Source organism: Pipistrellus hanaki (assembly GCF_964339955.1).
Source record: "Pipistrellus hanaki genome assembly, chromosome: 14".
NCBI lineage: Eukaryota > Metazoa > Chordata > Mammalia > Chiroptera > Vespertilionidae > Pipistrellus > Pipistrellus hanaki.
Genome location: NC_140516.1, coordinates 47,994,090 through 48,095,565, shown reverse-complemented (window position 1 = coordinate 48,095,565; position 101,476 = coordinate 47,994,090). Strand labels below are relative to the sequence as shown.

The window sequence follows — 101,476 nt, the reverse complement described above, 5'->3', positions numbered from 1 at the left end:
TTACCTGTCGCAGGTGGAGGTAGAGGTCTCTGGTTCTTCCTTAGGTGTGGGAGCTTTATTAACTTCCCTTCCCACACGAGGGGCCCCTCTGACCGCTGGGAAGGCAGGCTCCCTGGATGTCTCCACCCCTTTCCCTCCCAGCCGGAGAGAAGGCAGATAAGCCAGCGAGGTCTCAGGCTACTCCGTGGCCGCCAAACCAAAAGGCTGTTGGCAAATGGCTCAAGGTCAGGCCCTGGGCCTCTGGCGTCCCAGCGGGCACACCGAACTGGCTGCCCATGGGAGCCGGCATATCCCGGGGGCCAGCATGCTGAATGCCACGCATCCCCTCCGAGTCACCAGTGGGCCCTCGTGCCGATCCAACGCCATGAAGGCCCCCCCGCCCCAGTGCCCATAAAACCAGGCCAGGAGGGACTGCGGCCCCCCATTTTGCTGCATCGCCCTCCTCCCTGCTATCTGTCCAGGCTACCTACCGGACAAAGGGGGGGGGGGGCGGGGAGCCCAGGGGACACACCTGTATTACAGGCCGCCGGGATGGGCCTCTCTCCTCGCCCAGCCCAGGCGGCTCCCTGCCCGGCAGCCCCCACAGGGCGCGGAGGGAGACCCCCTTCCCAGCACCCGCACCTCCAGCCCCTGCAGGCCGCCCGGGCTGCATCACCAGGAGGCGGTTTGGCCCAGATCCCTTCGCGTGCCCCGCCCCCCAGTTCCAAACCCAGAGGGGTGCTGGGGAGACCGAGAAGGAGGTCAGCTTCGGGGACCAGGCATTTGTGGGGCTCCTGAGCGGGGCGCCCCCACCTTCACGCGGCTCACCCGCCTCCCTGGCATCCAGATGGGGCTCAGGGAGGGGGAGGTGGGGGGCGGAGCAGGCTGAGAAGCCCGACCCATTACTCCCCCTCCCCCCTCCCCCCATCATTCCCCTCCCCCCCCCCCGTTCCCTCTCTCCCCCCTCCCCAGCGGTGAGCTCACAAAGGCCTGGAGGCCACGCCTGTGCTGGAGGCTCCGCTGGGCCGCTACCAGGCCTGCCCAGGTGAGCCCCTCGGGAGGGGCTCTGAAAGGGGAGGTGGGCTCCGGTACCCCAGCTTTCAGCCCCCCCAGCCCTTCGCACATCTCCCCTCTAAGCTCCTCCTCCCTGCCCCCTCCTCCAGGCAGGCCTCCCAGCTGCTCCCGCTCCAGTGGCTTGCTTTTGGCCAACAAAATCCTGCCCCTCGAGTTTGAGGTAGTCCCTCATCCTCCCTGGATGCCACAGCCCTCAAACCGGTTTTTCAGCCCCTGTGCCTCCCACCCACCCTCTGTAAGATGGGGGCCCGAACAGGAGCTGACCCTGAGAGCAGTGGCGGTGAGGATTGTACAGGAATGCAGCCTCCCGTGTCCTCTCGCCGGCGGCCTCGGCATGTCGGAGCTGTCCAGTTCCCATCCTGGCCCGCCGAACCTGACACCCTGTGTCCCATGGGGAGGGCACCGCTTCCTTTAAAACATGGTTTTCCCCCGTTGATTTTTAGACGGAGTGGAAGGGAGGGGAGAGACAGAGAGGGAGGAACATCGATGTGAGGGAGAGACATGGATCCTTTGTCTTCAACGTGCTCCCCAAATGGAGCCCAACACCCCCCCTACAATGCCGGTAGGTGCCCCATCCCTCACCAGGACGGAACCCAGGATCCTTCAGTCTGCGCTCCAGCCACTGAGCCAAACTAGCCAGGGAGAGCGGGCATCCCCTTTAAGAGATGGCCTGGCTTTGCGGGTGGGCCTGCCCCATCCCAGAGGGGCCCGCAGGCAGGCCAGCCCTGCAGAGGGCAGGGGCCTGGCTGTGGGGCCGCATCCACAGGCACTGATGCTCCGTCTCTCGGCTGCCCTGGACTCCACGCCAGCCTCTGGGGACTTCCGGCCCCTTTAGCCAGAGCTCGCTCTGCCGCTTTGCTGTGGGCACGCCCTGAGATGTGAAGGATGTTGAGCAGCATCCTCGATATGGAATCAAACCCAGGACCCTAGATACCAGGAGCGCCCCATCACCCCGTTGTGACATCCCCAAATGTCTTCAGACCCTGCCAGGTGTCCTGAGGGAGTGGGGGGTGGGCCACGAAAATCACCATGGAGACCTGATGAAGAAAGGCTCGAGGTGAGAGTGCCTCATCACCCTCTTCCCCTCAAGGTTCTCCAGTCTTATGTGGGGGCTCCCTGGTCCCCCATCTTCCCATTCCTTACCTCCGTCACAGTTGGTGGCCCTCGTGAAGGTAGATGGAAGGTGGGGGGGGGCAGGGCAGGGACATGGGTGGGGGGAGGTCCGTACACCTGGTACCTAAATTCATGCCTGAGTCCTGGTGCAGTTGGCAGAGCTGCTCTCCTTCCGGGCCCCTGGCAAGCTCACGCTACACCCAAGGCTCTGGCCCCCTTGACATGAGGTGGGTTTTTTTAGTTTTTTAAAAAAATATATATTTTATTGATTTTTTACAGAGAGGAAGAGAGAGCGATAGAGAGTTAGAAACATCGATGAGAGAGAATCATCGATCAGCTGCCTCTTGCACACCCCCTACTGGGGATGTGCCCCCAACCAGGGTACATGCCCTTGACCGGAATCGAACCTGGGACCCTTCAGTCCGCAGGCGGACGCTCTATCCGCTGAGCCAAAGTGGTTTCGGCTTGACGTGAGTTCTTAACGCAGGGACGTTGGGTGCAAGTCCCATCCCGTCTTCCCTTTATTGTCAGAGCGCGACGTGGCCTCGCCCCGGGTCTTCATGAGGCAGCTGCCCGTCACCCCAGGCTACGGTGGTAAGTGGTGTGGTACGTGGGGCAGAGATGCGCCTGGCACGCTCCGGCCTTGCTCTGGACCGCTGCCCACGTCTGTCTGGCCAGCGGGGCCGGGACGAGTGCTTTGGCTTCTAAGACACGTGTTTAGAGCGCCCCATTGCTGAGGGCGGCTGATGACGGGGCTCTGATCAGTGAGTGAGAGACACAGCTTTGGCCAAATCTCCCAGGACGAAACTGGTGAGAGTTAATGTTCACCAAATGGGTCTGGACCATACTGGACACAGTGCTGAGGCCCCGGCCTCCTTCCCCAGCTGGGCTCTCTGGAGTTTTCCAATAGACTGTGCCTCCGGTCCCGTTTCTCCTCCTGTCCTCAAGAGGGACGGTGACCGGCTGCCCAGAACGGCCCGGCTTTTAGCATGGACAGTCAGTCCTGTGTTCCAGGAAATGCCTTGGCTCCTGGACAACTGGTCACCCCACCTAACGGGCTGGCCAGTTCCCGGCCACCGAGCACGTACCAGGTCACATGGCTGTTGCCGGGGTTCTTTTTCCAAAGGGCTCAGCATTCTGGAGAAAGGGCTACGCGTAGGTGGTTAAGAAGGAGTCCGTGGGCGAAAGATAGTTTTGAGAGGCATTGGGGGTCAGAGGACTTCAGCTGGCAGAGCTATAAAGCTCTACCCTTGACCAAGGACCTGTGCTTTTATTAAATACAATTTGTCCCGAGGCAAGGTGGAAATATAGGCTTCAAAGGGTAAGGTATCAAAGGGTTTACAGAGATTGTCAGTTTGGGGAATAGCCTACAGCTGTTCAGGTGTTTGGCCAACAGGAGGCAATAAAATACTCTGAGCTGTCTGGCAGTTAACAATCATCCTATTCAGGTTTGTGGGAAGTGCCTTTTAGCCGTTTCCAACAGGTGAACTACTTGTGACTGCACCCTGCTGAGCTCCCCAAGTCCCATGAACTTTTTTTTTTTTTTTTTTTTTTTAATATATTTTGTTGATATTTTACAGAGAGGAAGAGAGAGGAATAGAGAGTTAGAAACATCGATGAGAGAGAATCATCCATCAGCTGCCTCCTGCACACCCACCACTGGGGATGTGCCTGCAACCAAGGTACATGCCCTTGACCGGAATCGAACCTGGGACCTTTCAGTCCGCAGGCCGACGCTCTATCCACTGAGCCAAACCGGTTCCTGTTTGTGCACCTGTACGATGATTGAAATCTACGCCCATCAAAGTGGGCCCCGTCGGAGGAGAAGCCACAGTGGCAAGGCCCCCGGCTTTCCCCAGTCTCCCCCCTGACATCAGGGTGTGTGCTAATTGCCCACGGGTCGGGGAGACTTACCTTGGAGGGCTTCAAGGTCAGGCCAGTCACTAGATCCTTCTTTGAGGCGGCCAGCGGTGGGGGGTTTTCCTTTCCACTAGGAAGCCAGCTTTTCCTGACGTGGGGACAAGGCAGACAGATTGGGCTTCAAGCAGGGGGGCTCCTTTATGATATTTGGCGGTTTAAAGCCAAATTTTTACCCAGTTTTCCCTCATTTGTTCTTCCTTTAAAAAAATGGCTTTGCCTTGACAGTATTATAGTACTTAGGATTTCAGCATCTGGTGTAAATACATAGCTGTGCTTTACCTACAGTGATTGTAATGATTATCTGGTATTTTGTAGGAAATGGTAAAAAAAAAAAAAAAAAAAAATGGGTTCTGGGCTGGGTCTCCCAGATAACGGATTTACCTTTTTGTGGAATAGGCCTGTGCTTTGCTTTTTTAAAATTTTTATTTATTTTTTTAATATATATTTTATTGATTTTACACAGAGAGGAATTGAGAGAGATAGAGAGTTAGAAACGTCGATGAGAGAGAAACATCGACCAGCTGCCTCTTGCACCCCCCCCCCCCCACACACACACACACTGGGGATGTGCCCGAAACCAAGGTACATGCCCTTGACCGGAATCGAACCCGGTACCTTTCAGTCCGCAGGCCGACGCTCTATCCACTGAGCCAAACCGGTTTCGGCAGGCCTGTGCTTTTAATAAGCCCGCCATTTCCCGGCGGTCAGACAAGAAAGATCCCTGATTGCCTTCGGGAAACGTCCAGGAAAATGAGCTTTCTCTCTAAACACACGAGTCATTTCTGTCGCTCCCCAGACCGTCATGTCGGCCCATTACACGCTTTCCCCATGTCTTGGGCGGCCTCACACCAGGGGCTTTGCTAGCAGAGAATAGGCCTGCCATCGCCTTTGTGGACACGGCCCCCCCCCCCCACCCCAACCCCCAGCTCCAAGGTCACTGTTTTCGTGGCCGTGGAAGGGCCCAGCCGCCGGGGGACAGCAGCCCTGCCTTCCCAAGGGCCTTTAGGAACAGGCCGAGCCGCGAGCCCAGGAAGGCCCCCCAGGCTCTGGGCTGGGAGTCCGGTCCCTGTGAAGGCTGGCTCCCCTCCCCTCCCCTCCCCTCCTCCCCGCAGGCTTCGTGCCGTACCTGAGCTGCGAGGGCACCTCCAGCGAGGACCACATGTCCCGCTGCCTGCAGGCCTTCCGGGAGAAGACGCAGCGCTACAGGGACCAGCAGAAGGAGTTCTGCCACGCGGTGGCCACCGCCCCCAAGCTGCAGCCCATCTGCCAGGAGGAGACGGTCCTGCGGGCGCTGCACCAGTACTACCAGCAGTACCACCCCTTGCTCCTGGGTACTGGCTCTCCGAGGGCAGCCCCTGTCACCCTGGGGCCCTAGGTTAAGGCCTGGCAGGCCCACCGAGCTGCCACAGGGGCCTCACAATCCAAAGCCCCAGGCGGCAGTGAACGCGGAAAGGCCCAGTTTCTTAAAATGAGAAGCACCCATTTCCGGGGGAGAAGGGAGGGGTGCAGGTCGGGGGACGGGGTGCTGGGAACGAGGAGCCCCCGCGGGAGACCCCACCACGTTCCGGCCGCTGCCTTCTGGGCGGGCTCCGTGCCAGGCACCACGGTTTCCCACCGTCCGCAGCAGCCCTGCACGGGCAATGCTGTCCTTCCCATTTCAGAGATGGGGAAAGTGAGGCTTCCACGGGGATGCCCCTTGTCTGAGGTCAGACCCAGGTTCGAACCCAGCTCCTCCAGGTACTCGCTGGGTGGGACAGGGCTTGGCACTGATAACCACAGACCCCGCGGGGAACGTGATGATGTCCCGGGAATAATCACATCAGTGATTTGCCCGGGCCCGTTTTTTCAGGGGGAAAGGCTGATAGGGGACCCAATGGGCTGTTTTTCTTTATTATCATTACCACTAGAGGCAGAGGATTCGTGCACTGTGGGGATCAGTGGGTCTCTGAGCTGCCACAACCGGCCTTATTTGCCAACTCGTCCCGCTGTCCATGTCAATCCCAAATAGCGTGGGGGGCTGTCTATATAACTCCAACCAAGGTGCCTGGCACGGGGAGCCCACCAGCCAGTGGCAGCTGCCGTGAGGGCATCTACAGGCCCAGGGGTCCGCCGGGGCTAATGGTTGGGATGCCAGCTAACGGGGCCCCGCCCAGGGTGGCTTCTCCGAGCCCTCAGGAAGCGTGGGTCTCTGTACAGAATGCCAGCAGTTGAGGAAGCCGCTGAAGGAGCCCCCAATCCCGGGCTGGGCGGGCTACCTGCCCAGAGCCAGCGTCACGGAGCTGGGCTGTGCCACCCGGTACTCAGTCATGGCCAGAAACTGCTACCAGGACTTCCTGGACCTCATGGAGCGGTCCAGGAGGGCGCACCTGAAGCCCTTCGCGGAGTGAGTCTGGCCCGGGAGGAGCCCGGGCGACCATGGGGAGGGCAGATCCCGGCCAGGGCTTCCCAGCCGCCCCCTGGTGGTCGACGCCGGAACGGGTTTGTGTCTGGTCTGTTTGACACCGGCCTCCTCTGTAACCGCCAGGCCTTCCTAGCAGCCAGCCACCCTCCGGCCCCCTGTGGGCCCAACATCCCCCCAAATCCTCCCCGTGGTCCTCCCTGGTGTACAGGGAGAGGTGGGGAGGGAAAAACCAACGGGCTCACCCTCCCGGCAGCAGCCTAAGGCCCCAGGGCAGTGGTCGGCAAACTGTGGCTCTTTGGCCCCTTGAGTTTTTAGCAAAGGCCAGCTTAGGAGGACCCTAATGAAGTTAATAACAATGCACCTACCTATGTATTGTAGTTTAAGTTTAAAAATAATGTGGCTCTCCAAGGAAATTTCAGTCGTCGTACTGTTGGTATTCGGCTCTGTGGACTAATGAGTTGGCCGACCACGGCCCCAGGGTGCCGAGGGAGGGCAGGGGCAGGGCACGGCGCAGGGTGGCTCGTGTGGCCTCAGTTTCCCCTTCTGTAAAATGGAGATGAGGATCCTTACCGTTAGGATAAAGGGTAAGGATCAGAAATAAACATCTCGTGCTCACACAGGGACTGCATAGATTCTCTTTATTCTTCTCTCTGTTACCAACCAAAGGGTGACTCCATGACTTTGGTCCTCATTTTAGAATCTACGGAGTGAGGTCCCCGCAGCCGCCGCCGCCGCCGCCTCCGAGAGTTTTGCAGCGTGACCGGCTGCCCAGGTACCCGGACTTCTCTCTGCCAGGTAAGTCAGGCCTTCCCGCTTCCTGCTGGCATTTTATTTTATTTTATCCTCACCTGAGGATATTTTCCATTGATTTTTAGAGAGGAAGGGAGGGGGAGAGACAGAGAGAGAGAGACACGGATCATTGATGTGAGAGACACATTGACTGGCTGCCTCCCGCACGCACCCCGACCAGGGCCAGGGATAGAGTCTGCCACCGAGGTATGGCCTTGACCGGAATCAAACCTTAGACCTTTCACTTGACTATCATCGAACTCTGGACCCTTTAGTCCACGGGTCCATGCTCTATCCACCGAGCCAAACTGGCTCCGGGCCCTTCCTGCTGTTTTTAAAAACGGGTGGAGGAGGGGGGCGCGGTGGTGGTGGTGGTGGAAATAAGGGGCATGTTGGCACTGGCCTCTGCACCGCTGGGCACCGCCTGCAGCTCACGGCTCGGTTTGTCTTGCAGACAGCACCTGTCCTGGCCTTGCGATACCCCCGATAGAGCACCCCAGGCCTCCGGGGAGGTGTGACTTTGCTCAGAGCCCAAACAGGAAGCTCTATCTGGAGCCACTGTCCTCAGACAACGGCCCACTGGGAGAGCCGCCTGGGGAGAGTGGACTCTAGGGGGCGCTCGGGAGCTCGCCAGTCTTCAGGGAGGAGCCGCCCTCCCCACCCCCAGCAGGACTAGTGAGCTTTGTGCATGAGAGTCCCTTCCACCCTGGCGGGCTGGCAGACCCTTGGTTGTCCGGTGGGAATAAAGAGTGTACTTCTCAGCATCCCAGCGGCTTCCGGCCGGCTTTCCCTGATTCCGGCCTGGAGGAGGGCCAGGCGGGGCCCAAGTCTTCCTAACCCAGAGGCAACGCCACGCACCCGGGGCCAGGCTGCCATGGAAGCCCTGCCCGGCCTTGAACCTGGCGGTCCCCACCAGCCTCCTGACCTGGGAGTCCCCACGCTGTCACAGAGGCCACCCCCAGCCCCGCCCTGGGGGTTCAGCACCCCAGTGCCCAGGAGAGCCCGCGGGCCGTGGAGGGCCACACCCTGGGCTCAAATAAGGATTCTTAAAACAACATTTCTTTCTGATTATGTTAACGGTAGCTGTTGCCTGTGGAAATTTTGGGGGAAAACACAGAGGCTGCCTCTCTCTTCAAAGGGCGGGGGCAAAGCTCTGCGAGGAGCTGGGATGTTCCCAGTTTTCCAGAAGCCCAGGGAGTGGGACCCCACCATTCCCAGAAGAGAACTCAGGAGACAGGCCCCTCCCTTGCCTGGGTGGGCGGTGAGCCTGCCGTCCAGCCTCTCAGACATGAGCCACAGGAGGTGCAGCTGGCTGGTCCCCCTCCCAAACCACAGAGTCTGGGGATGACTGCTCTGGGCTCAAGCTGTCTGAGACCGTTGCCCATGAAAGGAAGGGGACCTGAGACCAAAGTGATTCCTTGAAACTGCCCTCATGCTAACCTCGGATCACATCATGCATCAACATTTAAGCTCCAACCAATTCACCTGAGACCAATCTTTACAGACTGGCTCCCGGCCCGGCAGGTGTGGCTCATTTGCTTGAGTGCCATCTCCCGAACCAAGAGGTCTCCGGTTCAGTTCCCGGTCAGGGCACAGGTTGCAGGCTCAACCCCCAGTAGGGGTCTGTAGGAGGCAGCCAATTGGTGTTTCTAGCTCTCTCCCGCTCCCTCTCCCTCTCTTTCTAAACAAATCAATAACATATTTAAAAAATCATAAAAAAAATTAAAAGTGGCTCTTGTAAAACACAAGCAAGAGAACAGCCACCCCATGGCAGTTCCCAAAGTTGAATAAAGGCGATTTAAAAAATTGATTCATAGTATCTAATTCTTCTACAATGTCAAGATTAAGATCACCAGGTTCAACGTGCAAACCTGTAACTTCTTTTGTTGAAGCCGTTCTGCATGGCAATTTTCCCCCTAATCTTGATCCTTTTTGTTCCCCCCCTAGCCTACAATTGCCAGGGCTTTGTCTCTCCAGGCAGGTAGAGAGATGATTGGAGTGTCCGGCAAATTATCATGATTAGCACAGGCTGTATCCTTAACAAGCTCATTCTTGCCACTGGAAACAGTGCCATTACCGGAGCAGACAAAGCTCCCTGCGAGGGGCGGGCTGAGGAATCGGAGGGTGCGGGTTTGCATGGTTTCCTTTGATACCAGGGCCTCCTGTCAGGATGGTCTGACTTCCGTGGCAATTAAAATGGTCCTTCGGGGTCGCCTCTTTCTTCTCGCGTGAAAACTGACAGTTGCCCTGGAGGCTGGATGTGGGAGGGGAGGCACGGGTGTCTGGTCCTCACGCCCCCTCCGGGAGGGGTGATTGGCTGGCTCTACAAGGCTGACTTTTCTCTAGCACCATGGTTTCTCCATCCAGAAAGTTTAAGAGAGAAAAGAGAAGACAGTCCGGTCAGTGTGGCTCAGTGGTTGAGCGTCAACCTATGAACCAGGAGGTCACCGTTTGATTCCCAGTCAGGGCACATGCCCGGGTTGCAGGCTTAATCCTCAGTGTGGGGTGTGCAGAAGGCAGCCGATCAATGATTCTCTCTCGTCATTGATGTTTCTATCTCTCTCTCCGTCTCTCTCTCTCTGAAATCAATAAAAATAAAAAAAAATATTTTTTAAAAAGAAAAGAGGACAAAGAAGAAACGCACTATATATATATAAAATGGAGATGCCAGAGCCAGTGGAGTGGAGTGAGGATACTGAGGGCTGGGCTTTGGGGTTCATCCTGTCGGTGTTGCCACATAGCTGCTGACTGACCTTGATGTGAAAGCTAGGCACTCTTACCCCTTACTGTTTGGCTATAAAATGAGAAGACCTTCCTCATGGGTTTGGGGGGATTCAATGGGGCATCGCACACAAAGGGCTTGGCCTAGCATTTTGCTCACATACAACTCACAGGTCATCTTTTCCTCTTGAGCACAGCGAACAGTGCCAGGAAAGAGCAATAAAAAGGCAAAATGGAAAGTTCCATTAAGGCTCAAGACCGGACACCCTCACCTCTCTGCCCTGTTCCAAGGCCTTGCTCATCAGACCCCATTCCTTCCCCAGAATTTTAAAAGTTGGGGTCCTGGCTTCTTTCCCAGAAGGCCTCTGGGCCCCGTAAGCATTTTCCTCTCCCCTCTCTGAAGATCCCAGGTGTCCCCTGGTGCCCGGCCTAGCGGGGCCACTCCAAGGTGAGCTCTCTCTGTGAGATGGCCCAGGCAGGCAGAGCCCCATCCATCCTCTCCTGGACAACCTCCATCAGTCTTCCCAAGTCAGCCCCTTCCCAGAAAAATACAGCATCCCCTTACCCCCAAAGGCTGACGTGTTCCCAATAAAACCCCTGTCTATAAGTAGACTCCAACAGGATTTGTCTGCATGCTCCAAAGTCTGAGAGGGAGTGTGTACCCCATCTTTCCTGACCAACCTGGGGTGCCACCAGGAAAGGGCACCAGGCGCTCCATGGCCTAGAGCAGTGTTTCCCAACCTTCTCTCATGATGAGAATCACCTGGTGGAGTTGTTAAAACACAGATTCCTGAATCCCAACTAAGAAGTGCTAAACTAGAATTTTTGAGAACATATAGGTAAAATTGCATACCTAACTTAGTGCTCTGTATATAAAATCTGTCTTAGAGCACTAGTTAAGTATATAATTTTACCTATATGTTCCCAAAAATTCTAGTTTAGCACTTCTTAGTTGGGATTCAGGAATCTGTGTTTTAACAACTCCACCAGGTGATTCTCATCATGAGAGAAGGTTGAGAAACACTGGCCTAGAGGAGCTGGGCACTCAGTTCCCATAGCCTACAGCCTCATTTCCGGTGTGTGCTCTCATGAAGGTCACACCAAGGGCACTCTCCCCAGGCCTCTCCATCAGGCCGTGTCACCTCGTGCCCTCCACAGTCCCTGGCCCCAGCTCCAGTTTATCTAAAGTCACTGTCTCTGCCTGGCTGGCACCAGCGACTGCGGCCCTGCCTTCTGAATCAGGGACTGGAACGTTCTTCTGCAAATGAGCCAGACGCTACATATTTTAGACTCTGTGGGCCAGCGGGTCTCTGTGGCAATTCTGCCGTGTTAGCAGGAAAGCCGTCCTAGACAATATGGAGATTAGTGAGTGTGTCTGCTCAGTGGATAGAGTGTCGAAAGGTCCCAGGTTCGATTCTGGTCAAGGGCATGTATGTTGGTTGCGGACACATCCCCAGTAGGAGGTGTGCAGGAGGCAGCTGATGGATGTTTCTAACTCTCTATCCATCTCCCTTTCTCTCTTTAAAAAATCAACAAAATGTATTAAAAAAAAAAAAAGAAATTAGTGTGTCTGTGTTCCAATAAAGCTTTATTGATAGACGCTGAAAGTTTAATTTCATATCCTTTTCATGTATCACCAAATATATTTTTTGAATTAAAAAAAAACAAAACAAAACACAGTAAAAAATGTGAACACCATTATCCGCTGGAGGGCTGTGCCCTGATTCACCACCCCCTGCTCCAAACCACGTGTTAACCCAACGGGATGGTCGGAAGTGACTCATTTTGTAAGCAAAATGGGTCAAGCAGGTGCCTCCTTGAGAGGGACGCCTTTGGGGAACGTGGGAGACAGAACCCCCCCAGGCCCAGGTCACACAACAGTTAGCCCAAAGCCACCGCTCAGGGAGAGGGACCCGGGTGAGGAGGCGCGGGGATCGGCTGGGAAAAAGCCTGCACTCCCCGGAGAGAGAAGGAGAAACGGAGGCCCGGCCGAGGCCTCGCAGACCCTGCATCGATTAGAGCCTCATTTAGACGGAAACGGAAGCATGGAAACGAAACGTGGAAATGTAGGCTTGCTCTCTGAGCCCCGTAAAGAGAGCTTTACCAAATTCGTTCCCCGGGCTTGCCAATAAAAATGCTTTGGGAAATTTGATTTGGTTGTTTTGCAGATCGTTTTCGCTTTGAGAACGGTGCAGACTCCCTTCCCGATCTGCCTCGGACAAAAACAGAGCATTAACGTGTTGAAGATTCAATCAGAGGCTTGCTGGGAGGGCACCGTCTTTCAAATCAGAGAGAAATCCATTCGATTTTTATTTGGAACATGACTTGTCACAAATAGCGTTCTAATAGAGAACACTGATTGCACGGTAGCTAGATGTAATTTCTATATCCCCAGCCCTATGTCTTTGGCAGAGTCCTCATTAAGGAATTTGACACGTATGCAGGAGAATAATAAGTGTCCGCGGAAACACACACCAGCTCCGTGTACACGGGCGGCTGAGGTGAGCAATACTTAGGAGTAATAAGATGTGGTCCAAGGTAGCTTGCGTTTTCAAACAAGAACTCTTTTTTTATGTTGTCATCGCAAACATCTATTCCTGAAGGTCAGGAATAAGTGGCCCTGTCAGCATTTAAAGCTGGGAAAAGGAAAAGTCATTTGATGTTCATTTAACGTAACGTTTTGTGAAACAGCTTTGCAAAGCAGTCATTATTTTTCCCGACAGGAGGCTGGGAGGCTGGGAGGTGCCTGGGTTTCCACCCAGGGCTTTGTTAGCCCACCCCTGTCACTGCTGACATCCGGCTCCGAGGGGCACTGTGGACCCATGTGGTTTGTGTGGGGGAGGCACATGCTAAGACACGGAGCTGTCCAACGCCAGCAGGTGCTGCCCAGGTCCTGGGGGAACAGGTAGAAAGAGGGGTGGCTGGGAGTCAAGGCCAGCTCTGCCCCCTTGTGGAGCCTCAGAGTATCACACTCTGAGAACGAGTAAGCCTTAAGATTAGCAAATGCCATATAAACTCTAGGAAGAAGACACAGGTTGGTTCTCAACCCTGGCTATTCGTGTCCCACAGATTTTTAAAAAATTCTAGTGCTGAGCCCCACCCCAGAAATTCCTACTGGTCCAGGGTACGGCCTGGGCATGGGGTTTCCTTTGAAAGCTCCCCAGTCAATTAGGGCGAGAACCTCTGTCCTATAATTTGCAGTTTGCGTTGTTTTTTGTTTGTTTGTTTTTTAAAAACATGTATTTTTATTGATTTTTTTAGAGAGAGAAGGAAAGGAGACAGATAGAAACATCGATGAAGGAGAAACACCATTGATCGGCTGCCTCCTGCATGCCCCCTACTGGGGATCAAGTCTGCAACCTGGGCATGTGCCCTGGTCTGGAATGGAACTGGGACCTTTTGGTTCCTGGGTTGATCCTCAATCACTGAGCCACACTGGCTGGGCTGATTTGCAGTGCTAAATGGGCAGTTGGACATCCCTCGAGGGGTCCCAGATTGGAGAGGGTGCAGGCTGGGCTTAGGACCCCCCTCCTCCCCCCCCGTGCATGAGTTGAGTTTCGTGCACCAGGCCTCTAGTAAAAGCATAATATGCTAATAAGATTGGACATCTTCCAGACGTCAGTCTGGATGTCCTTCCTAATAAAGCCAGGGCTGGAGGGAAGCCAGCCCGGGTCCGGGTGCCTGCCTGGGGCTGGAGGAGGGAAGTCGGGTCCCAGGTGCCAGAGGGAAGCTGGTGCCAGAATCTGGGGGAAGGAAGGCCTACTCTTGCATGAATTTCATGCATTGGGCCTCTAGTTAGACCATAATATCCAAATTATTTTTATAGTGTAAAAAGCAAGGTAAGAACGGTGTCTTAAAGGCTGCCCGCTGTGGAAGTGGGGCTGGGGTATATGAGATAGGTGCACACATATTTCCGGAAAAACCTCACGCTGTTCCTGGGAGAGGAACTGGGAGACCTGGGGCGAGGCTGGGAGAAGTATCTTGTGTAAGAATACTCTGGCTAATTTGCATTTAAGGCCCGCTCTCTCCAATGGCTCAGAGATGGGCATGCCACCCAGGCTGCTCCTCCATGGGGTCAGCTCCCTTCCCCTAGGATATTAAAAGCTGGGCAGGCAACACGTGGAAGTAATGATGAGCTTTTCAAATAGGACAGAACTTCATGGTCTTTGTTAGAACAGGCCACACAGGTGCCTGAGAAATATGCCGGCACAGGGCGGGTGGGAGGTTTCAGACACAACCTGCAGCCAACTTGTCTCCAGCGTTTTGTTGTTGTTGTTAATCCTCATCCGAGAACATTTTTTCCCATTGATTTTTAGAGAGAGTGGAAAGGAGAGAGGGAAGGAGAGAGAGAGAGGAAAAAAACCCATGTGAGAGAGACGCATTGAATGATTGCCTCTCCTAAGCACCCCAACTGGGACCAGGAATGAAATCTGCAACCCTTGTATGTGCCCTTGACCAGGAATGGAACCCGAGACATCTTTGGTGCTCTAACCACTGAGCACACTGGCCGGGGCCTTGGCTCTAGTCTTAAAAGTCATTTCCAAAATAGGACCCCAGAACCCAGAGGATGTCAAACTCACACCTTAATGTCAGCCCGAGGGCATTACAACTTTATTACCACAAAGAGACAAGCGAGCAGCACATTTTTAACAAGGCTGAAGCGACAGCAACCGGTCTTCTTTCACCGTCTCGTTACTGCAAAAATGATACCTGCGGAGGAGGACAGGGTCAGCGTGAGCAAATGTGTGTGCACTGATCCAGCCAAACCTTGGAACTCAGACCCTTCTGACTGAAAGGCTCGGCTAACCACGCAGAGTCCAGGTGATTCTTACTAAGCAAAACCACGTAAAGAACACCCTCTCCTCCTGCGGCCTTTTAAGCTGAAATCGAATCAGCTGTGTCAGATGGCGGATTTTTTTTCAAAACCAAGAGGATCTCCAGTGCGCCTGAAGCTCTGGGTGGGCCTGGCAGTGAATTTAGGGGGTAGGGGTGCCCCTGCCTACCCAGGGGGGCTTTCCCTAGAGTTAAGAACCTGGGGGCTTCTTCATAGATTGCTGTTGGGAAATGTGGCGGCCACTTTGGAAAACAGTCTGGCAGGTCTCCTAAAGGTTAGACATAGGAGTTCCCACATGACCTAGCAATTCCGCTCCTAGGTGTGTACCCAAGAGAAATGAAAACATATGTGCACACAAACTCGTACATAAATGTTCACAGCAGCATGATTCGTAATAGCCCCAAATTGGAAACATCCTTGATGTCCATCAACTGCTAAAGGGATAAGTAAAATGTGGCATATCCATAGAACAGAATAGTATTTGGCAGTCAAAAGGAATATCGTGCTGATACATGTTACAACACGGATGAACCTTGAACACATTATGCTACGTGAAAAAAGCCAGTCACAAAGGACTGTATATATTGCATGACTCCATGAAATGTCCAGAACAGGAAAATCTATCGCGATAGAAAACAGGTTGCCCAGGGCTGGAGCAAAGGAATGGGAGGTTATGGGATGATGGCCGATCGGTGTGGGTTTTTGGGGGAAGGGTGAGGGAATGTTCTACAGTTGACTTTAGAAATGATTACACAACTCTGCAAATGTAAAACTAAATATCACTGAAGCATAGACTTTAAATGGGTGAGCACAGGCTATGACAATTATATCTCCATAGAGATGTTGGGGGATGGGGGGAGGTCATGGAGGGATGTCACTCCTGAAGAGGGGGAAGCGGTCCCAGTGGGGGCAATAACCAGCCATGAGCTGCAGGACACCTGGCCCCCTCCTTTGCCTGTGGGTCTCTTTGGCTAAAAGGGGCTGATTGGCCAAACGAGCCTCCCTCAGGGCTCAGCTGCAGAATGTGGCTCCATGGTGAGGAAGCCCTTATATGGGGAGAGATGTTGGTGTTTGGGATGATTCATGGGTGAGCTGTACCGCATGTGAAAACAAAACCCACCTCACCTCCCCCTAAACGCTGTGAAACCCAGACTGCCCCACAATGCGCCCCCCAGCCAGGTCTCACCGACCCTCAGCTCCGCGGTGGCTGTGTGAGCAGAGCGGGCACCATGGAACAAGGGCTGGATTGGAGGCCCGGGGACTGGGTTTCAAGCCCTGGGCGTGCCGCGGGCTCAAGCTCTGCTCACTGGCACAGCCGCAGTGACCTCTGGCCCTTCCAGCGCCACGCCCAGGAATCGGGACTATGACCATTCACTGTCAGCACAGCTAAGTCATGCAGCTGAGCAAGGCCTTAGTAGGTGTTTCTGAAAATAGTCTGTCAGTATTGGTCCCTCTATCTTTCCTCGGTGGCCTTAGTCACTTAGTCATGTGGCTCTGCGAACCTCACTCTTCTCATCTTAACATGAGAGCAGGTGAAAGGTGATCTCTGAGTCTCCTTCACATGCTGCCATGTGATTTTCTGTCATCGGTAGCCTTTTTTTTTTTTTTTTTTTTTTTGCCACATTTTAAACACTGTTATGTTCTCTCCCTACTCTCACCCAGTCAGATTCTATCCTCTCAGCAAGAGAAGAGCTTCCACTGTGCGCTAACACAGTCTGTATGCCTCTCAGGCCACCGTCTCCAAACAAAACAATTTGTATGAAATAAACCCTGAGATTTCCTATGGCTGCTGCCCAGGCGCTTTCCTTACTGTTTGAGATAAAACAGGGTCTCCTATTGGCCTGTTTCTCAAACCTATGCCTTACAATTGATGTCTTGCTCCGGCCAAGTTGAATTTGGCTTAAGGAAAAGGATGATTGACTTTTCAAAGGAAATCAGATGCATAGATGGAAAGATGCAGAGTTGAGAGGAATCGTTGGGTAGATGAATGGCTGCATGGATAAGTGGATAGGTAAGTGGTTAAGTGGATGAGAGAAAGGGATGAAGGAATGGGTGGATAGAAGGCTCTGTAGTGATATGTTTGCAGCAATAGATGGATGAGGGAATACAGAAGCAGACTCAGGTGGAATAAAGGATACTCACTCAGTCCCATCTTCACCGCTCTGCACTGTGATTCTCGAAGCTCCCAGCTTGTACGTGAAGAGGTTTATCACATGGTTGTTCCAGAGGAACTTAACCTTCTGGATTTTTCCAACGTTGAGGTCCACATCAATGTCACGCACGTGGTTTGCATCTGGTTTGAGGGATCCTCTGCAAACATAGACATAAAGTGTTCTGTCCACTGGGTAGATGAACCCCTAGGGTGACAGCTCCCTGCTGTTTCTCCAAACAATGGCCGCTGCTGCTGGCTTTCTGCAGTTCCCTCAAATGCCCCCATGCACATCCAGGGACGCTAAGACACAGACGCATCCGTGAAGTACACACCTTTAGAATAAGGTGACCAGACGTCCTGCTTTTGGCGGGACAGTCCTGATTTTTAACAATTTGTCCCGCATCCCGAGGTGTTCCAAAACCCGGGACTTTTTTTTTTTTTTTAAATATATTTTATTGATTTTTTTACAGAGAGGAAGAGAGAGGGATAGAAACATCAATGAGAGAGAATCATCGATCAGCTGCCTCTTGTATACCCCCGACTGGGGATGTGCCTGCAACCAAGGTACATGCCCTTGACCGGAATCGAACCTGGGACCTTCCAGTCCGCAGGCTGACGCTCTATCCACTGAGCCAATCGGGACTTTTTTTTAAAATGCCACTGGATGCGGGACAAATTGTTCAAAATTGGGACATCTGGTCACTTTACTTTAGAGTAATCCTGGACTCTAGATTTCCACTGTCTTGATTGTTACCTAGAGAGAAGTCAACTACTTGGGGCAGCATATTGACTCTTTAATTCACTGCAGGACTTGGAGTATCTTTGTTTAAAGACACATATGCTTCAGCTGGGGTCATTTGTGAGCATCTCCCATGAAGCGTAAGAAGTACTCAAATAACTTTAACCTGAAAATTATTATGCAAACTTAGTGCACAAACAGAATCTAATTTTACAGCACAGTTATCCAACACATTCTTACCAAGCGCCTCATTCTATACCCGCACAAGCGAGGTGCTGAGGCTACCATAGCAACAGGAAGCTAGTTGCAGGCTTCACAGCAGGAGTGGGGGATGGAGGGTGTGTGTGGGATGGGAAGCAGTTGCCATACAAATGTGCCTTGTCTAAGGAGAACATGATATTCACAAAACTTAAGCAGGCCTGGCTGGGTTGGCTCAGTGGTAGAGTGTGGACTCATGAACCACAAGGTCACAGTTCAATTCCTGGTCAGGGCACTTGCCCGGGTTGTGGGTTCAATCCTCAGTAGGGGGTGTGCAGGAGGCAGCTGATCAATGATTCTCTCTCATCCTCTTTCTCTCTCTTCCTCTCCTTTCCTTTCTCTGAAAATAAATAAATAAATAAATAAACAACAACAACAACAACAACAACCCCACAACTTAAGCAGGAAGGAAGCAGTTATTGGCAATCCAGAAGGAATCAGCCTTTCAAATCGCTGGTGCTTCCTCTCTGACCCTCCCTCTTCCTATGGAGTGATTCAATGAGATGCTAAGAGACTTGCTTCGGCTCTGACATTCCAGGATTTTAAGGTTCTGCATGGCTAGATGTATGTAGACCTTTATACCCAAGCTTTTATTAATAATCTATTAGGGAAACTATGGTCATTCGCTTTACTACCAAACTTACCTGAAAATTTCATATTGCTTTGAGTTTCCATTGCTTCCGTACAAAGCAATCCTGATGTACCCACTCACTTTCTTTTTCCCAGCCAGCGTGAGGGAGACCCTGTATCTCCAACCTGTGCAAAGAAAAATGCCATCCGTTCAAGGAACTCATCTTGTTGGGAAAAATAAATAACCCATGGGAGCATTCTTGATCCAAGCTCCGAATCCCCCATGAGTGGGAGGTAAGGGCCAATGTAACGAATGCAGTTGGGGTCCCAGGAATTCTGATGCTAGGTGGGAGTGAGGGACTCGGCGGGCAGGGGGAGTAAGTATTACAGCTCAGCACAATCTCTTGCCAACCCAGCCAGGTATGTGTGCCAATGGATGGAGGACGGCTGGTTACTCTACCCGGTTACCCAGGTGCACACCACTGACTACACCAGGAAGGCCACGGGAGAGGGAGACATCTGGGCTCCAACATTTGGGTAAATCACGTACTGTTCCCCTCTTTATGTTTGTCATTTTCCCATGCCATGGGCATATTCTCAGTGGAAAAACAACACACATAAAATTTTAAAATTAGTAAACCCTTTCTCCGTGCTCTGTCTACCTGCCCTCCATCTCAGGTCTTTCCAATTTGGTCTGTAGACTTAACCAAGCCCAGCGGGGCGAGTTGCTTCCCAGGGGCAGTTGGCATTATTCTGGAGATGTTCTTGATTGCCACACTGGGGGGTGGGGTGGGTGGGTGCAGGTCTACTGGCATCTCGCTGGTAGAGGCCACGGATTTGCTAAACATACTGCAATGCACAGGACAGCCCCCCCAATAACAAATGATCCAGTCCCAGATTTCAATAGAGCTGTGATTGGGATACCCTGAACTAGAGATTTCTATGGGCATTTATACACACACACATGAATGTATAAAAATAGGATCTTGCCCGGCTGGTGTGGCTCAGTAGCTAAACATTGACCTAAGAACCAGGAGGTCACGGTTCGATTCCTGGTCAGAGACCATGTCCGGGTTTCAGGCTCCATCTCCTGTAAGGGGGGTGGGGAGGGTGCATGAGGCAGCGGACCAATGATTCTCTCTTATCATTGATGTTTCTATCTCTCTCTCCCTCTGAAATCAATTTTTAAAAATACATAGAAATAAATAAATAATGAGGCTTTCTCCCCTTCCATAAATAATTTGCACTGTTTATTCTCTATTCTCTCTATCCATCCCCACGCTAGGCTGACTCACTGCCCTCCCCTGTCCTGTCCTGTGCTTTGTAAGGTCGGCCTCACCAGGGATCCTTGCCTCTGGCTTTCCATTGGGCTCAGCCCATCAGAGGAGGCCAGCGGCCGGAGGAGGGAGATGGAGGTGCCTGCTCCCCTGCTGCCTCCTTGCGTTAGTGCCAGGTGTCTGACAGTAACTCGCTTCCCTCCATTCCTGGGGCCCCGCAGCCACCAGATTCTGGGCACCTCAGCGTCCCTAGTTTGTCCTTTCAACCCTGTCCACACCCCAAAAGCTGGCCCTCCAAGGAGGTCTCCTCATTTGAACCACTTCAGTGAGCTCTGTCTTCAGCAGAGACCTTAACTGGAAGATGACGTATCCCAGGCTGTTTTGCTATTTGCCTTCTAACTTAATATGCCTTCGAGGTTTTCTAGATCCTTCCTTGAATGGTTACATACAGGATCTGGTTGTTTAACCAGCAGTGGATATCTAGGTTTCTCCCCCGAGTTCTTTTGGTATTAAAGTCAATGCTGCGTGAACATCCTTGAGTACCTTCTCCCGCACACGTGCAAGCGTTTTCCTAAGTGCCTTCTGACTTAAAGGGATATGCGTGTAAGACTTTATAGATACTCCCAACTGTTACGGTTTATGCTAAGTGTCGTGAGAATTACATGAAATACTGTGTGTAAACAGTGTTTTGTGAAGTGCTGCATAAATGTTTTTAAATGTAAAACTCCCTTGGAAAAATAAATGCTCTTCTGTTCAACCATCATGTGATATTAAACATAACAAACAAATCTTGGTGCTTTTGCTATCTTCTTTTTAAGTGAGAAGCTGGGCAAAAATATCACCAAAAAACACAGTATGCTCATGTGTGTGTACACAGGGGACTAGTGTAGTTGTACCTTTGCCCCATCTTGCCTTCTTCTGTTAATGGATCCATCCTTCCTGCCACAGGGTCGGTGGACATGTGACCAGCCTGGGCCATTCTTGGTCGACCCATTCCACTGGTCAGGATTATTGGTTAAAGGGGTGAATGTGTGAGGCAAGACAAATGCCATTCTACCATCCTCCCATTACCACTTAAGCTCGCTGGTGTTGAGTTTCTGCCCATTGCTACCAAGGATCCTAACTATTGTAACAAGGTTGATACACTCTTTAAAATCACTTGCAGCCGTAACCGATTTGGCTCAGTGGATAGAGCGTCGGCCTGCGGACTGAAGGGTCCCAGGTTCGATTCCGGTCAAGGGCATGTACCTTGGTTGCGGGCACATCCCCAGTAGGGGGTGTGCAAGAGGCAGCTGATCGATGTTTCTCTCTCATCGACGTTTCTGACTCTCTATCCCTCTCTCTTCCTCTCTGTAAAAAAAATCAATAAAATATATTTTAAAAATATCATTTGCAGCTTTGAAATGGGTAACATGGAAACTTACGAGTGAAGTTGCCGCTCTCTCCCGTGTTCAGGAAAAAGGTCTGTTCCACGGCGCTGGTCTTCCCCTGGAACTGGTCAGCGTAGTGCCCCATTTTGGGGCATCCTCCGGCTGGACACGGGAAACAGCCCTTCTGGTAAAAAACAACAATTTGTCTGTGAGTGGGAGGCCCATGACTCATTCACTCATTCAGTTGATCAACTCACCTTCCCATCCATCCATCCATCCATCCATCCATCCATCCATCCTCCATCCACTCATCCACCTAACCAGCTTTCTATTCATGTATCCATCGACCCTCCATCCACTGATGAAAGCATGCATGCATCCATCTCACCCATGCCGTCCAGGCATCCTTTGAGAATTTTTCAGGATGAAAAGTTGGGGATCTAGGCAAGGCCCAGCAGGGTCAGGTCTGTGCCATCCGCCGCCTGCCCACCCCGCTCCCCAGAGGAAGGAGGCTCGGTGAGACTCGGCATTACCAGGACCGCCTCTTCCTAGTCATGGAGTTACATCTCTGTCCTGTTCCAAGCCTCAGGGACAGAACCACCAACAGCAGAGCCACCCCACCCTCCCCAGGCCCCTGGGGAGACCCACCTCCTCAAACTCGTCGTAGGAGGCACACGGGTAGCCCAGGAAGCCGTCGGGGTTGAGGATGCTGCTGGAGTAATACTTGTAGCTTCTCAGGTGGTTGCAGGCCACGAAGTCTCGGGTTCCTAAGGAAGCAAAAGCTGCGGGACCTCATGAGAGACTCTCACGTTTGAAGCTTGAACCTCTCTGATGGGAATAAGGAGTCACCTCCTCGTTTCACAGCAAGCATGCCATAAGTGGCAGCAAAATTCAGGACTACCCTGGCCCGGCCACGCATCCTGCCTTCTCCCCCAGGGCAGCACTGCCGTCTCGCTTTGCTGATGTACGTACCTTCCCAGAGTCCATTGATGTCAACGATGGACGAAAGGATATTTTTCTGACATCCGGGCATTTGCTTTCCTCCGTTTGGGTAGAAATCCAGATGGCCTACCTTCTGGCTCATTCCAAAACCTGAAACATGGGAAGCAGCAGTGAGCGGGGAGGTAAGTGGTCCCGAGGCAAGGTCATGGCCCCAGAGAGCGTCCGACTCCTTCCGACCAGAGCGAGAGTCTTCTTGGCAAACTGTCCCCTCAGCATAGCCACCCCGCCGGGCTTTGCAGAACGCTCTCAGAGATGAGCCCTTAGCGCACATGTGTCAAACACAAGGCCCGCGGGCCAAATCCAGCCCGCCAGGCCTTGCAATGTGGCCCGCACCGCGCTGTCATCACTGCACTCCGCTGTCAGTTTATGACATTGTCAGTTTATGACTGTTCAATAAACCATTCGGCCCGCGATTTAGGCTGGATTTTAGATTTTGGCCCCTTCTCTGATTGAGTTCGACACCCCTACCTTAGCAGGACAGGGAAGGAGGAGAGAGCAGAGGCAGTGAGCATGCCTATATGTGTATTTGACTGTGTGTCTGTCTGTCTGTCTGGCCTGGGGAGACTGTGAACAATGCGGATATACCCTGATACCATTATGCAATATAGACACTATCAGGACTGTGCAATTTCCATTCCTTAATTCATTTTGAAATTTTGATTTCTACTTGATAAGGTTATATTGTGACCTCATTGTTGTATTGAGACCCCAGCATAATGGCTGGACGCTTTGGCTTTTTAAGCACACAGACCCATGATCACATACTGGTCCTATTTACACACTCCGTGATCTCCTAAAGCTTTTCAAACCTCAGTATCCCAGCTATGAGACAGCAATAATAATGCCCACTTTTTAGGGTGGTTACCGAGCGAGTATGTACAAATTGCCCAATGCAGCCCATGGTAACCATCACTATTATTAACCACACACCCTGTGCTGGCGTGTTTCGTGAGGGGTTACAGAAGAAAATATTGAGAAAAGGACAGTGAGTTTATGTAATATTAATTTTTTTTACATAATTTTATTTATTTTAGATTTTAATTTATTTAAACTAACAACAATTCACCCATTTGATTTTAGAAGAATTAAATAAAAGGATATATTTTGTTTTCAACAACACAAACTGTAACCAAAATTTCCGCAAAAAGAAGTGAGCAAAATATTCAAACATTAACTTTGCATTTTGCAAGTATAGGGCAAGCACCCTATATAATAAAACCCTAATATGCAAATCGACCAAAAGGCAGAATGACCAGTCACTATGACACACACTGATGACCAGGGGGCAGATGCTCAATGCAGGCGCTGCCCCCTGGTGGCCAGGGGGAGCGCAGCTCAGCCAGAAGCCGGGCTCACAGCTGGCAAGTGCAGTGGCAGCGGCTAAGGACACCCACGGGGTCCTGGACTTCGAGAGGGCACAGGACGGGCTGAGGGGGTCCCCCCCTCCCCCCGCCCATGCATGAATGGATAATGGAGCCTAGAGAAGGTCATAGGGTTTGAGGACTGAGCAACCTTTTCCATAGGCTACATCAGTGTTTGTCTGATCTGCCCCGGGGCCACAGGCTGAGACCACTGGCACTGGGCTGTCAACCAGTTAACTGGTTGGCATCCAAGTTACTATTGTAGTTAACCATTCTGAATACCTCCCCTGGACCTACTGTTACCTGCGACCGCCCTGGTCACCAAGAGGTGGGTGAAGCACTCACCTAGGTACGGGACTATGGGCAAGGCATCCGTGTGAATCACATCCACAAACATGGCATCCGACGGGTCCAGCCTCACCTCCTCGGGCGTGCCCTGGAAGCATGGTTCTGCCGGATCCAGTCCTGAAGGGCGGAGGTGCACAGTGACAAACCAGGGTCCAACCCGGGACCCACAAAACTTATTCAACTTTCCGCCTGAAGCAGGGGCTGTGCCCGGCTCATCTTCAAAGAGAAGCAGAGGGGGGAGGAGCAGGGCCCGCAGAACCCAGTGACCTGTATTCCACCCCAGGTTCTGCTCAAGGTCAAATGCATGTCTTCCTTGGGCCTCAGTTTCCTCATCCGGAAAGTGGGAATAGCAGCAACCTACCTCATGGGGCTACTGTGAAAACCTCACACAAAGATATAAGAGAAAGAACTTTGCAATCTGAAAAATTCTCCGTAAATGTAATCTATGAATCCCCAGATCTTTCCTCTTTCCCTATGCCTAGTACACGCCCGGGCAAAGGAGATGGCCATTTAACCGTTTGCACAGTTACATACAAATGTGACTCAGCCGCATCTGGGTTTATGTCTAGTGTGCCTTCATTTTGCCTAGTGATTCACTCACTCATTCATTCATTCTTATTATCTGCCGAGTGCGTCCTGTGACAGGTCTCAGCTACTTTCATGTTCTGCCTGTAGCGGGCACAGCAGCGACAATTAAAATTTGTGGAACTGATGAATTCGTATTAAAAATCATTTCACGGTTCAAAAATCTGCCGTACTCTAGCAATAATAATCCTGAGGTCACGAGTTGAATTGCTAGTTATATTTTTCTTTTTTTAATAAATGTGTTTTTATTTACAATCCTATATATTTTTTTGTCATTCACATGAAAATGTATGGGCAATTATTTTTTAAATCCAAGTCTGGCAGCGCCTAAAATCAGTATCCCCGGGTGACCAGTGGGGGCGACCTTGGCCATGGGAAGTGAGTCCTTGGACCTGCAGGCCCGCCCCTCTCACCCACCCCACCCCTCCCCCGCACCCCTTACCTGTGATCCTGCCCACGCGGCCCCCCAGCCTCCTGCCCGCCTCGCCGGCTGCGTGTGAGCCCAGGCTGTGGCCGATGAGGTGCACGTTCTCCAAGCTGTAGCCCATCTGGGTCTGCGGGAGGATGGCATGTCAGGTCCCCAAGCTGGGCGGACGGGGACGCCCTGGCTCTGGGAAGGGGATGGGGACAAGTCTCTGGAGGAAGGACCAGGCTCTGGGACCACCTAGGACAGGACAGCGTGACCCGACCCTGGGCCACCGCAGTCTCCAAGCCTTGATTCCCCAGTCCCGGTGCGCGGTGCAGGGTGTGGGCTGACAGTGTGGACAGCGGCCTCTGTGCTACCTGCCGGTCGCCAGGGGAGCCTGGCCTGGCACTGCCTGCTCCATCCACACCCACCACGGCCTCCCTCCCCCCTCGCAGGGCGTGGGCCGGCCTGCCAGAGCGTGGGCCCAGCGCTGGGGTGTTCAGGAATAGACCTTCCAGAAGGCGAAGGCGGTGAGGGGTTTTCCTCTTTCTGAGAAAGAAGACTCATCTTCTGGGCTGAGCATTCCCAGAACAGCCTCCAAGGACGGCTTATTTCAAAAGGGGAAACCGAGGCCCAACGTGGTTGGGTTGCCGCAGGCACCACGAGGGCTCTTCAGGACTCCAGCGGGGAGAAGGCTGCAGTTTCATTTCAGGGAACTGCCCTCTGTGTGTCCGGGCTTCCGGCCCAGCCCCTGCGCACCAGTCCCCAGGCTGCCCCTGGGGCCCCCTGTCCGCCTGACCCCCTCGGGATGTGGCTCCGGCAGGACTTACCGACAGCCCTTGTATTAAGAACGCTATCTCGGCTCCCACGACCCGGATGTTGTGGACGGCCTGGGTGTAGTCTGTCCTGGCCCCCCGCCTCCAGTCCACGCAGATGCAGTTCACCTTCTCCACCTTAAACATTTTCTGGGGGAGGAGAAACGAGAGGGAGAAACCAATGTAATAACAGGCACAGGCCGCACCCCCCCAACAGGGGAATTCACCGCCGTCAAGCATCTAGTTGGTGTCAGTTTTCCTATTCCTCCCACTTGACCTAATCCTCACCACTTCACCGGGAACTGGATACCTGTTCCCCATTTGACAGATGTGAACACTGAGGCCTGGGATGGAGTAACTAACTCAGTGTCCCAGGTGGTTATCGACACAGCCAGGCAAAAAAAAAAAAAAAAGATCGCTTACTACACCAGGGCTTTGCAAACTGTTATGGGAGGGCCAAATCCACCTGCTCATATAAATAAAGTTTTATTGGGACACAGTCACACCCATTTGTTTACACATTCTCGCTCTGCTTTGGAGCGACGACAGAGTTGAGTTGAAACCACATGACCTGCAAATGCTAAACTATTTACTGCCCGGTTCTCTATAGCAGTGTTTCCCAACCTTCTCTCATGATGAGAATCACCTGGTGGAGTTGTTAAAACACAGATTCCTGAATCCCAACTAAGAAGTGCTAAACTAGAATTTTTGGGAACATATAGGTAAAATTGTATACTTAACTAGTGCTCTAACACAGATGTTATATACAGAGCACTAAGTTAGGTGTGCAATTTTACCTATATGTTCTCAAAAATTCTAGTTTAGCACTTCTTAGTTGGGATTCAGGAATCTGTGTTTTAACAACTCCACCAGGTGATTCTCATCATGAGAAAAGGTTGGGAAACACTGCTCTATAGGAAGTCCGCTGACACTTGTATGTGGTAGCTGAAGCCACGGGAGAGTGTCTGAAGAGGGGTGCCAGTGCTGGTCTCAGGGGGAGTGGCCGGGCGGGGCCCTACCTGGCACATGTCGGTCAGCCAGCTCTCCTCCCCCTTGTCTATGAAGCCGTGGATGATGAAGCGCGTCTTGCGGTCCAGTTGGAAGTTGGAGGCCTCCACGGTGGCCAGGTCCGTGGCAGAGATCCGCTGGTTCACGGGGAAAAGGGGAATTGGGACGGTGGCCTTTCCAAGCCATAGGCCTGGGAGAGCCAGTTCCAGGAAGACAGGCCACAGGATCAGTTCCCTGGAAGTTGGATCAGGCTGGAACCGGAGTGCCTGCCCCGGGGCTTGAGGACAGGAATAGAGGGCCCACATTCATGGGCTTTCTAGCATTTCTCTTAGTTATGAAATTGGGTGACAAGCCACCCTCATCGTAACGACACTCTGTCACCAATGGGAGTCACCGGTATTTCCATGTCACAGGGCAGTGGTCGCAGATGTCGTAAACATCAGTTGTTCTTATTACTATTTCAAGTGACCGTCGTTGTTAGGCTAATCCGTGGATCTTGTTATTTAGTGAGATAATTATAAAGCAGCATGTCTATGACGGTGGCATACATTTATCTTTTCAAGGGTTCTGCTAACTGTTGTTCAATGTAATTGGTTTCCCTTGTAATCCAATGTATTTCATTTCGTGCATTTAAACACATCATCCTGAGAAGGGGCCCTTAGGCACCCCCGGATGGCAGAAGAGGTCCCTGAGACAGAAAGGGTGAAGGGCCCCAGGCCAGAAGCACCAAACTGAGGGGAGAGTCAGCTCAGGGGAGCCGCGAAGGGCACCTCAAGCTTGAAGCATGTAAGAACCGACTCCTACAGGCCAGGGGCCTCTCGCCAGCCCCTGGGCACCACGCCTGCAGAAGGATCAGAAGATACAAACAGCCCAGTCACCGGGTCCAAGCGCACGCCCAGCTGGGAACTCTCAGGGGGAGTTTATCACCCAGAATCCCACAGCAGCTGACCTCAGGGGCCGATGGCCAGCCACCGGTTCTCCAAACTGCCAGGGGCGGAGCTGTGAGCTGCTGAGCTCTGAGCACCTTCTTCCTGGTCACTCCCTGGAAGAAACCTGTCCTGCCTCTGCCCAGCAGGCCTTCCGGGGACTGGAGGTCACTCCCAGGGACCTTTTTGCTTTTGTGGTTGAAGGGCCCCTCTCACGCTGGCCGGAGTTCTCAGTGGTTAGAGTAGGGGTGTCGAACTCAATCAGAGAAGGGGCCAAAATCTAAAATCCAGCCTAAATCGCGGGCCGAATGGTTTACTGAACAGTCATAAACTGACAATGTCATAAACTGACAGCGGAGTGCAGTGATGACAGCGCGGTGCGGGCCACATTGCAAGGCCTGGCGGGCTGGATTTGGCCCGCGGGCCTTGTGTTTGACACATGTGGGTTAGAGCATTGGCCCGTGCACCGAAGGGTCACGGGTTTGATTCCTGGTCAGAGGCTTGCACCTGGGTTTCAAGTTTGATCCCCAGCCCTAATCGGGGCTCATAAGAGAGGCAACCAATCAGTGTGTCTCTCTCACACCAATGTATCAATGTTTCTCTCTCTCTCTCTCTCTTTCTCTCTCTCTTCCCTTTCATCCCTCTCTCCCACTCTCTAAAAGTCGATGGATAACACATCCTCTGTGAGGATTAACAACTACAAGTCCCCTCTCCCACACCTGTCTTCTGGCTCATCAGGAAGGACTTACACCTCCCTCCCCGTCCTCCTTCCCCCAGGGGCTCCCCTCTTCCCCCCGCCCAGGGCGGGAAGAAGATGGACACACCAGGCCTGGATCTCTCCCTAAATGCTGCTCCCACATCCTTCCTCCCCGGATCGGGGCTCAGTGCGTGTGGAATGTGGGCGTCTCCGGGCCGGGCACCCACAGACCTCACCAGGGGTTCCCCGTCCTCAGAGCGAGGCGGCTGCCCGTGGTGAGGGAGCATCGCCCGGACCCCTCCACGGCCCTGCCTTTTCCGCAGACTGCCGTGTGCAGGCGCCAATGCAGGCACCCCAATCCTCCCCCTCCCCCCCCCCTGCAGCCCTGTCATGCCCGCTCTCACCTGGAAGTTTTTGGGGTTCTCATTTGTGTAGAGAAGAAACTGGGTGTTGATGTCCTTGGGGGCCCAGGGGAAGAGCTTCATGGGCCTCTGGAAGATCCCCGTCCAGGGCTTCTCATCAGAGAAGCAGCCGAAAGGCTGGTAGCAGATCTCCTTTCCTGGGGAGAAGGAGCCCCCCCGGGCCCTGTGAGGCTCGGAAGACGAGCAACCTCACCTCTGCCACCCAGGAGGCATTTCGGGGTGCAGTCAGGGCTGCCGAGGCCCATGCTGGGCTCTGCCTGCTGCCCCTGCTCCCCAAGTTCCACGGGGACAGGAGTCCCCTGTACCCATTCCCAGCCCCTCCCTCAGCCACTCTGATTCGGAGGAAGGGCAGGGGGCAGGGACACCGCTGGTTTCATGCTGTTTTATCCTTTATCCTCAGGCCAGAGGGGGGTGGGCTAAGATTTGCTGGGGACCTTCTGCCTTAAAGCCCCCACTTCCAGGAGAGCCCCCCATGGCCCTTCCCTGCCTGTCACCGCATTAGATGTGACAGCGTCTGCGATTCTGTAACGCAGAGAGGTTGCGGGATGGAGCCTGCCGCCGGCACTACGTCCACACCGCAGCCGGTCGTGGATGCAGTCCCATCCCCATGTCTTCTCGTCGCCCCTTATGCACATCGTCCCCACAATCACTCTCTGCCATGTCAGGTTTTCCCTGTTGCTCTTAGGAAAGGCGCATTGCCTAAGGCCAGGATGGCTGATTTTTGCATCATTCTGTACATAGCACGGGCTCAATGCATGCAACCGATGACCCAAATAACCACGTCTACACCCGGGGGTCCCTCCTCTAGGCCACAGCACCAGCATGTTCACAGCGTGCTGCGTGGTCAACACAGAAGGGAGGCCAAGAGTGGGCTGGGGAGGGGGGGTGAGGAGGGAAGGAGGCATGTGTTGCGGAAGGAAGCCAGCAGAAGGGAGGCCAGAGGGACGGCTCAGACTGGCGCTGGAGGGACAGAGGGGAACAGTGAGAGGAGGAATGGGGAGGGATGGGCAGGAGGGGGCGCTCAAGTCGCAGGCCCGGCAGGACAGTTCTCCGAGGGACATGTCCACGTAGCTTAGGCTGCAGACACACACTTGTCCACACAAGGGACTGGGGGTGTTGGGGGCCTGCCGAGAGCACCCTCCCCCACCCCCGCTGCCTAGCAGCTTGCCGCCCGGGCCTCCCCATCACAGCCAGTGGCTGGAGAAGGGCAGTGGGTCCCTGGGGTCACCTGTGTCCAAGATGTTGCCCTGTGTTTGCATCAACACTCCCCGAATGGTGGCAATTGTTCTTCTTGAAGAACAAGGCGCCCTAACCGGTTTGGCTCAGTGGATAGAGCATCGGCCTGCGGACTCAAGGGTCCCAGGTTCGATTCAGGTCAAGGGCATGTACGTTGGTTGCGGGCACCTCCCCACTAGAAGCTGTGCAGGGGGCAGCTGATCGATGTTTCTCTCTCATCAATGTTTCTAACTCTCTCTCCCTTCCTCTCTGTAAAAAAATCAATAATATATATATATATATATATATATATATATATTATTTTTCTTTTTAAAGACATAGTGATAAGGCTATTCGTTATGATAATGGTGATGGGCCCTCTGGCTGCCCCACCCGGAGGCCAGCCTGAGCTTGGCCCCTTTCTCCCCCTGGGGATGGGACAGCCTCCTACCTCTGACGGTGGCCAGTGGGGCCAGCAGGAGGAGGCCCACGATCCAGGAGGGCAGCATCTGCATGGATGGAAACACAGACACACAGACAGTGGACCGTTGTCCAACCCAGACAGGGCCGGGGCCTGTAGCCCAGGGCAGCCGGGTGCCTGTGTCCGATCGGGCTGTCCCTCCAGGCGGGGGCCCTGAGACTGAGGCCTCCCCACCCAGGGCAGGGGCAGCCCCTCTGCAGAACCGGAGGCGGGGTCCTCCTCGCACAGTGGCTGCTCCCCCTGGGCCACGTCCCTCTAGCCGCCCGACCCTGCCAAGCGCCCTGCCTGGGCACAGCGATGACTTACTGTGTGACACCTGCGCTGCGCTCTGCTCTGCCTCAGGGTGGCCGTGGCCTTTTATAACCCGGATTTATCCTTTGGACTCTTTAGGAGGAATGACAGGATGATAGATAAGTGTGCTTTGCACCGAGATTATCATAAACACATAAGTCAGCTCAGCCGGGGAGTGGGGCTATTTATAAAGTGAGATTGGAGGGGGGGAAAAACAAAAACAGACTTTGGGGACAAGAAAGGACCCTGTTAGTCTGAATCTACAGGTTCAACTGCCAAAATATTGTGTTTCCGGGTGAGAACAGGGAGCATCAAGCCTCCTGTTCAAAATCCCTTCGGAGACGGGAGCCCAAGCGGTCTCGGTGCCGGTGGGGACGGCAGGAACGGGGGTCTGCAGGTTTGCTGGTCCCGGGAGGGGCCTGGGTCTGAGGACACGCGTCTCCCCTTCTCCGGGGGTGGGCTGGGTGGAGAGCAGCCTCCCAGGGACCTGGACAGAGAACAAAAACAAAGACAACCCTGTTGAATAAGAAAGCGTGAAACAAACACTGTGTAAGTCGACAGCTTTGTTTGGAAAACATATCGTCTGTTTCCAAACTATTTCTGAGCTGCGTGGACTGAACTTTGACCTGGAGATAAGAAGGCAGAGGTGGCCCGGCCTACCTCTTGCAGGATCAGGGACCAAGCCTGCAACCCGGACATGTGCCCTGACCTGGAATTGAACCACGACCTCCTGGTTCATAGGTTGACACTCAACCACTGAGCTACACCGCCACACAACTGGGCTGAGTTCCTCTCTGTCGCTCATTGAATTCCAGGTGTGCCTGCCAGGCTGGCCCTGTGTGAAGTTTTTGGAAGTGCCCACCCCGGGGTCTTTGCATATTATTCTGTTTCCCCTTCCCAAAACGTACCATCCCCACTCCTTTTGTTTTAAGCATCCGCCCTCGGCCAAGAGGCCTTCCTCACTGCCCAGAGTGGCACCAGGTCTTCCTTTACATCCTAATCATGTTCCCATCTTTCTTCCACGGGACAGATCCCAGCTGGTAAGCATATTTCCGTGACTGTTTAGACCTTGCCTTCGTGAAAGGGTCGCGGTGTGTATGGTCATTCTGGTGTGGCCAGAGCCTAGCACAGCAACCTGGCAGGTACCATGGTCACTGGTGGAGCAGGCACTGCTGGAGGAGAGGATGGGACCTTGGAAGCGAATGACTCACGGGGCTGGTGAGCTGGATGACTTCCAGATCTCTCCTGCCTCCCCCTCCTTGCCCTGTGGCCGGGAGGATACTTCTGTGGCCTCCCTTGGCCTTGCCCTTGGCCCTCTGGTTGGGTTCAGCCAATGGGAGGCGCCTCAGGGGGATCAGATCAGAGGGGAGGAGGTAAGGGTTGGGCAACATTGCACTTCTCTCCTGAGGACTGCAGCTCCCTCTCATGGACCCAGCACCTTCCATGTTCTTATGACATCTCCCTTCCTTCAGGCTTCAGGCTACCAGGATGTGAGAGCTCCCAGCTGCTGCTGAGCCCTGGCCCCCTCTGTAACTGGTCCCTCAGATAAGCCCTTGGAGGAGGCCATCTCGTTGCCACTGGGGCTCCTCACAGGGGCAGCTGGCCACTGGACTCTCCCCTGAGGAAGGATGTGGTTCAGAGGCCCGGGGTCCACGTAGGGGGACGAGCTAGGCTTTGGGTTCCTTCCTTTCCTGACTCCACAGTGAGGATTTCTGTCCGCGTCGGGGAAGGGCTCAGAATTGTGTTGTTCTTGAGTTCCTGGTTTTGCAACCCACACTGGTAGCAGCCAACCTATTCTGTGGTTTGGGTGTAGTTTTTGCCAAAGGTTTAGTATATTATCTTCAAGTAATCAATGGGTCCCCTCACCATGCCCTCCTGGTTAGTCCAGGAATCATGGAACTGCTCACCTGGCATTTCATCTGGTCAACAGCCACCACCAGAGGGCAGAGCTGGAGAGAAAGGAGAGGGTGTTGGTTCAACCCTTGCTATTTCCAGGTCACTGGGCCCTGTTCTAGGTGCCAAGGGCAGATGGTGGTCACCTTGTCCTCCAGGGACTCATCAAGACAGATTTGCTCACTGTAAGGAAAAACTTCCGAAAGGTCAGAGTCATTGGAAATCAGGAGTTTCTCAGTGGGGTTTGCTCCCCTTCTCGCCTGTGTAACATTACAATTTGAGCAGAGGTGGACAGAAGCCAAGAATCAGGTGAAGGTTGATTAGAGGATCTACTTTGAAGGTCCTTTTTCTTTCTTTCTTTCTTTCTTTCTTTCTTTCTTTCTTTCTTTCTTTCTCTTCTTCTTCTTCTTCTTCTTCTTCTTCTTCTTCTTCTTCTTCTTATTTTTAAAATATATTTTATTGATATTTTACAGAGAGGAAGGGAGAGAGATAGAGAGCCAGAAACGTCAATGAGAGAGAAACATTGACCAGCTGCCTCCTGCACACCCGCTACTGGGGATGTGACTGCAACCAATGTACACGCCCCTGACCAGAATTGAACCTGGGACCTTTCAGTCTGCAGACCGACGCTCTATCCACTGAGCCAAACTGGTTTAGGCTGAAGGTCCTTTTCAAATCTGGGCTCCTATAAGAAATTTTGGAAACTGAAACCGAGAGAAAAGACTTTCCTTTTCTATTCAAGCAACGGTCACCGAGGGAGCTCACCATCCGAACCCCCCTTCCTGAGGATAAGATATCACCCGGGAGTTGACAAAACCCAAGGTAATGAGAAGAAGCTGAGCAAACACATCTGGGGAGTGTAACCCTGAGGACAGGGTCTGAGGGCTGAGCGTCGGAAAGCAGTCGGGTGGCCTAGGTCAAGCGGTGTCCTGGGAGGAGATGGCAGTGATCAAACCGGAGCTCTTAGAGCTGTCAATGCTCAAGAAATAGAGCTCCCATTCAGTCCCATTTTACAGCCAAGACCACCAAGGTCCTGAGAGGGTAAAGGGCTTCCTTTAAGGGCAATTGGAAGAGCAGCCATTGGTTGTAGGGCTCCACCTCTTACTGTGCTGCTGCCCTCTCCTTTTGTAGGTGTCAGTGGATGACCTGTGAAATGGGGAGAATCTAGACCATTGATTTAGGAACATTGTCCCTGTATCAAGCTGCCCCCACCACCACCGGTCTCTCTGGCAGGGTGGCCTAAAGCATGCCAGGGGTGCCCCGGGCTGTCTCCCATTTGCCTGCCATGGCAGGGCCAGCTCAGCTCCCATCTCCTTTCAGGGGACCTGAGGTTCTGAGATCCCGCCAGCTGTGTGCCCTGGGAAGAAGGGGAAGGCCAGCACCTGTGGGAAAAGTCACTCACGGCCACCTGTTGGCGGGTGGCAACAGGGTCAGGGCCTGGGGGAGCCATGCCAGCTGGCATAGCAGCTGCCGGGGGCACGGGGGTAGCTTGGGGCCTCCTCCTGCACCTGGGCCTGTTGAAAGTTTGTTCATTCCTCTGCTTCGGCACCTCTCTGATGTGTGCCCTCCAGTCCTATGGCCTTGTCCTCGCCTTGCCCTGGCCAGGCTGCCATCACCTCTCTCTAGGTCCTCCCCTGCAGGTCATCCTCCCTGCAGCTTCCTCCCAGCTTAATCCTGTGTGCTCCCTATGCCCTCAGAGGCATGCCTCACGTGTTTGTTCATGCATGCGGGCCTTTTTTTGTGTTTTTTTTTTTAAATATGTTTTTATGGATTTCAGAGAGAGAGAGAGAGAGAGAGAGAGAGAGAGAGAGAGAGAGGAGAGGAGAGAGAGAGAGGAGAGAGAGAGAGAAAGAGAGAGAGAGAGAGAGAGAGAGAGGAGAGAGAGAGAGGAGAGAGAGAGAGAGAGAGAGAGAGAGAGAGAGAGAGAGAGAGAGAGAGAGAGAGAGAAGGCAAGGGGAGGGGGGAGAGAGATATGTAGAGACAGAGAACATTGATCAGCTGCCTCCTGCACACCCCCTACTGGGGATCAAGCCCACAATCCCAGGCATATGTCCTGACCGAGAATCGAACCTGTGACCTTCTGGTGCATGGGATGAGCTCAACCACTGAGCTGCACCGGCCAGGCACTTATGTCTCGTTTATGTGGCTGCGACGTGCGGGGCGCCCTTCCCGCCTGGAGGGCCGTTCTTACCAGTGAGCAGAGCATCCTCCGTCCCTGGCCTCATGCGGCACCGACACCGGGCCCGCTTTGTCACTGGGCCTTTACTAAAGAGAAGACCGTGGGGTACCAGGTAGAATTTAGGTGGCGTCCAAGCTCCTAAACCAGGCACACCAAGGTGGTCACTGTTAGGGGTTGGATTATGGTCCCCCAAAGGATATGTCGGGAGTCCTAACCCCCAGGATCTGAGAGGAGGACCCTGTGTGGAGATGCGGAAAGAGGAGTCGGGTCCGGCTGGCTGGTGTCCTTACAAAAGGGGACATTCGGCCACAGTGACAGGCACGCAGGGAGAACACCGTGTGGACGTGAAGGAAGGAGCTGGCGATGCTTCCCCCAGCCGAGGCGGGGCCAAGGTTGGGCAGCCCCTGGAGGGGAGGCATGGCAGCCCTTCCCAGAGATCTGCCCGGAGCCAGGCCTGCGGAGCCCAGGCTGGGACTGTGAGAGAAAGCATTTTATTGTTTGAGTCACCCAGTCCTTGTCTGAGTCATCCAGTTGGTGGCACTTCGTTACGACAGCCTGAGGTGACTCACCAGGCCACCCCGTGGCCGCTGCCAGCTTCATCATTCTCCCCCCCCCCCACACACACCCCCACCCCCCCGCCCACACACACACACATACACACACTGTATAGTCACATCCATGGAAGAAGGACTCGCTGTTCTGGAGTGAATGTGCTTTTCCCTCTTCTGAGCACCTGCCCCTGCGGTTCCCCTGTCAGGGAGGCGGCTGCCTCTCCATCTGCCCCGAGGACCCTGTCCCCGGGGTCTCCCTCCAGGCCTGCCTCCCACCCGTCAGGCTCAGTCCTCCACCATCCCTCCCTCTTCTCCACGTGTGCTCCTCGAGGTCCCAGCGCCCACTCTCTGCTCTCAAAGCCGGGGACCTGGGCATGGCGCCCAGTGTCAGTCCCAGCCCCAGGTTTCCCGGGCCTGGGCCTCAGTGCACACGTGGAGGCTGCCTGGCTACAAGTTCTCACCCCTAGGGACCCTCTCATGAGCCTCACTTCACTGCACAGCCACCCCGGCAACAAGAGTCTGCGGCAGAGGACCGCAGGCGAGAGAGAGCTCTGTCTGTTTCCTGGGTGACAATGTGGATTGTCATCAAAACACAAAATTAATAATTTCCCAGAGATGAGTAGGCCTTTAGCCCTGGGAGTGGAGCTCCTGTTTGCATATCACGGAATACTGTATCCCAGCCGGCTCCACGTGGGAATCACCCGAAGGCGCTTTACGAAGGCCTGTGCCCAGCCCTGCCATGTCTGTGAGCCTGGGGAGGAGGTGAGACAGGCCCTCACCTGTGGCCAACCAGTCCCGCCCCCTCCATTATGCCTCCGGTTTCCTCTCTGTCCTCACGGTCCTCTCTCCTCTTGCCTGGATACCGCAGGCACCTCCTCCTCCTGGCTGGCCTCCCAGCCTGCCGTCTTCTTACAATCTTTGGCTCAGACCCGAGGGTGGTGCCGAGCCTTCCCCGCCTGGCTCCTCCCGCTCCGGGCCACCCTGTCCTGGGACGGCCTTGCTTCGGGCATCCCTCCCCCTGTGCTCGCCTGGAGGCCTGCGTGGAAGAGGCCTGGATAGAAGGCTCTGCTCTCCTCGCCCTCCAGAGCCAGCCCCGAGCTGGTGGCTGGTAGCACTCTGCTGATGGAGCACTTTTGCCAGGATGGTGCTGCTTTGTCCAGGGTGTCGTTCAGGGCAGAACTGTGAGCAAGGGGCTCCTGCCCAGTGCCCCCCGAGCCCACCCTCACCATTACCGCTTTCACTGAGCACTTGCCTCGTGCCTGCTCTGTAAGGCCCTTACTACCATCGTTCCTTTATTCTTCACAACATCCGATGGAACCGCCGTGTGGGATGGGAGGCCTAGTGGCCAAGAGGGGAGGCTCTCTGGGGAGGGGTGACTTGCCCAGACCTGCACAGTCCCCTGGGGATGACCACGGGACAGGCCGGGCCACCTTAAAGAATCCCCCCTCCCAGGAGAACACCCGTGTAGGGGGGCCCACAGGGAGGTCTGAGCTGCAGAGGGCTCCTTGGTGATTTGGGACCATAGAGTGACAGGAAGTCTCTCTCCTCTTAGAAGCCTTTCGTCCTCGGTGCTGGCTACCCAGGGGTGGTGCCTGCCAGGCAGGCAGAGAGGGCTCTAAGGCAGCCGGCCCAGGGACAGGGGCCTGGAAGCTTCTGTGTGCTCTGCAAATGTGCTGGAGCCCTATACCTCACCAAGAGCCGGGCCACCAAGTGGTCCTATCACCATAGAATTTACCACCACGAAGGCCACGTCATAACATGGTCCTTCCCATGTCACAGCATGCCTTCCCATGTCACAGCATGCCTTTTCATGTCATAGCATGGTCCTTTCTTGGTTATGGCATGTTCTTTCCATGTTACAGCATGGTCCTTCCATGTTACAGCATGCCTTCCATGATCCCTCAAGGTGATGGCAGAGTCAGGGAGAAGATATGGAGTTGGAGTTAGGGGCCCGGCCCTCAGTCCTGAGGGGACTCTCATTCAGCCTGTGTGCTTGAACAGCAAGACCCCCAAGCTGAGCCTCAGTTTCCTCGCCTGTCTGGTGAAAGGCTTTGCTGAGGCACAAGCACCCACCTCTCAGGTGAGGCAGGAACCATGGCCACAAGGACCAAAGAAGCTGAGGGGAAAGGGAGTGTGGTCAGAATCAACCGCAAGAAACCCAAAGGATGAAAATGCTCAGGACATTTGGGAATTTTAAGATGTTCAGTTCCCAAATGTCCCTGCAGGGGGAGCTGACACCAGAGACAGACTGTGCGGAGGTGGATGCATCATTGGATTTTATTGATGTTGACACAGCGACCCATTGTGCCTGGCCTCTAACAGGGCGTGAGAGTGAGCAGGACGTCTTCCCTCACAATGTCTTTGCTACAGAAGTTGTACCTGCGGAAAAAAGGAACCTCTTTAAGTGCTGGGCTTGCTTACGTGGTGATTGGATTGTTCAGCAAAGGGATTTGCTGATTGGCAATTCCAAAGCAAGGAGGGAAGCGTTAGGGTGACAGCCTCAGCCAATCGCTGGAGAAGGGGTTGCCTTCTGGGCTGCCAGTGACAGGCAGCTGGGCTCTGGGCCAGGCCAGCCATTACTCAGAAGTGGCCCTGGCCTCTGGGTCCTCTGTCCCCTCTTCTCCACAAGCACTTGCAGGCCCTGGTTTCCCGCTGGGCTCACCCCAGCTAGGCCTCTCTGGGGACCTGGCTGACCAGTCTAGTAGCTACGGTACATTGGTCTCTCACTGGCTGTAGGCAATGATACTTAGTGGGGTCCTCATGAGTCTTACATCACAGGAGAGGGAACCGTGGCACAGAAGACTCTCCGTTAACACAGGGAAGAACCAAGAAGCAAATATCTGATGCCATCGGCCATATCTCCTTGGTAGAGTCCCATTTCAGACCTCTCTTGACCTTGCCTTCCATTACCCGACTTTCTGGGCTGAGTTGTCCCTACAGACAGGAATCTCTGCAAACACCCATCCGCACAAGCCGGCCAAGATACATACACAGTCTTCTCGTCTCCCTTTTGCACGGTGATCTTGGATGCACCCACTTTGGGGAGGGTGGGGTTCACCACGTGGTTATTCCAAAGGAACTTGACCTTCTGGATTGTTCCCACGTCCAGGTCTGCGTCAAACTCATTGGAATGGGTGGAGCCTGGTTTGAGGACCCCCCTTGAAGAGAAATAGGAGCGTTTTCTTCACAGAACCAACTCCCAGGGACCAAATAAGGCCATGCCGCTCTTTCCTACTCTAAATTAATGGGAGTATTTTTCCAAATTGATTCCCAAATAAAGGATGGAGACATGGAAAAGCCAGAAATCAAACCATTATTTAAGTGCTGGTTACTCAAACTCAGGTCAATTTCTTGTCAAAGCTTTCTTATAGAAAATTATATAACTCCTTCACATGTTTTTTTTTTTCTTTTTTTTTTTTTCTGGAAGAATTATTTATATAGTGACAAGTTACCCACTTGGTTTAACGTAAGCACATGCTATTAAACAAAGTAGAAAGCATGATATTTGGAGTAATAATTAGATTTGTGTTTTAAAAACATGATCTATTGCGTGAGAAAGAATGAAATGCCTGGATTTATAATAAAGGGGAAAAAGTCGTTAGTGAGAGTCTGAAATGAAGTTCAGTTCATAAAGGGAAGAATTTAAAATCCATGACAGATAAAGAGATGATGAGCATTTGAGCGATGGATCTGAAGGCCCTGTATGTCATCAGATGAGATAGGGCGCTAAGAGAGGAAATTTACCTGAAGATGTCATATTGGCGAGTGTTACCCTTTTCTCCAAACAGAGCGACTTTGACCTCACCAGTGACCATTCTCCCAGACATGGTGATGGAAACCCCGTATCTCCAGCCTGCACGGGGGATGGAAGAGTCCGGGTTATTCATGCACAAAATACTTGACCCACATCTCAGATGCCTGTCTCTGTCCCTGACATCGATGGAGGCATCCAAGTGTAAGAGATTCTACGTGTTAATCTTGCAACTCAAAGTAGGTCCTGACGGGAAATACGTATTTAGTAATGTCTCCCCTCAGATCTGCCCTTCGCTTAGAACAGAAACAAAGCTTTCTTTCCCCGGAGGGAGAGTCGAGGTGCAACTTACGGGCAAAGTTGCTGGAATCGCCCGTGTTCAGGAAGAATTTGTGGTGCTCCGGGGTCACCTTGTCAGCGAATCTGTCGGCGTAGTGGCCCATCTGCGGGCACCCCTCGTCTGGGCAGGGAAAGCACTTGTTCTAATAAGAAGAGACACTCAGGCTGTGAGGAGTGAATTTGTCTTTTTAAGATCCCTGCATCCAGGGGAACAATCCTCCCACAGTGTGAGCTTCTTCATTTGTAAGCAGAAGGAGACTGGAAGAGATGATCTCAAAATTACCTTCCCACGCCCGGTGCACATTACATTAGAACTGCCTGGGGAGCTTTAGAAAAGAAGGATGCCCATCTTTAGAAAATAGTGGGCCCCGTGTTAGATCCATTATACCTTCCAGGGAGTGATGTGCCAGTGAGTGATTAACAGCCAACTGTGGGACAAAACCAAACCAAACCCCAACTAATCCCCATTGCAGTGGCTGCCAATTGCCCTGGTGTAAATACTCTGACGGTGGCCATTTCCAGGCTACCAACACGATGTCGCCAAATGTGGCGGTGGGAAGAAACAGCTCCCACTGGCTCTCCTGAGCCGGAGCAGGCAGGCTCCGGAAGGCCATTCCCTCCATCGCTCCCTTCGATGCTAGCTGCTTACACACTAAGTCCCAGCCTGGCATTGAACCCCAGCCTCCGTCTTTCCTCCCACCACCACTTCGCACCTCATGTGAATTCACCTCTTGGCATTCTTCTATTCTTGCTCTGCCCTGGCCAGACACGGACACTCCTTCTCTCCCTTCGAAATGTGATTTTACTAGCCAGAGTCAGACATTGCCTCCTACAGGAAGCCTTTCTGCGTCTTCGAATGGACTGCTCTTTTCTCTGATTTTCCAGAGTCTTCCTCACTCACCCACGTGACTCATCTAGAGTGCTAGCCACCGCCTGCCTTAAGCTTTGCATCCCTCTGCCCCTCAGGACCAGGAACTCTGATGGGCCAGTCAAACCTAGGAGAGGAGGGTCAGAACCAGGAGAGCAGGTACCACAGATTCCAAACCCAGCTGGACAACAGTCCCACAGTGGGACTCGGCGTGGGGCAATAACTCACAGACTTAAAGGCCTTGTAGGTAGCGCAGGGGTACGCAGTGAACCCATCAGGATTGAGGATGCTGTCTGTGTAATACTTGTAGCTTCTGAGGTGATTGCAAGCCACAAAGTCCTTGGTTCCTGGGGAAACAAAAGAAGAAGTCCGCACAGGGGGTCAGGGAACTGTAACAACCTCTCTGCCTCTCCAGGTGGGATGGTTCCAAGGTGGGACTGTATTTTCAGAAATGCAAGGAAGTCCCGCATCCAGCCACATTCATGCAGCTCGCACATAGTGGGTGCTTTCTGCGTGCTGGGCAATGGTACTGAGAACGTCGCATGGATTGTCCACATCCTCCTCACCCTTCCCAGGAGGTGGATACCATCCCATCCCTAACTGCAGAAAGATCTATAGAGTACACGCTCAGACTTCAGTGTACAGCTTGTAAATGGCTGAGCTGGGAATTAAACCCAAGCCCACGTGGTTCGTGAGTCCACGCCTCCACCCTCTGCCATCCTGTGTCCAAGGCACCAAGCTGAAGGTCCTTGAAGACACAACCAGATGTGACGTTGACCTCCTAGACCTGCTAAAACCAGGGTGACAACACTTTCATGCAAATGGAAAGGGGGGTTGAGTAGCTTTAGGTGGCTGTCTATGAGCATCCCTCTCCCTCTCCCAGGATCTCACTCCTTACTATCCTCCTTGGCTTCCATAACTCCAGCCAAGGGACCGATTCCTACCTTCCAGGCCTGGGCTGAACTTGCTTGGCCATCACTGATGGAGTGTTTAGGCTGCCCTAACCATACAAGCCCTCACAAAGCTATCAAAGACAAACCTACAAGTCGTATTCTTAATATTTGCTTAGATAGTGTCCATACTGGCCAAACCATTTTGATTGAGTTCAATAAAAACCTTTATTCCTTAGATTTGGTCAGATCACTAAGGGTTTTGACCTACATGATGCCAAATGATGCCTCTGGCTGAAAATTTGCCTATCCATAGTACTTTTAACATTATTAGGTACAGAGTCAGAGCCACATCTGAAAAATGCCCTTTATCCTAGCGCACTTGATCAATGATAGAGACTGACCACCTCGAATAGCCCAGTCTCCGCGCTAACCTTCCTAAGATGTGATTGCTTCTCATTCTTGACCCAACACCGAGGAATAGTGGCTCTCACTGTGCAAATGGTTTTGCCATGGACACTGAAACGACGCCACTTGCATAAGCTTGAAGCATACCCCTGACTCCCAAGGGAGAAATCGGCAGACACATTCTCTTTGAGTCAGGATGTTACCTTCTATCGTTTTTCCTTACTTTGCTATGTGTATCTACCAATTTGTTGTTGGAGTTAGAGCTTTAAGCAACAGTTTGGTCATTCTTTGTTGCTTGCACACAACCATGTTTAAGGAAGTACAAAATCAGTAGAGCTTAGATATAACAAGTGATATACAGCTATAGTTTTCAGAAATAAGGTCTAGAAGAGGGGCTGTATATTTGTAAAGAGCAGGGTGTTTCATTTATTAAGATCTGCTTATGGGAAAGGCACTGCTTTACCTGACCAGATGCCATCCAGGTCCACAATCTGTGACAAGACATTCTTCTTGCACCCCGGCATTTCTTCTCCACCGTTGGGGAAGAAGTCAAGGTGGCCTATCAGTTGACTCGTTCCAAAACCTGAAATGTTGGGAACAGCAACGAGCTTTCCTTCAGGGCAAGGCTCTTCTGGGTAAAAGCCAAATGCACATGCGCAGGGCTGGGGCATCAATGGCCTCACCCATGGAGGGGATCAGAGGAGCTGCATCCGTGTGGATCACGTCCACAAAGGCAGCGTCGGAGGCATCAAGTCGGACCTCTTCAGGAGTGCCCTGGAAGCTTGCTTCTACCGGATCCAACCCTAAGAGAGATGGTCAGTGCTGCAGGCAACAGGCCTTGCTGTGGTGCCCACGGGACCGAGATGTATAGTTGCTCAGGCCACATGTCGTCTAACCAAAGAGGTGCTACAACCGGGAAGTGTCCAGTGCCATGGCCCCTTGGACACAGAGTCTCAATTGCTCATGGCAGGAAGGCTCCAGCGGCATGGATAGGGAAGGGCAGATGAAGAATATGGACCCTTCTGAATTATACCAGCCCATGTTCATACCAGCCTAACTCTGTCTTTTCCTGGGTGCCCAATCCTGCTGAGGAACTCACATCACCAGGAGACCTGATTTTAGAGAGAAGAGACAGGATCTGAGGCGGAAGTAGCAGAGAGAAACAGAGGAACGAAGCCACCACCCCCTGTTTTCAGGGGGGACTCCTGAAGTGCTCGGTGTAAGCTCCCTGCCGTGGCCAAGGGGACAGTCTCCTTGGGGCCATTGCTGAGTTGGGCTGCAGTCCTGTACTATGTCGTGGGATTACTGGGGACAAAACTCAGAGCCCCACCGCTTGGAGCTTACCAGTGATCCTGCCCAGGCCTGGAGTCCTGCTCCCTGCCTCTCCGGCCACGTGGGCTCCCAGGCTGTGGCCGATGAGCTGAACTTGGGAGAGGGAATAGCTGTAGTTTGTCTGCAGAGGGAAGATGGCATTTTGAGGACATTTCTGTGCAGTGGTTTTTGGGTCGTGTAAACCTGATACTGTTATTCCTCTGCTGAGGCCTTCCATGGCTCCCTCTCCCCTTAGCATCAAGTCCAAGCTCAGAGCTTTCCTGACTCAACACGGGTCCTTCTAGACTCTTCTCTAGCAAACCCTTTGGGGAACTTTCAGATCCTCAAATATGTCATGGTCTCTGATCTCTGGGCCACGTTCAGAATCCTCTTCCTGGGGTTGTCCATCTCCCCAGCTACTTGCCCAGTTCTCGTCCCCAAAGCTCACATCAGGCCCACTCCTGCCCCATCTGGAACAGCCCCACACACCCACCCACCTGCTTCCATTCAGCCCAGGACTCTCCGCACCAGAACCTGACCACACCCTATTGCCAAACCTCCACTATGAGCTCCTCCAGGGCCTGGGCCCTCATCCATCCTCTCCTCCTCCTAGCACAGCTCCTGACACCGTACCCCCAAATAGTGGATGAACAAATATAACACAGGTATGAAGAGTTGGCTCATGTTGGTCTCACTGATGTTTACCCAAACATACTCGTTTATTGGTCTCCAGTGCCTCTAGTACGAACACCCAGGTTTGGATTGCTGTGGGGTAGTTAGGACCAGTTGGTTCTTTCATGGACCCTTGAACTGTAACACAGAAGCTGCTGGGGCCTTCATGTGGTAGACCAGTGGTCGGCAAACTCATTAGTCAACGGAGCCAAATATCAACAGTACAATGACTGAAATTTCTTTTGAGAGCCGAAAACCGACTTCTGCACATGGGCCACGAAGTTTCAATCGCACTGTATGTGCGCACCCACACGTGGTATTTTGTGGAAGAGCCACACTCAAGGGGCCAAAGAGCCACATGTGGCTCTCGAGCCTCAGTTTGCCGACTGCTGTGGTAGACAAAAGAGTCACTGAGCATTAGTGACTGAGACAAAGCATTAGGGGAAAGGAAGACACAGCTGAATTGATTGTGCAGAAGGGGTTTCCCGCCATCAACAGAACCCCCAACAACAGGCCAGTGGAGTGGTATCTGCTAACGTGTACACAGTCCTTTGGCTCCACTGGCTTCCCCAGACAAGCTGTTCCCCCCAAACAGAGCCCACTTGGTATGGTGGGACCCCTGGAGCTAGATGCTTGGGGGCCCAGAGATAGCTCATATTCATCTGCTCCATGATTTTGGGGGGCAAACCAGCTAAGCTTTCTGGGCCTCAGCTTTTCTTGTCTGTTAATCAAAGGCATTATAAAAGCCCCCAGTGTGACCCTAGCCGGTGTGGCTCAGTGGATAGAGCGTTTGCCTTCAGACTGAAGGGTCCCAGGTTCGATTCTGATCAAGGGCACATGCGGTTGCAGGCTCAATCCCCAGACGGCAGCTGATCAATGATTCTCTCACATCACTGATGTTTCTGTCTCTCTCTCCTTGTCCCTTTCTCTCTAAAATCAATAAAAATGTATACATTTTACAAAGCCCCCAGGGTGAGCTCTTAGCGCTTTCCCACCCTCTCAGAAAAATCCACTAAGGTGACTTGCAGAGTTTTCAAAATAAGATGGTAGGAGAATCAGCAATTCTTTCTTGTTCCTCTTTAAACCTATAATGCCAGCGGCATCTTGACCCAAGTGAGGCCAGGGGCCCCTGCCTCCCGGGCGGCCCACCGGCCCCTCCACGCACCTTGAGCACGTCCAGCATCTGGGCCACCTGGGCGCCCACCACACGCACGTTGCTGACGGCCTGCGAGTAGGTGGTCTGCGAGCCCTTCTTCCAGTCCACGCAGATGCAGTTCACCTCCTCCACCTCGAACATGTTCTAGTGGGAGACAACGGGCGTTACCGCGCTCCAGCCGTGAAGCCACACCCAGCCAGGGCTCAGGGACCGTCGCTAGCAGCTACCACACTGGCCGTGCCCTGTCCTGGCCAGGTGGGCGCTGGGATCAACGAGACGCAGGGAAACCTGTTGTCCGTTAGGAGTCACCCCCGGTGAATGCAAACAGGTTCTCTCTTCAGCTGGTAGGAAAGCTGGCCGCTCTGGTTTTCTCACCCCCCCCGAAATTCAATAAGGTTGCTTAGGTGGAGGAACAATGCCATCCCTAAAGGAGCCCCATTCTGAAAAGGGAAGGCCTCAAGGGCAATCTCTGGGGGCCAGTGTCTAATTGTCCTGGTGGGTCTGACCTTGAGGGGCCCTTTGAGCAATGCTGCTGCCAATCACCTGGCTTGCCTTCAGCCCAGCCTGCTGGGCACTGGCTTAGTTGGACGGTAGAGGGGAGCATTGCTGGTTTTAGGGTCAGGAAAGCATAGAAGTTCATGGAGAGAGCACACGCTGGCATATTTGAGAAATAGAACTGCTCTGATTGTAAAGAGGGAGAAGAATGCTGAAAGGAAAACTTCCTGGAGGTTAAAGGAACTGATGATCTAAGGTTAGAAGTCCTGTCAGGCGGTGCGCATGGCCAGCTGGAATTTGAACCGGTCCTACAGAGACAGGAAGCATGGAACAGATGCCAGACCTCAGAGGGAAGGCAGGGGAGGGTGGGTAGGTGGGAAGAGATCAACCAAAGAACTTGCATGCATAGATGCATAACCCATGGACACAGACAATGGGGTGGTGAAGGCTTGGGGCAGAGGGCAGGACTGGGTTAGAATAGTTCAATAGGGAGGAAGAAGGGAGCATATGTCATACTTTCAACAATAAAGATTAAGAGGAGAAAAGAGCCCCGGCTGGTTTGGCTCAGTGGATAGAGCGTCAGCCTATGGACTGAAGGGTCCCAGGTTGGATTCTGGTCAAGGGCACAATGCCTGAGTTTCAGGCTCTTTCCCTTCAATGAATTTCTCACATCACCGATGTTTCTCTCTCTCTCTTCTCCCTTCCTCTCTGAAATCAATAAAAATATATTAAAAAAGAAAAGAAAAAGAAACGGCCCTACAAATGTAAAATCCACTCTGAATCTTTTCACATCTATGATCCGAATCTGTGCGATCACACACACAGGGATACAGGAGGCTATTCCGCAAGACTTTTATTTTAAAGCAACCCTCAGGAACTCTGGAAACCTGGGGCATCCGCTATATCGTACAGCGTATACACGAAAGCGCTTATTCATGGCGAGAGAGTTAAATGCCTGGAACGCCCAGGGCAAACACAGAATGCCTTCAATTTTCTGGTTTGTAACTTTTCCCGGTGGTGTTATGGATCAGAGTTTCTAATGGCGTGCTGGGCAAATGCTTTGGTGCCAGGAAGGCAGACCGAACCGGGTACACACAAAAAGAAGGGAGAATGGCATACTCCGTGTATGTGCCTGTGCACATATGTCCCCGTGTGTCTGTGTTTGCATGTGTATGCATGTGCACATGAGTGTGTTTGCCTGTTGCCTGTCCTTCCGACCATCAGGTGCTATGTTACATACAACTTGGGCAGTTACTGTGCTGCCTTTTTAGTAACCGGCCAATCTCAGTTCTTCATTCTCACAGAAATGGCCCTAGCAACATGCACCTGCCTCTCAGGGATGGGGGAAAGACCTGAACAAAAAGAACAGAATTCCTCTCTGTGACAGGAAGTCCACGTGCCCTCACTGGACATGGCCGCGGACAACACTTAACTGTGATTTAGCCAGAAGCATGGACGCATCTGTCCGAGTAGCAGATGTCATGGTTTCTGGCTCTGGATGCCGTCCAGTGGAAAGGAAGTTTTACTTTCGTAAAGAGGAGCTGAATTGCCTTTCGAGCTCATTTACTGTGACTGCTTAAAGGGATGCAGGGATGGCGATGGGACGCAGTGGCCGTGGCTGGCAGAGCGGGCCACGGGGCCGGGAGCCGGGCCTACCTTGCACATCTGCAGCACCCAGCTCTCGTCGCCCTTGTCTATGAAGCCGTGGATGATGAACCGGGTCTTCCTGTCTGTCTGGAAGTTCGATGCCTCAATCGTGGATGGATCGGAGGTAAGGAGAGTCTGTGACAAACGCAGAGGGATTGCATGTGTCGGCCGCCCAACCACTCAGGACCATGTCCTGTGTCCCAATGCTATAGCCTTTCAAAACGTAGCACAAAGGCCCCCTCCTCCATGAAGCCCCTCCTGACCTCCCTTTTCCTGCCCTACCTTCCCATGCCAGGACTCACTGCCTCCACTGGGTCTGCATGGTGGCTCAAGGTCATACCTTTCACAGTGTTCTTTGGTGAGCTCTTCGCCCAAACCTGAATCCTATAACCAGCTAGGGGTTCTGGGGAATGTGACCATTCATTCATTTAAGCCAACTTTACTGAAGACCTACTCTGTCAAGGCCTGAGGGTGCAGCTGAGGGCTGGGGTGGGGCGGTGTTTTGGAGGAGGTGGGTACAGAGGTGGGTACAGAGGAGGTGGGTACAGAGGATAGAAACTCCTGGTGTGCGGGGTGGGCACAGACCCTCCCCCAGCTACAATGATGGAGAATGACAGCGGCCTCACCTGGAAGGTGTCCGGGTTCTCGTTGGTGTAGAGCAGGAAGCGGGTGCCGATCTTCTCGGGGCTCCAGGGAAGGACTTTCAGGGGCCTGATGACAGTCCCACCCCAGGGCTCAGAGTCGGAAAAGCAGCCGAGCTGGCCATAGCAGATCTCTTTTCCTGTGGAGAAAGGGTGGCTGGCTCAAGGGTTAACTCTGGACCTGGGATCTGGGGCGTCACTGCTGCTCAGCCTGGTCAGTCCCCTGCCTGGAGACAGTCTGAAGACCGTGCAGACCCCCACCTCTGCCCTACCCGTGTTTTTTTGCCCCAAGTGCCACCTTCTGGTCTGGGACCAGTCCCACTGAGTCAAAGGTCTGTGTCCCATCTCAGCTCTTCAAATATATTTATCTAACCAATGTGGGGATGGGCACTGGGAAGTCCGTTTGTTAATTCGGGCAGATGTCTAATGCTTTCCCTAGAAAAAGCCTGGCCGAGGGCACCCCAGGCATGTAGGCATGAATCTGGGGAGAGGCTGCAAAGCGGGTCCCTCTCACACTGGCCTCACTCCCAGGCAGTGCCAGCCCCACGCGCCTCTTTCTGGGTCTGAAGTTGTCCCCAGCTGCCTCAGTTTCTCTGGCTAGAGCTGAGGTGCTGGGCTCCAGTTCTCCCCGGGGGCAGGTGTGTTTTTCTCACCGTGGGCTGCTCCCAGCAGAAAGAGCGCAATTGCCCAGATGCTCACCATCTGCAAAACATATCCAACGTTACCAGCCTCATCAGGTGGTGCCAGGGCAACGGGAAGACTCAGGGGTGCCAGGCTATTCGCCCGGCCTGTGCTTCACAGATCGTGGGAGAATGGCAAAGGGGACTTACCCTGTCAGACGGTCCAGGCTCTCTCTTTCTCTGGATCCAGTGCCCGGGCCGGCTTTTATACGGCAGCTTTATCGTCTGGACGCTGTCTCAGGAAACAGCAGGTGACGATAAAACACACTGTGTCCACGCAATAGCTTAATCTGCACAAATACACAGAACGAGGTTAATGACAGTGGTCCGATCTTCCCACAGCCTGGGGAGAGGAAAGAACGCTTGATTCGAAGGGGCTCCAAACTCCCCAACTTCGTACCTGTGACCCTGTGCGTGTGCTTGTGAGCTCAGCGGCCCCACTTTCTGATTTTCTGTCTCATCGCTGAGTAGAACGCTAGTTCCAATGAGATCCCAGCAGCGAACTGGAGGGTAGCGTTTCCCACTGAGAACAGACGGATGTGCCCTCACGTACGTGAATGTACACACGAGTGTCTGACTGAGAAACACCTTATTCTCTGTCTCTCTGTCTTTGTCTTGTCTCTGCCTCTGGCAGTCTGGAATGAGCTTTGGAGATCGATTCAACAGCCCCCACAATAGCCTCTGGCCACAATTCCCCATGAACTACCGGTCCCAGTTATTTATTGTACTTCGTTGTAACGAACCAACTTAAAACATAGTGGTTTAAAACAATGGCAGCCCAGCTGGCATGGCTCAGTGGTGGAGGGTCAACCTAAAAATCAGGAAGTCACCATTCGGTTCTCAGTCAGGGCACATGTCTGGGTTGCAGACTTGATCCCCAGTGTAGGGCATGCAGGAGATAGCTGATCAATGATTCTCTCTCATCATTGAATTATCTCTCTCTCTCTCTCTCTCTCTCTCTCTCTCTCTCTCTCTCTCCCCCTTTCCCTCCCTCTCTGAAATGAATAAAAATATATTTTAAAACAACAGCAACAATTATTCTATTATCTTACTGTAATTTTTAAAACATATATTTTTTTAGAGAGAGAGGAAGGAAGAGAGAGAAACAGGAATGTGAGATCTGAACAGTGATTCCATGCCTCCTGCATGCTCCCCACTGGGGACTGAACCTGCAGCCCAGGCATGTGCCTGACTGGGAATCAAACCTGCAACCTTTGGGTGCACAGGACAATGCTCAACCAATTGAGCTACACCGGCCAGGACCACTGGATTTTGAATAGCTGCGCTCGGGGCCTCTAAAGCCTGTGTCACCAGACACAGTCACATCTGCTGGCTTTCCCCAGGTCCTCCGAAGGTTACACACCCCGTCCTGTAAGATCCGGCCTCTGGGAGGCCGTCATGAGTTACCCACAGACGTGCATCTGTGAGCAGCCTGGCCAGTTCACACAGCGGGCAGATAAGCCTTCTTGTGGAAAACACCGCTGGTGCCCTCTACCTCCCCAAGTTAAATATGCCTCTGTGTCAAAGTTCACCCTTCTCCAGAGAAACCAGAACACTGGGGTGGGCGGGGAGAGGGCAGTTAGAGAGGCTCCCCTGTTAAGAAGACAGAAAGGACTTCTCCCAGAATAACGAAGAATAGTCAGCAACAGCTATTAAGGCTTAGAGCGTGCAGGCAAGCACTTTCACACATGTTCCCGAATTTAAGTCTTACAGCAACCCCATGAAGTAGATGCCACTATTTGTCTCTCTTTGCACATGTGGAAACTGAGGCACAGAGAGATAAACTGTCTCCAAAGCCACAAAGATCATGAGTGATGAGATGGGATTTGAATCCAGTCTGTACAGAGTGAAGGAAGGAACTGTTGGCTATTCAGTTATTTGGGGCAAGTTATCAACAAGGCCTGTTGAGTGTCAGCCACATAGAATGGGAAGATTAGCTACATAGAATAAGTTGAAATAGAAAACAAATTTCCTGCTGAACTGCCAGACTTGAGCCATCTGGTTGACCGAAGTGATGAAGTATTTACGCTCTGGAAGTCTGTTCGGGTGGCCTAGGAGGGGTGGGAGCGCTTGACACAGACTGGTGACATCAGAGGCCTTTATGCTTTCCTTAGACAGGCAGTATTGGCCCCAGAGGAGAATCCTGATAACCTAGTGCAGTGGTCGGCAAACTCATTAGTCAACAGAGCCAAATATCAACAGTACAACAATTGAAATTTCTTTTGAGAGTCAATTTTTTTAAACTGAAACTATATGGGTAGTTATTCACTTAATTAGGGTTCTCCTAAGCTGGCCTTTGCTAAAAACTCAAGGGGCCAAAGAGCCGCATGTGGCTCGCGAGCTGCAGTTTGCCGACCACTGCCCTAGTGAGTAAATAGGTAAATGAGTCTGTAAGAGACATCGGATGGCCCTGACTGCCTCTCAGACCTCTTTTCTTCCTGCTTCCACTTTGCCCTCCACACATGTTGGCTTTCATCCAACATGCCTGGTCCTTTCCCACCTCAGGGCCTTTGTGCTTACTGTTCCCATGGCCTGAAACTCTTCCCTGAACCTCCATTGGGCTGGCTCCTTCTTGTCGTTCAACACCTGGCTTTAAGGTTACCTCTTCAGTGAGGCCATCTTTGACCACCCCTGAAGATTCTCCACTGTCAGCCTCCCCACTTGACCCCAGCAACTTGTTTGCGTTTTTTAGATTCCTCATGACAAGGTATCTTTACCTACCTTATTTACCTGCTTTTGTATTTACAGTCATGCTTTTCCCACCTAGAATGCAATTCCATGAGGACAGAGACTTCATATGTTTTGGCCACAGTTGGACCCCAGCTGCTGGCACTGTGCTTGGCACTGACTGGTTATGAGTTAATGAAAGAATGAATGTGCCATGAATGGGGTTCCTGGGCATTTCCCCCTTCTTCTCAGTGAATTTCAGGGCAGAGAAAGATGAGAGGACACAGTTTTAAGAAGGAAGGGGAAAAAGAGATGTTATTCTTCAGAGAAGCAGGAAGAATATGAACATCTGATTAGATTTAGGAGAAATAATTAAATGTGATCTGTCCCCTGTGCCTTTTTCCCTTTTAGCTCACCTCACTGCCAAGTTCATCTGTGGGCTCCATGGCCAACCCAAGGGAAGGACCCTATCTGTTGGGGTGCCATGGTTGAAACCACCATAAGAGCTGGTGTGTTTTCTGTTGGTGAGCATTTGTTTGTTTCCAATATTTTACTATTAAAAACAATGCCCTAGTAAATATTCTTATACATCTGTCACTTTCTACATGGATGATGTATTTGTGGGATAAACTCCTAAAGTTGAATTTCAGGGACAAAAGATCTGTCCATTTCACATGTTTCTATGTATGTTGGCTATTCTCTCCATTACTATTCTCTCCACCCCCTCATTCCCTGAAACAACAGTGAAGTACAGACCATAAGCTATTTAAACAGGTAAGATTTTAGAGGCATGTTATGGGTCTATGGGTTGTAAGCAACAGAAATCAATTCTGGTTAGCTACATTAAAAAAAAAAAAAAAAAGAGAGAGGGATTTATTGAACAAATATTGGGGAATCCCATGGAATCCATGAATTTGATGAACCGTGAGACCCAGGGAAGCCCCAAAAATGGGGCCACCCTGGAGGCCTCAGTCCTCCTCAGATCCCCGCTGCCTTGGACCTGATTCTGCTGCCGGGACCCTGTGGCTGTGTATCTCAGCTCAAAATTCTTAATTAATTACCAGGTGATGGGCCTGGCCAGGTCAGGAGCTGTCCCTGAATTAGTTAGCAATGGGGAATGGCTCCTGTTGGGCAGGCCAGGCTGAGGCCCACCCCTGTGCACCCAAAGATGGAGCTAAAGTTGTGAATGGGCAGCCACTACAAGAAGGGTGTGGCTCCACAGTAAGACAATTTAAGTCCGCTGACTCCACTAAATCTGTACAAAAGTAAACAGTTGGTGGCTCAGTGCTGGTGAGGAGGGGATTTCTTTAAAAGTACTATGATTGTTACACATTGAAATAATGAAGAGGTGACTCACATGACTTAGCAAGAGTGAACGATATTGAGAATATCATGCTAACTGAAGTAAGTTAGATGGAAAAAACCAAGTACTGTATGTTTTCACTTACATATGGGATATAAAACTGCAAACAATAACTGAACAAACAAAAACTCATAGACATGGACAACAACGGTATGGTGGTTACTAGAGGGGAAGGGTGGTGGAGAGGAGGTAGAGGAAGATAAAAAGGGTCAAATATGTGGTGACAGGAGGAACTTGACTTTGGGTGGTGAACACATAATGCAATATGCAGATGATTGTACACTCGAAGCCTATATATTATAATTTCATTAACCAATGTCACTGCAATAAATGTAATAAAATTAAAAAAATAAAAGAGTGGATGATGACTGTGGAGACTGGCTATGCTGACCAGAAAATCTGATCAGGACTGTTGTGCTGTTTTAAGATAAGAAGAAGCAACTCTCCATTCATTGCCAGTAGTTGTTTGATAAGAAGCATGCCTTCATGGAGAAAGTCAAAGGTCAGTAAATCAAAAAGGTGCCCTCACTTCTGATGACAGCAGTGAGGAAAACGCAATGTAAGAACGTCAGAGACTGGGGCCTGGGCTGACCCATCGCTGTAAAAACCCTTCCAACACCTGACCTATTTCTTCCCTAGACTCCGGCTTCCCAGGATGGAGAACCAGGTTAGAGATGGTGATAGGTGGATTGAGAAATGGTCACAGTTCTCCACACTCCTGTTAAATATCCACACCCTCTGCATTGTGGTCTTGCAGCTCCTTTCATCAACAACAGGTGTTTATTTCCTTACTAGAGATCTGGTGCACAGAATTCATGCACAGGTAGGATCCCTAGGCCTGGCCAGCGATCATGGCCGATCTGTGGGGCCACTGGCAGGGTGATCAGAGGATGGGGGGAGCCCACTCTGGCACCTGCGTGGGGCCTGAGGACTGGGGAAGCTCCTGCATTGAACGTCTCTCCTCTGGTGGTCAGTGCATGTCATAGCGGCCAGTCGTTCTGCCGTTTGGTTGATTTGCATATTAGACTTTTATTATATAGGATGCCTTTGGCTAGATGGATGCCTTAATTCAGTCATCAAATGTGATCACAGTAACCACTTGACCAGCTCAAAGCCAGTTGACCTCCATGTATGCGAGAGACCCAGCCAAGGTTACCAGCACTGCAGACTCAACACATTGTGACCACAGACACATGAGCGAATCCTGCCAAGACCAAAAGCACCCAACTAACCCAGAGGTAACTAACATATGCTTACTGCTTAATGCTACTGAGTTTGGTGGTGGCTTGTTATGCACCAGTGGCTAACCAATACAGGAACCCAGCTCAGCCAGGCCTGGGATTCAGAGAGAGCAGCTGACATTGTACTCACTGTCATCATTCTTGGGAACAGCACCAGTTCACCAGTAAGGATGTATTCTTTCCTAACACTCACATTTTGTTAATATGCACTGTATGCTAATACCCACCAACAGGGGGTCATTTTCGACCTGGACATCTGCCTTAAGAAATCAGACTGACATCAGTCATAGTAGTAATGGGCAATATGTCAGTATCAAGTAAACAATATTCCTAAGCTCAATGCCACATTGCATATAGCAAAATTCAACCATCATTTTTGGTTCTTCAGACTAACTCCAAACTTTGGGGTTTAATAGCCATATCCAAAAGTTTCATTGGAAAAATAGACTCATGATGACAAAGAAAGGACTGTATTGCTTCACCAACAGATTTTATTAGTAATAAGATTTAGTGGTCAGATGTCAGCAGGCTCCTAACATGGAGTGAGAGGGAGCAGAACATCTTCCCTCACAGTTGCTTCACTACAGAAATTGTACCTGCGGAGAGAAAACAATGAGAAGTCAACTACATGTGGCCCACAGTTGGTATGCTGAGCATGAGGGTACACTTTGTTCTCCTCTCTAGCACACCCAATGTTTGAGACCAGACATTGGTGGAGGGAAGACCTCCCTTTTGTATAAAGGACTGGATTCTCCTTTCCAATTTTGTTTCATGGCTGTTCAACAGCAGAGAGAGGAGGTGGCACTGGACACCTCAAAGGACAGGGAAGACTCACTGATCACATGCTAAAAACACCTACTAAACACGTGGCACCATTGTCAACCAACACAACTGAGGAAGAGTAAGGTCAACAGCATGACAAAAAACCAGCCAAAGGAAAAATTCTACGGCTCTGGTGTTCCACTGGCTATGCACTTCTACTTTAATTCAGGAACTGACCTGGAATGACTAATTGTGCTGATTAAGATTGAACAATACTTAGGATGCTTAGGGGCTAATTTTCTTTAATATATAAGCATAACTATAAATTTCCTGGTACATAAAAGTCCTCAGAAATGCTCTTTTCTCTTCATCTTCATTTCCTCCCTTGTGGTCTAATGGCTGGCAACTCACAAATGGCAAATTAAAACTTAAAAATTAATATTGACAAGGGAATGAAGGGCACACAATATCTCTATATATAAATAAAGGTGAACTGAATTTGTTTTATAGTAGTTAAGAATATGTTGGAGTCAAATTTCCTGCATACGAATTCTGGCACCAAGCCCTTATTTAATTATCTGTAAAATGGGGATAATAATAGTAACTACCTCCCATCACCACAATCAAGAGACTAAACATAGACATCAAAGTTATCATCTCTCCATTTTTCTTCTGCTCCTTTGGAATCTTTCTTTCCCATCCCTTTTCATCTTTTCCCCTCCCCAGGCAACCACTGATCTGCTGTCACTATGGACTCATTTCAATTGTATAGAATTTTACCAGAAGTTTAAATGAAAGATGTATGCACTCTTTTGTCTTTTCCAACTGGTTTATTTCCCTCAACCTGAAGACCTTCCTTTAACATTTTTAATGTTGACCTGCTAGGGATAAATCCTTTTAATTTTGGCATATCTGAAAAGTCTTTATTTCATCTTTATCTTTGAAAGGTATTTTTTGTGGGTATAGAATTTTAGGTTAACAGGTGTTTTTTGTGTTTTTTTTCCTTTCAGTACTTTAAAGATGTTGTTTCACTGTCTTCTCACTTGCATTTCTGATGAGAAATTTGTTGTAATTATTATCCTGATTTCTCTGTATGTAATGCATATTTTTCTTCTGGATGCTTTCAAGATTTTTCTCTTTATGACTAGTTTTGAGCAATTTGATATTGATGTGTGTTGGTTAGTTTTCTTCATGTTTCTTGTTATATCACTTAGACCTATTGGTTTATAGTTTCACCAAGTTTGAAAAATTCTTTAAATATATGTTTCTATCTAAAACAATTGTAATAAAATAAAACTTACTTATTTCTTGTGTCTCAGGGATAATTTTCCTTTGCTGCCTGATGTTCAATGTCTAGAAACTGTTATTTTATATATTTTTGCCTGAACTTTTGGTTGTTTTCCAGTTGGGAAGGTGTACCCAGTCACTATTATTCTATCTTTGCCAGAAACAAAAGCCCCCTCATTGGGCTTTTATGAGGACTGGGGGACATGATGACAAAAGAAGCATAACACAGTGCTCAGAATTTGGCTTTATATTCAAATCACTGGGCTAATATTGGTTTTGTGCTGATCATCAACATCATCAGCTCACTTTTTCTGGTGTTTCACTCTGCTAAATATCTCTTGGTTCACACACACTTTAGTCTTGGTTAGAACCAAAGGCTGACCTTTGTCTCCAGTAAGAGGGCTAATGATCCAAAACAGCCTATTTGTATTCCTTAATAAGTTAAATGTTTTCCTGATCATTTCAGTGGCAATTTGGTGAATCTAGGACATTTGGGGAGGATACACATGTTAAGCACACACATAGCACAAGGCACAGTAGCTGAATAACATCAAGTTTTTCACCTTAAATCATGAAACCAGATTTTCAATCTAACACTACTTGTGTTAGATAACACAACACTCACCTACACATTTATCAAAGTTGTTTCCCTAAAGTTCTAGACTTTATCCTAAAGTACAAGAAGTATGAGGAAGCAGGTGTGGGTGGGATGTAGGAGAACCATCACAAGAGATTTAACTTAAAGTCAACTTCCAGTGGGCATAGAACTATAAATGTGATCAATCTCTTTGGATTTTTATTACTTACACTTTCCCATCATTTCTTTCTACCATGACCTGGGATGCTCCCACTTTGGGTAGAGTTGGGTTGATTATATTGTTGTACCAAACAAATTTAACCATCTGCAATTCTCCAACATCCACGTCTGAATCAAATTCATTGGAATGAATACTGGATGGTCGGAGAACGCCCCTTGGAAATTAAAAAGTTAGTAAAAACATACATGAATTTACATAAATATACATATACATAAATAGATGTATTTCTAAAACCAGCTAGTAATGTATCTCTAGTACAATAACTGATGGTACATTTTTTATTCTTTTTTAAAAAATTATTTTATTGTTTAAAGTATTACAAATACTAGTATATATCTATTTTTTCCCCCATTGACCTCCTCCCAACCTCCCCTATCCTATAGAGGAACATTTGTCATTCTAATGTACTAAATAAGTTCATACATGTATGCTCAGTGTTAGTTTGTCTGCCATCGATAACTCATATTACTCTAAAGTCATTCTGACTACTAATAAAACTTCAAACATGGGTAAGTCATTAATCCTCTCACAATGTAATAAATGATGGCATCATTATATCATCTTTCCTCAGTTGTTTTGTGGGCAGAATTATTATTTACTGATTATAAACCAGATGCCACTCATCCAAGCAAACATCAGGGGTTTTCTCAGGAAATAGCAGGGAGAAAAATTAGAAACAAAATTCTGAAATGTATTAAGGTGCAAGGGTGAAATCACCTCTTCCTTTTGATGAAGGGTGGCAGAGCATATATTACTTATGCTCATATAGTAATAGATCAACTCTTATATCCATCACATACGTTGAATGCGCAGGGTATTCCACCACTTAAGAAGCTTAGAGCTATATTTTACTCACTTGAAAACTTCGTACTGCTTAGAGTTTCCTCTGTCGCCAAACAAAGACACTAGCACGTGTCCTCTGACCTTCTTTCCAGACAGAATAACAGTTACCTTGTACCTCCAACCTGTGTGGGGTGTGGGGAGGGGGCGGAATGCAAAAGGTCACCTTGCAGAGAAGACACTGAAAACAGGCTAAGTTGAATTCCCTGCTACTGCATTCTGGGTAACTTATATATGTGTTGGTAGTTCTTCTCATGGCCACTGACATTCCTTTATCTAGCCGTTCACAGGATAGGCACTGAGGGAGAGGAAGACCATACATGCTTTCCAAAGTCAATAAATTTCAAGACAAGGGAAGAGGCAAAATCTCTTGCTTTCAATTCCTTTAACCTAACAATGTATCCTTAAGTGTTAAAAGGACTTTATGTTAAAACATAGTAGAAAATAGTAGACTGTGACATTTTCATCAGTTTACTTCATTTTTATAGATCACATTTTATAGTACTGTCATCTCTTTCTTTTGTCTAAGTATTGGACATTTATTTGAAAAAATTCTACATTTCAGCTTTCCATTGCCATTGAACATGTATTAATTTGTGGTAACCAATTTATGGTACTAGCCAATAGTAAACTATTGGTTTTTACCATTTTGAGCTAGCCTGGGCTATTGTGGAGGGGGGTGGGAGTGGATAAAATTTGGCTTTAGTTTTTACAATGCAGTTAGTTTAATTCCTAACCTAATAGTGCTCTTCCTTTATTAGCTAGAAGAGAAACCTGGAGTCTGTCTCCACACTTCACCATCCACACGTCCTCTAAGTCCCAGCCCTAAATATAAATATCTTGAACCTGTCCATTCCTTTCAGTTCCCACAATCTTGCCATCTCTCGCCTGGATTACTTTTCTCGTTTTACAAAACCTCCAACTTCTGCTCAGTGAAACTTTTGACTGAATGCGAAGGTCTGGGCTAGAAGCAGCCTCCAGGATCAACTAGGAAGAATTTTTTGTCTCACATATAGTTCTGTTGTACTATCTAAATGAGCTGAGCACAGCAGTTGATTATTTTTTCCATGCTGGGGAGGGGAGTTTAAAACTTCTGTACAAAAACGCAAGTTTGAGCATTTTCCCTGGGCGTGATAAAATACACAGCATTAAGAGTTGTAAGGCAAATCAACTAGAGACTTACGGGAAAAATTGCTGGCGTCACCAGTGTTGAGATAAAATGTCTGGCCTACTCCCTTTGTTTTCCCAGCATATCTGTCAGCATAATGTCCCATCTGTGGGCAGCCTTCAGATGGACAGGGGAAGCACTTGTTCTGGGGAAAATAAACAAGTGATGGATGAGGATGCTCTTTCTTGTAATAGCGCATCAGCTTTGACCCATTTGTTGTTACAATTCCAATATTCTAAAACCAATTCTGTTCTGGTGGTAAAAGAGAACTTTAATAGTATCTCAGCAAAGGTTAAAAATGCATCTCATTATTTACAATGGCGAGTCAGCAGCTTCACTGTTAAATAGCACAAAACGAACAAGAATACAAAAATCACACAAAAGAGAATTTATGTCTATATTCACATTTACATATTTTAATATTTTTCCTCTTGCTCCCAGGGCCCCAACATATCAATCTGCCTGCAGGTGGTTGGAATTTATTTTAGAAAGTTTGCAAGGGACAGAGAAAGAGGTGATAAGCGGCTTTTGATCCCCAAACTAGGACCCAGTAGGAGGACAGTGGCTCAAAAGTCCGTTTTCCTCAATTCCTTTAGCTCCCACTTAGCATATCAAAGGGTAAAGAATTGAGATCTCACATTGGACACAGACACCAGGGGGTTGAGGGCATGAGTGGAGGGTGAGGGGCAATGGGGGAATAGGGACACATATGTAATACCTTAATTGAGAGAGAGAGAGAGAGAGAGAGAGAGAGAGAGAGAGAGAGAGAGAAGAAAGAGAGAGAGAGAGAGAGAGAGAGAGAGAGAGAGAGAGAGAGAGAGAGAGAATACAGATCTCAGAATTCTCTCCGAGTGGAGAGAAAATGGCCCAGTTGGTTGTAAAACTTAGCAATAGGTTGGGGTCTAGAAAAGATGGATATCATATAGAAACTGTGGGCCAAGGAATTGTGGGAAGAAAAGAGGGAAAGGAAGGAACAGAGTGGGAAGGACAAACAGCAGTTCCCATTATAGGAGGGCAAGGCTGCTCCATCCCGGATCAATGGACTGGGCCGAGTACAAGATCTGCATCCAGCAGATGCTAACCGAGCCAGCCAGCACTGAGCCAGCCAGGAGGAATGGCCAAAGCTCTCTGAGGACATTGCCTGAGTCAGAAGAGTAGATGTCCCCAGAATTCACCAGCAGACATTTGCCATGGGCCCATCAATAAGGAGGACCCCCAAGTTCTCCCTCTGCCCAACACATGCTGACCACCACCACCATGATCACCTAGCCACTGCCAGCTTAGAAAGAAAAGCTGAGAAATCTGCAAGATGGAGACTATTCTATAAATTAAAAGCCTAATATGCTAAGTGGCAGACCGTTCAACCATTTAACCAGTCACTATGATGCACAGTGACCACGAGGGGGAAGATGCTCTGACCAGTAGGTTAGCTTGCTGCTGGGGTCTGGCCGAGGCAGCCAGAGCTGCTAGGGCTGAGCACCATGCATGAATTTCATGCATCAGGCCTCTAGTTATTACAAAGTTTTATAAAGTTAGCATTTAAGACAAGGTTACCATGCTCATCAGCATCCTGTAACCACACACCCAGATTTCCACAGACTATTTTTTTTTTAACCTAGAATTATTTCCAAAACTAGACTGAGCATTTACCTGACATGTGCAGAAATGAGAGAGCAAGGCAGACATGAGACATTTCAGTAGACAAGCCCATTTCTCGAAAGTTCTCTAGTACCTTAAAGTTCACCATGAAAAGAAATCTGTAGGACTAAAGGGTTCGGTAATGTGGCATTCATAGAGCGACATCTGAATGTGTGTTAAGGACAGTGAAACACAGCAGCCATGAGAAATGATGCTCACAAGATCCTTTAGGGGCCAGGTGGAGTCTACTCACTGAAGTGAAAGAGCTGTACGAGGCACAGGGGAAGCCAGTGAAACCGTCAGGGTTGACAATGCTGTCGGAGTAATACTTGTAGCTTCTCAGGTGATTACAGGCAAAAAAGTCACGAGAGCCTTTGAAATCAGACAGGATTACACATCAGTGACAGATTTTATCCTTGCAAGTTGATGTCATGATCCGAATGGAGTTAAGTTGCTTTATAGGTTTCTCTAATTGGTGTAAACTCATGGTGGTCACAGGACAAGATCATTTTTAAACTGCATTTATGATTCCTAATGAAATTAGAAGTTAAGTACTGTTCGAGATGCTAATAGGCCATAGCTAATGAAAAATAGAAATTTTTGGAAATAGAAAAATAAGTGTTTGTTTTTTTTTTTAAAAAAAAGGAAAAATAAGTTTAGAAGGAAAAGATTAGCCCATACTGATATAAGTATAACTTAGTAATGCATTTCCTGAATTCAAACCTTGGAAAGTTGACTACAAATACATTTTCTTTCTCACAGTCTCCCCTCATGCCACTTCCCCCAATGAAAAACCCCATATCTTGGGGATACAATTAAAAGTCCTTTGTCATAGATAATGTGAGTTCTGTACAGTGTCAGCATACTCAGCATGTTTAGCAAAAACAATGATGACAACAACACAAATCTTCCCCCAAGAAAAACCTCTCATGCACACAATGGTGTTACCTTCCCAGATCCCATCAATGTCCACAATCTGAGAGAGGATGTTCTTCTGGCATCCAGGCATGTCTATCCCTCCATTCGGAAAGAAATCCAGGTGTCCCGCAGTCTGGCTCATGCCAAATCCTGAGGGATTTCGCAGTATGGGAAAAATGGTGTTAATGCAGGAATTGAAAACCCTCTGAGGCACACTAACGTATGGACTCAAAAACCATTCTGGGAAGACGAGTTAAGGAACTCACCCATGTTGGGGATTATGGGGGCAGCGTCTGTGTGAATGACATCCACAAACTGGGCATCACTGGGGTCCAGTCGGACTAACTCGGGTGTCCCCTCAAAGCAAGGCTCAGCTGGGTCCAAACCTAAAGAAACAAGATGTGTGAGACTGGTCTATCAGTACACCTGCGCATTCACTGTGTTCATTTGTCACAGACCTGAGTGCAAGTCTGGGTGGTCATTATGAGTTCGGCATGAAAGAGTGGAGCTAGTTCTTTCCTACCTTACCATGTCTTGAAGGGAAATCTGTGTCTCACTTTCTATTCACATTAAAGCGGATTTTCCTCAAACCATGGAATTTTGCTTCACTTATGAATACCTAAGTCACTAAGACAATCCCCATCACTGTTCTTTTTAATTTTCTTTTTACATTAAATTGATTGGGGTGACTACAGGCTAATCACCCTAATCCCTAGCAGAAGTTATAAGGGAAGAGCCAGACTCTGGGGAACACTGGCCTCTTGAAAGTTGCTGACGGCTAAGCCAGGCCCCCCTATACTCTAGCCTCCCACGAGACCACCAGGACCACAGCTTTGCACAGCGCCCGGCTGAGTAGGCTCTCGTACACATTTACAGACTATGGGAAAGAATGTTCTCTCCAGCAAATCAATGATAGACATTCCAGATGCGTCCACCAAGCCACACGTAACCAACTTCTCCAAAGTATTAAGAAGAAACTGGGGGGTGGGTAGAGGAGGACAGTGGCTGCTTCTAGAAAGAGTCAGCTCTCAGATTCAGGACAGCGAAGTCTTCCTTATAAATATACAGGTTTGATATAGGACCTGGGTATCCAACATGGGACCCCATTGGCCAAATGCAAGGAGCCTGAGATTTGTAAAGTCATATCATTTAATCAGCAGCAGGCAGAGCGGGTAGCCCAGGGCCACCGGACCACCTGCCCTCCCCAGCCCCCCCACACTCAGCTCTTGGGTTGTGGTTGATGACAATTGGGCTCATTATCAACTGCCATTGAAGCAGAATAGAATTCATGATACATTTTTGAGCTCTTTGGGTTGAATTCTATTTACACTTAATCTATAAATTATGCTGTTTATCCTATTTTCCTGAAACTTGCCATTTGTGAGTGCTTAAAAAAGGGGAACTAGCTATGAATAAGACCTCTTCGTGCTTTTAATTCACCTTTTAGCCACATGAAATATTTACTTGTTAAACAGAACTCTGTAAGCTGAAGACCATAACCATAAAAATCCATAAGGGCTCAGCAGATATGGATCATGTGGCTCAATTCAGAAAATGGCAAAACCTGTCTCCTACGGAAAAAACCCCACATTTTCATCCTTCTGGACACCATGTGGGCAGCTTTTACTGTTTTGACCAACCTGTGATCCGTCCAACCGTCCCGTTGGTCCTCCTCCCTGCCTCTCCGGCCGCATGGGAGCCCAGGCTGTGGCCGATGATGTGGACATTGGAAGGCGAGTACCCAAATGCCGACTGTTGGGAAGAAAACGTTGTTAGAATGTTTTCAAATTCAGAATGCGGAATTCAAGATGGATACAGAAGGGGAGCCTCTGAAAACCTGAGTTGTAAGAAGACACACACACCCCTTCAAAGCAATTAATTTTGACATATTTTTAAAATATAATAGAAAGTGGTGATGGGCTTAACATTTAAACTGGTGGAAGTAGGGCTCTCTTTTGCTGTTTTCCAAAAGAGAGAGACCTTTTAATGGACACGAGGAATTGTTACCCAGAGTCAGTAAAGTATGTATTTGGATCAAAAAATAATAATGAAAGCAATTATTTAGGCACACTCAACTTTAACATCTTTGTTTTTAGTTAACAAATCAGGTTAGCTTGTAATCATTGTGCTTCTCTTAAATATATTTTTTTAAAAACTAGTTTAATCTTGAGGCTGCCATTACCATGTCAACTTGGTTTAATAACTGGTACAATTAAGAGAAATACTAGGGGAGTCCAGTAGAAACAACCTAACTGGTTGCTTGAATATCACATAAAAAAAACCCAAAAAACTAGTTTATTGACCTCAGTAGGCATATTGATGCAGCCCAATCTGGTCTTTTTTCTTTTTTCTTTTTTCTTTTTTTTCAACCAAGAGGAAAGCCAACCTCAGCAGAGAAATGTCTCCCGTAATGGTCACACCTACAGCGTTTTTTGCTGTCCTTTGGAAGGGAATCCAGAGAGCCATGTGGGTGGGTTTTTATATAGAAGTTACCTGAAGGACTTCGACAAAGTATGCCACCTCTGCCCCCACAATCCGGATGTTCTGAGAGGCCTGTGTGTAGGCCGTTCTGGAGCCACTTTTCCAATCCACGCAAATGCAGTTCACGCTTTCCACCTGAAACATGTTCTGGTGGAAGAGACACAATACATGGGTAAACGATTCAGAATCTTTACCAATTTCCAATGAGTACCTGTGAGGACTAGATTGACCATATCATGCTTGCTTATAACCCCAAAGCAATGAGCACAACAGACAGCTAGTCTGTAGACTCCCTTTCAAAGTTTAACACTGACTCCAAACTAGAGGGTTGGCCATAATGGGAACTGGATTCTTGGGATTTCTACTGCAACAGTTGCATAGACAACTGATTCAGGGAGAAATATATGAACTGTGGTACAGTGGGTTGTGTCATTAGAGGTCTATGATGTCATAAGACTATATCGTTCTTTACCAGAATAGATGGCAGGACATAGTCTTTCTTGTTCACTGCTGAATCTCCAGTGCTCTGAAAGTCCCTGGCACATAGTAGGTGCTCAATAAAGACTTACTGAATGAATGAATAAATGAATGAAAGGCCATGTTAGGACACCCTTAAATAGTAAATATGTTAAATAAATAAATATGAAAAAAAAAATGAGCAAGCTTGTCCACAATGGAAAAACTAACCAAAGTTTTTAGACAAATGCATTCTCTTGTATAATGTCCCTTGAGCAGCTACTTAGCCATTCCTAGGAAATTCTGTTCTATCTGATTTCCTGACTTTTTTTTTAACCCTTCATTTTCACAGGGCACACAGCCAAAGACAAATGAAAGGATCACATTGGATCACAATACATGGCAACAACAGAAGCTGGAAATGAAAAGCTGCACAGTCTTCCTAGATATTGCTACCATCGGAGATCACAGAGTATAAGGAAAAATCATTCTTTTGGGCTTAATAAGTTCTGTCAGCTCCTCATATAGCAATGAAGACCTACTGGAAACATTGAAAGCTATTGTATCAGTATGGCAACGTGTTTTGCTAAATTCTGAAATATCTCCATATTCTTTATTGAATAACTGCTACTCAAAGCCTCCCAACGCCTGCCAACTTTGCTGCCCTGACGGTGCCAGGCCCTCTCTACCCCCTCCACCTCCGGGACCTCCCCTGGACACCCCAGGCCAGCAGGGTCAGAGGCTCATCCAGTGTCACGATGGCCAGCGTTTGTTCTGATTGGCTGGGGCTGTGCCTTCCCCATGGTCAGTGATCACGCCGACAATCTTCCCTGGAGAGAGGACCCGGACTCACCCTGCACATGTTGGCCAGCCAGTTTTCTTCTCCCTTGTCTATGAATCCATGAATAATGAAGCGGGTTTTCCTGTCCGTTTTGAAGTTGGAGGCCCCGATAGTCGATGGATCTGCAATGACTTCCTGTTTGGGGGAGAAAAGCGTTTAATGTCAAGCCTCTCACAGACTCCGCAGAACTCTTTGTAAGTAAAGGGAGGTGGCAGGAAAAGATGACCTGAGCGTGGGAGCCTGTGAGTGATGGTTCTCCATTTAAACCACACCGTCTGCAACCATCACCAATTCGCTGCTTTCCAAGTCACAACTTTTTTTTTTAGTTGTTCGACTTGGGATGCGTCTGCTAAAGTACAGGAGGCAGAGGTCTCACCTCCATGCAGTGAAAGGGTTTGTGTGCGCCTGGGTTTTATATGTGTACAATATGTTGGAAGAGCCTGGAGGGTGTGGCTCAGTTGGTTGGAGCTTCGTCTCATGCACCAAAAGGTTGCCGGTTCAATTCCTGGTCAGAGCACAAATCTGGGCTGGGGCTTTGATCCTCTCTCTCTCTCTCTCTCTCTCTCTCTCTCTCTCTCTCTCTCTCTCTCTCTCTCTCTTTCTCTTCCTCTTCCTAAGCATATCCTTGGGTAAAGATTAAAAAAAATTTTGGAACAGTATAGAATATGTATAATATTGAGAGATTTTATACATAAATATATTATCCTCACAAAAGTATACACACACTTTAAATAATTGTAAAGGCTGTGTTTATTAAAATACATTTCATTTTCAAAATTGAGCTATCAGCTGTTAAATATGTACACATTTCTGGGGACACCCTGTATGTCTACACTTAAATGATTTATTAAATGGTACCAGAGAGGTAGGATGACAACAATGTCAAGGTGCTGAACCTTCTAAAAACGAAGTTACATAAAATAATACTTAAGCTCAGAAGAATCTACCGAGATGTCCGTTCAGTGACTCATTCCCTTTAGAAGACTTAACGCTCAGTGTCCTTGTCACAGACAGCGGAGGGCACTGAGCTCTGGAAGCGACGAGCACGCGTACCTGGAAGGAGTTGGGGTTCTCATTGGTGTACAGGAGGAAGCGGGTGTTGACCTCTTTGGGGCCCCAGGGCAGTATTTTGAGGGGTCTTTCCACAATCCCGGCCCAGGGGGCTTCATCGCTGAAGCAGCCGAGTCTTTGGAAGCAGATTTCTTTCCCTGCAATCACCCAGGAGCATTTCAAGGATATTAGTTTAACCAGAATGTTCTTTTTGAATGGCCTCTATGGCAAAGGATGAGTGAAGTTATATTTTGTGGTACATTGTCTCCCTCCTCATCCCCAAGTAGCTTTCTATCCACACAGTCACAAAACCGTGTCAATAGACAACGGCCAAGCTAAAGACAGGCACTGCTCCCCATTTCTACCACGTGGGACCTCGAACTCCCCTCATCTCTTTGTACCGGGCTGTGTGGGGTCCCCTTTAGCCTCTCAACTCAGGGGTCTTTCTCGAGCCATGGGTGCCCGCAGGCCCTGGTAGAGGAGGTGAGGCTATCTTCTGGCTTTGGGCTTTGGGCGGAAAGCTCATTTCCTGCCAAGGCCCACACTTCATATCTGTGAGTGGCTGAGCATATAGGTTCCTGGCCCATGGTAAAGGGGCACCCTGGATTCCATGATGAAGAAGCTGCTCACAAACAATCAAACAGAAAATCCAAGGTTTAACTCAACTCTAGGCTTAAATATTACCCCACAGAGCAACACAAAGGAAGGGTTTGTGAGGAAGACAAAGCCTAGGTGGACAGTAGGAGTAGGAGCAGTAGCCTGTGGGGGCTGTATTCTCGAAGTATCACTATACACCAGGCGCCGGGCACAATGGCTTATGTGACTTACGTTACCTCAGTCTCACAGTGATCCTATGAGAGGGGTGGTAGAATATGCCCATTTCACAGATGACGATAGTGAGGCTCAGAGAAGTTAAGAGTTTTGCTCAGGGAAATACACTTGGGGCAGCTGAAACCAGGGTTTAAACCCCATATGACCCCAAGCTAAGGCTGCTGAATTTAGCAAATTAAAAAACCAAGTTAGAGTATCAGATAAATGATGAATGTGTTTTTTTTAAGGAGAACTATCACATATTTGTTGTTTATCAGAAATTCAAATTTCAGTGGGCGCCTGAGCTTTTGTTTGGCAATCTTCCTCCGGGTGCTTGTGCTCTTGACCATGCACCTTTCTTGCTTTATTCCTTGTCCCCATTGTGGCTTGAATTCAGCCATTATAACCCTTCCTGAAAAAAACTAGCACTATATTAAATATATTAACTTACCTACTACTGTTCCCAGCAGCAGCGAAAGTGTCCAGATTAGAAACATCTAAACAAAGTTAAAAGTTTGAGTGAATTGGGATCAATTAGTTTTCAAAAGATTGGCATAATTCAAGTTCGGTTAGACCTTTGGGGGCGGGAGGAGAAGATAGGGAAATACTAATAAATTAGGCTTGGAAAACATGCTCCCAACTCACCGTGGCAGTTCCGTCAGGCCCCGCGCACAACCAGATAGCACCAAGAGCTCCTTTTATAGGCAAGCCTTATCTTTCTGAGCAGTTCCAAGGATGCATTTCTAGACTTAATCATAAACAAACCAAAGTTGATAGAGTAGGTAAAGTTTTCCATGGTACCTGAGGGAAGATGGGAAAAGGGTAGATCTGAGCAATTCTCTCCCGGTCTGAATATATGCTCAGGATCACCGTAATGTCATGATGGCCAAGGCCTGTCTCTTTTTAAGTTTACAGTCTCTGTGCACGGCGGTGGGCATGTGCAAAACTAAATTGTTTCCACAGATTTAATAGCAACAATCTTGAAAACAAATACGAAAGCTTAGCAGCTCAGGCAGTTTTTGTTTAACCTTGCCTTCCCCTCAAAAACAGTGAAATAGAGGCAATTCTTCAAGGGAGTTCATTCCTCTTAGGAAAGCACTTGATATTTTAATTTAAGAGTCCATAGACCTAGCTTATTTCTCAATGATAACGTAGGGAAAAGAATAAATGAGCTGACAAAAGGAATTGAAGATACTTCTAAGAGCACAGAGGTGAAATCAGTGACCCCGCCATCTAATGACATTATGAATAACTGAGAAAAATAAAATTCAACTCGGAAAAAATGGTTTGGGAAAAATAATCTAAAAGAAAAGTATTTGATGGAAAAGAACTGGGATATCTTCAGTGGGTGACAGATGGGTTAAAATAAAATTTTAAAAGATGGGGATGGGATATCATCATTTTAAGAGATTGGTGCCATTCCGTGTGACAGCGTCAGAGATACCAACTGAATCCTTTGAAGTTGCCACCTTTGTAAGTCAAAAATGGTCCAATAATTCAATTCCCTGACAAAGTTTACAGGTGTAGAAATAAAAAGTAATAGAATTATTTGTCTATGAAGGAAGTTGGGCAAGGGAAATGTTAAAATCAGGACAGAAGGCACAAGAAAGAATTCTATGGATAGTACATACCAGACTCTTAACATAACCCTGTTGAATGAATGAACAAACAAATGAGGGAATGAGAATTGAAAAAAACAACTTAATGCTATAGTATGAACTGCCTATACAACCTCTCAGTAAAGAACTGTGATTTTCTGAAGCCCTTTTTACTCAAAACAAGCAAGCAAGCAAGCAAACACCCTCTCCCTCCCCCCTCCCCCCCAAAAGTGAGCCAACGTTCACTTTTAGATTTACTGTGAAGTACAATATATTCTGTGTGACTTGCCAAATAATTCACACAGAATTTCTCAGTTGACCTTTTAGATAGTACAACATTGAATCCATAATTCAAGTGACCTTTGCTCAATAGAGGCTATAGAATTAGGACCAAGAGCCACCAAATTCTGAGGCAGAGACTAGAGCCCATGGGGAATTATTTTATAAACTAAGATAGGTTCAAATCTTAGAATGTTTTAGGATGATTCAATTTCCCAAACTGTTATAAAAGTGAAGAAGGGAATTGTACATAAACAGCAGTCTATCAGATGAGCTCTGGATAAATGACTACTAAATTCAATCTTGCTGAACCCTTTAGCTGAGTTGTAAAATTTTATCAACCCTATTGTTTCATTTAGACCAGTAATGAGCTATCTAGGACTGTCTGTTTATGGAGTATGTAGCAGAGGTTGGTGGCCCTTTCTTATATGGAATAGAACTACACCTTATTACCTAATCTCCCTTGCAGGGAGATGGATCACATGATCAACTTATGGCCAATGAGCTGTGAGTGCATATATATGCATCAGTCCTAGTCTTGTTCATAAAAACCCACACATGATCTTCATATGCCTTGCTGTACATGGCTTGATGCAGGAAAGTATGGTGACCACGAATTCCATATGTTGAAGATAGCAGAGCCACAAGATGAAAAGAGCCTGGGTTCCATGCTTAGAAGAAAGCTAGCCATCAATTATGAGACCCATTTTTAATATAACATGAGCAAGAAATAAATTCCCATTGTTTTAAGCTGCTGATATTTCAGTAGAGTAGCAATGAGCATTACCTTAACCAATAAAGGCTAGTATATTATAGGATGATTTCTCCTACTTCCAAGAACTTAACTTTACAACTTAGCTATAGGGTTCAGCAAGTTCAGATACTGAACACTGAATAAGTTTTACCATGAGATCTGGATGGTACTTATGTATAACATTGATATTTTGACAGATATATATTTTTTTAATTCTTCATTTTTAAAAATCTATTTTCCTGCCATCTCCCAAATTATAAAAATTAACTGTTCAATTCTTCCTTCTATTTTTGTAGAATTTTAATTCGAATTATAAAAATTAACTGCTCAATTCTTCATTCCATTTCTGTAAAATTTTAATTTTAATGGTCATTTTCCTGTTCAGTCCTGATAGTAACCATTGTTTTCACAAGCAATCCGAGGCCTTTTGCTACCTCAAGGTTTAGTGGAAATTTACCCAAGGTTGCCTGGGCCCCAGTTGCGACGTATGTGTGATTGAAGCAGTTCAATCTGCTGGATATATAGGAAACTCTCAGATACCACAGGGAGGTGGACCGGAGGCCCCATCAGCACTCTGCTTCCCACCAGCCTTTTTTATACCTCACATCTCGGGATTGCGGGCTAGAGGGTGGTCCCTGGAGAAGGTGACAGAGCTATGGCAGTCCTTTCCCAGGTAGCTCATGGCCTTGAAAGTGGACTCTCAATGAAAAATAATTCCTGGATTCAGCCATGCATTGCATAAATTTGACTCTGCAACCTTAGACATTTAAAAATAAAAATGTCAAGCTTGTATGTTTCAAGTCCAATAGCTTTGATTGCAGACAAGTTAAATATTGATATACATTTAGGCTCTGATTCTGGCCACCTTGTGATACCAAACTCCAGGTGAGGGAAAGAAAGATCCCAGGACACCTGTCTGGCCAGATAACCAGCCTGGGACCCAAACAGGTCTCATTTGCTTAACCTTCAGAGAGCCTCCCTTATCCAGGCCAGTGTACCGCCAGGGCCACCGGTGGGAGGGAGAACACGTTCGCCTGGGGATGCCAGCCCACCTCCCCCGAGCAGAAGACGAGGATGACCTAGGGCTGCTGTAGCCTCCCACCCTCCAGAGCAATCACGTGGTCCCCTATGCGAAAGTTCCGCTCACCCAGACTCAGGGAGTATAATTGCAGCCATCCCTCCTCCGTTATGCATGGAGATGATTTACTTTGTGAAATAGAACAGCAAGCAGACTTAACAATTTATAGCGTTAATTATTCAGCATTACATACTTTCTTAGTTTGGGCACTTAATCTTCCACAGAGATTGCCTCGCCCAAGGACACGGCTGGGAAGCAGCAGAGCTTCTTCGGGAGGGGCGACTTCTTTCCACCAGGTTTGGGGGGGAGGGGGAGTGGGGAGCTTCTAGGCTGTGCTAACTGTAGAGCTGGTCTAGAAAACAGTCAAGAATGGGTTTAGCAAGAGGGTCCACATGGATGTGTGTGCACACGTGTACAGTACCATGTATCTGCTTTTCAGAACAAAGGCACATGCATCATTTTGGGATAATCTATCTTATTTGTATTTAGTTTTCCTACTAGTCATGCAGAAAATGGCAATTTTATCACATAAAAGCGTACTTTTATCACACTGAATCTGATAATTATTTCTTTCCTGGGCCATCACAGTAGTTTATTTATTTATTTATTTATTTAATTACTTTTCTTGCCCTTAGACTGTCTCTTCTCATGTCTTGTCCTCTATATACTACCGGGCAATCAGGTTTGAACTGCAGACTGGCCGTGACATTAAAACTCCAGCTTCCTTCCCTGCCCTGTGCTTTCCAGAGGAGGGCTGCCCAACAGAAATCTATTGTAAGCCACATTAAGAAAAAGTAAAAAAAGAAAAAAGAGGTGAAATATATTTTAATCATTTATGTAATATAAAATATCCAGAATATGATCATTCCAACCCGTGGCACTAGCCACATTTCAGGTCATCAGTGGTCACCTGGGGCTAAGGCCTATTGCATCAGATAGCTCAATTCTAGATCAAATTTACTCTTAGCATCGCAAATAAGACACTACAGATCTGGCTAGCTTCTCTGAGGTCTCTAGCCTTGCTGTCTAACCATTTGACACATTTTCCAAGCTACTCTGAGCCACTTTCAAGAAAGAGTTGAGTGGAATTCAACTATAAAGAATGCAATGACAAGAGGTTCCCGATGTCACTGAGCAGGAAGAGAGGGCAGATAGGCAGAGATGTAAAATTCAACAGACCCAGATCACAGCTTGGATACTGGGAGCGGGGATGAAAGGCGGGAAAAGAGAGAACAAGCAAAAGGAAGAGAAAATGGAAAAAAGGAAAGAATGGAGGAAGGGAGGAAGGAAAGGAGAGAGAAAAGAAGGGAGGAAGGGAAGAAGGGAGGAAGGGAAAAAGTAAGGAATTAAGCTAATAACCTGTACCCTTTTGCTTTTGCTTCATACTTACTTTTTTTAATATATTTTATTGATTTTTTTTACAGAGAGGAAGAGAGAGGGCTAGAGAGATAGAAATATCGATAAGAGAGAAACATCAATAAGCTGCTTCCTCTACATCCCTACTGGGGATGTGCCTGCAACCAAGGTACATGGGACCCTGGGACCTTTCAGTCTGAGAGCTGACACTCTATCCACTGAGCCAAACCAGTTAGGGCTGCTCCATACTTATGATTAGGGGATCAAACACTTAGAAATGACTTGAGGCTCCTCAGAGGGGCAGGCTACCTTTTATAGCATGAGGACCACGCCTTTCCCTGCCGCAAACCCACTGGTGATCTTCCCTCACTTACCCCGGTGCCTCCTTTTCAGCCTGTGCTATGGCTCTCACAATAACCGTTACTTGGCCAGTTAGTGATACACCAGGCAGAACATGTGTAACCAGCTCCTCCACTGCACAGCAGTGAGGTCAGCCAGCTGCAATTGGGAAATGTGTCTCTAGCATAGTCTCAAAGGCTTCACCCGGCGTGCCATCAACATTGTGTAACAGTCAACCACGCCCTCTGACAAGGGGGTTTGTCTGATGGCTGGCTGTTTGTTTTTATCCAAAAATAATACATATCATTATTGTTGTGGCCAATGGTTTTACAGGCCCCTCGGTGATAGCAGTTTTGCAACAGTTCTCACTCTAAGAAATGCAATTTGAATAATGCCTGCATAGTCTCGAGTTGATTTATGCCTTTGGTGGTCACATTAATTGATTTTTATCCTGGAAAGCAGTTTTTTCCACCTCTTCTGGGGGAAAAAACAACACCACCAATTTATTTCCTTGAGCACACTGGTGTCATATTTGTACGTAGCATGAAAACTGCAAAATCATCGATTCCACTCTGGACAAATATTCATGACTAACCCCACTGGAGACCGGAGACCAGTGTGTCAAGGACAGGTGAATGATGATCTAACACAGTCCTAGTTTTGGCCATCATTGCGTGTCCTATCGGCATCACCACATTTTCACACTGAATTCCAAGACCTAAAGATTCATAGGTTAGCTTTTCCCCGGAGTCTTTTCTACCACGTACGCTTATGAGCTGATGCTGAGCGATGGCATTTGCGTTACTATTTCCGTCATTGCCTTTTCCCGTCAAATGAGCCACTCTGAAGCCGGGGATCCTGATTTGTGTGCATGTGGAAATGAGGCTATAACTCAACAGAAAGGAAATGCCATGCAATGCAAAGACAAAGCCAATGCGAAAATCCAGGAGCCTGCTCTTCATATGGCGTGCTCTTGCGCTTATACATGACACCACAGAGGCCCTCTCTCACCATGGCATAGGACATAATACCAGAGAAAGCAGACAGGCACTGATGGACACCATGCCAGCATCTCGGGCGATTTGATTCCCTGGCCGGACCCACTTCACAGGCCTCCGCACAAATGCATCGTCGTGGCAGCCCATCTGCACTGATGAAAATGAATGTTGCGGGGTTTAAACCCCTGTGTAGGGTGTGCAGGAGGCAGCCAATCAATAATTCTCTCTCATCATTGATGTTTCTATCTCTCTCTTCCTTTCTGAAATTAGTTAAAAACTTAAAAAACAAAAAAAAACAAAAAACTATTCCCCATTTGCAGGCAGATTTGGTCTGTGGGCCATCATTGGTAGCCCCATCTAAAAGATGCAAAACTAAGACTATACTTTCAGGGATCATTTCTATAGTTCGTTACTAAAAGATGCAAAACTTTCTATACTTCTGTGCTGAGGTATTTGGGCTCTGAAACCAGCCTAGGAGTGAATCCCAACTCCACTGTGGGCCAGTGTGACCTTAGACTTGTTGCCTAAGCTCCTTGTGTCTCAGTTTCCTCGTCTGTGAAATGGGAATGTTATAGAAGCTACCTCTCTGGATGCCTGTGAGGAATGAAGGAGACAGGACAGGCAAAACATGTACAGCAGGTCTGGACAGAGCAGGCACTCCATAGATAATATTATTATTCTGGTGAACATTTTCTTTGTATTTGTGTTTCTATAAGGCTTTGCAGAATTTACTAACCATCTATTCATTTCTTCTAATAAGGCTCAAACTTTCCCTCCTCGAAACCAATAGGTCTTGCCTGTGATTAATGTCACACACTTAACACATAATTTGATATTTTAATTGTGAAATGATACATATCATCAAGCCTGAGTTTCACATATACATTGAAAACTTGCTTCTAAGATATAGCTGACAAGCGATTCATAGCACATACAAAAAATCCCAGTTCACAGAACAGCAGATAATTAAGCCAATTACATATTTTTCATTTATAGGATGACTATGACTTTGCCTAGAGAATACTAAACATGCAGATGATAAGTAAATATTTCAGATGAGGCAGTCATTTGGATAATTGAAGTTTAATTAAATCTAGCTTAAAGTTCAATTAAATTACATTTTTCTCGAAAACATCCTTTCCTGGATAAGCCGTTATGCAAAGTATTTCTAAAATGTCTGAGAAAATTGCACGAGTCGTAGAAATTACTGGCAATAATATCCCATTTTCTAGGGGGTGACATCATTCCCCAGTCACTGCCCTGTCGTGACCAATCCTTTTCCCGATTAACCATGGCAGGAAGGCCAAGGCATCCCGCAAAGGTGGCGGGTGGAGAATGCTGCTGGAACACCTACCTCCTAGGTGTTTATGCACCACAAACACCCATGAAATCAGACTTCCTGGCGACAGTTGTTTTTTCTATATTTCAGTGTCCCGATTAGGATGTAGAGATGGATCGGAATCACACTGAGAGACATTACAGTTGTGAAGTATATTTCATGACTTATGATTCACTTTTTTACTTCCCAAGAGCATTTCAAGTAGTTAGATCATAGGAAAAGGGTCATAGAAAAAGTTCACAGAAAAAAAATGTTTAGACAAAAATTATGATTCCTTTAGATGCGTCCAACTCACTCTTGGATAGTCAGGATTGTCAATGTTAATTTCCCCAACAGCTCTGTCTCCCCACTCTCCCAGGCTAACGTGTAACTCTGTAAAATTCCCTTGTAACGTGTAACCCAACTACCCAGGGCTACGGGATGGGCTGGCTGTGATTTGCCTGATGGCGCCATCTGCCTCCCCAGGAGAGTGGGAGCCCTGCCATCTCCAGGGGTGTGAGCCTTGGAAGACAAGTGCCCACCCAGAGAGCATACTTCTTCAGGATGAATCAGCAATAAAATGGTGCCAGTGATGGGAACCATTGGCACCTTGACCAGCCAAGATAACAGGACAATCACACCTGCAGAGAAGCAGTTGGCATTGGGCCTACATATGGGAAGGTTAGAAAAACACCCAAATATTCATTAGTTCTGACTTTTTTCATAGTTACATAAGAAAACAAGAGTGCATCTAACTCTTACGATAGTTGTCATGGGTTATTATGCTGCCCTTCTACTATGAAGAAGGAGCTAACTTTAATGGCGAGTCATTTTAGGAGCTAGATTAGAAAGAAGTGCTTTAAAAACTAATTATGAAAGTAATTGCTTTAGCCCCTATGCAATTCAAGCCTGAGATGATTTCCATAAACCCCTCTCTGCTAAGTGAGTTTAACTTTTTATTGGCTCCATGAGATTCCCTTGAACACAACCAATTGATGTTGTGGGTGAATTATACCAATGCATTAAAATGGAAACTTATAATGGATGAAATGCAAATTAAAGATCAGATTCATTGCTTAATTAAATTGCCTTAGATATAGTTATATTTTTTTAAAGCAACCAGCAAATGTGGTCAAACTAGCTTTCGAATGGAGCTTAGGAAGTTGCCATTCATAGTATTTTGTTCAAGGAAAGGGCACGCCAACCCTCAGGAGAGAGGTGTCCTTATTACTAGTGATCCTCACATGGGACAGATTTGCCTTAAAGCTCACTCCAGAGAGCAGAGCCATGGGCTCCCATGGACCTGGAGGCAATTATCTAGGGAAGAGGGAGCTCATTGAGGACACAAGCATCTTCTATTTTAATACATTTTTAGTAAAATAAAATCTTTATTTTGTACATCTCGTGCTCATGGTTAATCTAATGATAACTAGAAATACCTGGGATAGAAAAAATGTAAAGATTATGAAATCCTATATACATTAATTATATAGTTAACATTGAATCCCAACTAGTAGTTTGACCTGAGTGAGAACTTGAATCTTCAGTCTTATCTATATATATATATAAAGCCAATGACTGTAAAGCTATAACGCCTGGAACAACCAGTCACTATGATGCCCACTGTGGCCAGCAAACACCAACCTCCCACAGCCACTCCCTCCAGCTGATCCCACCCTGATGAGCCTCCACCAACCCCATCGACCCACAGCCCCTACCCCTGGCTGGCTCCGCCCCTGATTGCCCTCCTTACTCTAATAGGGGGCAGGGCCAGCTGGCCAACCTCCTGCTGCACGTCCCTCCACCCAGCCTGGACCTGATCAGGCCTTGATCTGGGCAGGCCAGTTAGCCAACATCCCACTGTCTCCTCCTCCTGACAGTCCTAGCCCCAATCCACCTATTGGGGCTGTGCTGGCCAGACCCCACCTGTGCACAAATTCATGCACTGGGACTCTAGTTGTAATATAGGCATGTACATATGTATTTTTTTAATACATAAAATGCACTATCATGGGCTATCAAATCTGGAAGCAGTTTCACTGCCTAGTGCTATATGCAGATTCTTCCACAAGAGGGCGCGTCAACTAAATATATTGAAGGGAAGTGAAAAAAATGTGTTTTCTCCATGATAAAAAGACCATTAGAAAAAGAAAAAGAAAAAAAATCAAAGGCTTTTTGAATCTGCATTCATTACTGTATATCAGTCAAAAGTAATTTCACATGAAACATCCAGAAATCTACGATCAAAGAAAGTCAAAATAAAATAGTCTTTTGCGAAATTAGTGCTGGAAGGAAACTTTAAAAAAACAACTAACACAAGAATTAATTTAGAAATAGCATCATATCAGTCCAGATATTTTTAAAGTAAGAAATCTTAGAAATGATATTTAAGATTTTACTGAAATGGGAGAAACCCAGGCTCAGAAACCAAGGCTTAGAGAACTAATCTGCCCAGGGCCAGACTCCAGGCCCCCAGCCCCAACTCCATGCTTTTCCCCACTATGCTCCAATGTAAAAATGCTCTCGATCTCTATCAACATCTACCCATATTTTCCTCTCTGTTTAGAGTAAATAATTATCTGCCTGATTCTCGGGTCCTGGGAAAGGTCCCCGTAGCTCCTGGCTTTTGGATGGAGCATCCCGTAATCCTTCTGCTTGTGCCAGTGTGGGTGGAACTGGGCTCCTTCCGCCTGAAACCAGGTCCCATGCTCCCCTGGGGTCTCGCTGTGGCTATTTCTGATTATGTAAATAAGTCATTGATTATACTTTCTTATCTTAATTTCTCCATTGCTTTTTTTTTTTTTTTAACAAGTTCTCTGTATATTATGATTTTAATGGTTGCTCTATCGAGATACAGATAGATGTGTATATTTGTACATATAGATATATAACTTTTCACAGTCTACTTAGAGTTAACATGGTACCACTGCACATAAAATGTTGTGAACTTGGCAATTGTGTAGGTCCATTTCCTACTACTCACCATCATTTATGCTATCATTGTCATACCTATTATGTCTGTATAACATTACATACCCCACAATGCCCTTTTAGAAATATACACATTTTTTTATTCATCTCAGAAAGGAAGGGAGAGGGAAATAATATTAATTTTAAAAAAAGCCATCAATGATGAGAGAGAATTATTGATTGGCTGCCTCCTGCATACCTCTTACTGGGGATAAAGCTCACAGCCTGGGCACGTGCCCTGACCAGGAATCAAACCGTGACCTCCCGGTACATAGGTCGATGCTCAGCCATTCAGCCATGCTAAATGCCCTTTGGCAGGGAACTATTTCCTATTGCCTCTAGTTCCATTAAAAAAGGACAAGCAAAGAGAGAAGTTCCCAAGGACAGGTTTCCACGTTTAACCATGGGCAAGCATTTATTAATAACAATCGAGGGGAGGTCATCAGTGTACACATAACATTTATCTCTGCATCTGGGTAATCAATGCTTCAACGAGTCTCTGTTTTAAAGCAGTTCCACTTTATTCCACTTCTGAGGATAGGCAGGCTTCCGGCGGAAAAGGCTTTGACACCACAGAGCACCACAGAGCCTCTTAGGGAGCCTGCCAAGCACAGCTGAAAATGGCCCGCCCACATACCTTTCCTATGAATAGCTGGTGTAACCCACAGCACATTCAGAAACACAAAGTGAAAGATGATTCTTCTCTGCCAGCCCAACAAGACCATTCAGTCATTCGAGAAAAACGGGTGCTATTTTGACGCATCATAACGTCTGCCCGGCCCACTTACCTCTCTCAACAGTAAGGTGGAAGGAAAGGCGAGCTCACCGAGGGAGCGGTGGTGAAAGCATGAGGAAGAGACAGTCTTTGTAACACCAACACGACATGCTGTCCACATGACAATACACAGCAACGTGGATCAATTCAGGGGTGGTATGAGCCGTCTTCTACTATACACGGCCCTGTACAATTGTGCCCGTTTTTTCACACTGCATATCCGAGAGTGAACTTGCTAGAATGTCAGGTCTTTCATTCTTAATCTTGAGTAGATAGTGTCAATTTCTTTCCAAAGAGACTGCTCCAACGTATATTCCCCTCAGCACACATGCTGCTATATACAATATAACTCGATGTTATCAGACGTTTACATTTTTGCCAGTCTGTTGGTGGTAAAAACAGTCATATGGCTCCAATGAGCATTTCCTTGATTTTCAATGGCATTCAGCTTCTTTTCTTTGTTTATTTGGGTTTCTTTAATAAATTATCTCTTGGACCATTTTTTTTTTTTTACTTGGTTGTTGTTCTGTTTCTTATGTGTAAGCAACCCTTATATAATCTGGATATGCAAGTAAATAACTTGTGAGTTATATGTGTTGCGATATGTTCTCCCAGATGTGGGACTGAGTGATTTTTTTTTTTTTTTTTTTTACTTTCTTTGTGTTTTCTTTTCATCAACAGAAATTCTTAATTTTAGTGCAACTGAATATATATTTCTTCCTTATGCTATTTTTACAAGGTGTCCCCCCCAAATTGTATGCACACTTCACAGCTGATAGCTCAGTTGATGTTTCTTCCTTTTCAGATTTAACCCATTGGAATTAATAATTCGAAAGTGTGTGTGCATTTTGTGGGGATGTCACCCTGTATATATTTATATCTTTACAAAGAAATCCTTAACTTAGAAATTATAAATATATTTGATGCTGTTGCCTGATTGTTTATAGTTCTCCCTTTCACATGTGATTCTTTGACCCACCTGAAATTGTAGGGCACCCATGTAACCAGTTGTCCAGGCATTATTTATTGAAAAGTCCAGTCTGTTCACACTAGTTGGCACCTGTCCACTCCATAATGTGTCATTTCTGTATTTGTATGGGTCTGTGTCTGTTGTTCTATTGGTCTCTTGGTCTATCCTTTCACACCGTATTTATTATTTTAATGTAATTTTTTTATTTTCTGGTGGTCAAACCACTTTACATGAGAGCCACCGTCTCAACTGACTGATGAGTGTCCAGTACAGATGGTTGTCTACAGGCACAATGCCACACAGCAAGTCTCTAAGCTTATTCATCTTATAACTGAGATTTTACAAACCCCTTGAGTAACAACACCCCATTTAAAAACACTTTAGAAGGACTCCGAAACTACCTCCCCAACATAATCAGAATGCTTCTCAGGAACCAGAGCTTAATGGTGCAAAACTAGACGCATTTTCATTTACACCAGATGAAAAAAAGGGTACTTGTTATTGAATACCATTTAAATTGTGCTGGAAGTGCTAAATAATGCAACAATTCAATACCAAACAGTCTACCAGCTGGGGAGGAGGAGGCAATGTTCCCTTATTTCCAGATGCTATCACTACATTTATGAAAAACCAATGAAGACCATAAGAGAATTCTGAAAGGTGCTCAATTGTAAAATTTATATGCAAAAATCAACAGATTCCTGTCTCAGGAAACAGTATCATTCCAGAAGACATTCCACTCATGAAAACAGTAAAACACAATGAGTCATTTTATACCCACTTACAATTAAAATATCATCTTAAAGAAACACGCACACACACACACACACACACACACACACAATCCCAGTAAGATAAAAAATCTCTAGGAATCCCAATAATAACTAATAATAATACCTTTTAAGAATGAGGGATTTTTTACCCTATCACTTAATCCTCCAAGAAAAAATATGGGTAGGAGTTGTTGTTTTCAGCATTTTGTAATTATTGATAAAACACCTGAGCTTCTGAAAAGTCCCATTGCTCCCCAAGGTCATTCACAGAACATAGCAGAGTCGGGGTTTGAACCAAAGTTTGTGATTTGAACCACCAGGCAAGACTGCCACTCCTGCCTCTACAAAGAAGACTATAGGCCTCTACTGAGGAATTGGTAAGAACACCCCACTCAATAGAAACAGGGTTTGAAACCGATAGCCGTGTATCATAAATGATGTCCCTTCTAATCTATATAAAAGCCAAGTAACCAGAATAACTGGGACAACCGGTTGCTATGATAAGCACTGCGGCCAGTCAACTGGCCCAATGGAGGCAGGGCCAGTCAGCCAACCTCTCACAGCCCCTCCCCTCGGCTGGCCCAGCCCCCCATCAGCCCCAATTAGGGCGGGCTGGCCATACTGTACCCTTAACAACTTTATTCATATCAGGATACTTTTCTTAATTCACTATATTATTGTAATTAATGGAAGTCTACTGGTAAACATGAAAATTCATTTAAAAAGAGGGTAACTTGCCTTAGCTGATATTAAGATACACTATAAAGCCATAGTCACTGGGAATAAAATAGGCCAATTCTCAGCCTGGGCAGTTTGCCCCGCAAAAGTATTCAGCAAAATCTGGTAACATTTTTTATCGTGACTGAGGATGGGATTCTCTGGCACCTGGTGGTTAGAGGTCCAGGATGCTGTTAAACAATTCACACTGCTCTCCTCTCCCCTCCCCAAAACAAAACAAACAAAATAAAACAAAACAAAAATCTCACAGTGTCCAAAGCAGCTCCTTGCTCCCCATCCCGGCAATTAGTTGGCCCCAAATAAGGAATGACCAGACCCCCAAATGTCGGTAGTGCCAAGGCTGAGAAACTAAAATAGGCAAATAAACAGAACAGAGTAGAGAGGTGCCCTCAAACCTCCTTTCTTACACCAATGCTGTCGTTGCCTAAAAATTAAAAACATCTCCACAGCATAAAAACAAAGACAAGATATAAACCATAACCTGGGGAAATATTTGCAATATATACTATGTCAAACCAAAACACACACACACACACACACACACACACACACACACACACACACAACAAAACACACACACAAAAAACACACACCTGAAATCCCTGATATATTATACAAAGAGTTTTTACAAATCAATAATGAAAAGACAGCCCATACAGATAATAGAGGCAAGGCACACAAACAGAGTAGTCAGAAACTAAAAACATACATAAAACATAAAATACAAAGTGAAAATTATATATAGAACACATGTATCAAATGTAATAATAAAACATCATTAAAATGCAGATTAAAATGAGATACTGCCCAGCCGGCGTGGCTTAGTGGTTGAACATTGACCTATGATCCAGGAGGTCACAGTTCAATCCCCAATGCAGGGCGAGCAGGAGGCAGTCTATCAATAATTCTATCTCATCATGGATGTTTCCATCTTTCTCTCCCTATCCCTCCCTCTCTGAAATCAATAACAACATACGGAAAAGTAAATAAAATGAGGTATTATTTTGACAAGAAAAACACACCGCTTTTTGAGTCAGACAGCCTGGGAATAGGCCCCGCAGGGTCCTTAGTTACTGGCAGTAATAAGTACTACTAGCAATGCGAAAGCTTCTGTTCTCCCCTCTCTGAGGAAAGCTGCAAAGGGCATGCACCGCGGATGTGGCTCCCTAATGAATAGTCTCAATTTATGTTGACCGAGTGCTGGATAAACAGCATTCTTTCATAAGGACCGGCCTTGTTTGACTGTATAAATCTGTACAAATCCAATCTTCTTCGTGCAAATCCACTAGAGGCAATCTCGGGAAATTTTATTAGCTGTAATGATTTATTCAGGCCTCTAGAGTGCCATTTATTTCCCAGTAGAAATGTTTAGAGTATTTCAGTATTTCATTATTCACTGATTTTTTTCCCCTAAAGTCCATTAAAAGTTAAAGATATATATATATATATATATATATATATATATATATATACACACACATATACACACACACACACACACACACACATATATATACATACACACACACATACATACATACATATATCTCCTACTGGGCTATAAATATGCCTAATGGTTTGGGCAGTGCTTAGGAATATTTCTGTAGAAATAATATCTGCACATGACCCTAATATCTTTAAAGGAGCTCTTCTATAAAAGGAAGAAAATTCCCCTTACATTTGCTGTTTCTAAATTACCTTAAACTCATGATTTGGTAGAGCACGCAAATATAAAGGTTGTCATTCATTGCGCCAATGGGAACTGTGATTCCCAGGCAGCATGAGGTCAGGTGGAACCCCAAGTCCTGGTGTGGACTCACTCAGTGCTGCCTGGGTCCCCAGACCCCATTTCTGGGAAACCCAGGCTGCCTGAGGGGCCAGTGCAGGGAAGGCACTCCAGGACTACAGATGGGCTGCTTGGATTCGCCACCAAAACCCGCCTTCAGTCACACGGGTGCGGAGAGCCCAGCCATGGTCACCACTTGCCCAGCTCCGGGCCCACAGTCACAGACGCCCCCGAGGGAAGGCAGTGTCTGGAGTCTGGTGCTCTGAGCACAGGGACTGTGTGAGAGGAGGACCCGGAAACCAAAGCCTTGGAGAAAGACGACAGTTACCTGTAAAGCGGGTACAGGAAGTCCTTCTTCAGGATTGGGGATGATATTTAGCGTGTGGCCTTTGGAAGGGCTGGTGACTGTGGACAAGTCCGAGAAAGTCTTGCCTTCCCCCTGCAGCTCCAGGGAACCGGCCAGCAGCCCTGTGCGCAGTAGCCACGCTGTTAGCCAGACACCGGCACGTCGGGGGAATGCTGAAGCCTGTGAAAGCAGCCCCCCCCCCCCCCCCCCCCGCCAGAGGCCTAATTCTCCCCGGCCGACTTAGGAATGTCCAGCTGGGGAAGTAAGATGGGAGCTCCTCTTTGCTCCCCAGAAGCCATAACGACACACACCTTTTCATTCTTGAGCCAGAGGAAATCCTAACCCTCCCTCCCCTCACACGTGCAGCTGGTGTGATGGTTTGGGTAGAGTGCCTTTTGAACAGAGAGCTCCAGGGCGCTGTCTCCCAGGAAGGAAGGCGTCCGGAGCGGCCAGGCTGCCCACATGCTCCTTCAGCTGAGTCAGGAAGCAATGGTGTTTCCCTCCCCTTCAAGTGGCACCACGGCCCCTCCTGCACATGCTCACACATCCCCAGGCTAAACTGCTTCTAAGTGTTTCTTTGCTGAGGTTATTCCTAAATGATGGACTCAAGCTTGGTAACTGCATCCGCCTTCAAGGTCAACTCAACAGCGGGCATTGCTCCGCAGGGCACTCAGGTAGGACCTCTGCACTAGACAGAGCCAGCCCGAGATGAGCGGCTTAGCGGGCTCTGGTTGGCATCGCCCTAAATCTAGCGGACATGGCCATTACCCCTCTCAGGGACCCTCAGGGAAATGACGGTTCCTCTGGCCACTGCTGACAGGCAATAGACCCTTGATGGATAGATGTCTGTGTGTGTGCGAATGAATGAATGAAATGTCAGTTCTATTCCTCCAGGACTGAAGCTGCTGGAAAATAGAGAACACTGAATCCCAAAATGGGATCACTCTTAGAGCAACAGGTGTGGTAATGCAGAATTCAGAAATGAAGACCTTCTGGTTTCTCTCTCTGTCGTTATTGCCCCATCGGAGGTCAGTGATCGGAGGATGAAGGTCAGAAGAGCAGTAGGGGAGTAGACTGGTTCTTTGCTCTGCTGCTCTCGTGTCTGAGCCTGCTTCTACCACACTTCTTGTCATGACGTGTTATCATCAGTGATTTCCTGTCCCGTGTCTCCTCGGTGTTGTGTATACCTGGAGAGCAGGGAATGTCTCTTGATAGCTTGTTTTTTTGTATAATCTCCTCATTTAGAACAATGTCTGACACATCATGGTAACTCAGCAAATTGCTGAATGAATGAATGAATGAATGAATGAATGAATGAATGAAAAGCTTTTGAAAAGCAAAGAAAAAGGTCTGACTATGTAAAGGCTAAATGTTTGCAAAGCTCAAACATAGAAATTAGGCTCAGAGGATAGAGCATCGGCCAGTGGACTGATGGGCCGCAGGTTCAGTTCTGGTCCAGGCCATGTACTTTGGTTGCAGGCTCGATCCCTGACCCAGGTCAGGGCACGTGTGGGAGGCAACCAGTCCATATATCTCTCTCACACATTGGTCTTCTCTCTTTCTATCCCTCCTTTTCCCTTCCACTCTCTCTAGAAATCAATGGAAAAATATCCTCAGGTGAGGATTAACACAATAAATAAATAGCAGGTATACGGAAGAAAACATTTGCCAAAACCTTTGGCTCAGTCTCTGTAGACATTCCCCTCTCACGCTGGAATAAAAGCCGGTGGAGAGACTCCAGTCTTCCGACTACAGGACTTAAATCATTTGGGCAGAACTCATAGAAAAGCATGTGTAAGATGTTTAAAAAGCCCATCTGGTAGTACAACATCAGTATGTATTTGGGAAACAAACTAAACACAAACACACCTATCATTTTTATTACAATAATTTACAGAAAGTAAAGGTTTACAAAATCTTTTGAGCCAAAGGGTGTATAAAACAGATTGATTTTTTTTCCCCACACGGGGGAGTCAAACCCCAGGAGGGACGTGAGATCTTTATGTTTATCTAACACGGTTTAGGTTTTAAAAGGCTGGGAAATAACTCGGCATAAATGTTCTTTCTGTTCCCGAGGCTCGCTGCTTGTTCTGGAGAGTTCCAGAGCCAACAGAACCCGAGGGCTTTCTTCCTCGGAGTTGTTTCCATTATTTACTCTCTTCCGAGGAGCCGGGGGACCTGCCACACAGTTCTTCCGGGGACCTGGATTTTCCTGAGCTGACCGGAGCAGATATGATCTGCCTCCGCCAGCTCTAGGTGTGGTACAGAGCTCGATGCCTCTTGCCCCTTTCCTTCAGCCACCCCCAGAGCACAAACCCCTGATAACCTTCCTCTGGGCTGGTGAGCCCTTCCAAAGGGAGCCGGGCAACATAGAGAGCAGTGCAACCTCAGGACAACTGCTCTCACACTAAGATTCCCATGTCCCCTCTTAGACCCAACTCCATGGCCAACTTGCCACAACACGGTAGGGCTGGGACCCCACTGAGGGACAGTGCTCACAGCCACCCTGCTCCTGGGCTGGCCTAGGCCTCAGCCTGACATGCCATCTCCTTTCCTTCTTCAACCAGTCAATCTTCTATCTCCCACTTGCACCCACTTTGTTCTCTGCTCTTTGCCAGAGGTCAAGTTTGTGTCCACCCGTGGGTCTCTTCTTAAGGCTCAGTGGGCAGTGAGGCACCAAGCAGAACCAAGAAACTCTCTGCAGAATATCTGCCATCGTTTCTTTTCAACAATATTTACAGCTCAGTGCTGTGAGCTGGACACTGAGCCCAGTGATAGAAAGCAGAGTGATAAAAACATTCATCTTTCATTTCACTGGAGAAGGACAAGTGAATCAGAAGAAACTGAGGCAAAATAAGAGAAAAAACAACAACAACAACTGACATTTAAATATGACAATCTTGTTATTGCAAACACAAAGGGTTAGTCACGTGCTTTACAAATAAAATTCTGCCTTCAGGCTAAATAATTTGCATCATCCTTCAAGGTCAAGGGAGTGGAGACCTTCTGTGTCAGGAGGGTGGGCTCTAGAAGGGGCTGCCGATCCCCATGGCCCATGGCTAACTGAGGCACACACCACAGTTAAGCTCCAAAATCTCTCTGATCTCACACTTACCCCGAAGGCCATGGAAAACCTTGGAAATACTAACGCACTCCCATTCGTTTTCATTATTCATAGTAGACATACCAACCCACAGGGTTATAATCTATGTCTCATGAACTCTAGCCACAATTTGTCTTAGCGAGGTTGAACAACATAATAAATACTCTTTAAATCATTTTAGAACAATGATCATTCTTCCTGGAAATACTCAAAATACACTTCACTCAGCAGGAGAGTCTCATCTTCACCATACTGTCCTGTCACCTCCTCTCACCCGGGCAAGTTCCAGGCCAGCTCTGTTTTGTCATCGATTTCCCAATTCCTATAGGTCTCGATCCTATACGCTGTCCTAGAATTCAATCTATTTTTAAGGCACATGTAAAAGTTTACCAATGAGAAAAACATTCTATACAGAAAAAACACAACTGTACTTTTCTATCTCATTTACAAAGGCCACGTTGAGTCTGGTTACCAACCAAAAGGAGATGATATTTCATGCTCCCATTAAATAAGTCCATCAAGACTGTATCTCGGATTAGCATGGCTTCAGGATTTGGACAACATTAGGTCCCTTCATGTCCTGGCTACAGAAGGTAGATCTGAGAAATTGAAAGGGAAAAAAAAATAAGATATTAATAGTAGGAATCAATGGGAAAAAGACATTGGTAGATCTCTGAATGAATAAGTATCATTTTGTAAACATTTTTGCAAATACAGCATTAATGTCTCAAATAACGTTTCTTTATTTTAATTGCAAACTTTTAAGATGTACACATTTTTATACTAGTTGCAAGTTTCAAATTAGACGTGGGTTGTAAGTCCCACTCAATGAAAATTAAACGACGTTTGAAAATGCAGAGGGAAAAGTGATACTCACTCACGTCCATATTTCCCAGATACATCTACCACCATGCCTGCTCCCAGCTTATTCCGAGAACGCCGGAACGAATGTTCCTTCCAGATGAACTCAATACTTGTGATGTTGCCAACATTAACTTCTGCATCAATTAATTTTGTATAGGTCACGCCCGGCTGAAGTGTTCCACTGCCAGAGAGAAATCAGACTCATTACCTAGCACTGGGAATTCACAATGTCGAGGTGAAAGGTGTCCGTCCTGTGTACCATGGGAGAGAACGTTGCATTTCATAAGTCATTTGAAATTTTTACAAATGAAAACAAAGGCCAAGTTTGTATGGTATTAAAGGGACTGAGTAGCAGAATAACGTTCTCTCTTGCTGACCACTTTTCCCCACACACCTTATTGTCTATGTCTGCATTCTCACTTCCTAACACTGTCTGCTGGTAGCTTGAGCTGTGGAGAGATACATGCTATTATTCCTAGTTTATATCTGGAAAACACGAAGCAAAAAGGCAAGTCACATATAGCATGGCAGCCTGTGGGATTGTAGGAAAAGGCGACCCGGAGCCGCTCACCCAGCCAGTGAAACTGGGGCCCAGCACCATGCTATCTGCCAGGCCTCGGCTTTGCCTACCTGGCCACCCCAAACTCCTCCGACTTCCCAGTCGTCCCACCAACACGGAGAAAGATTCTCCCCTGAGTGACATTGTTTCCATCGAGTGTGACAGACAACTTGTGCCTCCAACCTTGAAAGAGTGAGAGAGAGAATGAAGGGTTAAAACTATGCAAAAAGCATGACATCCTGGCGTTTTAATGTAAACGAAACTTTGTCATGTTCAGGGTTAAAGCGGTACAAGGCTGCTCATATTCACGGAAAAGAATACAACTTTAGATTGCTTGAGTGAATTTTGTGAAAAATGTCATTTAAAAATACACACACCCTAGCCAGAGTGGTGTTGAGCATTGACCTATGAACCAAGAGGTCAGTTTGATTCTTGGTCAAGGGCACATGCCTAGGTTGTGGGCTAAATACCTAGTGTGGGGCGTGTAGGAGGCAGCTGATCAATGCTTCTCTCTTATCACTGATATTTCTCTCTCTCTCTCCCCCTTCCTCTATTAAATCAATAAAAATATACTTAAAAATAGATATAAATGCTCCCATTTCAATTTCCCACAAGTAAATAGTTTAATGATCTTTTAGAAAAAACAATCTTCAGTGTTCTAGGCTCTTTTATGAGGTTTCAGAATGGATGTTGTGTGTCCTCTTCTGTCCATTCCCTTCCTTTTCTGGGCACACATTATGCTCCATAGCCAGGTTTTACATGCCACAGTTTGACAAGGAATCTGGAAAAAAAATCTAGAAACCCCATCAAGCAAGACGTGTGTTGTTATGGCTGCTTTAGAGACGGAGTGAACTGTAGCCTCTCTCCTGCGCGACATGAACTAGGAAGGCCCGGCGGATTCAGGTCTGGGCCAGCACCAACCTGCTGGGAGGATAAATCCCATGCAAATGGGCAAGTGTAACTTTAAAAACCATAGAGCTAAACAGATTTTCATTCTGAATTCTGTAATCACTACATGCTTATGCCTAATCCCATGTTGAAAAGATGCAATACTTCATAAAGTTGTTTGAAAGGCATCTGAAAGGGGGAGAAATGCTTCTAGACTCTTAAAAAAAAATTTCAATTCATGAGTGAATCGTTGGCCAAAAGTTCTCTTTCCCACCTCAGCCCATCCCACAGCAAGCAATTCGGCTCCCACAGACACTTCTCCAAACACACCACTGCCCCCGGGCTCACCAGGGACCCCTGGGTGCTTCATCCCACGGGCCCTTTGCAGTGCCCTTTGACCTTTCAGCATTAGAGGTGCAGGGAACGAACTCCATCCCCCTTCCTCCCCGCCCTTCTTCTCTGGGCTCCTCTAGCTACTGCCCCACCGACTCTCCTTTCCCCTCTGCCCATTCCTCAGTTTCCTTGGCGGGGCCTCGGACTCGGCTCCCTTTCTTTTCAATCTGAGACTCTTCAATGGGGGGATATCATCACTGACTTTCCCAGCTCTGATTAATGGATGGCTGAAGGCTCTGCCTCCAGCCACAGCCATCTCCAGGGGCTGACCCCGCTCTCTCACCGCCTGGTGGGCGAGTCCTTCTCCAAGCCTACGTGCTACCACTGAGCCTGTCAACGCACTCCAAACCGGCCTCTTTTCTTTTCTTTAGTCTTCTTTTACTTATTTGTTTTTCGTTTTTAAATATATATTTTTATTGTTGACAGTATTACAGATATCTCCTGTCTTCACCCCCCTATTGCCCATGTCCATGGGCTATGCATGTAAGTATATGAGTTCTTTGGTTTCTCTCTTCTCACCCCCCAACCCTACATTGAGGTATGCCAGTCTGTTCCATGCCTCCCTGCTTCGGCTCTTATTGTGTTGGTCGGTTCATTTTTGGTTCCACGGATAAGTGAGAGCATGCCTCTTTTCTTGTGCTAAAACGTGCAGAAAATGGCACATTGCCCACTCAGCCAGCATCACCAAGACTCTCATTTCCTGCCCCCCTCAAATCCCCTCTGCACGCTCCTTGCTGCCACCTCCTAACCATCTCCGTATTCTCTCTGCATCTCTACGCTTCTGCCTGGATTCCTGCAACAACTGTCCTTTTTCTCGCCCCCAGCTTTGTTGGGATAGTCCTTACAGATAACACTGGGACTTAAAGCACATAAGCAGATGATTTGATAGACTACAGATATCATGGACTGATGAGCACAATGCAGTTAGTTCACTCAACCCAGTCCTAACAGGTCGCCTGCCTCCCCTTGTCCCCGCTGCTCCCGGAAGCTACTCCTTAGACTGATTTTTCTAAAATAAGCAAATCCGATCATCATAATACCCTTCAGGGCTTTCCATAAGCCCAAAGACAGAGCCTCAAGCCCCTTGCAGTGCACAGTTCCATTCTTTGATCCATGCGTCTCTCAGCCTCCTCTCACATGACTCTCCTCCCGGCCTCTGTCACCCTCACAGGGTCCTTCAGTGCTGCCCTGGGACCTCCGGGCAGTTCCTTCTCTTGCCACCACTCTGAGGACTCGGGTTAGAGATCGCTTTCCCTCAGAAGCTCCCTCCCCTGGCTATGGAAGCTCCCTCCCCTGTCCTCCTCACACAAGTTTCACTGAATCTGAGATTTCTGTAGTTTTTGCACACCTTTTCCATTAGCCTAACCTCTCACCATTGTTGCTCACGGCGTCCTCACAGTCTGACCCAGTGACCACTTGTTTAGTACAAACGGTCAGAATTGGAAAGCTAAGAACCTGAAAGCATTACAATAAAACGCAGCTGTGATACTTACGGGCAAATGGGGCAAGAGCCCCGGTGTTTAAGAAATAATAGGGTCTAGTAGGCTTCTTATTTTTTAGGTGAAATTTGTCAGCAAAATGCCCCATCGTTGGGCAGCCTTCTTTGGGACAATGGAAGCAGCTTCCCTGGTGACAGAAAACAAGAGGTAATCAGAAATCTAATCAGAAATGTTGTCTTCCGATACATTCATGATGTATTATTAAACAATAATAAATCTTCAGAATTCAAATAAGGAATATGCATTTAAAAATGGCTCAATTGACTAACAGGCCACCCTGCCTGTTTTCAATAACAAAACAAAACAAGACCAAATCAATGAACAGAAAAAGAAAAATAGCCTTTCAGAGAAATAAAAAAAAGGGTAAAGAATGGGAATAGGAAATCCACAGGAGAGGAAACTTAGTCAATAACCTGTAAGAAGACGCTCCATCTTACTGGCTGTCGGGGATGTGCTAATTTAAATAACCTGTGCTTTCAGGCGGGGCAGATCTGCCAAAATGAAAACAACTGGCGACCCAAGGACCAGTGAGTGGGGTTCTCATTTGCTTCTGATAAGAAGATAAATTCACAGCCATTGCGGACAGCGGCTTGGGGAGGTCTAGCAGAGATGGACATGCACATATACTTTGACAATCTCACCTCTTTTATCCACCATCAAGCAACTTCCACCCAAGTCCAGCAGGAACCATGCACAGGTGTTTATTGCCGAATTGCTTTTAATAACATTAAGAGCCACCCACACACACATCAATGGGGGGATGAATAAATAAACTGTGGCTGGTTCCTGCAGATGTCAATGTGGGTTTCAAATTTATAAAGTTTAACAACAACAACATAAAGCAAACATAAAGAAAGGTACTTTAGAGCATGATGCCATATATATATTATATGTATTCTATATATAGCTGATTCACTTCCAATTCTCCTTTAGTGGAGGTAGCGAGGAACTATAAGCTACTTCAATTCTTTAATTTTATCTGTATAAAAATCTAAGCAAAGGCCCTGGCTGGGTAGCTCAGCTGGTTAGATTGTCGTCCCAATATACCAAGATTGCATGTTCCATCTCTGCACAGGACACATATAGGAATCAAACTGATGTTTCTCTCTCACTCTCTCTTCTTTCCCCTCTCTTTCTAAAATAAAAATTTAAAAATCTAAAGCAAAACTAACAAGATGCTAACTTTAAAAATTCTTGGGTAGGAGGGTTGAGTGTTTTCTATTTTAGGTTTTGAAGTTTTCAGATTTATAAACTATGGACGTTTGGGCTAGGACGCAGTAAACCACCCCATTAAAACATCATTTTCTATGAAGGAAAGTTCTAACAAAAATAACAATGGCCCCCATTTCCTGAGTGCTGACCATGTGCCCGGCACTGTTCTAGGCACTTTCTGTGCTTGCAACTCAGCTAATCCTCACACAGTCCCTTATTAACTGTGATGCTTTTGGTCTCCTTTTATACAGACAAGGAAACTGAAGTCTGCACGGAAGTGAAACCGGATGTGCAACAGCCGGTAGTGATGAAACAAGAATATGAATGGGGCAGCCTGATGCTTTCATTTCATTTCATGTCACTTTATTTACTGATTGGGTTAAAATTCAATAAAACATGGCAAGGATGTTGACTCCATGTTCTCTAAGTTTGCAACCATAACTTGCATCCCTGCGGCACAGGAGTCTAAGGTTCTCCAACCGGGCAGATTGAACCCCGTTATCTCTGAATGTGCCGTGAGTCTGAAGGCCACCCCTCTGGTAAATGCGGGACCCCGCAGCCTGTCGGAGCAGCCCTGGGCTGGCGGAAGGGGAGGTGGAGGAAAAGGAAGCTGTGGGAGAACGTCAGTGTTCTGCTGTCCAGCTTTCTGATAAGGGAAGTTCACCGGGGCACATCCAGAGGAAGGGACTGGTTAAGGAAACAGCCCGAGGGCATCCACTTCCCCTGCTCTGTAACAGGGCAAGGCTTATTCCTCCCCAACCTTGCACTTCATCATAAAGTGCTATTAGTTACAGTGAACTCAGGGGGAACCCCTGCGATGATTCTCTACCTGACCAAACAGTGGTCTCCAAACACCAGAGGGAAGCTCTTTCCACTTTCCGCTCCAAAACAGGTTTCCTTCCTCCTTTCCATAGCGACAACCCAGTGAGAAGTACCTCCGCTCAGATCCACCCAGCACTGCCTGCCTCGGGACTCAAGTCAAATCGGATTTGCTGTTTTGTCACGTATTGATCTGTGTGGAATTTCTGTGAGCTGTCTATGCCACAGTTCTGCTCAGTATAAATAATTAAATTTTAATAAAATAATTTCAATGTTCCACGTGAATAGGAACACTTTTGGTTGTAACTGTTGATCGGTACCGCTTTCTTGGGGCATCTCCGAAGATGACATTTAAAATACATACATAGAAAAATGTTTGCCCCGAACTTATCCTAGCATCTAACTACTGCATAACAAATGGCCCCCAAAGAGCAAAATTGGATATAACGTCCAAAAGAGCTGAAACAACCAGAATTCAAATAGCTGGCTTACTCACTTAAGCCCTTCAGCAACCTCCGCTGCTGTTCAGTATTCAGGACAGAAAGAATCTACTCTTTCCCAAAGTGGCAGGTGCATTTTTTTTTTTAAACTAGACACTCAAAGCCCTACTTTTTAGCTGGCTGATCACTCTTGGACAAATGACTTGCTAATTAAATTGCACTGCAAAATGCTTTACTTACCGCTTTGAAAGACTCGTAGGACCTGCAAGGGTAAGCAATAAAGGCGTGTGGATTGAGAATGCTTTCTGCATAAAAGCGATGACTCCGGGCATGGTTGCAATCAAAGAAGGAAGCCACTTCTGCGAAAACAATTTCCAGTGGACTGAGAGCAATGAACGGATTAACGGGTAACCGAGATTAAGACCCATTTCTTAGAAAGGCAACTTTAAATGACAGTTTCTTGACTCAGGTCTGGACAGCTAAGACCAGGTTTGCATGCTTGGATGCTACTCAACGTGGATCAATAGTACTGAGCATTTTCTCTGTGCCAGAGAATTCTTTGTGTGAACCTAAAGGGACATTCAAGCAGGGTAGACACACAAATGCAAGTGTAGATGACTCAGTGCTCTGACACTAATGTCCTCCTGGCTTCCCAGATCTCTGACGTAAGCACTTAGAGCCTTGAGCATCCCTATGCCCATGGCATCTCCTTGGACCAAGTGATTCTGACTCCCTGTCTGCAGGAAGGACTGAACTCGCTCCTATTCAAACGTAGCACAGCCAGCACTGTGAACCACTGCCCACCTTCATGCAGCTTCAAGGTGTGGCAGGTGTTACAAAGGATGCTAATGACAAATTCGTGTGTCATTGTCAGGCATAACATTACTGCCACCAATATTTGGGATTATTGCCATAATCAATAAGATAGGTCTCAATACATCTGTGCATTCTGAAGTTCTCATGGCATCCTAGTCATCTGTGCTCTCCCTACCCTTCTTAATTTCAATGTTCCAAATGAACAGGAACACTTGGTTGTAGCTATTGATTGGTTCAGCTTTCTTGGGGCATCTTTTCTCTAGGCATGGACCATTATTCCAATGACCTACACAGCGTGGCTGCTGCCTCAGGCCCTTTGCATTGCTACTCCCTCCCCTCAGCCTGGAATGCCTTTCCCCCAGGCATCCCTGGGGCTAACTCCTTTAGGTAGTCTTTTTGGGAAGAACTCCCTGGCCACCTTATCAAAAATCTCCTTTCCCCACCTCACCCCTACGGCCAGCCACACCTCATATTCCCATTCCATGCTTGATGTTGTCTTCTTAGCACGTATTCTATTACTGCTTTTCTGGCAAATGAGAATATTAGCTTCACCGGAAAGAGGTTTTTGTCTTTTGTATTCATTCCTGCACTGCCATTCCCAGGATAACGCCTGGCACAGAGTAAGCACTAACACCGTTGTATTGAATGAACGGACCCTCCTGGTTATGCTGAGTGTCTACAACGGGCTGGACATGCTGCCGGGGACTGCGGTACAAAGGCAACCAGGACAGGATGCTGACCTTGTGGGTCTCATGAGTGGGAGCTCCATACATGTGACTAAAATATATACATTTTTATCTTTTCCATTTATTTTTTTTTTTTAGAGAAAGTGGAAGGGAGAGGGAGAGACAGAGACAAACAGCAATGTGAGAAAGACACATCGATTGGCTGCCTTCTGCATGCCCCCAATCAGGGCCAGGAGCCTGTAAGCGAGGTACGTGCCTTTGACCAGAATCAAATCCGGGACCCTTCAATCGGCAGACCAATGACACTCTATCCACCCAGCCAGACCGGCTAGTGTGGCTAAAATATATAATTATAATATAATCTAATAAATATAACATAATATTTATTATATTATATACAAAATATATAATAAATTATATTATGTTATATTATATTTATCATATTCAAAATACATAATAAATTATATTATATTTATTATATTATATTTATATATACAAAAGGATGTGGATCCTGTCCTAGGAGGGAGCTGAGTGAATGTGTAACAGCAGCCTTCATATTTCACAAAGTACTAACCTTCCTTATAAACATTGAAATCAAATTGTAACAGAGGTGTAATTAAGTCTTCACACCCTGGCATGTGCTTCCCTCCGTTTGGGTAAAAGTCCAGGTGCCCACAGGCGTTGACGGTGCCGGCCCCTGAAACAGACGTTGGAAGGAGGGGGAAGGCCTCTCACATTCCCCTCTCTGCTTCAGCGTAGCCTCTGCCCGCGTTACAGACTTCCTTACCGAACTCCAGGAGGAAGCGGGCGGCGTTGGTGTGAATGACGTCCACGAAGCCGGCATCCGAGGGGTCCAGCCTGACCTCGTTGGGGGTGTCGTGGAAACACGGCCCTGCGGGGTCCAGCCCTAGGGAGCGGCTCGGAGGCTGTTACACGGAGTCCCGTTCCACGGGACCCCACCTGGAGTTCAGATACTCGATTCTGAGCATAAAAATAAAATGAAACGCAGGCAGGGCCCAGCGAGGGGCGGGCAGGCTTACCGGTGATCCGGCCGAGGCCTGGCGTCCGGGCGCCCGCCTCCCCGGCCAGGTGGGCTCCCAGGCTGTGGCCGATCAAGTGCACTTTGGAAGGGGGATATCCAAACTGTTTCTGACGGGTTTGAAAAAGGGAAACAGGACAGACATTTGGAGAAGAGCAGGTAGAATGCTTAACGTGGGGAAGGGGCTGGCACCCCCCCCCCCCATCACCTGCAGGATGGGGTCTGACCAGGGGACAGCGACACCCACAGCCCCCTCTGTGCTCATCTGCTGGAGGAGAGCGTGCCAGGCAGGCCTGGAGGGTGCCTGGGCGGGGCCCCCGCCCTGTGGCGGGGCAGCTCGTGGGCACAGGAGACTGCCCAGGGGCGACCACTGTGCTTCCGGCCCAGGCCATCCCTCCCGAGGCCCAACCCTTCCCTCAGGGCCCACCACGGTCAAAGGCAGCCCCTGCCCGCTCTGCTGTCCACCACCCGTGCCCGCCGGGCCCTGCCGGTTTCCTCCAGTTTAAGGCAACTCTGTCCAATGTCCGGGATGACGTGGGACCTAGAGAGCCCATAGCTCAGACACCAGGATCAGTGAGAAAGTTCCCAAAAACTTAGGACTGGCTTTTCTCTGAGAAGATTAGTCTGATTTCATTCTTTGTAGAGAAAGACCCACTCTCAGTGCTTCCTTAACATCTACCCTTCCTTACAGAGTTGGGGCAGAGACAGAATTGTAAGGGCAGAGGGAGATGTTGGGAGGGGGGGCATAGGGAGATGTGAGGGGATAGAGGGAGATGTGGGGGGTAGAGGGAGATGTGGGGAGGCGCAGAGGGAGATGTGGGGGGCAGAGGGAGATGTGGGGGGGCAGAGGGAGAAGTGTGGGGGCAGAGGGAGATGTTGGGAGGGGGGGCATAGGGAAATGTGAGGGGGCATAGGGAGAGATGTGAGGGGATAGAGGGAGATATGGGGGCGCAGAGGGAGATGTGGGGGGGCAGAGGGAGATGTGGGGGGCAGAGGGAGATGTGGGAGGGGGGACAGAGGGAGAAGTGTGGGGGCAGAGGGAGACGTGTGGGGGCAGAGGTGAGAATTGGCTCCCGGTTCTGCTGTTTCCTATGTGTGCTCAGTGTTCCCACATCACCTTCCCCGCCGCCCACCTGAGCTAGCTGCCGGTCACAGCCCTCTTCCTCCCACTGCCCTGCATTTCCTCACAGCACTCCCCTCCCCCCGCCCCTGCACCCAGTGAGCAGACACTGTCCCGCCCACCGGGAACCTGCAGTGCCCAGAACAGGGCCCGCTCACAGCTAGTGCAGAGGAAACATATGTGTTGAATCTGAAAGGGTCACACATCTTTAGATCTTACTTCTCCGCATTTTGTGGTGGGAAATTACTTTCCATAGTGAGAGAGCACTTGGACATTTGTAAGTGTCTCTGGGTGTATTCCTTATAAAGAGAAACACCTATTTTATTCTTTTAGAAAACGTATAGGTTAAAGAATTATGGTTGGACTGGCCTCCAGATCTAATTCACTGCGTAGGACCTATTTCTGTAGAAAAATGCACTCCACGTTGGAAACAGACAGAATGCAGAAGATGGCAACGGTTCCTAATCATTAGGGATAGGTTTTCAGTGCAATAAAAACTAACAAGGACGGTCGTCCAGGCAGATCTGGGTAGTGACCTTGAGCGAGGGGAAGGTCGGGGAAACCCTTGGTGAGGAGCCTGTGAAGGAACACTGCCACCACGTGGCGCTTTGTGTAACCACGGGCGCTTTCCCAAGGAGTAGCTCCTGTCCTGGCACCACACAGGAGTGCCTGCTGTCTCACAGGCTCAGTACTTGTGCAAGTGAATGAAAAGAACGGAAAAGTGCCACAAATTCTTGGCGATGCAAAAGCCATCAAATATACTTTCACAAGAATAACTCTTCTCACCATGAGAACATCGATGAAATAAGCCACCTCGGCTCCAGCGACACGAAGGTTGTTGACGGCGGGGATGTACTCCAGCGATCCGTTAATCCAGTCTACGTTAATGCAGTTCACATCTTCTGCTTTTAGCAACACCTGGGACAATGACTTAGTGTGAGTATTAAAGGCATGAGAATGAAAGGAAACCAATGGATTTCATAATAAGCAATAACACTAGCAGGGCCTACTGCATGCTAGATACTGTCCTAACCCTTTTATGTATATAAACTGATTTAATCCTCACTTACAGATAAGGAAACTGAGGCACGGGTAGGCTAAGTGACTCGCCCATGATCACAGAGGCGGTAGCTAGAACGAGGATGTGAATTCAGACAGCCTGGTGCGAACACACTCCATCACCTATAAATAATTCATCGCTTGCTATGCTAGCAGTGTATTCATCTTGAGTATACCATTAAGAGGGGAAAATTAATCTCTGGAAGTGAACTTAGAAAATTTTTCCCTTCATTAAATAAGAAATGGATCATGCCATTCGCTTATTTTCAAAAGATGAGAATTTACCAATGAGAATCATTTTTAAAACAGGCCCCCATTGTAATCTATTGCCGTTCATGATAAGTGAGAAAAAATGGGAAATGGATAAGGCATGTCAGGCCTTGGTGTGAGTGAGGAATGGAGGGGTCCATGCATATGCATTAATGCCACACAGGTTCATTCGCCTTCGCTGTAAGCGTTCCCGCTAAAGAACAGCGTGTTCCCGACATACATTGCACATGGCCTGCTGCCATTTTCCGTCTGACTTCCACCCAGGGATGTTGATGCGGGTCATCCTGTCTGTTCTGAAGTGCGAAGCGTGGATAGTTCGATGGTTAACCGCACTGATCTCCTGTTTCGGGTGAAGAGAGATTAAGATGAAACAATTTTTCCATTTTATTTAATATTTAGATTCTAAATCTGCTCAAAAGCCTTCCACTACAATTAATTTTTTAAAAAAATATATTTTTTTTATTGATTTCAGAGAGGAAGGGAGAAGGGGAGAGAGATAGAAACATCAACGATGAAAGCATATCATTGACTGGCTGCCTCCTGCATGCTCCCCGTTGGGGATGAAGCCCACAGCCCTGGCATGTACCTTGACCTGACCTGATCAGGATTGAACTGTGACCTCCAACGACAGAGCAACACCAGCTGGGCTAAATTTAATTCTTATCATCCTTCTTTAATGCACCTTTACCAAAGACATAGTTACTGATACATATTGGGAAAGTACCAAGAAATTATTCATGCATGATGAAATGTAATATGTAAATGTAATCCCGAGGAAAGGAAATAAACATGATTGGGTTTAAAGCAATGTTTGTAAGACAAGGTTGAGCCAGTTTCCATCAGAGTTTCAGCAAGCCTTACTTTGGTATAGCACTTCTCACTGGCTGTCAATGTAATTCACGGAATTGTCTTATTTGAGACTTAGAAGCATGCTATTGGTGGCAACATAGACTATCCACCCCACTTTCCGAGCGAAGGATAGAAGTTAGAATCTCACCACGTAAAAGACAACACCACATGGAAGATAATTGTATGTGATTACATTAAGTATTATTTTGTATTTCTTACATTTTGTTGCATTGGTTTTATAACCAAACTCAATGATTTTAGAATATGATGAGTTTAAGTGATTTTGTGATTAAGAGGATTAATACACACAAGTACAAGCAATTCTATTAAGACAAAAATGAATTATCAGCAAATAGCAAGTCTGACAGTAGTGAATCCTACAACTGGAAAGCCACATGTGTAGATACTTATGAAATTTAAGCACAGAGCCCATGATGAGTTGCCTGAGTGAATAGTGACCACACAACTCGCTGGCTAACGAATCTGCAGTTGGTTTACATAATATAATAATTTCAATAGAGCTGACACTCGGATCTGTCCGTGTGGCAGGAGCTGTTCTCAGGGCTTCATAGAGTATCCCATTTAACGTTCCTGGCACAGTGAGGGGGTAAAAATTTTACGGATCAGGAAGGGGCACAATGACAGGGGTCAAGTCACTTGCCCAGAAGTACTGGAGCCAATGAGTCCTGCTCGGGGGTCAGACCCACGTGGTCTTTCTCTGAGTGGTGAGCTTCACCGCTGGCTTCTCAGTTATGATCTGAACACAGTGTTCTCCCCTGACAGGGCCCAGACCAGATGTGGGACTTGCTGAGGCAGGAAATAAAATAATTGTACTCAGGCTTTGTGGGAGCACTTACCTGCTAAGTCCTGGAACCCACGGGGAAAAACATCTGTCCATCTACGCATCTAAAAGAATCCAGATGCTCATTCCAACGCCAGCTGGAGTCCCCTCAACACCTACTATTCTCCTGTTCCCACACTCCAAAAACCCACTTTGGGGAGGAATTTGGTAGGAAAGATTTGTTTAGGTTTTCCCTGTCAAGAGAATAGTTTGAAGAAGGGGGACCCCAAGCAAGTCTCCCAGTGGCAATCAGACAAAAATATTGTGGGGTCTGAGCATGCTCTGTTGTCACAAGGAGCCACTGAGGAATTTAATAAAGTAGAAAAGGCACAGCCCTGTAAAAGGACATACTGACCTAGAAAATGGGAAATGCCCAACATCGCGGGATCAAAAGAAGGCACCTGGGATTCTGATGCCACAAGTCCCCATGCTGAGCTGGGTGCTCGGGCCTTTTCCCATCTTTCTTATCCTTGGGGAGTCATGGAGCCTAGTAGGTGGGAGATCAACGCATTCTACAACTGCTGACTACTTCGCAGGTCATCTCATTCCCAGCACATCAAAAACAGTCACCGCTTAGGTGTGTTCCAACCCTGACAATGGCTGCAGGCACAGAAACTAGCATGCTCCCGCAACATGTGCATCACCCTTACCGTCTGCGTGAGCCACTCCAGGCTACAGAGCCATGGATTCCTGGGGGAAGTGAGTCATCGAATTCTTGCAGAAAGATAGACTCTCAATATCTTGGCTCTTGTAAATAATGCTGCTAGGGACACAGGGCGCATAAACCCATAAACTTTTTTTAACCAATGTAACCCCAATAAATTCAATAAAAAAGAAACCAATAGTTTCTGCCAGAATGGGTTACAGCATCTGCCTTTTGTTTTAGGACAAAAGAGGCCCGATGCATGAAGATTTGTGCAAGAACGGGCCTTCCTTCCCCTGGCTGCTGGCACTGCCTTTGCTCCTGCTGGAGCCACCTTTTCACTCTGGCCTGGAGCCACCTTTCCACCTTTCCATGCTGCCCAGAGGCCCGGAGCAGCTGGGGCTGTGCAAAACACCTGCCCCCATCTGCTCGGTGCCTGCATTTGCAAAATATCCCATCATCTTTGTTGGGTTAATTTGCATACTCACTCCTGATTGCCTGGTGGGTGTTGTGAAGGTACGGTCAATTTGCATCTTACTCTTTTATTAGTGTAGATAATCTGTTGGGAAGCAGGCACCAGCTTACCTGGTAGACTATGCGGTTGCGCCTGGTGTAGAGCAGGAAGCGGGTGTTTATCTTTTCCGGGGACCAGGGCAAACCAGCGAACTGCCTGGATAGAGTCCCAGTCCATGGTAAACCATCTCTAAAGCACCCCAGCCTTTCATAGCAGACCTCTTTTCCTGTCACAGAAAGATGGCGTGTCAGTGCTAGAGGAACCGGAGGGGCTGTGTTTCCCACTCTGAAGGTTCATTGAAATTAGTCTTCAAGTTAACAAGTCTGACTCAGGGAGCGTCTCTTCAAAAAATATCCCCTCACCCCCACCCCCACTTATGACCATGACTATGGATATCACAAAGCTGCAGATGAAAAAGTATGGACTCTGGAATCAGAAATTCCTGGCTTTGGGCAATCAGTTACCCTTTTATGAGTCTCACTTACCTCCTCTGCAAAATGGAGATACTACCACTTGCCTTACAGACTCGTTATGAAGACTAAACGAACTATAACATGGAAACCCCTTGTGACTGGGCCTGAGATATAAAAACATAAAATGAAATACTGTGCCCTGGCTGGGTAGTTCCCAATATGCCAAGGTTGTAGGTTTGATCCCCAGTCAGGATATATAAACAAGCAACTAATGAATACATAAATAAGTGAAATCAAAAATCAATGTTTCTCTCTCTTTCTCTCAAATCAATAAATAAAAATATAAAAAATAAAATGAAATGAGATACTGTGTCTTCCCTGAGCTCCTGCCTTTTCTTGTTGCAAGGGATCCCTTTGTCCCCAGAGCCTAGCACCATGCCGGGCACACAGTAGGACTCTGAGATACATTTCCTGAGAGCATTAATAGGGGCAAAGTTTCACTTAGCTTCAATCAAGTTTCTTCTTTCCAGAGCTCACTTTACTCACCTAAAGTGAGAGGCTTTGGGGAAACTAGGTCCTCATCATTTCTGTCATTCACTGACTCAAATTTATCCCGTCACTATGACATTCTGTTTTCATTTAATACTCAAAACAAACAACTTAATTTCATGCTGTTTTATGGAGGTAGAGTTCAATATATTAAATTATGATTATACTTTATTACTATCTTTTTCAAGTTACTATTGATCATTTATTCAATTTGTTGTTATTATGCATAATCTAATCACTTTATGGT

General features: G+C 48.1%; 3 protein-coding genes across 6 annotated transcripts in view; 1 reads left to right on the top strand and 2 right to left on the bottom strand.

The window, feature by feature from the left end:
- Positions 1 to 1,293: 1,293 nt before the first annotated feature.
- SPMIP5 (sperm microtubule inner protein 5) lies at positions 1,294 to 7,888 on the top strand (the record flags this gene model as incomplete). The annotated part of the gene is made up of 6 exons (XM_084904392.1): positions 1,294 to 1,333; positions 2,698 to 2,760; positions 5,199 to 5,417; positions 6,283 to 6,469; positions 7,185 to 7,282; positions 7,731 to 7,888. The coding sequence occupies 6 exons, from the start codon at positions 1,294 to 1,296 to the stop codon at positions 7,886 to 7,888; spliced, it is 765 nt and encodes a 254-aa protein (XP_084760518.1).
- Positions 7,889 to 14,580: 6,692 nt separating this feature from the next.
- PNLIP (pancreatic lipase) lies at positions 14,581 to 67,321 on the bottom strand. Of its 4 annotated transcripts, none has more exons than XM_084903424.1 (13): positions 30,770 to 30,854; positions 30,434 to 30,491; positions 28,750 to 28,904; positions 26,734 to 26,859; positions 25,730 to 25,864; positions 24,936 to 25,047; positions 23,906 to 24,025; positions 22,170 to 22,289; positions 21,846 to 21,964; positions 21,252 to 21,378; positions 18,625 to 18,736; positions 16,974 to 17,141; positions 14,581 to 14,707 (listed from the first exon to the last, which is right to left on the bottom strand). In XM_084903424.1, exons 2-13 carry the CDS (start codon positions 30,489 to 30,491, stop codon positions 14,644 to 14,646), a joined length of 1,416 nt encoding a protein of 471 aa, XP_084759550.1. In that variant the 5' UTR covers positions 30,770 to 30,854; the 3' UTR covers positions 14,581 to 14,643. The 4 variants fall into 4 exon arrangements, with proteins under 4 accessions (XP_084759550.1, XP_084759549.1, XP_084759551.1 ...); XM_084903423.1 differs by having other exon boundaries at positions 21,252 to 21,381; positions 30,770 to 30,853; XM_084903425.1 differs by lacking the exons at positions 14,581 to 14,707; positions 16,974 to 17,141; positions 18,625 to 18,736; ... (8 more) ...; positions 30,434 to 30,491; positions 30,770 to 30,854 and adding exons at positions 37,637 to 37,756; positions 38,368 to 38,535; positions 39,122 to 39,230; ... (8 more) ...; positions 48,209 to 48,257; positions 48,386 to 48,492.
- Positions 67,322 to 85,589: 18,268 nt separating this feature from the next.
- The window catches only part of PNLIPRP3 (pancreatic lipase related protein 3), a 19,150-nt gene continuing 3,263 nt past the window's right edge, over positions 85,590 to 101,476 (bottom strand). The window contains exons 2-12 of the mRNA XM_084903613.1: positions 100,339 to 100,493; positions 97,641 to 97,760; positions 96,878 to 97,009; positions 94,973 to 95,081; positions 94,720 to 94,839; positions 94,507 to 94,629; positions 92,671 to 92,789; positions 89,954 to 90,086; positions 87,251 to 87,362; positions 86,634 to 86,801; positions 85,590 to 86,355 (exon numbers count right to left, since the gene is read on the bottom strand). Of these exons, the coding sequence (XP_084759739.1) occupies positions 86,292 to 86,355; positions 86,634 to 86,801; positions 87,251 to 87,362; positions 89,954 to 90,086; positions 92,671 to 92,789; positions 94,507 to 94,629; positions 94,720 to 94,839; positions 94,973 to 95,081; positions 96,878 to 97,009; positions 97,641 to 97,760; positions 100,339 to 100,493 (1,355 nt within the window). The 3' untranslated portion in view covers positions 85,590 to 86,291. The remainder of the gene's footprint in view (positions 86,356 to 86,633; positions 86,802 to 87,250; positions 87,363 to 89,953; positions 90,087 to 92,670; positions 92,790 to 94,506; positions 94,630 to 94,719; positions 94,840 to 94,972; positions 95,082 to 96,877; positions 97,010 to 97,640; positions 97,761 to 100,338; positions 100,494 to 101,476) is intronic.

Bases quoted from the DNA above. Each gene is read 5' to 3' on its own strand.
- PNLIP (XM_084903423.1), bottom strand. From the start codon at position 30,491: ATGCTGCCCTCCTGGATCGTGGGCCTCCTCCTGCTGGCCCCACTGGCC. The intron at 28,905-30,433 runs GTAGGAGGCTGT...CCTTCTCCCCAG, and splicing joins CCCACTGGCCACCGTCAGAG to GAAAGGAGATCTGCTACCAG. The intron at 21,965-22,169 runs GTACGTACATCA...TTGCTTCCTTAG, and splicing joins CATCAATGGACTCTGGGAAG to GAACCCGAGACTTCGTGGCC.